Genomic DNA, 141,764 nt, shown 5'->3' with positions numbered 1-141,764 from the left:
CAGTCTAGGAACAATTTTTCCTATTTTCCCTTCTACCTGCTTAACTGCCTTGGTGACTAACATCCATTTTCCTATTTTTTTCACATAAACATAATTGATATATTTGTGTCATAATCAGAAGTAGGTGAAGTTAATTATTTAAATTATGAAGATTACGAAACAAATTTAAAATTAAACTAGGAATTTGATTACCATCACTATGGAACCTGTGTGTCTCAATGAGACTGTTATAATGGAGAAAGTTCGGGGATATGGTTTGGGTATCCATTTGAATAGTCCATAGACATTAAAGTTTGGTTTGTGTTCAGGTTTTTCTTAAGTTAGGTAAAAGATTTAAGAACAATTTGAGAATTATCATAAGATGTAAGGTAAAGCGGCATCTACAGAAACAATGGTGGAGAGAGAGAATATGTGACCTTGAATTTCAAGTTTCAACTTTTGATTTTATGTTATTTTAAAAAATTGATGACATGTTATTATTTAATTTGTTGTGCTTAATAGAAGGGTAAACTATGCATACACCTACATACTATTACCGGTAATATAAGAAGGAGCATGGGTGCACCTTAAAAAAAAAGGGTCCATATTAGGGGCTACCTCAATTAAGGGTATATATTAGAAAAAATATTGAAAAATATCTGTAGTAATTGGCGATAAAGATTACTACATTTAGGACAGTTTTTCTCCAAAAAGAACTTCTATTGAAGGACAAAAATAACATTATTTTGCAACAATGCCAAATCTAAGGCAATCTCTTGAAGTTGCTTTCAGAATCATGAATAAGAGAAATGCTTAAGACTTAGGGTGTGTTTGTTTCAAGTTATAATTGTTGATTCCTAGGAATAAAATGATAGAAATGTATATGCCTATGTTTGTTACAAGTTTACTAAAATTTATTCCTTGGTATAAAATGTTCCTGGGAATAGAAAAAATTTCCCAAGGAAAAGGGTGGGAATAAAGTTCCCATGGAGATGGGAATAAATTCATAAATAGTTTACCTATTATAATCCCTATTTTTATGGTTCCTAGGAATATTATAAAGTTAACCAAACATATTTTTCCTAAATTCCTTGGAATAAAATTCCCATCTTTATATTTCAAGGAATGTTATTCCTAGGAATAAATTTGGGAAACTTGAAACAAACACACCCTTACTTGTGTGACTTAGAGGTAATAATTTGTGTTATTACTTTTAATTTTATCAATTTTAATTACATTTTTCTTTTTATTTTAATTTTCAAAAAATAATTTTTTTAGAAGTCTACTAAATTTTTATATATATCAAGAATTACTTATACATGAATAAAAGGCAAACGGACAACAAGTTGTGCCGCTAGATCTTTTTGAATGGCAATCATCGTCAATGGCAGAGCCAAAAAATTTATGGAGCCCGGGCAAAAAATTAATCGTAAATTCACATGTGACATAATATATAAACAGTCATAAATCGAAATGTTTTTTTTTTCCTAAAAAAAATCAAAATAAAAGAGGTTTATCATTTTGTAAACAAAAGTGCAATTTAAAATAGGGTTATTAATTGAAATTGACCACGTAATATACATGAAGTCTGAAAATTGACCCTGTAATTAAATAACATGTATTCTGACCATGTAATTCGAGATTTTTATTATTTATAACCTGTAATATACGCGAAGTCCAAAAAAGCAACCGAGAGATTGAATTTTTTCATGATTTCCTAGAGGCGAGTTAAGAACGTTAAAATATGGCTTTAACAAAAAAAAAATATAAATTTTCGACAAACGACAATTTAATTATGAATTTTTAAAGTATCAAAAGCTCAAAAAACAAAACAACGGAAATCTAGATCTATAAATCGAATTTGGAGCTCATTATTTGCAGAGACATATATAAAAATACATAAAAAGGATCTGTAAAGTTTCATAGCATTTCGAAGTCGTTTAAATTTATTTTGATTTTTCAACTGAAACGTGCAAAATTGAAATTTTGTTCCGCGTAAGCGTATACTCACAAGTCAAATTTAGTTCCCTAATTTTGTAGGCATGACTAAAACATGATAAGAACCTTCACAGTTAAATTTTGTAATTTTTAAACGAGATACAAATTAATTATAAATTGTTTAAGAAATTCATAATTATGAGGGAATAAAAATTCATAATTAATTTATCTCTGGTCGAAGAAATTTAATTTTGTGTAAAGCCATATTTTAACGTGCTAAACATATATGAAAATAATAGTGAAAAAATTCAACATGTATGTCACATTTTTAGACTACACGTATATTATAGGGTGGTCAAAATTAAATAAGAAGAAATTCAAGTTACAATGCTAGAATGTATGTTTTGTACTTTATTGAGTCATTTTTCAAACATAAAGTATATTACAGAGTCAATTTGAACAATTAATCCGTTAAAATAAGAGAGATGAACCCGTCAATAGTGTGCTAAATAAAATTCCAAGACCTATTTGCGTGTGACAATTTTCAAATTGCCCAAATTTTTCTTTTTGTAAATGTGTTAATGGGCTTTTGGGTTGAGTTTAATGTGCAAAAATTATAGATCGAGCCCGGGCGACCGCCCAGGGTCGCCATACGGTAGAACCGCCCATGATCATCGTTAAACGTTCTTTCGATCAAACATCAATAAACCTAGGAGACATAACTTAGCTTATCAATCATCGTTAAATGTTCTTTCGATCAAACATCAAGCATCAGTTCATATTATTTAGACTAGTTACTTGGGCCACTAATATTCTCATTGACTTCATTTGTAGAATGGCCAAGGCATCGGTGCCATAGACATGAAGATAGAGCTGCAAGATCAAAAACAAGATGATTCGAATGGGGACAGACAACCCAATTACATTTATAAGGCCAACAACGATGCCAAACAACCCAATTACATCTACAAACCTAGCCATGAAGCCAAACAACCCAATTACATTTATAAAGCTATTGATGAAGTCAAGCAACCTAGTTACATTTATAAGGTCAACAACGAAGCCAAACAATCCAACTACATTTACAAAGCCAACAATGAAGTCAAACAACCCAATTACATTTATAAAGCCAACAATGAAGCCGAACAACCCAACTACATTTATAAAGCCAACAGTGAAGCCAAACAACCAACCTACATTTACAAAGCTAGCCATGAAGTCAAACAACCCAATTACATTTATAAAGCTAGTGATGACGTCAAACAACCAAATTATATTTATAAGGCTAGCGATGAAGTCAAACAACCCAATTACATTTATAAAGCTAGCGACGAATCCAAACAACCCAACTACATTTACAAAGCTAGCGACGAAGTCAAACAACCCAACTACATTTACAAAGTCAACCAGAAAGCCAAACAACCCAACTACAATTACAAAGCTAGCCATGAAGCCAAACAACCCAATTACATTTATAAAGCCAACAATGAAGCCAAACAACCCAACTACATTTACAAAGCTAGCGATGAAGTCAAACAACCCAATTACATTTATAAAGCCAATAAAGAAGCCAAACAACCCAACTACATTTACAAAGCCAACCATGAAGCCCAATTACATTTACAAAGCCAACCATGAAGCCAAACAACCCAATTACATTTACAAAGCTAACGATGAAGTCAAACAACCCAATTACATTTATAAAGCCAATAAAGAAGCCAAACAACCCAATTATATTTATAAGGCTAGCGGTGAAGCTATGCAACCAAATTACAATTACAAGGCTCCTACCCATGATCATATTGAAGCTTTTCGGATAGGATTTTTCAATTTGGATGATCTTCATGTTGGAAATGTAATGACCCTCCAATTTCCAATCCAAGAGATTTCTAATTTCCTTTCGAGAAAAGAGGCTGACTCAATTCCTCTCTCAATTTCACAACTCCCAAGTGTTCTCGAACTCCTTTCAATCCCCGAAGACTCTCCTCAAGCAAAATCAATGAGAGAAACACTTGAGCAATGTCAAGCAGAACCCGTCACAGGGGAGTCCAAGACCTGTGCCAACTCTATAGAGTCCATGCTTGAATTTGTTGACAAAATAATTGGTTCCGACTCCAAGCATAATGTTCTTACTACCACCCACCCCTCACCCTCGGCTATCCCTCTCCAAAAATACACCATTTTAAAAGTATCACGTGACATTAGTGTTCCCAAATGGGTATCTTGCCATCCCCTCCCATATCCATATGCCATTTACTATTGTCATTACATAGCTACAGGAACTAGGGTGTTCAAGGTCTCATTGGTTGGTGATGTGAATGGAGATAAAATAGAAGCTGTAGGAATGTGCCATTTGGATACATCTGATTGGAATCCAGATCATATAATATTCAGGACACTAAGGATCAAGCCAGGGAAGAATGTTCCGGTGTGTCACTTATTATCCATAAACCATCTTTTGTGGGTACCAGGTCAAACTTCAAAAGCTATTGTGTAAAGTGAGTTGATCAATCTAGATCAGTGTGTATAATAAAAGTCGATCAATCTTACCAATCTGCATTAGCTAGCAATAGCATCCATGTTGGTGAGTGATGACCAGTTTCCTATTTATGTGTCTTGTTACTTGTTTTATGTATAAATAAAGTAAATAACGTGTGTTTGTTGATGTTTGTGTGCATGGGAAAAGGTTGCGCAACATAGTTGAAACAGAGACTTGAACTTATATTTTTGAGAGTCGTAGACTTAGATTTGTTGCAACCTTTAATTAGTAATATTAACCAATGGAATATGCTGAATGTTGAGAATAAAATTTTATGATAAAATAACAAATGAGTTGCACGACATATATATGTGATGCTTAAAAAGTGATGAATTTAACGTTTTAAATGTTAAAATATTGTTGAACGCAATACAAACCTACTACGTTTGGTTTCCTCAACAAGTATCACACTTTTTTGTTTTTTAAGAAAGTAAATTAACCCACTAAAATTGACTCCGTAATAACACTTGTTGGCATTTACTTTGCTTCGAATTTCAAATATGACTTGAACTCTTGCACTTTTCTTAAATGTGATCCTTTGGGGAATGAATGCAATGACATTTCTCCATATATATCCTATAAACTGGCTTAAAATTCTGATTTAAATTTTACATATAACGCATTGTGATCCCACAAACGACCTCCACACACGAGGTTGAACCATCAACAAAATTATACGAACCATCAACTGTTTACAACTACCATCTACATGTATTTGTTTTTGGTGCACTGCTAGCACCATTTTTAGATATGTGTTAGAATTGTCAAATATTATAGTAGATCTTTTTAAAATTTCCAATGTTAAATTTCATATCATGAATCTTTTTAAATCGTGGATTTATTTTTGGAGAATTTTTAGAATCGTCAAATATTGTTTATATTTATTTGAATAATATTTGTCATAAAATGGTTTTATTTGAATACTAACGAAATTAAAAAAAAATGATTTATTAAAGAAGAAAATCTTGAGCACTTTTTTTGTTGATATTTAAGATTGGACAAGGGATTAAGTAAGAAAAATATATATTCATTCTATTTTAATTAATTGTTTACTACTTAATTTTTTGGGCACATAAAATTGACCATTTTATTATCACTCAACAAGAATTCCTTCTTACATAAAAGGAACTCAAACTTGAGTCCACTTTTCTCAACCAAACACTATTTTTTAAGCATCCAATAAGCATGTTAGATGTCAAATTGGAATATTGAGTCTTTGTATCAGGTAGGATGCTATTGGCAGGGGATGTTTAGTCTTTTCCTCTCATCTTTTATTTCACCAAGTTTTTCATCTCTAAAGAATATAGTAGATATAGGGCATGTTTGGTTATGCGGTGATAGGAATTAATTTTGGATGAACTAATTCCATAAAATTGATTATCTAAAAGTGAGTTGAAAGTAAAATGTTTTATATTTCGATACATTCACGTAAAAGTGAATTGAGCCATAAATTTATGTAAAAATCAATTCTGAAATCATAAGCTACAAATCTTAACTCCAAATAGAATCAATTATGGAGGCATAATCAATTTGACACCTTCAGAATCAATTCAGTCCCCTCTAGAAATGGAACCAAACACACATAACAACTTTTTATTTTAGTCCAGAATAAATAAAACGAGATATTTTCATCCTTCCAAAAAAATTTGTTTTGTTTTCTTGTCCCCGGTGGATATAATTTTAACACATTCTTGACATAATTTTAAACATAATATATAGACATAATTTTAAACATAGTATTTTAAACAATATATATAAACATAAACCGGTCATCAGGGACAAAAAACTAAAAAAATATATAATTAGGAGTATGAAAACATTCCGTTTTAGTTTTAAAGGATTAATTCAAAATTTGCTGCATTTTGGACAAAAATTTTATTTAAAGATCACTTCTCTTTTTATTGTACTGATCTATTCCTGTTTTCATAATATTCGAATGATAGCACCATCACTGGTCAATAGAGACATATTTTCATCTCCTTGCAGCCAGAGTATACAAATGCATGGATGATCCTAAATAGATTGGTCTATGATGACAAGGTGATAACTTATACAAAACACTACAACAAAAAGCAACATTTAGAAGAATTCATTTAATATAACATTGAGGCTTCTCATTGATAAATTCTTCAACTGTAACAGATTCTGTAATTTCAAGTTTATCCTGTTATTTATACATTTAATAATGTATGTATCAAACCTACATTACGCGAGTTGTAGTGCTTCTTCCCTTTTCAAATCAAACACCTTGATAAGAGCATCTTCAACGACCTGTGTGAAATTCAATGATGCAAAATAATTATTAAAAAAACTTACATTGGATATTATCAGCGAAAACTGAATGGAACACAAAGTATTTGAAATTTAAATGAACTATATGGGTTGCAAAAGCATATTTCATTACACAGGCATGTTAATTTACAAAAAACTAACAAGAGTGGAAGGCCAAAGGTTTTTATAGATTCACATGCAAGGCAAGAGAAAATACCTTGTCAGGTGTGGATGCACCAGATGTTACACCAATCCTTAATGGACCCTTTGGTAGAAAGTTTTCTTTCTCCACAAGCTCGCCATGCTGAAAGATGAAAAGATAAAACATTATTATTACTGGTGAAAAAGAACTATGTGTAACTGCATCTTATGTTTACTGTATCAGATCCTGGTCAATAAATCTCTTTTATCGATGCTTACATTCAACTTGTATGCTATTCTGTTTCCTGGGCCAATTCTTTGCTCGCTGTCAATCCAGTAAGAAGGAATTCCGCGTTCCTCAGCTATCTCTTGTAGATGTGATGTGTTGCTCGAGTTCCAGCCACCAACAACTAACATAAGATCCATATCTTTCTCCACCAGCTTGTAAATAGCATCTTGTCGCTCCTGAAAGGAAATTGAATTCAACTTTTTTTATTAGAATAATGGCATACAGAATGGCCATTGCGACAGAAAAACATATTATACATAATACTGCTAACTTAATAACTTATATTACAAGATCTGCAATCACATTTTATCTAATCCAAAATAAGCAATAACATCAAGGACTGGCGAAGTTAAAATACCTGAGTAGCATCACAAATTGTGTTGAAGCTTATGAAGTGCTCAGTAACGTTTTCCACGCCATATTTGCGCATCATAGTCCTCTCCACTAGTCTGCCTATAAAATGATCAACAAAATACATATCACAGTTAGTTATAATTTATAAATAGAGCACATGAGAATCTCTCTGCCCTTAACTCCACAGCAAAAAAATCTAACCAATCTCTTCAGTCTCTCCCTTGAGCATTGTTGTCTGATTTGCAATGCCAAGTTTTATCAGGTCACTGTCTGGATCAAAGCCCTTAGAAAGTGCAAATTTAAATTTCTGTACAAGAAAAATCAAATAATCACAACATTGAAGGGTTTTGAAAGCAAGATCAACTACACGACAGGACAAAAGTCGAACCTCGAAAAATGCCTCTCTAGTTGAACTGGATCCATTAAATTCACCACCAAGAATATAGTCGCAAACATATTCAGCCTGGATGAATTTGTCAATTATGCAAAAATTACAACAATATCTTCAAGTTAAGGCATTCAACGCACATAAAATTGACTACTATCAGCAACTAAGGACAAACCTCTGCCATATTTTTCACAATTATGTACTTCCCAGCAAAAGATGCAGTTGCTACGGTTTCCTCATGGGCATATTTACCATGAATTATCGAGGTATAGTCTCCTTTTTTGTGCTTTTCAACAACATTCCATACCTTCAAACAATTCATCAAAGAAATAATCTCAGTATTTGTTGGTGCATATTGATATATGAACTGAATAGATGCAAACAAGCAAATTTGAAAGACATTCTTACATATAGATACCTTTGAAACCCACGGGCAAGTTGTATCAACGATTTGAACATTTTTCTCACTCAAAGTCAACATCTCGTCAACTGCAGCTCCAAAAGCAGGCAATATGACTACATCACCCTTGTTGACAACCTCAAATTGTTTCTTCCCTTCTCCAATAGGAATATTCTGTACTTCCATATCCTCTAGCCGCTGCATCAATCATCAAGCACAACAATCAACACAATTAATCATGTAAAAAGACGGCATGTGGAAGAAAACAAGGCACTGACAGTGATCAAGTTCAAAATAACTGTTTGATACTACCTCTGTCCCTAAATATAAGACCTTCTTGAGAAAATTCTTTGTCCCTTTTTATAAGATCCCCTTTGAATTTTCCACTACATTAATTATTCCTATACCAATATACCCATATTTATTTTACGCCTTTTTCTACAATCAACAATAAATATGATGTTGAGAACATAAATTATCTCCCTCTCTTGATGGATAAACTTATAAAAACATTATTAATGACTAACAAAATAAAATTAATATTGCTATCAACTTTCTTAATTCCCATGATTTGACTAAGAGTCCTATATTTAGGGACGGAGTATAACTTAATAATTGAAAAATTCAGAGATCATTGAAGGCGAAAGGAAATGAATATACCTTATTAACAGTTGGGTTATGGATAATTTCATTGGTAATCCAAATTTTTTCATCAGGAAATTGTTTCCTGGCTTCATAAGCAATTTGAACAGCCCTCTCAACCCCCCAGCAAAATCCAAAGGATTCGGCTAGCATCACAGTGACATTACCCCATGTATACTCAAACCCATTTTCCTTCAAAGTCTTGATGACATCACCTGAAATTACAAAAATTGTACACACAAAATCATTATTCATTGCAAACACACACACACATAGTGAACTAAGGTCTTCTTTGGATAAACACCTCAATTAAGCTCGTATAGCATAAGTGTTTATTATCATATAAGTGCTTCGGCAGCATAGCATATCTAAAGAAGTTCAACACAAAGTTCAAGCTCAATTTCAATAAAATCAAATTAAACCATCTCTACAAATCAATTGAGCAACAAAAGCCATCAAATTTATCATCTTATGTACCAAACTCTATGAAGAACTTTCTCAAACATGACATTGACACGTTGACACAGATAATCATTTGACAAAATTGAATAATTAAATGTAATACATATAAAAATAAGCTAAACAAAGATTTTTCAGCTGAATTCCAATAAGTGAAATTGTTTTGACTTGAAAAGAAAAAACGTAACATACTTGTGTACTCGCGATTCATGAGTTTGAGGGTCTCTTCTTTATGACCAAAGCCTTTGCGGTTATAATTCTCACTTCTTGTGAGATTCTTACGGAAGAGTTTTGGGTCGAAATCGGCATCGGCGGAGCAACGGACGGAGAAGAGTTTGCGGCAGCGGAAAGTGGTCGGAGAAGGAACGTCGATGCGGGTGGCGGGGAGACGTAGGCAAAGATTCGAACAGAAAGCCATTGAAGATACTGTCAGGACAAAGACAAACGGGGGTTGTTCTGTTTTGATGATGATGTTATGTCCGCAAAATCTTGCTCTCTATTTATTCGTTGTCTTAGTTCGTTCAATAGAAATACTAATAGCTTTAATAATTGAATCATCATTTAATATGTAGTAACGGCTTTCTTCGTTCACATTATAAATAAGGTTTTTTTTAAATTATCTTTGAAAATTTATGGATAATTTATTTAAACCAATCAAAAAATTTCATGTGTACTCCATTAGAATAATAATATTTATTATTTTATTTTGCAAAAATTTAGCATGTATTTTATTATTTGCATATTCACCCATCTTAAATTAATGATTTTTTATAATTTAAACCATCACAATAATTAAATTTCTCCTCTAATCCAATCACTCTCCAAACCTCTTTTTTTATTAAATTTGGGTTCATTCCAAGCTGGGTTTATCAAACAGCAATCCAGAGAATTTAATGCCAAAGATCATGCATTCATTCCAATTTAGTTGAACGACTTGACAAAAATCATTAAAAATTAAAATTATCACTCGTGGAAATCGAACTTGAATGCACCCACTTATTTGAAATGTTTTCCCAAACCACTTGACCAATATATTTTTTATGAATTAAATTGGAATGCAAAAATATGTTCTTAGTGAGCAATTTTTTTTTTTTTTTTGCAGTGACTTATAACCTAGCTTTAGTAAAAATAATAATAATCATTTTATATGTGTATATTTATGAAATAGTAAATCTTTCTTAAAAAATAAAAATAAATTCATTCAATTGATTTTTTATATTGTAAATATCATTCTTTTATATAAATTCATACTTTTATATAGATTCGATGAACTACAACATTGTTTCATTTGTGATAAACCGAATTTTGACTTATTTTAGGTACTATCTTTCATTTGGATCAGATAAATTGTTTAAAGGTATTAATTTTTTTTTTTGCAGAGTCTTATAAGTTATAACCTAGCTTTAGTAAAAAAAAAATCATTTTATGTGTATATTTATGAAATAGTAAATCTTTCTTAAAAATAAAATATGAATCATTCATTTGATTTTTTATATTTTAAATATCTTTCTTTTATATAAATTCATACTTTTATATAGATTCGATGAACTACAACAATGTTTCATTTGTGATCAACCAAATTATGATTTATTTTAGATAACATTTTTCATTTGGATCAGATAAATTGTTTAAAGGTATTAATTTTTTTTGCAATGTCTTATAAGTTATAACTTAGCTTTAGTAAAAAAAAAAAAAAAAAAAAAAAAAAAAAAAAAAAAAGGCTTATTTAATTCTTTGGTTTTATTTTGGTCTCACAATTAATAAAACTCACGTGTTAGTCCTTCACTTTTCCCACAGTTTGCCAAATAAATTAACTTTAACCTCAAATATCTATGGTGAACCCACTGATCCACTATAGATCCTATTATTTTTTTAATATAAACCGTTTGATCTTTTTTAATAAAGAAGGATTGCTAGATCATGCATGTCCACTGTATCTTACTGTGAACCAACAACACCTAGCATTATATCTCATACTTCATCTTCTTCCTTCCCCTCATTCATCACCTTCATAAAAAAAATCCAGAAAAAATTCAGATAACCACCATCAAAACCTCTTTTTCAAAACCACCATCAACACCGTTGTTTATATATCCATCATTTCAATCCCTCTCTCTCTCAATCGAACCCACGCACCCCAAATCCGTATTCGAATTCGACAATAAAAAATTGAAGTTGGGATTGATTTTTTATTGAGAAGTCAAAAATGAAAGAGAAGGAGGAGAATGCAATGAAGATGATAGAAGGGGAAATGGTATCCGATGGAGAAGAGAGAGCATGAGAGGTAAGGAATAGTTTAGGAAAAAAGGGTTTAAGGGGAGAGAGTAGATCGGGATTGAGAGAGATAGATTGGGAAAAAAATCAATTTTTTTTAAGCTTTGTCATTGAGAATTATTGTGATTACATCTATGATTCTGGAATTCTTCTGCTTAACAGTCCTTCTTGGTTCAGCAAAAACGATGCAAATCTATAGGAAGATGAATTGGGTTAGAAATTGGAATAATAAGGAATGAATGAATATGAATCAGAAGAAGCAAAGAGATATTCTTGACGTGGGAGAAAAGATTAATGAGAATTAGAATCTTGTCCAAATATTATGTAACAACATAAGAATCTTAAAAAAATTCCTTTAAATTTATCTATTTATTTTTTAAAATGTTGGATCTTCTTGTTGTTGATTGATGATTATGGATTTTGTTTTAATGGTATAATTGGGATAATAAAAAAGTAAGTATTAAATATACTCATATAGTTTGTTACATTTTTTAAATGATAAAGGAAAAAAACCAGACATACATATCGTGTTTGTTACATTTGTTTTAATATTTAAATTTATTCTTATTTATTTGTTACATGTGTTGTTTGTATTAAAAGTTAAGGGTATTTTTGGAAAGAAAAATTCTGCCCAAAAGTGCTGAAAGAAATAGTTTTCTTTATATATAGTATAGATACTATATATAACTAGCGAAAAAATGGGCACGTGACATGTGTAAATTATGAACGATATTTTATATGAAATTTTGATTTTGATTAAAATTATAAAAGTATAAATTTATATAAAAGAATGATATTTAAAATATAAAAAATCAATTGAATGAATTCATTTTTTTTAAGAAATATTTACTATTTCATAAATATACACATATAAAATGATTTTTTTTTTACTAAAGCTAGGTTATAACTTATAAGACCTTGCAAAAAAAAAAATTATTACCTTTAAATAATTTATCTGATCCAAATGAAAGATAGTACCTAAAATAAATCATAATTCGGTTGATCACAAATGAAACATTGCTGTAGGTCGTCGAATTTATATAAAAGTATGAATTTATAAAAAAAAGAATGATATTTAAAATATAAAAAATCAATTGAATGAATTCATTTTTCTTAAGAAAAATTTACTACTTCATAATTATACACATATAAAATGATTTTTTTTTTTTTTTACTAAAGCTAGGTTATAAAGGCACTGCAAATAAAAATAAAATAATTTTCTCACTAATAACATAATTTTGAATTCCAAATTATTTCATAAAAAATGTATTGATCAAGTGGTTCCAGAGTACATTTTAAATAAGTGAGAGCACTCAGGTTCGATTCTCAGGTGGTGATAATTTTAATTTTTAATGATTTTTACCAAGCTGTTCAACTAAATTGGAACGAATGCATGATCTTTGGCATTAAATTCCCTGGATTGCGGTTACATAAAGATGAACCCAAATTTGATAAAATAAAAATAAAAATAAAAATAAATAAATAAAAAAGAGGTTTGGAGAGTTATTAGATTAGAGGTGAAATTTAATTATTGTGATGGTTTAAATTGTAAAAGTCATTAATTTAAGATGGGGTGAATATGCAAATAATAAAATACTTGCTAAATTTTTGCAAAATAAAATAATAAATGTTATTATTCTAATGGAGTACACATGGAAACTTTTGATTGGTTTGGGTAAATTGCCCATGAGTCTTCAAAGGCAACCTAGGTCTCACCTATAAATAAATAAAGTAACTTTTTAGGTTCATTTGAATATTGTATTTGGTTAATAATAGATTAAATACGATTCTTTTTTTTTTTTTTTTAAATATAGGTTGAATACATTGAATATTTAATAAACTTTATAAGTAATTTTTGTTTATAAATATGACTGAAAGAAGTACTTTAATTTGTTTGGATTTGTTTGGCAAGACACTTCATTGAACTTATAGTTTATGTTTTATTAGCTCGTAAGATTACGTGTTTACACCAAAAAAATGATAGAATGGTATTTTTTTAGACAAAAGAAAAAAATTATTAAATAAAAATAAAGAGATACAGAGACTCATAGACATTAGACATGACCCATGTACAATTCAAATAGGAATACAACGTGATAAATTAAAACTAAGTGGATCAGCCCTAATCGTTCCTAATAAACAAGCATTGATCACGAGCGCAGCCCAATAAACCTATGTACGGTACGGGTGCGAAATCAAGTTAAAAAAAAAAAAAGATCATCCACAAAGAACCATTAGGGTTCTAAATTGGCGAATGGATTTATCATCAATATAGAATCAAGATTCATGTACCAACAACTTCCTCAACAAAACAGTAAGTATAAAAGCTCTTTTGAGTATAACAGTACAAGAACAATCACAAGGACTGAGATCAATAAAATGTTGGTACTAAAGTAAAGGCAGTCTGACACCTTTAAACTTGCAGATTTCAACAAATTTGGAGCATCAGAGAACCAAAGAGATTAGAAACTCCAAAGACAGTTGATTTCACATTAAAAAAAAAAAAAACAGAATGATGATTTAATGCATAGTCATTATAGATGCATGAAAATTGCAAATAATCTTCAAACCTCTCTTAAGCAAATGATTTTAATTTTCAAATATGCTTTTTAATCAATTTAATCTATAAAATTACAAATAAAAGAGACATGTGAGTGTAATTGTAATTTTGACACATGATTATAATTAACAAACATCAACATGACACTTTACACAAAAAAAATTACACATCCATTAATTTAAACTCTCTGTAAAAGAATTATAGAGCATAATCTCCTCCAATCAAACTTTCTTCATACAGAGGGACCAAGAGTATTATATTGTCAAAGAGTCTCACATCGATTGAGAGATGACATTGTTAAATATTTATAAGTCAAGACAATCTTCACCTCGCAAGTTGAATTTATTGGGTTGTGTTAGACCTAATTATAATTTTAAGATGATATCAGAATCTCTTCCAAGATCTATTGGCCATCTATTATCAGGTTTCCACCATTGGGTCACCCACGGTTTATACCCACACATCAAACCCAATAGTGTTGGACATGAATGGTGTTAAAAAATTCCACGTCAGTTGAGAGATGACCTAATAAATGTTTGTAAGTAGGGTAATCATCACCTCACAAGTCGGTTTTGTGATGTTGTGGGGTCAACCATAATTTATAAGACATATTTTAACATTATTTCATTATATTTTTGGACATAATGTCTTTTTTGTTAGGAGTTTTTAAAGGAGATTTTTGGACAGTGTCAATATTAGTATTAGTTCGTAAAATATTTACTCAATTATTCGAGTGGTGATATTTAGTTACGCGCATGTGTAATTTTTTGGACACAACATAATTGCATTTTGTTGTGGTTTTCACCAAAAGTAAAAATATTCATAAATTTTGTGTTTTTCAAATTCACAATAAGAGTTTGTTATAACGAAGAAAATATGTACTATCCGTTTCAAAATACATGTTTAAGTCAACTTCACATATGTCAATGTACAATTTTGACCGTTAATATCTTTAATTATCTAAAGTAAAGGATTATAAAAATTTAATATTTTGAAGATATTTGTCGAGACAAATCAAACAACATCTTACATGCTAATATTTATATTTATACATTGGTTAAAAAGTAGGGTCAAAATAATTCAAGTGAATAGTGCACATTGCAAAAATTGGACATGTATTTTAAAACGGATGGAATGTTTTAATATAATTAAAATATAATGTGACACAAGTGGTAAATGCTTGAACCTTTTAACCATTTCTTCCTTTAATTAAGACTACAAACAATTTGGTTAATGTACAAGTGTAATTTGGTTAATACATGTCCGAGTATAGTGTTGTTTTAATTTTAAATGATACCGTATAATTTTACTTTGAAGAGTATATATATATATATATAGTCTTTGCTTTAAAATTTCTGATGTTGAATTTTCTAGAAGGGAGGCAAATATATGATAGTTCATGCCTTAGCTTTAATTGTTTTTCAACCATTTTTTGGTCAAATATTGAATCATTTTTTATTGATGGAATAAATTAACTAATTTCCTTCCTTCAAAAAAAATTAACTAATTTCCGGTAAGAGAGACTAAGACTATACAAATTAATCCTAAAAGATTTAAGGAGCTAACAAATTATTTTCATTTATAACCACTTTCTTTTTCCTGGTGTGCTACTGTGGAATTTTCATTTATAACCACATGTATGAGCCTAAAAATCAAATGTTAAACTTGTTTTTTGTGAAAAAACTTTTTATAATTTAAATTTTTTCAAAAAAATAATTCAAAAATATGTATTGACTTAACCTAATACACGTGGAAAAAATTGTAAGAAAAAATGAACTATTTTTTTTTTTTTTTTTATGGAGATGAAAATATAAATTTAAGCATGTAAGAGAGAAAGAACTTATTTAACTCCAATAAACATGCGAGGATGTCAAAGTGGAATATTGAGTAAGATGTTGTAGGAATGTTCACTCTTTCTTTCTGATCTTCTTTTTCCTTTCATTTATTTATTTAAATGTTTTTCTCGTTAGGCAAGGAGGTAAGAGAAAGAGTAATGAGAGGGGCATTGACAATTTTGACACTTAGTTGGATGGGGATGCTGCTAAGTTCATCCATTCACATTCACCATTGTGAGCCACATTGTTTTTGTTTTTACCCTTGTTGTGAGCCACATTGTTTTTGTTTTTTAGTGAACGTTGAAAATATGTTTTATAATGTCAATTTTTGGTTTGTTCAAAAAAAAATGTTTTATAATGTCAATCAAAATATACTATGCAGCATAGATTTTAGTCCTCACATTTTGCGTCTATTTGAAGAATAATCCATACATTTCATTAAATGTTTTTAAAATTTTCATATTTTATCTTCGTGTTATGAAAATTAGTGTCTGCTTTTAATTCTCTAACGAAATGCTGATGTGACAGTTAGTGGTCCAATTATTTTAGTATTAAATATGTTAAATAATAAAGTATGTAAGATCTGGGTTCAAACACCAACGACGAAAAAAAATATTATATTTTCTATTAGAATAATCTATTGTTCTTTCCCCTTTCATTGTTGTTGTACATAATTAGAAGACTAAAGCTAATTAGCTCATGACCTTTTAGTTTTCACCGGTTTCTTTTTACAATAAGTTATTGTTCCTTCACCTTTCATTAGCAAGAGTAAAGTGTGGTTGAAATATATGTAAAATTAATGAGAAATTAAGCTAGTTGGAAGTTACATATAATGGAAGTATAGGAGTTTATAGTTTTTACAAGGTAAAAAATGGAGAATTTTATAGAAAATGATATACAAGCAAAGATACCTTTGTAGAGATGACACATAAACAAGAATGAATATCTTCTAGTTCAACCGTTTTCTATCATTAAATTACATTTTTAGGAGTTGTATCGTTAAAGATCTAATGGATGATTAAATAAATTTGATATTTTATGAAGGTTTTGTAATTAAAAGTCATACTCCAATGAAAAATTTTCTATGCGATTAAAAGAGTTACTGCTATAATGAACGGAAATAAGAAGAGGTGCACACTATTAGGGTGTGTTTGTTTCTAAGTTTACCAAATTTATTCCTAGGAATAACATTCCTTGGAATATGTTTGATTAGAAAAAATATGTTTGATTAGCTTTATAATATTCCTAGGAACCATAAAAATAGGGATTATAATAGGTAAACTATTTATGAATTTATTCCCATCTTCATGGGAACTTTATTCCCACCCTTTTCCTTGGGAAATTTTTTCTATTCCCAGAAACATTTTATACCCGGGAATAAAATTTAGTAAACTTGTAACAAACATAGGCATACATTCCTATCATTTTATTCCCGGGAATCAAAAATTATAACTTGAAACAAACACACCCTTAATCCTAACTCAAGAATAACTCAAATTTATTTAAAAATAAATAAATTAGAGAAATGTTAATTTGTTTCCTAAGGGCACAATATAAGGACCTAAAAAAAAAAAAAAATGTTGCATTGAAAAATAAGTTTTCATACTACTCCATAGTAGGGCTCGGTTTAAGAGGTTTTTAGTATGTTGAATATTTGAAGTACCTCATTTTCTTACAATGGTTCCATAACTAACGGCAACCCAACATTTAATTGTCACTAACCATTTCATCTTCCATCATGTACATAGTAGTTCAATATTCCATTAACTTTGAAACCAAACATTCAGATTCCTTTTATTTTTATTTTTATTTTTTATTTTTTTATTTTCCACCGTCCACATTTTCTTTGTTCCATGTATGTATTTGGTCTTTACTAAGACTATATATTAATCACCATTGCCTCTTGTTCCTCACACAATCTTGTAATCCAAAAACACATACTAGAAAGAACCACCAAGTACCGATTACTTCATATCACCAACAATGGCATTTTCAAGCTATGCTTTGAGAAGTTCCGTCCCAACTACCCTTATGAAACCATCTGCTATTGCTACTCCAACAGCGTTTCATACACCCCCTCTTCCTATCAATGCTTTCTCACCCTTCGCTTCATCAATCCCATCTCTCACAAGAAACCTAAAGATCAACACTGCATTGCCACAGTCTTGCTTTTCTTCACTTCATAAGAAAGCTTTTACTTGCAAAAGCCAAGTTGATCAGAATTCTGACATTGGTAATAATCATGCCAGTTTTATTTTTGAAAACTTGGTATCCGACTCAATGACCTAATAATCATACCAGTTACATTTGTGTTTCCAATTTACTCATATTTTTTGGTAATTTTGTATTACTCTTATCTTGACATTTTTTGGTTTGATTTTACAGAAAAAGTTCAAGAATTAAATGTTTATGAGATCAATGAGAGAGATCGTGGCAGCCCTGCTTATTTGAGATTAGGGTTTAAAAGTGTCAATTCTCTTGGTGATTTAGTCCCATTCAGCAACAAAGTAAATTTCTTTCAGTTAATTATTCATTGCTTCCTCTAACAAATTTCTGTCAGTTAATTAAGTATGTAAAATGTGTTACTCACTTTATTGGATTATTATGCAGTTGTATACTGGTGACCTACAAAAACGCATTGGAATAACAGCTGGTATTTGCATATTGATTCAACACAAAGCAGAAAAGTATGGTGACAGATATGAAGCAATCTACAGTTTTCACGTTGGAGACTATGGTCAAATAGCTGTGCAAGGACCTTACCTAACCTATGAGGACACATATCTAACTGTGACTGGTGGTACTGGAATTTTTGAAGGTGTTACAGGCCAAGTGAAGCTCAATCAAATTGTTTTTCCATTTAAGATTTTCTACACATTTTATTTGAAGGGTATTAAGGATTTGCCACAAGAGCTTCTTGGTAAACCAGTTGAGCCTAACCCTAATGTTGAAGCTTCTCCTGCTGCTAAAGCTCTTGAGCCACATGCTACCATTGCTGGTTTTACTAACTAGTGAATTTGGTGTTTTTTTTGTTATAATATTTTTGGAACAAGGGTTGCGGTCAAAGTAACTCAAACCTATATGGGACTTTGAATTATGTTGATATGTACGTGGATTTTGATTCATGTATGTATCCCACTTTTAATGACTAATAACGAGCTTATTGTTAAATTTGATATAGTCGACCAAAATTTTACATTGATTTTCGTCTAGTTTAATTCTCTTATAAATCATGCAGATCATAACCATTTTATTTAGAACGGAGTGTTGCTCAAGCAAATTATAATTGGGTGAACAAGTATTGCCCATGTTTTTTTTTTTTTTAAAATAGCCAAAAAGATATATATAAATACAGCTAGACGCTTTAGCACAAGGAGTGTCAAAGGCCTGGACCAAAACAAAGTTCAACAATCCTGTACAAAGCCACCGAGGCACAAAACAACTAAAGGAAAAAGAAAAACAAGCTAGAACACGGAATTTAAGCAAGGTAAAGGCCTCCGCCGCCATGATTGGTAATCGAAATCAAAAATATCATATTTCGATTTCAACCACCAAAAAAACTGAAGCTTCACCCTTTCGCTTAGCGCCAACAAGTTATCCTCTTTCATTTGGAAAATTCTATCATTCCGAGCTTTCCAGATAGTCCAAACACCTGACAGCCATACAATATTCATGGACTCATTCGATTTCTTTGAAAAGCCCCGCAAACCACAGAACTGGTGCAAATGATTAAAAAAATAACCATGAAAAACTGTTGAGAAACCAAGCCATCCCGCAATAATCTACCACAAACCACTGAAAAAACCGCACTTATGAATAAGTGATCTATGTCCTCATTTGAATCGCAGTTTGCAACACAACCCATATTAATAAAACATGTCGTTGGAAAAGTTTATCTCTAGTAGGAATCCGGTTAAGAAATAGACGCCACGATAAAATCATCACTTTGAGAGGCACCGCTTTTAACCACACAAATTTGTTATTATTATGTTGCTGTTGTCTTTCTGAATCCATCCCTGTTAACAAATAATATGCAAACTAACAGTGTAACAGTTAGACGCATGCAACGTCCAAATCCACTCATCAGCACGATCAACCTGAAAAGAGAACGAAGTTAGTTGAACCACGCATTCCCCCAACAACTCCTCCTCCCACGCAAATAACCTCCTATGCCACTTCCACGCCTCCCCGTTAACACCCCAACCTCTCGCAAACATAGAAGCCACTGTCTCTAATTTATTCTCCGCCAACTCATACAATCTCACAAAACTCCTACACAACGGTTTCCCCTCAAGCCAAGGGTCCACCTAAAATAAAGTAAACAACCCATCCCCCACCTGACGAGTGATATTATCAAGCAACCACATAAACAAATTTTGGCCCAACATAAACAAATAAATAGATAGAAAAGTGAGTTCAGCAGCGTATTGCAATTGCAAAAAAATTATTAGGTCAAAAAATGAAGAAGATGGAGGAAGGGTGGCGCTCTGTTGTGAATGTTCTCGTCAACAACATGTTTGTCAACTGCGTACTTTCTTTCATTTGGAGCAGATCAGCGTTACGAGACATTTTAATACACCGTTCGTAATGCTAAGAGAATATTCAAATACGACATTGATGAAGGTTTTTCCTTCTGTTTCCGTAGAACATCTTTTGCATGGCATTTTGTGAAACTTATAGGGGACATAGTTCCTGTCAGGTTTCATTGGGATATGATTCCTCCTGAAATATATCTTTCTTTTTTTGTTGAAATCGTCCCCATTTTCTGCTGGGATTTGATTTTTCTGCCTCCTAATGTTGCTGCTTCTTTCAGTGTAAATATTGGTCCTATTGTCATTTGCACTAGGGTTGCCAAAACATTTACTTTACTTGATCCATTTACCTTGACTCATTGTTTCTTGAAGGCTGATCAGTACTGGAATGCACCCTTCACGCCTTAATTCACTAGGCCTCAGTTAGTTGAATATATTGTTCTTGATATCCTCCTCCGGGACAACGAGGAGGAGGAGATGGGTGAGAATAAGGAGGAGGTGAAGAAGAAGCAAATTATTGATGATGAGAATGATGCTGATGTTGCCAAAAAATATCGTTTAGCTGATGATGTGGTTGCTCGTGTGAAAGATATTGGAAATAATGACACAACTTTTCAAATCAGGACTCATCTTGGTCGTATTCTAAAACCCGATGACCATGCTCTTGGTTATGACCTGTCTAGAGGAGGAGAAGGAGGAGCTAACACCAACACCAATAACAACCTTCATGCTGCCATTTTGATCACCAAGATTAGTTATGCCGAAGAGAATGGTAGAGTTGTTGCTGTTCAGGATAAGTGGGAATCTGATTATCAACTCTTCTTAAATTATCTACAGCAAGACCCTAAACTGATCTTCAACGTAAGAGCAGCCGAGATCAAACCAAAAGCTACACATATGTTGGGCCCTTCGTAGTCCCCCCTACCAGACCTTTTGTTCCATTGGAGGACTTGCTTGACGGATGATCTAGTTACTAGCTTAAACAAAAATCACTTTTGTTGATGTTTTGTTTGTTCCAATAATAACAACAACAATCAAGGAAGGTGCTTTACATTTATTAGGTTCTTTCTATTTCTATTTGCAATTTCTGTTTCATGTTTATGTTTATGTTTATTTCAATGACAATAATAAGTGCTTTTCAATTAGGTTGCTGCAGTTTGCAATTTCTGTTTGATACTTATGTTTATTCCGATTACAAGAACAAGTTACGTGTGTTGATCATGCTTCCCAAACCATGTCTGTCATTATATTCGGCATAAAAAATTCCTTTCACTATTTCACCTCACCCTACCATTTACTTTCCTGTCTTCCATGTGGTACACTAGAAATCTTACAGACACAGTTAAGCAGCTAATATACATTGGTTTGATCTTCTCTGCTATGTAAATATCTGTTTCATAAATCTTTAACAGTTGTTTGTAGTATCGTATTACCTTTTATATGGATTCATTCCTGTGCTGGATTGAAATATTTTGGGGATCTGTTATTATACAGTTATAAATAGTTTACTCTATGGTTGAGTTTTGATTAATCTATTACATACACTAAGAAGGAAAGCTAGCAAACCGTCTTTATTAGGAGATTTCCAACTGCATAAATAGTTTTTTTTTAAACAACTACATAAATAATTGAAAGTATAGTCTGGTTGCTTCTCAGATGCGTCCTTTCTTTCATTTGCTGAAGCATGGTGCTAACTGCTACTGTAGTGAGAATCAATCGTACGGATCAAGGTTTTGACTTCTTTTTCTGTAGATAAAGTCATGCTCAAAAGTAATTTGTGCATTTTATAAAGGAACAGTTCTTGGCTGCAACTCATGATACATTTGTCCATCAATTATGAGATTGCTGAATTTGCTGATTGCAATTATATGATATTTTGAGGTGTTCAGTTATATTATTATAGGCTACTGAAGTTGTTACACCATGAGCTTGTAAACCATTTTGTCTCAAAGCCCTTTGCAATCTCATCTTCAAGTATACTTAATCTTGTCTCAAAGTACATAAATAGGAGTTATGCTATATGGTACGAAACAATTTGTCGTGCATGCCACACGAATGCACACTTAACTTTACAAACTCTTTGTTTATGGACTTTGCCGTCATCTTTGACACCGCCATTGTCATGTTGCATCCCATTGCCATGGCTTATACAAAAATCATGAGAGAGATCAGAGCAATGAAGCACAAAACAGATGAGAGGTAGGTAGTGGCAAGGGAGCAGAGCACTGTAGCTTAAAAAGAAAAGAAGCAGGTAGATATCATCACAAAACAATCTAAATATTCATCATTTCACATTAAACCATATTGTTTCAAATGGACGAGGATTGTGCATTACGAGCAAAATAAAAATGGAGAAGGGGATGTGAAGATGAAAACACAGCATAAAAATGGAGAGAAACGTGTTTGATAAGGTCAACTAAGCATAAGAAATAGCATTCGCGTGATTAGCACGAAAATGTTATCCTGCTATTTAGCATTTTTCCATAAATAGTTACTGGAAACTTTAATTTGCCAACTTGGTAAGGCTAAGTTATCGGAAAAAACAGCATCCCTTCCTTTATATATGAATGCAGTCTTAGTTACCCATGCTAATCAAGGCTAACTTGTCTTATTCATTGATGACATCTGAAAATAAGTTTTGGTGATCAATTAAGTGAAGATAATCAGTTAGTTTTGAATTCTGGGTGTTTTAGTTTAATATGCATTGTGCATAGAAAGAAGCAATTGCTTATGGTACATGGTTTATAGGTTTTGATAGATTATTGACTTGACTGCATACACCATATATTTTTCAGCATGCTGCAACCTGATTTGTTTTAGAAGTCATTATTATTAAGATTTAAATATACTTTTGATCCCTTTTTAAAAAGTGAAATTTGGTCCTCCAATTTATCCTTTTTTAGGAATTTTGGTCCTCGTCTCATTTATGAATCACTTTTTTCTATGATGTGGCATATTGACAACACTTATTAGGCCACATTTGTAAATCACCGTTTCATGAATTCGAAATTGTTCAATCCTTAGATAGATGTTTGTACTGCAATTGTTTGGTTCTGCCTCTAATGTTAGGACTTATACATATGATGTATGGCTATATCTTTAGCAGTAGTACTAATAACTCCAATTACAATTGAAATTTGAAAATTAAAATTATACATATAGATGTTTATGACTTTTAAATAATAACAAACTATGTTCATCTTCTAGCAACAATATAACAAGTATAAAAAAAAAAATAACAAAAATTCAACACAAACAATATAGCATTATTAAGGGCAAATTAGTTTAAGGCCAAAAACAAATAAAAAAAATAACACGTGGCATCTTACTTAAGGTGCCACGTCAGCGTAGACCGAGTCAAAATTGGCCTTGGGGGCCAAAACCTCCACAAGTGCAAAACTTAGGGGGCGGTTTTATAGTTTTTTTTCTTAGGGGGCCAAAATCACAACTTTGGAAAAGTTAGGGGGTTAAAACTGCTATTAAGCCTGTTATAAATAATGACACAAGATTGACTAATTCATTGACGAATTGTTGCTGTATCCGATTATTCAGAAGATGAGAAATAGTAGAGAAAAATCAATGCCAATGAAACTCGGTAAATGGATCAAAGATGTCGAATAAGGGAATGAATAATTAATATTGTTCAAAATGGTGTCCTTGTTCTTCACACCAAATAGAAGTGCTTTTGACATTAAGGATCAATCTGAAGCCAAAATAGTAGGTACTTTTGAACTAGACCCAAGTACAAATTTTCACAGAAATCCATCATCGTGGTCCCAGTTACATTCATCAACAGATCCTCAACCAAAACTCAACTGTAAAAATCAAAATTGTAACCAGCCAAAAGTAGCCGGTAGTAACTCATCTAGGCCACTGACTTTTTTAATAATAAATCTAATGGTTAAACATGCTATAATTTGCTTACCATTGAATGGCTATTGTTCATTAAACTTCTGCAATAAGTTCAAACTTTCCTCCATTTCTCACATTTTTTGCTGTGATTAAACGTCATATGTATTGTGTATCCTATGCTTGCATCAGTGCATGGATTGTAACAACCTCAAAGCCAACTCTTCTTGATCTTCCGTTTGTTTCCTTGAAGCTTCTTTTCTTTCACCCTCATCATTGTCACTATCAAAGTATATTTTACTCTTTTTATGACGTCTATTTACCGTTTTGTCTCCTGACCCAGAGGTGTTATCTTGGTTGTCCTCTTCTTCCTCATTACCAGCCTTCCATTTCATTTTCTGCTTAAATTTTTTATCCCTAAGTCGCTGACGCTCTACAAGTTTGTCTTCCTTGTCTGCCTTCTTCAAATCCTCTCGCATCCTTTTATAGTATTCAGCTTTTTGTTCTGCGTGAAGATGAGATGCTAAGATGCCAAAATAAACGATACATTGCATGCTTAATCAATGATCACGTATAAACAAATACAGAGTCACAAAATATTGTTAACAGATCGGGTTTGGCCACGATTCGGTTCTTGAAGACTTGAACTCAACAATGATCACATGCAATGTATAGCCAAATACGAAAGGGATCAGGGATACAATGTACTAGTAAATACGAAAGGGATCTGGGATACAATGTAATAGTAAATACGAAAGGGGTCAGGGATATCATACTACTGTATATAGGCATTATATTATATCTTGGACTCTATTAGGAACTAATGGCTGTCTAACTGTACTATTATACAAAGGCAAATGTCCTTATTCTTCACTTGTGCATTTAAGTTAAAGTTTTAAAGCAATTTTTATCATTTAAATAAAATTATAATAAAAATAAGGAAAGAAATGAAGCTAAGATGTGCTAGTTTACCATATAACTGAATCCTTGTCAAATCTGGCCTTCCGAATGAAACACCATAACATTTAACATTTAAGTGGCATATTGAAGTTCTGAATAAGCTTGAAAAAGAAAAACAATTGGAAAGGAAGAAAATTTGGCATTCACGTGCATCGAAATTATAGACAATGCAATCAATAGCTTCACACATAAACAGACAAAGATTACAATTTATAAAATGGTTTTTACTATTCAAGATCTGGCTTCAGTTGCACATACCTGGATCAATCAATGTTCCATTGCCACTTTGTGGGTCAGCAATCCTGGCTAGTGGAGGAAGTGTGTTGCCTTCATCGTCGAATACAACCCGACTCCCCAGTGGTCTATGCATGTTAATCTTGAGCTTTTTTTTCTTTAATAAACGAGTTGCTGGCCTGCACATGAAAAACCTAAATCAGTAAAAAAATAAAGTAGAAACACAATGCTCCACACCAAATGATTTCCAACAAGAAATATCATAAATCCTACTTCATAAATAGTTCTGATTTAGAATTTTTCACAAGTCATCATAAGATTTTATAAAGAATCTCTACTTGTGTCAGCAATGTGAAACCGCAGGACTTGTCTGCCCCATTTGAAAATTATTATAAAATACCAAAGCAAGAGTTCAGAAAAGTTGAGTAAACTTCCTTCACTACACTACTGAACACACATAAAAAGCGACGTACATTAACTCTCCAATTTCAGCTGACTTCCCATCGCCTTCATTTGAGGTATCAGCCACATGAAGAAGATCGTTTTCAATTTCCTCATCTTTGAAAACAACTGTGTCTATCTTTTCTCTTGAACCTTCCAAGACATTTTCCTTTTTTGGAACCTCAGGTTCAACTAAAATTGATTTTGTTGCCACAGCTTTAGATTTAATTTTCTGTTTTAGAAAACGGATTTTGGGGGTCATTGGCAGACCTAATGATGCTGAATACTCATCAATAGGAAGTTTCAAAACGTCAAAGATTTCTTTATCTTTTTGGAGGTGGATGGATCTCAAGTATGTGACAAATGCCCTTTGGGCCTGCTGCTGAAGTTCTGGGTACTTGACCAGTAAAGATGCAAGCAAACTGGACACCGGTTGCAGCAGTTCTTTCCTTGGCTGAATAATCAATAAATAAGGCACAGTAAGCAAAGCAAATATGTCAGAAAACATGAGACAGACAGACACCAAGTCATATGATAAAATGACATCCTTAAATCTGACAACTCAATGTTCAAATGCATTTGCAGAGCAAATTTACCTTCGGAGGATAATGAACTGGAACCTTTCCTGCTTCTAACTTTTCAAGCATCTTAGTTTCTGAAGGCAATAGATATAAAACTGACTTTCCAAGAGATTTATAGCGAGCAGTACGACCAACTCGATGTATGTAAGATGCTACATTCTCGGGACAATCTACCTACATAAATGTAAGAGAAACGTTGGATTCTAACCATAATAACACACTGTCACATTCCAATACCCCCACCTCAAATCCTTAAGACTTTCACCAAGACAAGAAACAGAAGCAAAAGACTCACCTGAACAACCCAGTCGACTGCCCTATTAAAATCAAGGCCTCTTGCAGCCACATCAGTTGCGAAGAGAATTGAGCACTTCTCACAGAACTCGGAATATATTGCCATTCTTTTTTCCTGTTTCATCCTCCCATGAAGGCACTTCAACGGTATGCCAGGGTGAAGTTTCTTAAATGCCTCAAACACAAATTTTACCTATTAAGCAGGGATGTGAATGTTTAATGTTATGGAAGATAGTTGAACTCTAAAGTGGAAATTAGCACCAAAAACACACGGTGAACACGAAACCTTTTCAGATGGAAATAATTTCTCACTGTTTACATGTAAGAATAATCAACAATTCGTCCTGCAAATCCTTTAAAAGCCTTCCAATTACAATAACCACAATCAGCATGGCTAAAAAGCCAGAACTGAAGTTCCGCAAATGCAGACTAAGGGCCTCTGATTGATTGTGTTCTTAATTTTTCGTTTTGGCAAACTGTTTTATAAAATAATTTGAACTATTTTCAAGAACATGTGATTCCAATCAAGTAAAAAAAAATCTCCTTGATAAAGGACAGAGAAGTGGAGTTACCTGTTTACAGCTTGATAGAAAGACAAGTGTTTTTGACTTTAGATGTGTCTTTATGAAATTCCATAGCATATCTAACTTTTGATCCAGGGGAACGATCATCACCTTTTGCTTCAAAAGAGTAGGAGTTGCAGTCACAGACTCTTCGTGCACACTTATATACTCGGGGTCCTTCAAACTTAGTCTTGCAAGATCTTGAACCGACTTTGTTTGAGTTGCCGAGAAAAGCATGGTTTGTCTACGCTTTGGTAATTGTGAGATGATTGCATTTAGTTCCTTCTTGAATCCACTATCAAGAATACGGTCAGCCTCATCTAGTACCAAAACCTATAACCAAAAAGTCCACTCAATCCTCAGTTATTTTGCCAAAAGATAAATATATGTGATCAAGTTCATCTAACAAAACAAGAACCTACTTACTTTGGAAGATAAAATTAGAGCCATTTTCAATAAACTTCTTAACAAACACCCGTTGAAAAAAAAAAAATTAAAAGAATATATCTACGAGTTTTTTTATGTAGTTAGATATATCTAGAGTTTTTTAAACCAGTAGTTTCTTGTGTAAGATGAAATTAAGTTGAATCTCTCTACTTTAACTTTTCCATAAATTCCTTAAGATTATAAGGACTTTCCTTTTAAAGGAAGGACCATAAACTTGTTTTATTTGAGAATCTCCTATAACTCTAAATAGGTTAAAAGCTAACCCAACTGGGCCATGAATAGCAAGGTTACAAAAGAGCTCAACCGCATGTAAACTGAAACAATATTAACAAAGTGTGCCATGAATAGCAAGGTTACAAAGGAGCTCAACCACATACAAATCTAGCCACATCTATACTATGCATCAACCACAATTACTAAATCAAATAGTAAGCTGCTGGAAAAAAAGAAAGAAAAAAAAAAAACAAAACAAAATTTGACGATTATTAAGGCCGGTAAAAGTTTGTGTTAGCATGTGTTTGGAACCACGTCAAGTGGCCAAAAAACGAACGTTTTTCCTGAAGCTACAAAACTTAGCTTCACAAATTTCATGGTGAATGCTTCTTGGGCCACGAGAAATGGCTGTGCAACGTGTATCCAAACACATACTTAAAAGAAATTTGTAAGCCAGGTTTGAGAAAATGAATTAATTGTTATTCTCATTTCATCCATTTCCAAATAGTAAACAAAGATTATTTGCACCTGCATCTTTGAACAATCAAAATTGGGAGTTTCATCCATGTGTTGTAGAAGGCGACCGGGTGTGCAGATCAATACATTTAGCTTGTTGACACATTCTTTCTCTGTGGCAACACCCTGACGACCACCAATGAGGAGGCCAGCACTAAAACCATGGATACACCCAATAGCCTTCAACACGGCAAAAATCTGACCAGCTAATTCCCATGTAGGTGATATGATTATGCTCCCAACCCCATCTTCCGGTCCCCATCTCTTTCTATACAATTTCTCCAACACCTGTCATTCACATAAAAAAAAAAAAAAAACAAATGAATCATCGTTTTGATCTCAAACTTGCAAGAGTTGGACGATTAAAATTTGAGAAAAACATTAATTCATATAGATTACGATCTACTAATTGTTTTTATATAATTTTAAGGACTATGTATTGGAGAGTGATACTTAGTTACTGTTTGGATAAACAACTCATTTGCAGATTATAGCACAAGCACTTATCATGATAAGCATGTGATTATATATAAGCTTACATAAGCTATTTTTACAGCAAAAGATAAAATAAAGTTAAATTGATTTTGTATTTGCTATAAGCTGTTTTGGAGAACTTATAAAAATAAGCTGAAAAAAGCTTATGAAAAATGGCATAAGCTGTTTTCATAAGCTCTCCCAAACAGTCTCACAAAATTTATGTCATTGGATAAGCTCAAATAAGTCAACCAAAACAGGCCCCTAGAACTAAATTGATTGTTTAGGCTTTAATTATTATAACTTACGAAATGACAACTAAATCCCTAAAAAAATGAACACTTTCAATCAATTCAGAGACTAAATTAATCAACATACACAGATTCTATTAGCAAAATACTAAATTCGTGAGTAACTACAAGCACCAAAATCATTCAAATTAGTCTATAGGGGGCTTTTTGGATTGGCTTATCTACTAACATAAGTTTTGTGAGACTTATTGGGAGAACTTATGAAACAGCTTATGGCATTTTTCATAAGCTTATTTTCGTAAATCCCTAAAAAAGAACACTTTAAATCAATTAAGTGACTAAATTAATCAACCTATACAATTTCTAGCAGCAAAATATCAATTAAATTAGTGATTAACAAATAATCAAAGTACAAATATCAAACTTTGACCAAAATCATTCAAATTTCAAAATCAAATAACTAAAACCCTAAGCCCCTAACCCAAATACACTAATCAAAACAACACTCACAGGAATAATGAAAGCAAGTGTTTTTCCAGAACCAGTTTTGGCGGCACCAAGAACATCACGACCACAAAGCGCATGGGGAAGAGAAGCTCGTTGAATGTCAGTCATGGAAACGAATTTCGAACGTAATTCGTCTTGGGTTTTCTTCGATATCAATGCCTTTTTGATATTCTTCGATATCGGTAACTGTTCAAACCGGGCCACGCCGGCGTAGCGAGAGAACGTGCCGTCGGCGAGGCGGCCGACGGGGGAGTTGTTGGGGAGAGGTGGAAGAGACATTGGGTTTGAACCGGATTCTGGTTTTTGAGATTGAATCCATGAATTCAAGAGGTTGATTTCGTCTAGTTCTTCTGAGAAGCGTTGTTTCTTACGAAACTCCTTTGATTTGGGTTTTCTCATTGCTTGAGAGAGAGAGAGAGAGAGAGAGTAGTGAAGAAGGATCTGAAGGTAGAAGATGAACACAACGGCGTCGTTTAGGTTTAGTTTGCGGCAGTGTTTGTTATCACAGAGTACAAAGGAAGAAGAGAAGCATGCTATCAATACAGATAACTTGCAGCTCAAACAACCATAGTTTAAGTTTTAATAAGCTAGTTGCTGGCATATGTTTAGTTACTATGCTCCCTCCTTTTTGTATATATATGCATTGTAACCTCTATTTTCATTAATGAGAATTATCATTCTATTTTCCTAATATTTGTTATGATGGGCTGATGGCAAAGGGTGGGTATGGTACTGTATATTTCTCGAAAAAATTTACTATATCAATATCTGGGTGGTGGGTAGGTGTAGGTTTCTAATTTACTCCTTAATATTTTTAGGTGGTTGTAAATTAACAACCACACACAAACACACATAATGATAGATAGATATAGATGGTTGTATCAATAGTCTTATCAATGTTATTTTTCTTTTTTGACAAGTTATGTTTTACTGATGCTATTTTTCTTTTTTATTATTCTCTATGTTTCATAATAATTGAGCCATTTGCAAAAAAAATATTGTTTAAAAAAATTGACCCATTTCACTTTCGAATACAATATTAATTACTACTTTTTTTCAATTGTAACTCTAATTACAAAAAAAAAAATTACTATTTTCACCATTTCCAATTCAATATATTCAACTTTATATTTATAACAAAGAAGAATGCACTAATACTTAACAAAAACACTCAAAACCATTTTACTTCCTCTTTCACTTATACACTTTTTCTTAATATGTGTGAAATGAGGAAAATGCTCAGTTATTATGGGACGGAGGAAGTAGATATGTTGAGTTGACTCATGAAACAAATTAGTTCAACAAATAAATAATCAAATAGAGTTTCGAACTCTTTTTGAGTTTTGATTCATCCGATATAAGATTAATCTTTGCTTCAAACTATGTTAAAATCTAAGGTTTTTCACATATCTTTAAAAGATATGTGAAAAATACCAGCAATTTTAATCTGATATCCAAAAAGTTTAGTATTAGATTAGTTAGCTAATTATAAGGACATCGACACACAAGAAGAAACCAACTTAAGCTTTCATGTGAGTTGGTTCTAATTTTATAGCTCCCACATATAAGTTGAGAAGTTGAAAGAAATTTAAACATTTCTTTGTGACATTTTTTTAAATAAATGATGACAGAAAAATACAGTAGAGTACTCAAAATGAATAGAGTCAATATAGCTAAAGAACAATGCGGAAGATAAATGGAATTTTTTATAGCATCAATGATCTTGATTTATACAGTTTGTATCATGTTGTTGATCCATAGATCTTAAACCAGTCTCATAGAACCTAGCTCATATTGTCATGTCATGATCATTCAGCCATTCTCATACTGTCAACATATCTATGTAAATTGAAAAGAAAAAAGTGTACCCTTTTGAAATTAATCTGTGTTGAAGGATCCAATTGTTATTGTTTTTTTGGTGAAAATCCCTAATTAATCCTGCATCTATTTTTATTTCTGTGTATATTTTCTATTTTTTTTTGTTACTTTGCAGTTTGAGGTGGAGAGGAGTGCAGACACAAGGGTTGAAATTTGTTGTGCACGGAAGCCAGGGTTGTTGATATCCACAGTAAACACATTGGAAGCATCATTAGGCCTTGAGATTCAACAATATGTTATTAGCTGTTTCAATGATTTCACAATGCAGGCTTCTTGCTCAGAGGTACATTAGTTACTACTCCCTTGGTTACATTTTAATTGTCGCATTTGTAGTAAAAATGTGTTTTCATTTCTTTGCCATTTTTAAAGTTCAATGTGTATGTAAATAACTTTTATTTGACGGTTAAAAAGGAGCCGAGAGAGTAATATTAATTTTTTTGGATACTTAATTTTATTGCTGATTTTTAATTCATCATATGCCTAATGCTATATATAGTCTTTCTTAGTTAGGTAATCAATTGTATTTAGACAACATATAGTCTTCTTCCACTTTTATTTGTTTCTTTCTCATCTATTTTGCCATAGAAGAAACTAGAATAGATGGGTCTTCATGTTCTCTTATTCATACTTTTTCTCTTGAGATTTATCTACATTGAAATTGTTCACATTGACGATTGCAACATATTCATGAATTGCTACTGTGAAAATAAGTCAATTTTAATTTTTAAGCATTTTATTTGTGTCTGTGTATGTGACCAACTATAGTTGTAAAATTATCTCTTGGTTTTCTTTTTTGGTGTCTATTATTTTTCAATTTTAATACAGGTTTTAAATTTTTTCGGTAAATTAATATTTTTGAGATCCCGTTGCTTTCAGCTGAATATGCATTTGAGGTCATTTCATGTTCTGAATTATATTTTTCTGTGAAGAGTAATTAACTTTGAGCATATTATATAATTGAAATTGGAAGGATTATGTCCATAAGATATCAGCTCATTGTTAAGAGTACGACCTTGTGGCAGAGTTCAAATTCTCTTGGAGACGGTTGTAAAATGATCAGTGTCATCTTAATTAATTATAATTTTAAATCGGACGAATTACCTGTTTGATGTCGAAGTGTGTCTTCGTTTATTGTTTGTAGATTTTGCTTTAACGGTCCCTTCTGAGTTGGAATCGGTTTTGAGGTTGAAGACTGTTAACTACTTTGTTACAAGGAGGCCATGGCTTGGTATGTACAACGCTGCTAGCTACCATGGTTATTTACTATTGTGTTGTATTTTTTGCTCAGTCAGATTCACTTATAGTTTTTATGTGTTTTGGTTAAAGATCTTTATGGGGTTAATGTGAGACCTGTTGCGCCATTTGGTAGTGCAAGTAGAAAGCCTCATGTTGATTCTTCTCTTTTACACCGTTGCTTACCAGATGAGCTGCTCTTTGAGGTATTGTATTTCACATGATGTATGTAACTACACTATTTGGTCATGACTTTTTGATATGGTGTGAGACCAGTTACAATGTGTGGGAGTAGTTGGTTTGTTTGCGTTTGTATGCTCATACTTCAGATCAGATAACTCATGTACGATATTTGGCGTGGGTCTGTTTGGTCATTTTATGTAACAACGTTAGAAGACATTAACAAAGCTCTTCGTACACTTGAAACTTAAAAGAAGGCATCATTTTTACAATATTAAATTAAAAAATCATCTATGTCTCTCACTTGCACAACTTATTGATGGTATTTGGTGCATTATCGTTGATTCTAACGGCTTTGAGAACAGAAACTGTTCTTAAAATAAGAATCAGAAAGGTTTATGGTTAAAAAATCATTATCAAATACAAGAGCAATGTCTCAGAGAGAAATTTATTGAATACATTTTGCAGGTATTTGCTCGAATGACTCCATATGATATGGGAAAAGCCTCTTGTGTGAGTTGAAAATGGCGGTATACAATTCGTAACCCTGTACTTTGGCGCAATGCATGCTTGAAGGGTTGGCAGGTAATGTCATTGGAGGTTTTGAATATGGATCTTCTACTGCTTATAAGTCTAATTTCTGACTACGGAGCCTTCTTATGAAGCTCTCTGAAGCGGTTGAAAACTATAAGATACTTCAATCAAAATACGACGGCTCATGGCGGAAAATGTGGCTCTTACGGCCAAGGTTGCGATTTGATGGTAAGCACAACTATCTCTTATTGCATAGCCTTATTTCCTGATCTTCATATTGATTGATTAGTGACCTGTGATGGTTAAGTTTTTTTATCGCCATGGTTTTTTTTTTTTTTTGCATACTAATTTCCCTAGATTGTGTGATTATGAAAGGTTAAACTTGAAATGAGAATGGGCAAGGTCCTGATACATTGATTTGCTTCAATCCTTCTGTCGATCTTAAGGACATGATGATATCTATTGCCTATTGGTATGTAATAAATATTTCACATTAATTTGCAGTCTGTTCAAGGGAACATAAATATTTCCTCTTACTAATTTATCATTCTAGGAAGTAATTGAGGTATATAATAAATATTAGAATAATAGGACTCTCATAATATTAGGACATAGGAATTTTGTTAGATTAGTAGTCTTATTTTCTAAAAATTATCCAAGACTGAAGCTCAAAAGAGTTAGAATGGGATAGGCACAGGTACAGGCACATGCACAAGTAATAATCCCTCAGATAAGTTTTTTACTCATAAGTGGAAATGGAAATTGTATATTCTTTTTCAGTTAGCAGGCCCAGTTATGCCTAATAGGAAAACATGACTGACAAAGTGCACAATGTTCTCCAACTTTCTTAGCTATATATTCTACTTATAGAACTCTATTTCAACTTGAACTATAATCACAATTGCATCATGGTCATTTAGCACACTCCTAAAAGTTTCAAATTATCATAACTTACCGATTTAGTTATTCAATATTTAGTTGGTTACTAAAGCATGTTAGTTTTTTTTTTTTTTCTAGCACTTCCCCAATATGATCTCGATCAATGTCATTCCCGACACACAAGAGAGCATTACATTGCAGGATTGGAATACCGCCAAAAAATATGACTGCAAACTTATCACTTTAAATAGGGGTCCGAATGAAAAATATTTAGAGGAAGATTGGAACAAATTTCTGAAGGATAGTAAATTGCGTCAAGGGGATAGTTTGGTCTTTGATCTTGAGGATCCTCCTAACTCACTATTTGTTGAGATTGTTCGCCAGAAAGGTCGTCATTAGACTTGCAAGCATATCATATAAGGTTCCTCTTCATGTGTTTTATTTTGTTGTAAATACCTGTTATGCCTCAGACAATGGCATTGTGTTTTGAGTTTTTCTCCCATGATACTCCTAATTCCTATGTTCCTATAAGTTGTGTGCTTTAATATTGTTCCTATGATCTGCATTACTTGGATCTTAAGACATTGTGTGATGTGTTATCTAAATCAATTACATTTGTTTCTTATATCTGAGCGACTCCATACAAAATTTAATATCGTTTCATGATAAGAACCTCAAAAATATTGTGTTAAGACAATATTTGTAGACCGTAGAATAAATTAACGAATTTCAAATTCCGGCCTTCAGAAGAATAGCTCAATAATTCAATAATCATTAATCTTTCAATATATTTTCCTTTTTTATATACCATAATTTTTTTTCAAATCATAATATTTTCCTTTGGAACAATTTTTTTACCACATACCTTATTCAACCCGTGCGAAGTACGGATTTGTAACTAGTTTACTAATAACAATCAATCATGAGGTATGAGGTTTGATGTAAATGGTTACTGTTGCATAAAAAAAATGAATTTGTGGTACCCAAATATTATTTTTTATATGACCAATTTTAGTTAAATTTTACTTATTTTTCGACCAAATTCATACTATTAGTTAAAATGTTTTTTCGGTCACATTCTAGGTGTGAAAAGAATGAAAAAAAAAAAAAAAATCCGATGAATTTTATACAAGTCTTTAATATTTATAAACCAACATTTGTTGAACACCCTTGAATGCTGACCAATCTTATATAACCCACAAATGTTGAGGACTGATCACTGGTGCAGTGTGATGTGGGGCAGGGTCATGATATGATATCCACACATAGCAAAGGATTGCACCACTGCCAATGAGAGAAGATTCTAATGGATAATATAATAACATAACAACAACATAAATTTAACATAGTATGATCAAAACTATTCAACACTTCATATATACTTTCCCACCAAAGAGTTCATACTTCCATACCAATGGAGGCTTTCTCAGTCACCTCAACTACCATTCCCTCCTCTCTAACACGTAGAGAGGCTGCAGCAGTTAAACCTTCTGGCCATGTCAACCTTTCCAAATACTCACATTTCATCAACTATCCTTTCACCACAACACCTTGCAAGAACAGAATCCGTAGCAATATCATAAGGGCTCAAGTTTCAGGTGATAAACCATGTTTCTTTTCAAACCATTTTCTTCTTATTTTAGTGTGTGTGAATGTTAAACATGTATGTATCTTCATTCAAGGTTCAACAAAATCTAGTACTGCTGAGGGGATTCCTGAGAAAAAAGATTCCAAGGATGATAATTTAGTATTTGTTGCTGGTGCTACTGGAAAAGTTGGTTCAAGAACAGTCAGGTACATTTCTTACTCCACACTACTCAACTCCACCTTTTGAGATTGTAACTTTTTTTGTTGCAAAATGCTGAATAGTGTTAGTTTCATACAGGGAGCTTATAAAGCTTGGTTTTAAAGTCAGAGCTGGCGTAAGGAGTGCGCAGAGAGCTGGTTCATTGGTTCAGGTAATAGAAAGGTTACACTCTTTGGTGGTGATTTAACTAATGGCATATTTGGATTCACTTATTTGAGTTTATCTACTAGCATTAGCACTTGTGAGACTGTTTAGGAGAGCTTATAGAAATAGCTTATGACATGTCCATACATAAACTGTTTTCAGCTTATTTTCCTAAGCTCACCGGGATGAACTAACAGCCAGCATAAGCTCAGGGTAGCTTATCAAAACATCTTATAGCTTATATGAAATTTTTTTGGCCTTATTGTATTTGTTATAGAAATAGCTTATACGTAATCACTTACTATATGATAAGCGTGTATGCTATAAACGATTGATTAAGTTGTTTGTCTAAACAAGGCCTAAGTGACATGACTAATAGTTATGATTAGCTTCTTAAAATGGATAATTGGATATGCATTAAAGATATGAGTATTCTATGTGCAGAGTGTTAAACAATTGAAGCTTGATGGTACAAGTGGAGGGAGTGAAGGTAAGCCAAGAAAGTTTTTCTCATTGACAAAAATGCTGCTGTGTTGGATAACAGAATGTTTTTGGTTTTTAGCCCAGCTGTAGAGAAGCTTGAAATTGTGGAATGTGATTTGGAGAAGCCAGAACAGATTAAATCAGCATTAGGGAATGCATCAACTGTAATATGCACCATTGGTGCCAGTGAGAAGGAAATTTTCGACATTACCGGACCTTATCGAATAGATTACATGGCCACCAAAAACCTAGTTGATGCCGGTAACAAGAGCTTTTATTATGTTTCTGTTTCAATGCTATTTGTTTTAGGCTTAAATGTTGAAAACAAATGTTTTTGTTTATTGTGTCATGATGCAGCATCTGTTGCCAAAGTAAATCACTTCATATTGGTTACTTCACTGGGAACAAACAAATTTGGTTTTCCTGCAGCTATTCTCAAGTGAGTATGAAATTAAGCTTACTCATCATGTTCGCATCTTAAAGTAGTTCAACTGATTTCTTAGTTCTATTTTTGTAGTTTATTTTGGGGAGTCTTGTGTTGGAAAAGGAAGGCAGAAGAAGCATTGCTAGCAAGTGGACTTCCATACACAGTAAGTCATTGTGATACTAATTACGCCAAAGCGCAGCACGGGGTCCTAATTATCTTATTATTATGTTATTGTTATGACACTCTTTTCAGATAGTGAGACCTGGAGGCATGGAGAGGCCTACTGATGCTTACAAGGAAACTCATAATGTAACCCTATCAACTGAAGATACTTTATTTGGTGGTCAAGTGTCAAACCTTCAGGTACTTATCATTTAAATCGTTTTTGTGTATGTAACTATCGATTTAAGATATATAGATATATGGAAGTTGATAAATCTCTCAATTCAGGTTGCTGAACTCATGGCAGCCATGGCTAAGAATCCCGAACTTTCATATTGTAAAATAGTGGAGGTCATTGCCGAGACAACTGCGCCATTGACACCTGCGGAAAAACTTCTTGCGAAGATACCTTCTCAACGCCCTTACATTCCTTCACCTAAGGTAAGTACTTCCATATATAATACATTTTGTGATCTGTATATTTTGAACTTAATGAAAATTTTGTTAAGTTTAGTCTTGAGAAAGAAGGATTGTTGATCTTACAATTCAACTCCTCCTGCCTAGTAGTTCAACATTCCTGTTAATTGATCTACGGTTTTCTTTAGAAGGTACAGGAACCAGATACTGCAGCTGTTAGTAGTCCAGCTCCCTCAGCTAATGTCACGGAAGCAGTACCTAGCATTGCCCCTCAGAAAGAAACAGAACAACCAGAACCAGTGGCAGAAGTACCTAGCATCACTCCTCAGAAAGAAACAGAACAACCGAAACTAGTGGCAAAACAGCCGCTTTCTCCTTATACTGCGTAAGCCAGCTTGCTAATATTTGTTGACAGTAAATTTTTATGTGGACTACGGAGGCCAAATAACTAATTTGGTATATAAATTTTCAGTTATGAGGATTTAAAACCACCGTCATCCCCTTCCCCAGTTAAGCCTAGTGACAAGAAGCAGATAAATATCAGTGATGCAGTGCCAACACCTAGTTCTTCAGATGCTCCAAGTAGCATTCCAGAAATAAATGTCATTTCTCAGACAACAACTTCCTCAAAAGGGAAGGAGTCTCTTTCTCCTTTTGCAGCGTAAGCCGCTTTCTAATTTTGTGGTGATATCATATGTTAGTACACATTATCTATCATCTAATTTCCTATCTAAACCTCTTTAATTTGGCAGCTATGAGGATTTAAAACCTGCAGATACCTTGTTATGAACTACTTTAGCACTTTTATCCATGGTATCCTAAATTTGTGGTTTGTTTTCCTTGTGTATTTTATATACCTGCAGATATCCCGATTTAAAGCCTCCTAGTTCACCATCTCCTAATGCACCAACTACATCAATATCCACATCTTCTGTGGGTGAGGTGGCCAAGATTGAGGAAGAATCAAGTAATGGCCCAGCTCAACTTTCAGTGGAAGATACCCCAAAGGATGATGGACAGAATCTCCATGAGCCAAAGTCAAGACCACTTTCACCTTATGCAATGTAAGTTGATTTCAACTTGCTTTCTTTTTCTTAGTTCTTCTCCAAATTCTCTCCATTCCTTATTATAGAACAAAGAGAGGGGATGGTGAGATAGCTGTTCAGGGCACATTGGCTTATTATAACTGTGACTTTGATTTTTGGTTGAATTCAAGTGAATGAATAAGTCTTGCAGTAATTGATGAATGTACTAGGTTAGGACTATATAAGTGAGAAGATGATTAGGCCAAATGCATCAAGGATTCATGGTTTTGAATCAATATGTAGTGCGAAAGTCACTATTGTTCCTCGAAATTGTAAGCACCAGTAGAAATAGTCCTTGATTTTTGCAAATTTGGAAATACATCCCAGAAATTGTAAAATGTTTGCCAAAATACTCTCACTGTAAACTTTTAGCGGTAGGGACTATGACATGACATTTTAACTGAATATGTGGCTCTTCCATGTTGATCCTACATCAAGTCGCCACACCAGAGACTAATTTGCCTATGAAATTTAGGTCTTCAGAGACCTTCACAATTGCAATTATTGAAAAATTTGTCCTTGAGATGACCTAAATTTCATAGGCAAATTAGTTCCTAGTGAGCTGGCCTTGATGTGCAATCAGATTGCAGTGTGATAACTTCAGTTAACGCGTCACATTATAGCCTCTTAAGAAAGAAGATTACTAAGGGACTATTTTGAACAACATTTTACAATTTCATGGATGTATTTATCAATTTGCAAAAATGAGGGAGTATTTTGATCAAATCATACAATTTTGAGGACAGCTTTTTCGATTTACTCAGTTTCTAACTTATGATATGTAAGATCAAATTTCAACTCTTGTTATTAACAACTTTAGCACTTCTATTTGTGGTATCAAAACTGTGGTTTGTTTTTCTTTTGTATAGGTATCCTGATTTAAAGCCTCCTAGTTCACCATCTCCTAATGCACCAAATACATCTTCTGTGGGTTTGGTGCCCAATATTGATGCAGTATCCACATCTTCTGTGGGTGAGGTGCCCAATATTGATGCAGTATCCACTTCTTCTGTGGGTGAGGTGCCCAATATTGATGCAGTATCAAGCAATGGACCAGCCCAACTCTCCGTGGAAGATACACCAAAGGAGGATGGACAGGATCTCCATGAACCAAAGTCAAGACCACTTTCACCTTATGCAATGTAAGTTGATTCCAACTTGCCATCAATATTTGTTATTTATTCTCCAAAGATTCTTCATTCGTTATTATAGAAGAGAGAAAGAGAGGAGCCTGAATTCCCCAAGATCAAGGAATCCTCCAGTCATGCAGTCACTGCATTGGAAGCCGTTTTGGTTGAAATCGGATGGTCCAGATTGACATTATGATCTTATGAAAATGAACTTTTCAGGTATGAGGACTTGAAGCCTCCTGCATCACCATCACCTTCCTTCAGACAATCCTAGGAACTGCCTCCTGCCTATGGAATCAGATAAGGTTAGAGATGCAAATCATTACATATGTAAAGTGTACTCTTGATTATGTACACTACATACCCTGGACTCATAATTGTGATATATTTTTCTGGAGCAAATAGGATTATTGTATTGAAGAGGATTCTCACTAAAATATGAAGATGGAAGCAACTATGTGAATGGAAATTTTCAGCCATGCCATTTATTTCTTGATGACTTTTTGAGGAAAGTCACTCAACGAGCACTGTTGTTTTTTTTATATATACAATTTACTTTTCCTATGTTGCAATTTAAATAAGGAAAAGGTATTACTTTTCATAATCAGTTTTTCCATTTATGTTATAGTACTTTCATTTTCATGTTGCCCATTCTTTAAGTATGAGAAAATATATAAACATTTTGAGTAAGCTCAATACAATTAAGCCACCTATTTTGAAGAGTCCATGGGACTAATGAACTATTACTAAAAGCAGAGATAACAAGACTTACTAACTACTAATGAACTATTCCAACTCAAGATTTCTCGAACCTTTTTTTGAAAGCAATTTCAACTAGCATAGCTCTTATAAGTTCAGCATGAAAAGCATTCCAAATACCAAGATTTTCCACACAATACTCAAAAGTAGTTGCACTACTATCTCGAAAAATACCACCACAAATGGAAAGACTGTGACGGCCTCCAACAGTACGATCAATAGTATAGCAAAGAGGAGGATGCCACATAACTTCCTCAATCAAAGGATAATGTGTATGATGACTATGAACCAAGTAAAGATTTTATCAAGCATAATTCTCGACAACAAAAGACTTCGAATGGAGGAATACATTTATTCCTGTGTGTGTGACTCCATCTCTAAGAATATACTGATCTTATTAACTGGTTGGATAATGATTAAGCAGAGAAAGAGGAATTGAATTGATCAACAATCGCTAACAAATCAATTTTTCACTTTGGATTGAAGGGAACACGGGTGAGGTTTAGTATGGGAAAGGATAGTTATTTCTCATGATGGGAAAGTTAAAGCATGGCAATTGATATAATACTTTTTAATTTGGGTGACTCAGATGTGTGACCTGTTAACTTTTTGATGGGTTATATAAAACAAAAACTGTGACCCCACCTCGTAATTAAATAACCATTTATCTTTTGTTTCTAGTAGTGGGCTTTTGCAATTATTTTTGGGCATGCACGCTATGAGATCCAACTGGGTGTAGCTGGCTGAAACTGCTTCTTCTTCACCCATATAACATAAAATGCGTCGTTTTGACCCGCAATTTGGCCGGACTTGATCTCACGATTTAGCCAATGAAACGCAACAAAATTACACAATTTTGATTGTGAGACTAATTCAGCATGAAAACCATTGATAATTTTCAATTAATCTTCGGTCAAAAACACATCAATTATGGCAGAAAAGAATTAAGCTTATATTTAACTATATCATTGAAATAAGCATAAGTTAATACAATAGGAAGAAGAATATTGTAAGTCGTATGATAGGATGTGCAGAGGAGGTGGGAGAAGATGAACATATGGAAGATGAACATCCATTTCTTTCATTTGAATGTGAAGAGCAACGAATTATCGAACAAACCTTTAGCTACATAAATTCACTTTTAACGCTAAACTACTTTTCGGTCCTTAGTAGTATTTCTATTTTTTTTCTTCTCTCGAAATGCTGGTGAATTCTTGGAAGCGGTGGTTAAAATTCAGAATGTGTTTCTATGAGAGATCAAAAGGAGAAGAAGATTACTTGGTTAAATGATTTTGAGATGCGTAAATCAAATTCAAAACGTAGATGTGAGTTAGGAGGTTTTGGAGTGAGAGTTCATGGGAAGGAGGTTCTTTGTCCGAAAATATGTTCAACTAGATAAATTAATTCAAATGTGGACGAACATCCATTTTCCAAAAGTGGCTTTTGCGCTATTATGACTAAATGGGGAGGTGCAATAGTAAGGTTAAACAACATTAAAAAATAAACTGAGTACTTTTTTTTTTTTTTTTTTGGTTCTGCCGGTTAAAACCTACAACTGTCCTGGGGAAAGGGACTTTTTCATGGTGGGAAAGAACTCCTCTTTCCCAGGTTAAACGGCACCGAGAACACTTGATACTATCAACTATGCCAACCAAGCTAGTGTTAGACTTTCAAAACCACACATCTGACCAAAAGTTAATTTTTTCATGGTGCCAATTTACAAATGTGCATTATCCATGATAAGAAGGATGAATTGTTTGATACCTGAACAAACAGAATGGTTAAAACTAACTCATATGTTAAAATTGTAGTATAAATGATAATATGATCATACATTTGCAAGATAGAACTAAATATAGTCACTTCTATGTGAATAAACTAGTGTAACTTCCCGTGCTTTCATTTTATTTAAAAAAAATTAACGAGGTTTACACATAATTAGGTTTTCATATATTATTTGATTTTTTTAGTTTAATTTCATTTCAAAATTTTGACATTATGCGGTACTCTATCCTCATATTTAAAATTGAAAAAAAAAATCATCGTTTATTACAGAAAAAAAAAAAAAGTTAAATTTTAAAAGGATATAACTATTTTTGTGAGAGTCGCCGCCTTCCTTCTCCTCCACCCTCCTTCTTTGCTCATCCTATCAAATTCAAACCTTCCCTTCACAATGTAACCTCACGCATCAAGGAGGTTGTGGTGTGATTCTTTGACCACCTCCTAGAACCCCTTTTTTAGGATCGGTTCCATCAAACCAGTCAGCACCTGCTATGGATTGTTACTCTCAAATCTAGTTTATATACAGTGATAGTCTAATGCGGTTGTCTCATGTTTTGCGGATCATTTTTTCTTCTTTGTTTATTGAAACCGCCGTAAATCTCCTCTGTTTTGCGGTGGTTGGGTTAGCGAGCACTATGGTTGTGTTTCAACGATGGTGGTTGGGTTTTTCGCCGCCATTGTCATCGGGTTTTGTGTTATCCTACAAATCGTGGTTGAATTTTCCCTTCACGGTCTGATTATGATTATGAGCTCGACATTGCTTTGAAGTTGCGTTTTTTCATATATGGTCTCACCGAAAATGGGGGCGTTGTCGTCTTTGTCAATAGTGATCTGTATGGCTAGAAATGGCCTTTGAAGCTGGTTGTTGTCATGTTAGATGCAGTGGGTTGGTGGCGTGTGGATTTGTTTTCGTGTTGGCGATCAGTTCCTTACCGGCTTGAAAATCGGGATTCGAGACTCGTCAGTTCACACAACACATTTCTTTTACACATTGGTTTTATGCCCGTAATGCGGGTTCGCTGGATTGTGCAACATGATGTGTGAGTCTGGTTATGAATTCGAATTTGTTTATTTACCCATTGGATTGTCATGTATTGTATTATCATATGGCTGGTTAGCTTTTTGGTTTAAATGGGTTACTATGTCCCCCAGTCTTCTTTCTTACAAACAAAAATATTTTAATATAATTAGGGTGTCGCAGATCTATCTGCATGCCATTTGCTTAAAAGAAATATTTTTATGAGTCATAAAATAGTGGGCAAAAGTAAAACTATACTTCAAATATAAAAACACTATAAATAATTAATATATTCTTAAAAATATATCTACTTAATAAGAGTTCAAATTAACTTTGGTTTCTCAGTCATTCAATATATTAAACAGGTATGATTACCTCCATTTTAATCTACCAGTATGAATAAAATTATTACTTTTTTATTTAATCACAATACTCTCGGATTTCAATTATAAAAAATATCTAACTTCAAAATTTCACTTATATGCAATTAGTTTTCTTGATTTGATAAAAAAAATATACAAGATTATGAAAAGTACCATATATTAGAACGTGTTTCATGAGAATAAAAAAATATTAAAATGAAACTTACATGAATTAAAATGCATATTAGGACAAATAACATTAAATAGAGTCAAAGTAGGTTATATTTGTTTTAATTTAAGATAAAAAATTATTTATTTTTTATATTTAAGATTGGAGAGAGTATTTTTCTCGGAAGCAAATTATCTCCGGTGAGAAAAAATTGGCAGAAAATAACTTTCTTTAATCTCCTCCCATCATTTTTTTAATTAGTGATCATGAGTTACAAATTAAAACACTCTAACCTAATTTTGTTATACTTTATTGTAATTTTGATTTCGAATTTATTGTTCCCCTTTTTCCAAACAAACACTTCCTCATTCTTAAAGTTCCTAACCGAATCCCACAAACTAAAACCTTCACCAAACGTGGGTTAGAAAAAAAGTATGAGATCTATGTCAACCCACTCAAGTACATGCAAGTTCTTCAACTCATTAATGGTGATCCTAAGAGTAAGGTTAAAAAAAACTCTTCTAGTATGTTAATGCTAGATCAGGAAACTAAAAATAAAGGTAAAATACAAAGGTCATAGATATTGATAAACTTTGATTCCATTTGTTGCACATGTGTTGTTGCTATATGTTCATCATGACCCTGCTCTAGAAATGTGTTAGGATCATGGAAGAGTGTTATTTGAGCTAATATTTCATTTTGTGTCACTTTACATGCTAAATTGTGATCTATGAGATAACAAAGATTAAAACACTATACTTTAAACAAAAAATACAAAAAAAAAAAAGAAAAAAGTACCTTTCGATCTATTAGAACCAACTCCATGGAAAATGATAGTTTTTTATTTTTGTAGTCTTGAACAAACCAAGCACGAACAACCCTCACAACCAATGTCCATGATTGTTTTCTTGACGAAACATCAGAGATGAAGTCGTGTTTCGTAAACCTTTTTCTTTGCAATAAAAAGTTACAGAAATAACTTAGAATATAGATATCAAAGAACCAGAGAACAGAAAAAGAAAAAGAAAACTATATTTTGTGATTGTTGTGTACTTATACCCAAAAGTGCTTCTATTTATATAGAAAATAGTACTATAACGATTAATATATATATATATATATATATATATATATATATATATATTAATTGTTAATTTGACCGTTTTAAAATTAATATTATCAACTTCTTTAATATTATAAAATGTACATTAAATGATTAGATTATATTTCATGTAACCTACAAAAAATTAACTTCATAAGATTTGAAATTTAATAATATCTTATTAATATTAAGTAATATAATTTTGTAACGAATAAAAATGAATTATATAACCTTATAAACTAATTACTACAATTAAATTTTTTAATTAGTAGGTTCATGTCATAGTGTAACAGACCAAAATTTAAAATATAATTTATTCAAATTATTTATTATAATTTTGTAACCTATCAAATTTTTAATGTACCGTATAAATGTTAATCGAATACTAATTATATTAATAATTATTTGATTGTAACGTACAAATTTTTAATGTAACATATAAATTTTAATCGAAACAATAGTTATATTAATAATTATTTGATTGTAACCAACTATGCATTTTATGTACAATTTAATGTTAAATAAAAAACAGTTTTTAATAATAATTATAATTATTAAGCTTGTATTAACAATTAGGAGAAATTTTTGGAACAAATGTCAAGTAGGATTAGGATGATGTGGACATCTTTAGAGGAGAGGATTTTGGAATAAACTATTTCTAAAAACTCTAAATTGTTAGTATAAAGATGTTGATTCAGTTGGTGGTAAAGAGTTAATTCATATTCGGCAAAGATGTAGGCAGGGCCGGCCCTGGGGAGGTGCAAACAGCTCTACAGAGCTGGGCCTCCCCAATTTTGGGGCCCAAAATATTTTTTTTTTTAATATATAACGCATTGAAATTTTAATATATAGGCATAGCATAGAATTTTTACAAACTAAATGTTGTGGCCTAGCGGTTAACTGTGGTAGTGTAGTGCTTTTTGTCTGCGGTTCAACTCCCATATATGGCAAATGTCATTTTTTTTAATTGTATTATTCTTTTATCTCTTTTGGGCATAATTTTAATGGATTTGAGGTCTATATTTCATCAATACTTTCTCTTCTCCTTCCAATTCAATTCACTTCTTTTGCAAAGCTGTAACAACAAACATTATAATTATTCTAAAAATAAAGAAAACATTATGTTCTTTTTTTCTTTTAAAAAAATTGTATATTTTAGGGGCCTATTAATAATAAGAGAGCCAGGCCTCCAATTTCACAGGGACGGCCCTGGATGTAGGTTCATCTCTCCTACTATCGACATGAAGATCTTGATGGTGAGTCCTATAACCCAACTCGATAATTCAACTTTTATTGGCGGGAGTACAACTGATTTTATGATTTGATGACAAAAATACTAATAATATTATTTTTAATTATCATAAAATAAAATAAAATAAAATAACATGGATTTAAGGAGTGGGTGAAGCTGAGTTAGCACTTTGCCAACTCCTCTGCATTATCACCGCTTTGCCCGGCGGCGCTAAGGATCGAAGTCAACAATGGACGAAACACACCCGACGACAACGGCAACGGTAGAACCCTCCTCTGCATCGGCGTACCTTAATCCTTCCTACTGGTAACTATTCACTAATCACTAGTCATCAGTATTAATTTTCCAGAATTTAATTTGATGCTTCATATGTATCAGGGATGAGAGGTTTTCGAAGGAGGAGAAATATGAATGGTTCAAAGAATATTCTCATTTTCGTCACATCATTCAACCCCATCTCACACCCAATTCCTCTGTCCTCGAGCTTGGATGTGGAAACTCACAAATGTGTGATGGCTTGTATAACGATGGCACAACCAACATAACTTGCATTGACCTTTCTCATGTTGCTGTTCACAACATGCAAAATCGTTTACTTTCTCAAGGATTCAAAGGTTATCTTGCCTTCGACTCCTATGTAACTTATAACTTATAAGCTAGCTGATTAAGTTTGTAAAATTAATGGTTGAACTAGCTTATAGATATGAAATGACATAAAAAATATATGTTTGATTAATATTTAGTTTTTTTTTTTTTTTTTCAATTACGACAACAGAGCTAAACTTGAGAGAAAAAAATGATAAGGTATAAGCTGCTTATCAAAAAACACGATAAGCTAATAAAAACAAGCTATAAGCTCGTGTGAAAATGACAGTTACAAAATGTTTTTTAGTCATATGAGCTTATAAGTTATACAGTATAAGCTAGCTTATTATGCTTGCCAAGCAGACTGCAAGATAACTTATGAAAACAACTTATAGCTTACACGAAAACAATTTAACTTTATTTTATCTTTTGCTATAGAAAGAGCTAATACATAAGTGTTTGCGCTGTAAGCTGCAAATAAGTTGTTTATCCAAACAAATCCTCAATCCCTAACAAACCGACTTGTAGAGTAAGGGATGCTTCCCACTTATAATATTATTTTCATGCTTTCTAGTAATAATAGAAAGAAGATTCTTATTAATGAAAAATAAAGATGTCATCTAATTTGCAGGGTTGGAAAAGTGTATATTTAATTGTTTCTGGAACCTTACTTGGTGTAATTTGGTCTTTTGGTAGATATGAGTTATTGATTTGGTTTGTGTATGGTTTAAACATTGACTGTGAAATATGAATATCAACTTTCTCGTGATCTGATTCTGTTTTGCTCATTGGTTGTGTGTGTTTTAATTTTTTTTGTGTTTGCATTTCTGTGATTAGACATAAAAGTGATGCAAGCGGATATGCTAGAGCTACCTTTTGACGATGAGTGTTTTGATTTGGTTATCGAGAAAGGAACTATGGTAAATTAGGCAATTTTCCTTTGACCTTTAATGTAATTTTGGCTTGACAATCTAAACTAACAATTATGGTCCCTACAGTTCGTAAGCTTGAGAGTTTTGTTAACCATGAATATGTTAACTTTGATTTTGAAGGATGTATTGTTCGTGGATAGTGGTGACCCATGGAATCCAAAGCCGGAAACTATGTCCAAGGTCATGTCCACATTGAAAGGTGTTCATAGGGTTTTGAAACCAGATGGCATATTTATCTCAATAACTTTTGGCCAGGTTTGAAGAATGAACTGTTAGATTTGTGTCTTTTATTGGGCCCTGCTGTGATTCTAATGTGCTTAAAATTCATGCCAGCCACATTTCAGACGCCCTATATTTAATGCACCGGATTTCAGCTGGTCTGTTGAGTGGACAACTTTTGGTGAAACTTTTCACTATTTTGTGTATGTTCTAAAGAAGGTTAGTCATCCATATAGCCTTACTTTTTTTTCTTTCTTTCTATGATGATTAAAACAATTGTCTGTTTTTTTGCTATATTAAGGTGCTGCTACAAAAGACTTTAACGTATGTGTTCTACTTCTACCAAAATCCCCTGATATCACATTATAAACTTGGTTCTCAGATAAATAATATCACCAGTTAATACTTCAATGACCGATTTGATGTCAATTTAAGAACTAATTTGTTGGCAAAATGTCTCATTGAAGGACTGATTTGATGTCGTGCTTGTGAATATCTTTCAAAAAGTTACTGGATTTATATAAATAGAGGAATATAACCAATGTAGTCTCATATATAAATTTGAAAGTTGAAAATAGGCAAATGCTCTACTATTAAAAAGTATACATTTTTGTCATCAAAATGGGAATATCATATGAGATCTAATCTTTGCAATGATATAGAAAAACGAACTTCATGTTTCTCATGATAATTGGATAGATTTCATTTGGAAAGGTGCCAGTGCAGTATTTTTTTTTCTTCCTTTTCTACCTTCTGGCTCTTTTTGGAGCTTGCTACACATGGAAGGGGGATTCATTCAATCTTGGCTCTCCCTGCCTTTGATGGAGAGTTGCTTTATCACCTGAGTTATTGCTCAAGTTGTTTAATTCTAGTTTTTGTTAGGGAAGGATTATGCACGAGGTTGATAAGGATTGTGATTCATATGCATGTGGTTTTACTGTTTTGCATCTCTGTTAAGTTTTAACTATGATAGATGAACATTTTTCAGGGACAGAGGTCATCGCATGAAGATATACCACCTGTTAAGAGGATTGAAGTGCCGCATTTTAATCTGTTCCATGAGGAGTTAGAAAGTGAAGATTTTGCTTTTCGAATCAATGTTGATGAGTTGAACTCTTAGACAGTATGTATGAAATTTTGTTACTAATTTTAAATACTTTACTTTGCTACAATTTGACCCATTTACTCTGAAGGAGGTATGCTATTGTCTTAATTGTTAATTTTAGGTATACTGATGTAGCAAAGTAGCAATTCTAGTTCTAGTTTGTTGAAAACTAAGTGAAAATATGTTCAAATTGCTATATGGAAAAGTTTTATTATGTTTGGTATCACGCTGAATGTCCCACCCAACGAGTCTAACTCAAAGCAGCAAAATTTAGCTTCGTAAAAGTCATATTGACAACACATCGGGATGCGAGAGCTCATTGGCCAATCCGTGTCATCGGTCTGAGGTCATCGTTCTCCATTTGCATGGATGTTTGAAAGAAGACTTGGAGCCACGAGGTGTTATTCCCTCACTTTTTAAAGTTAATTCCTTAAATATATCTACAAATATTTGTCATGATTTTATTGTATCAATATTTAAAAAAGTTTTACATTGCCCATATATAAAAATTAATCTCTTCTTTATTATATTTGGCCATTTACTTTAAAACCATCATTGAGAGATTTGGATTCCATCCTTTGTTAGTATTAAAAAAACTAATCCCAAAAAAATAGTAGAAGTATTATTATTATATTATTGTTTTTGGTGTTTAGTAGAAGTATTATTATGGGACAATATCAACTTATTAAGATATTTTTGTATATTTATAGATTTTAAATTCTTCACTATCATGTGGTGTTAAGAAATCACAAACATGTAATGCAACCATTGATTTAGAATTCATTGCATGATCCGTACATAGGAAAAAATGTAGGTCAAATGATGTTACCTCTTTAAATAGATCTCAACAATGTAGCCCAGAGAATAAAAAGGATCTCACCAGAAATACCTTACTTTAACAAAAAGAGAACACAAACATGTTGAATTTAACTATAAAGATATGCCATGTTGTTTCTAAGAGGAAAAAAGGAATCAATTCCACAATTCTTCATGTATTTTGAAACATATGTCTATTCTATTCATAACTGCCTCCGCAAGTTGTCATTTGTCACTACATCAAAAAATTACTTTTGTTTTGATAACATGTCATGTAATTTTAATTTTTTCCTACTATGAAACTCATGTCTTTTGGTTTTGGTAGTAAAAAGTCGTGTATTCTTAAATTCATTAAACAATCTAGCAACACATTGTTACATACATGGGTAAAAATAGTTTTCTTATATTTTTTTTATGGTGAAGTAGTTTAGTGGATAGTCTCACACACTAAAAATATGAAGAAGTGGAAAATTTGAGGTTTAAACCTCTGCATACCAATATTCATAGAGTTACCAGCTAAACTACATTTTTTATATTAAAATTAAGTACAAATTAAACTAAAATATTTTAAAATATTCTATAAAAAACTCAAAAATAAAATCTTATTTTTTTTCTTAAAAACTTTAAGCCTATAAGAATTTAACAAAACTTTCTAAAAAAATCCCAATCATCTCATCCTTTTAGGAAGAAAAATAGAATTTGATCTACGGTGATTAGAAGAACGGTGTTCGACGAGCTTGAGTTAGAAGTTCAAATGGTGGGGTACTTTCAAAAGATATTATGACACTCAAGTTAGTATAAGAGCCAAATAAAAGAGTTTTAAGGTGAATGAATTGTACCTCGGAGGACATTAAAAGTCATCTTTTATAAGTGAGGAACCTGAGATACTCAAAGTAAATGTTGAAGAACCCTTAGATCGACAAGTATAGATGGTGGAGTTTGTAACCATCAAACATTGTGCTTTGAATATATGCGATGAGGCGTTACAAATCGAGGGAATACGAGGATTTGCTCGGTGTAATAATAAGGTCTAAGTATATTTTATGCCTTGCATCTATTGACTTGTGAAGCAGACTAAAGCATCGTTTGACCTGATTTTTTTTAGGGTTTAAAAGCTACTTTACAACAAAGTTAAAATTAAGGGTTTTGAGAAAGAAGTAAAATTTGTCTGGTTACTTTATTATTTTTAGTTTTACATTTATTTTTAAGTTAAAAGTTGTTTAGCAAAATATTGTACAAAACTTTGAATCTAATAGTTGGTTTTTTCATTTCCCCCGTATCAAATTTGGTTATAAGAATACTATATTTTTCATGTCATTCAAAAAGATAAGAATTTATATTACATGATATTATATTTGTTACATTGTTGGTGTCATTGAAAAAGATAGGTATAGTTTTATTTTAATAAGAAAAAAAAAAAAGTTTAGTTTGTTACAATATGTCTTGTCAAAAAGATATGTATAGTTTATTACTAACAAGTAGTTCTAAAGTAGCATTCAACAACTTTTAACCAAAGCTTATTCAATTCAATTTTATGCACTCTTAAAAAAGTACATTTTTTAGTAAGTATTTAATTGATATTGTGTTTGATCTACATTCTTCTAAAAAATGTAGAGAAGTTGAAAAAAAAAAGTCGGGTCAAATGTACCTAAGAATGATTGATAGACCAAAATGGGAGTTTGGGTTAGAAGTTTAGGTGGACTACGATAACCTTTTAAGCATTATGGAACAAAAACCTTTCCACTTCTCTTATCATTATCATTTTTTATAGATAGAATTAATCTTAAATAATCATAGAAATTAACACACAAATGGAACGAGGTTCGAATCCAGCATCCAGCTTAACAAATAATGTAAGAAAAATAATACCCTAAATCAAAGAAGACAATTATTTATCATAAAAATATACCCTAAAGAAGACAATTATTTATCATATTTTTAAAGGATTAATCATTATAATATATTATTTTGTGAATTAATTGTTTTGATTACTTAGTGATAATATTTTTGATATATAAATATTATTGTTATTATTGTGTTAAGCATAAGAAAGAAAGCAAAGCAAAAGGGAGAGAGTATGTGTTGTGTTGTGTGTGTGTGGTAAGGTAATAACCTTCCCTTCACTTTTCTCGTCGGAATTTTCGTTCTTTCCTTTTACCGATCACACCCCCTCGATCCAATCCAAATAATTAATATAAACCCTAACCCACCTTCTTCTTCTCAATTCACTATTCAATTCGATGGACGACGATTACGCTTCCACCGATGAAGATTATCAATACTCCGATCAAGACGTCGAAGAAGAAGATTCCGTCGGTGAATTCTACGAAAACGCCGACGATTCTATTCAGTTGCCCTCTTCTATTGCTCCCGCTGCTCAGGTTTGTTACTTTAACCTTTCCATTTTCATTCAAACCTTTTTTTTTTTTGTCGATGATTTATTTACATGTGATTTTATGTTTTTGTGACTATTATTTTTTTTTAATGTTATCGTTGTTGTTTGTGATTTTTTTTTTTTGTATTTATTGATGTTATGTTAATGATGAAGTGTGTTATATTAAGAGAGAAAGAGGGTTGATGAAAAGTTTGGAGCTTTGGAATTGATTCGGTTAATTTTTTTGTTGAATTTCTGGATTGTTTTGTATCATCGTTTTTTGGTGAAAATCGGTCAATTTAATCCCTAAACTATATGAGAATCTGTCAATTTAGCCCCAAGTATATGAAATTGACGGGGCTTCATGTTATATTTACTTAGTTTAGAGTCTAAATTGAAGTGACAGTGATGGTTTAGAGACTAAATTGATGGTTTATTCTAGCTGAATTTATTCAAGGAATTTGAGATTTAAATGTTTATTTTTTATTACAATTGAGAATCTCCTATTTTAGTGATTGTAACTTCTTTTGTGTTTATATATAATCTATGGTTATATGTTTTATTGGTGTATATGATAGAGTAGTACGACGTTGTTTGATCCATGTAGACGATCCTCACTTAGTGGGAAAAGGATCGTTTGTTGTTGTTATTGTATGGTTTTATTGAAGGAATTTGAAATTGAAATGTTTCTGTTTTATTACAATTGAGAAGCTCCTAATACTGTGGTTGTAACTTTTGTGTTTTATAACCTATGGTGATCCAGCTTCTAATGGTTAATATTATATTTATTACTTTTTTATGTGAAGTTGAATTGATTGTGTCCTTTCTCTGCACTGACTGTTTTCTGCTGAACTGTTTTGACACTTGCAGGTGATTACGAAGGAATCACTGATAGTTGCACAGAAGGAGGACTTGCGCAGAGTGATGGACATGCTTTCTGTAAGACAAGAACATGCACGCATAATGCTTATTTATCATCGTTGGGATGTGGAAAAATTGTTTGAAGTTTATGTAGAAAAAGGGAAGGCATTTATGTTTGCTCAGGCTGGTGTTAGTGTTGATGAATATCATGACTCTGGCTCGCTGGATAGTGCTATTGTTATGTGTGAAATCTGCATGGACGACATTCCCAGTGATGAAGCAACAAGAATGGACTGTGGTCACTGCTTTTGCAATACATGTTAGTGTTTGTTTTTTTATTCTGTCACTCCTGCCTTTGTTTTATTTTTCTTCAAAATTTCATCGGTAAAAATTACAATTGAATTCTTAATGTTACCCGCTAACATGACAATACGCCATCTTGTGAGAGAGGAAACCACAAAATCAATGGACCGTACATAAATAGTGGTGGGTCTTGCTATAGCTGTGTGTGTCTTACTCTATTGTAACATAATGTCATCTTAGTAGTTAACATAAGAAGATTCATATAACTTATCAAGGTTTTCAAGCGTTAGCCGGATGGCATGGCTTATTTATTTATTTTTTTGATTGGTAATGATCTGCCTTTTTTTACATCCACATGACTGGAAAAAATTACATTAACTTTGGCCGTCTATTTTTACAGGTTGGACACAGCATTTCTTTGTCAAGGTAAACGAGGGTCAAAGTAAACGCATCAGATGCATGGCTCACAAATGCAATTCGATTTGTGATGAAGCTGTTGTAAGAACTTTACTTGGTAGAAAGCACCCTGATATGGCAGAAAAGTATGCACGCTTTCTTCTTGAATCCTACATCGAAGACAATAACAAAGTTAAATGGTGTCCGAGCACGCCACATTGTGGGAATGCAATTCGTGTTGGGGGTGATGATGACTTGTGTGAGGTAGAATGTTCATGTGGTGAACAATTTTGTTTTAAATGCTTGTCAGAAGCACACTCCCCCTGTTCGTGTTTGATGTGGGAGCTCTGGGAAAAGAAGTGTCGAGATGAATCAGAAACTGTTAATTGGATAACTGTTCATACAAAATCCTGTCCAAAGTGCCACAAACCGGTGGAGAAAAATGGTGGTTGTAATTTGGTTAGCTGTATTTGCGGCCAAGCATTTTGGTGAGTATTCCTTCTTGCATTATATATTCTCATCCAACTTGTTCCCGGTCATTACACTTTTCCATGTAATAATTTATGTTTTACTTGGTCATATATATTAATTTAATTTTATGGCGTAATTTGATCCATGTTGCCGTAAAGGCTTGGTTGTTGTTGTTGTTATTATTGTTGTTGTTGTTGTTGTTGTTTTATGTATCATAATATGGATCAGGTGCTGTCTGCAACTGTTAAAGCTAACACGAACTTGTGTTTCCAGTAATAATTTTTCCCATTTTCTTTACAGTTGGTTGTGTGGTGGAGCTACTGGCCGTGATCATACTTGGTCAAGTATAGCTGGTCACAGCTGTGGTCGCTACAAAGAACAAGAGAAATCAGCTGAGCGGGCAAAGAGGGATCTCTATAGGTACATGCATTATCATAACCGGTATAAAGCTCACACAGATTCCTTTAAGCTTGAAAGTAAACTGAAAGATATCATACAAGGGAAGATTTCTATTACGGAAGAAAAACATTCTGGACGAAAAAAAACTGAACTCAATGATTATAGCTGGGTAAATAATGGACTCTTGAGACTTTTCAGATCTAGACGCGTCCTTTCATATTCATATGCGTTTGCATTTTATATGTTTGGAGACGAGCTTTTTAAAGAACAAATGTCAGAAGCTGAAAGGGAAATGAAACAGAACTTATTTGAGGATCAACAGCAGCAGTTAGAGGCAAATGTTGAAAAACTTTCTAAGATTTTGGAGGAGCCTTTCGACACCTTTAAATATGCTAAGCTTATGGAGATAAGGATGCAGATAATAACTCTGTCTGCACTCATTGATGATCTTTGTAAAAAAATGTAAGTGTTGTGCTTTAAATGAGGTTTTAGTACGTATCTGACATTTGAGATTGATGATTGTGAATTTTTATATTGAATGCAGGTATGAGTGCATCGACAATGATTTATTAGATTCTATTAATCTCGGTAGTGTCCACAGTATAGCACCATATAAATCAAAGGGCATAGAGAAGGCTTCAGAGCTTCCGGTTTGTTGGAGCAATAAAGCTGACAATACGGGTAAATGTCTATTGTTGGATTTGGTTTGAATATTGAGCTGAATCGCAACTCCCTTTGCTTCTCTCTTTATGCTGAAATTTTGAGTGTACTAAGCATTCTTCTGACCTGTTATCAGTAACTAATTTGTTTATATGGTATTAACTGTAGTACATCGGTAGTCATTGCTATGTCTCAACACATATACTTTGTGGTCATGTTGGAGTCTCGATATATAGACTAAGATAACTCTGTTAACATATGAAACACTCTCCTTGATTAATATTCCATTACTTGTATTGTTGCATCAATGTGCATATATGTGGGAGATCATAGTTATTTGGGGATCGGTTAGTTTTGGTTATTAACCTTTGATTTCACCGTGATTTTAATAAAACCATTGTTAATTGGGAAGGATCTAATTTTCATGATCGAGTTGTGTATGGATATGAATGAATATATTGCATTGTGGTGCTTATTGAAACTCATTATTTGCTTTATTTGTTGTTATTGTTTTAAGTTAAACTTTTTTCTTCAAAATAGTTGTTGTAACATGAAAAAGTGGTGCCAAATTAATTTATATCTTGAGCTTTCTTATCGTGTTATCATGTCATGAATGTTCTTATATATGTTTTCTTCAGTTTGACTTTGTGGATGCTCAGAAATGTTACTGAGTGAAAAGGATTCTTGTATATATGCTGCAAGCGTAGGTGTAACAGCAGAGCTTAATCAGTCAGAAGAGAGTGGATGTTCTTCTCGTAAGCGTGCCAGAAAAGAAGGTGGCTTTTTTGATCTAAACTTGCCAGCTGAAGTTGTAGACAGAAATTGACTTTGAAGGAGACTTTATATACATCATATAGGCGTACAGGTCTAACATAAATTGCTTTGCTGCTTTTGATGGGATGAATCAACCATTTTGGATTTCACATTCATGCAGTTTACCTGTCTCCCCGAGATATGTTTCCAAAGGACTTCCGTGTTCCTCCTTTTTGCTTGTACATAGCCTTGGGGCATTTATTTACACCAGTAGATTATACAAATGTCTACTGGGGTATCTAGAGGACAATTTTTAGGATAAGTTTTTATTTCTATCTTACTATGGAGTTCAAGTGAAGGTAACTTCGCCAATTTTTCTCTTTTTTGGTAACTTTGACATAATAATTTTCCTTTTTTTTTTTTTTTTGGACTCAATGATATTTCTTTTCTAAACAAATAGCAGTAATCTATATAATATTATATACACAATGACTCGGAGACATAGGTTATCCAAATGGAGGAAAACTTATTGTGATTTTTACGAAATTTCAGAAGACGAATCGGTTTCAGAATACAGCAAATTAACTATAGCATATTTTAGAATGATGAATATGTAACCAGATGATAGCACATCTCACATATGGTGTCATTATAAAGTGGACTATTAATATTCTTTTTAGGATAGTAAGACTATTAGCTTTTATCACAGGGAAAAATATTGAGATAACGTTGTACCATCTTATCCCAGATCGGATTGTAGATTGAGTGCAATTTTCTGGGGTTAGTTGAAGGCAAAACAAGTACACTGGAAAACAGATTGCTAAAGTAACCTGAGTGAGTTCCAATTTTTCATTTAGCAGGACCAAATTGAAACTTCATTTGGCTTCTGCTGTCCTAGTAAGTTGTATGCCGGCGTGTCACAGACAGAATTTTTGTTTGTCCATGTTTTGTTTAGTGTCTATTCCAACTGTCCTTACTTAAATCTCAGGTTTTGCAACTAGATATTTTAAGGTCATTCTTGCCATGTGAAAGGATGTCCATGTGGTTTTCTGAATATTAGAAGGGCAACAGCGATTGTTTTTACTAGACACACGATTTAAAAGAATATTTAAACACACAGATTGTACCAATGGAGCAGTGTAATCAATAATGTTCTGAAGTCCTTTCATATTTGGAATGTTTTGCATTCGTTCCAAGTTTTGCCAATTAAGTTGCGCTTATAATTCCTCTAAAAAATGGTGATTTACATCCAGAAAATCCAACGTTGGACATAAGACATCTTTATAAGGTTTTGTTTAGGAGTTAGAAGGGAAAGGAATTGATGACTTTGAAGGGAATGGAAGAAATGGGATAATAAGAATCTTTCACTTTTTCTCGGAGTATTTTTTAAGAGAGTAGGCTAATTTTTTGTAGAAACAATTTTTGGTGAAACCTGAGTTCATTTTTCATTTTTAACAGACTAAATTAAAAAAAATTAATTTAATATTTTACAAAAATTTAAACAACACACAACAACAACCTCATGTCTGTGGAAATATAAAACAAAATACCTATCTAACTGATATATAAAGCAAATTTTTTATTTTTATTTTGAAGTGAAAATGAAAAGAGTAACAAGAATATATATATTTTTTTTTAACAAGTCAAAGTGGAATTTTATAAATACAAACAATGCAGTCACGAAAGCACAAGTTGTATAAAGCACACGAACACAACATTAGCCAATTCCAAACAAACAAAAGGGTTTGACCACCACTGATGCGTGCCAAAAACAAAGGTAGTTTTTTTAGCTTTCAACCAACCTAAAGACAACATCTTAACCTTGTCTAATAAACTTGGTGAATGGAGTAGACAACGAGTTAGCTTTGTATTAACAAAGAATTTTACTGAATGCAAACATGTTTTTGTTGTTTTCTTTTTATAAATTTCTTCATCCAAAGATAATCTTATTCAAGACGTGTGGACATTAAATATATATACTCTTTCAACCAAAATTCAAATTTTGATTTGCCCTATAGTTAAAGTCTAGGCCCTTCAATCAAACTCAACTACCTTTGATGTTGCAAACATATTTTAAAGTGGGCGATAATATTTTGGAAATTAAACTTCAAAGCTACTCCCTCCGGTCCTTATTATAAGAAAGAATTAATTTTTTTGGTTCATTGTATAAGTGATGTATCTAGTCTATATTTACAATAAAATACATTAATTATTCTATGAATCTAAAAAATCTATTTTTTTTTTATAATAAGGACCGGAGTATTTTTTTATCTTGTTGGAGCAATTGCCCCATCCTCTAAGACATACATCCGCCACATATTGTCCTAACAAGTTAATATTTCTGCATCATCACCAATGTGTATTAATTATAAGGTCTTCATTATGATAAACAATTTTGGCATGACTTTTCATCTTGCAGCAACATTTAGGTTTCCAATTTCTGTTACAGGTTTCCATGCCTTTTGTCTCTCTCAATCTCACACACTAGGGCAGGAAAACACTCTCAGTCGTAGCCAATCTCAATGAAAAGATTCTGTTTTTCTTGTTGAAAGAAACTTCGGTTACTTTCTGACAATCTTATATAAAATGTTACCAACTCCAATATCAATATGCATGCATTGGTTACATATACTATGAAAGGTGCAATAAATTGTTCATGATACACTCTTTAAAAAAATATTATCTCTATAAGATTCTTCTAAAAAATGTCCTTATTAATCTCTGTGCATGTTCCAATTACAAGGTGCTTAATTATTTTCTGCTACAATTTTTTATTTTATTTTATCTAGTTCTATTTGACCTTCTAATAATTTTTAAATGCTAAGAAGATATCTATGCCCTAATCTCTCCTAAAACCAATAATATTAGCTATATTTGCACTAATTTTGAGGTTTTGAAATTAGTAGAATTTTTGTTGGGTTTGGATTATAAAATGAAACAGTTTTCCTAAGCTTTGGTAGAGTTCTGTGTACAAATACTATATTTATATTAAAGCCACAAGTATGTCTGTCAGTTTGCTTTGAAAAATTGATAGTAATTAATGTTTTGGTCCATGAGAGAGGTTAATTTCTAGTTAATTAGTATAGTAATTTTTGTGTTGATCAGTGTCAGTCTCAAAGGGGGAAATTTGAAGCATTTTTTATGGTTTCTAATTATTAGAAGCCCAACGTTACAAAATACTATAATATAATTGCATTGGTTCAGGTTCTCCAGGTTGAACCATGGTACAAGTCAAACAGGAAATTATCAAAATTGAAATGTACTCCCATATTAACACTTGGAAAGTTGCAACTTGCAAGAGCCACAATTGGTTCTATATATCCCTTTACAAATTTGTATGACATTTTTTCAAGCCCAACATCTTGTTTTTCCTTCATTTATTTATGGTCAAGGGGTGAAGTGTTAATTCATGTTTGATTATATGAAATAGAAAAGTTATATTAAAAGATTAAAATTAATTTTGACATGTTTGAGTATTCTCAAGCTGAATTCTCTTGCCTTCTAAATAAAAGTTTGGATTTTAGCCGTCTAACATTATATACGAACATAACTTTGTAACTTTTATGAGGAGAAAGAAATTGTTATCAATAGGGATCAAGTCATGAACCTCCTTCTTAAACTTCTTCAACGTCCCATACATTTGTATTTGTTTTTGCATAGAATATCTATTTCCTACGTTAAGCATTGAATTTCACGTCTCAATTAAGAGGAGTCGTGAAAAGGATAGACTCACAATCTTGATCAAATTCTTTTTCAAATCATGCCGCAGCTGCGCAAGCTCTTCCCACGTGTCATAAATGACCTACGAATAGGAAGAATCATAGAATAAAATGAGAATTTGACATATGTTAAAACATGAAGCTATATAGACAAAATTAAGTCATTTAAAATCAATTTTCACACCTATGTAGAACCATATACTGAAGAGTAAATTTGCCTATGCAAAATGTGTACATATAGTATTAATTAGGCCGACATGCAAATATGTACCTGTTTTTGTAACTACATAGAGACATCATTTTTATTTTAAGGAACATAGAGACATTATTTAATGCTCTTCCCTACGTGTATACTGTATACCACCCTATCAAATAAAAAAGGCATGGTACTTTTTCCCAACCAAAGTCATTGACAATGCATATGTTGGTTGTATCCAAATTTCCCTATGAAATGAAATTAAAAATAAAAAGACATCCCACCTAAACCAGTCAATTCATATCAAAACATATTCTGCTTCTTCCTTTGAAGATAAACTTTCAGCCCTTTTGAGGCTCTCTTTTCTTTATAAGTGCGTCTACCCTTTTTATTCCAATTGACTCTCACTGTATTTTCTTCTTCAAATCTTCCTGGATATGTCGTTAGCATTATCAAGTGGAGGGGTCATAATGCTTTAATTAGGGTACTATATAATATACGCAATGCAAGTTAGTAGTTGGGTTGATGAACTAAAGGACATAGACGAAGATCTAATCGTGGTGTTTTAAGGTTCAAACCCTAGTTAGAAATCAACCTAACTTACTAATTTATACTAATAAACTCTAATCACTTTTATACTCTAACCCTAGTTATTTTATATTTTTTTACCTCGATCTTTACATTTTTTATGTCCACACTCATTGATGTATCATATTGATTTTTGTGTGCCTAAATAACACACATGTAACTATTATGCGGGGAACGGATTGTCTCATGTGGGATTTATCTCCAGTTTTCTCCTGTGACATCTAAACCGTTCATTTAGTTAAATGATAGATCAATGGATAGGAATTAAAACACATGAACGCTTTGCCTTTCTCCCTGTTTTGTTTTACTGTTCGTCTTGGCTATGTCCAGTTTTCTCCTTTTTTTTCCTCACAAACCCACCTCAACCTACTTGTTGAAAAGACCCATCATCGGAAATTGCAACTCCATAATTCTGATCTCCTTCTCCAGTTCGTTTTGTTCTCTACAGTTTGCTTCCCTTTTCTTTTAAAAGTGACTGATTAATTAATTTCTTGTTGATTCTGACTTTATCAATTTAATTTCAGATTTATTTACCTGGGTTGGAATTGTACCAAATTGTTCCACCTTCTTCTCCTACGGAATAACCGACTCGTCGGAGCGATTCCATTTACGGTGCAAAAATTGATTTGGAAGGGGGGTTCTGATTGGTTCATCATCGTTTTGATGGGATAAATTTCTGGCTGGATTTGGAAACTAATTAAAACTACTGCAACTTATTTGTCTGAAAAAAAGCTCATGCAACTTAAAATAATTCTATCACCTAATGTCAAACTATGACAAGTTAATTATACATAAGCAAATTTAAAGAGTTGTTAACTGTTAGTTTGAGGTTGCTCTTCTAACCATGGACAATGGACAGACGACTCAATATTCATCCTATAAATGAAATGATGTCAACCACGGTGCAGGAGACAATGTAATGACGACAAGAAAAATAGAGCACAATAACAATCGACATAGCACAACTTGAATACTGGTGTGGAGACAACGACAACGGTGACGGGGATGGCAATCAAGAAGCATGGCAGTGGTAATAAATGGACTACGGCGACGACGTCGTCAACCAAAGAGCACACAACGGCACCAACAATAGTAGCACGTGACGATGTCAATAGATAGTACACGATGACGACGTCAATCAAGATGATGTTCAACACGTATTCACTGGATCTGTGTTGTTATGGAAGAAGATGAAGTTGTTTCTATTATTTCTACAGAAGCCAGAACGTGAAAAGGGAGAAAAATGAAAATGACACATTGAAATGAATGAAAGGCTGAGATTAGTTAAGGTGTCATTAAAAGGAATGGACGGTTAAGATTATTTCACAGGAGAAAATTTCCACTGGAGTGGATCTCTCCCCTATTATGCATATCTCTTTGACTGTTGTTTATACATTATAGTAATATTCTTTACACGACATGTGACTGACTAGACTAAATACCATGATTGGTGAAAGTTGAAACATGAGCTTTTTGAAGTGAAACAGTTAAGAGTGGGTGATAAAGCTAGTAACAAACGGTTTCACCTTCTATTCTAATTCAACAAATATATGTAATGACATGATGCTAGATAGTCTAATTTAGTAGGTAAATTTGTTTACCTTGTTGGACTTCTTCTAGACCTTTTTACTGACTGAAATAAAAGATAAAATTGTTTGTTTTGTATAAATTTTTATATTTTTGATGGATTTTGTATAACTATTGAGAGGCATGGAAAGAAATTCAAGTGCACGAGTGGATGAGTGTATGCATTATTAAGGTCCATTCTCCAATAAACTGCTAATCACCACTCTGTATTTTTGTCACTTTGTTCCATACTAAAAGGTGAATGTTTCAACTTTTTTGAAAATTTGTTACAAAAAGAGAAAATAAAATAAAATAAAAAATCAAGCTGGTTTTGCTTCTTTTAATGCAGCGTAAAAAATAAGCCCACCCACATAAAGACTTTAAAGTTTGGTGTGACTTTAAACATGCATGTTATGTATTTTTCATCATTGTTGATTGCATGATCTACCATTAGATATATCTCAGTCAGTCTTCATCTTTTTTTGTCATATCCTTCTTCTTCTCTCAACTTATTATAAGCACCAATGGATAATTAAGAGTATTTTTTTGTAAAATTAATTAATTAATTTGCAAGTACTTTCGGTTCGAAGCTATTTTACACATATACATCACATTATTAATATTTCAGTAACTATCTATGCGGTATTATAGTGAGGTTTAATTATCTAAATGTGTAAAAAAGTTTTACATTTGTTAATGCATATAAATTAATCTAAAAAAATCAATGTATTTAGTAAATTGAAAATGAGTTTATATTTTGAGATTATTGAAAATGATCTCTATTCTTGAATACGCTTCAAAGTTTAACTTTAAAGAACTCCCAACATCTCATAATAATTGTCATTTTTTTGTATTTTTTCTATCTCAAAATAATTGTCATTCTAAAATATCAAATGCATATTTATTAATTGTTTCCCACTAATAATACTGTTATTTATTAAATTTCGATATATTTGACTACCCAACTAACAAGATATATTTTTTTTTTTGTAAAATGTTACTAATTTTAAAATTGAAATCAACACAATTAATCATTTTCTAAAAAATCATACATAACCCAAATGTAACAATTAATCTGAGACAGAGGGAGTGGTTGTAAAATTAGTTATTTTTTATTAGAATCAAGATTGGGTGACTAGTACTCTCTTTGTATCATTATAAGTGTCTCAATTGAATTGTGCGTAATTCTTAAGAAAATAATTAATTAGTTGTGTTGATATCAATAATAAAATGAGTTTTTTTATCCACTTGGGTTAGTTTGATGGTATTGACTTGAGATCTGAGAGTGTGCTCCTCCTCAAAGTCTTATGTTCGATTCTTCTCAGTGTTAATTTGGATGAGCTAATTTAGATTCTTTAAAAAAAAATGAGTTTCATATATGAAAATAATAGTAGTTAGTGGAATATTCTCTTTGGCCGTAAAGTACTCATTTGACAAAAAGATAATTGTCCATAAATATAAGCTCATTTCTAAATTACAAGATATATTTAATTTTTTTTATTAAAAAAAAAAACTTTAATTAATACCACCAAGTGTTTTAGAATATGATAAGTCAAAAATACATATTCAAGGGGTGTATTTTAGGTACTAACAACTTTTCTCAATAAAATTTAAAAATTGTAATGTGTGCTTATATTAAGAGACCAAGAAAGTAGTCAAGTATATGTTGATATACAATAAATAAGAATATATTATTTGAAAAAAGTACTTATGTTTCATTAATAATATAAAAAGATAAATAATAGTATGTAATAAGTAATAAATCTTACAAATGAGACACATTCTACAAAAGCTATGACATGATTATTCTTATGTTAATGAAATGCAAAAAGCATAACTTTATCAAAGGCCTAAAAAGGGGTGGGTTAGTTTTATGTGACTAGTCAAAGCAAAAAAAGTCACACTAATTTCCTAGATTGTCAACAGCAGTACAACACAAATATACTTTCATGTAGCCATCTTTTTCTTGTTACCATTATGGTTGAAAATAACATTTACTGACGCATATAAAAAAAGGTGACAATATGTTACTGAGGTTGAAGTTGATATAACTGAATTTTCATTTGATATTTCCAACCACATAACTTTACTCACCTTTCTTTGTGAGAAGTCTCATTCCATCAGAGAGGAGATTCTCCTGTTTGTAAACACAGATTTCTGAAAAATTAATGAATTTTGGATGTATCTTCTATGTTAATTTTGTCACCATTAAACAAACTTGTCAATATCTGGTCTCTTTTGGTTGTCAGCATTTAATGTAGTTTTTGGTGTATTCATGGACATTATTTTGAGCAAATTCTGACTTTACATGCATGAAATAATGTGCACCAATCTCGTTTCAAGCAATGCAAGTTAGGTGCAAGTTAATCATGGACCAAACATGTTCAGTTTCAAGTCACAAGCGATCCAACAGGTTTTTATTTGACAGAACATAATTTGTATACTGTAATTGAACATGCTGTTTTTCCTTTTATAGTATATTTGTATGATTTTCATTTCACCAACTTGTGTTCTTTCTAAACCAAATAATAGTTCTTTAAGATATGCATTATTTGGCAGTGATCCAATGAAATGGAGAATAATGAAAGATGAATTTGTGAACAACAGTGAAGCTTCTTATCAGCCTAAAGTGGTATTGCACTCTCTATTTCTCAGACTGCTTTTCCCTTCTTGCTGCATATTTCTGAGCACTATATGTTGAACATTTTTCTCTTCTCAGAATGGTTTTCAGCTCATAGAAAGACTAACTCTTGGTATTTTTTTTCTTCTTTTTGTTTCATAAAAAGGAACTTGGGAATCTAAAGGAAAATATTGAATCCAAGAAGAGGCAGTACCACAACATGGATCTTCAAAGTTCTTTGACTCAAGAGGTTTGATTTATTGTCTGATTATTTAGCTATTTGTAAACTTATGACAACAAATTCTAGTAGATTTATCCCTGTTATGCATGACTTAGATAATTTTTGAATCAAAGAATGTAGTATTCGTTTTACACTTTTACTTATGGACAAAACTTTTGTTGATTTTCTTAGATGCTTTTTATGCTGTTCTTCACTTACAATATTCATAACTATCCTGCTTTCCTCGGATTCATAATTTTTTTAAAGTTTGTTATAACCACAAAAAAAATGTATTTCTTTGTTCCAAAATAATTGATCTTTTTCCAACAAAAATTTGTCTCACCTTTTAGATTTTCAACAAAACATTAGTTACTTTTTTTTCTTCAATTGTACCATCTAATTAATATTGTTTTCATCACTCTCAATTTAGCATCTTCTACTTTACATTTATAAACTAATCAATACATCAATACATAATCCTGGTGAATTTAACTCTGTTGGTATGGATATTGCATAATATATGCAGTGTCCGGAGTTCGAATCTAGACACCTCACTTATTCAATTTAAAAAGGTGAATTTCTAGTCAATAGACTATTTGACAAAAAAAAAAATACATCAATACATGTTAAAGATACTTTAATAAAATTATTCAAAAAAAATAATTGAATTGAAAGTTAAGTGTGTTGCTTTGGAATTTATTCGTTCGATCTTCATCATGTTCATCATCATCTTCTTCTTGTTCGTGTCATTGCACCGATTCCCCAACAAAAGTTCTAACAGTAACTTGTGGTGTGATATGATCTTGAACTTTCACCTCTAAACTAGTAACGCTTCGCCTTTTCCTAAAATTACATTTCATATGTTATGTCTTGCTTCTGCTTAGGCGGAAGTCGTACGTTTATAAGACTTGTCTTCAAGTCTCCAACCTCCCATGTAATTCCTCCCTCGACTCTCCAAGTAGAACTATATCATCTTGAAGTAGGAATATGGCTCGCTGGGGCTATACTCTCCTAACATTTACATGGAACTACAATTTTTCTCTGTTTTTTAAAGTTTATCGAGTCTAATTAAGACTTATATTTTATTTCACAAAAACTTATAATCTGATTTTTCTTGTTACCATGATGGTTGTAAATAACATTTACTGACATATATTTCTTGTTACAGCGTGTTATTGAGTTTGAAGTTGCTATAACTAAGTTCTCATTTGATACTCCCCCAACAACCAAACTTTACTCACCTTTCTGTGTGAGAAGTCTCATTCCATCGGAGAGGAGATTCTCCTGTCTGTTTGTAAAGATGGATTGCTTGAAATTTAATCCATTTTGGATGTATCTTACATGTTAAATTTGTCACTGTTAAACAAACTTGTCAATATCTGGTCCTTTTTGGCTGTCACCATTTAATGTAGTTTTTGGTGTATTCATGAACATTATTATTATTTTAAGAAAATCTTGACATTACATGCATGAAATAATGTGTTACGAATCTGGTTAGCAATGCAACTCAATCATGGACCAAACATGTTCAGTTTCCCCCCCAACAGGTTTTTGTTGACAGAACAGAATTTATATACTATAATTGAACATTATGTCTTTCCTTTTCTAGTATATTTTTGTCTGATTTTTATTTCTCCAAATTTATGTCATTATAATTTATAATATAGAGAATCTTCATTTCACATGAACCCTAACAACACATTAACAGTTAGTAGTTTCTCACATATAATCAGTACTTTGGAAATCGACAGTTTTATAAAACGAAGGTTCTGTTATTATACTATTTTCATCTAGGTTTAATCAATCTGTTGGTCCCTGTACTATTTAGGAATTTTTAAATAGGTCGCTAAACTAAAAAAAAGTGTGCAATCAGATCACCTAGTTATGTTACATATCAGCCTAAAGCGGTATTGCATCGCTATCTCTCTCGGACTGCTTTTTCCTTCTTGGTGCATATTTCTGAGCACTACATAGGAACATTTTTCTTTCATTAATTTTCTTCGATTTTTGTCTCTTCTCATAAAAGAATGACTTTCAGCTCAGAAGTGAATATTTGTGTGTCTGTTATGATAAATACTACACAGAAGTCTAACTCTTGGCATTTTTTTTCATAAAAAGGAACTGGGGAATCTAAAGCAAAGCATTGAATCCAAGAAGAAGCAAAACAACAACATGGATCTTCAAAGCTCTTTGACTCAAGAGGTACACAGTATGATTGATTGTCTTATTATTTAGCTATTTGTAAACTTATAACTACAAATTCAAGTAGGTTTGTCCTAGATAGTCTAGAATCAAAGAATGCAGTACTCATTTTACATGTTTACTTATGGACAAAATTCAAGTAAATTTCCTTAGATATTTGATTTGCTGTTCTTTCCTTAATATGTTCGTAACTGTCACGATTTCCTCAAACCCATAATTTTCTCTACATTTTAGGCTGCAAAGGAACTGATAAAGGAAATTGGAATATTAGAACTAGAAGTCGTGTATTTGGAACAATATCTGCTCTCTTTATATCGAAAAAGATTTAACGAACACATTTCTTCACTATCAACCAAGGAAAGAAGATTGGAATCAGCTTCATACATTAACAAGAGTACTTCTGCATTAAGTGGCAATGATTCTATCCCTGACATTCACAAAGGAGCTTCTGTAGTACCTCCCAGTGGTGCTTTATCTGACAAAGAAGTTTCAGTTCCATGCTCAAGCGAAATCATTTCAACAAGTGATCAAGGTGGTTTACAACTCAAGGAATGCAATAACCAGTTAGAACCAGAATCTGTTTTAGACTCTAGCATTCATCGGTGTTACTCCGCACTATCTCAACAAACAGCTTGCTCAATTGAAGCTTCTTCTGAGAACATTAAGACCAAAGCTGCAGACTCTTACCATTCTCTACCATTATTTATGCTAGAGGTAAGTACAAAAACAAGAGAACTTGTTACGTTTTTATGTTTCATTTACAGACCTCTAATATCTAGCTTTCGAATTATATATCACCAGCAAACTCAGTGTGCTAAATCCCACTCAACTAGCCTAGCAGAACAATTTGGGAATAGCTACACTGATAATGATGTAGAGACACCAAATTGGCTTTGTGAGGAGATGATCAAGTGCATATCAGCAATATATTGTGAACTTACAGAGTCGCCTTTTCTCTGTCGTAAAAATGCTTTGTCACCCGGTTATGAGGTACCTTCAAAGAACCAGGGTAGTAAGTGGGGATCACAATGGAAGAAGAATTCAATATTCAATTTAAACTCCAGTAACCATTTCCATGTCAAAGGGTCAAAAAAATTAAGCGGACCTTATTGTTCAATGATAAGAATTCAGAAATTGTGCACAGATAAAGAGAAATTAAAAGAAATTGAGTACATGCTGCGCAGATTTAGGTGATCCTTTGTATATTGCTTAATCTTTTATACCATGTGGTTTAATTCAAATTCAAAAGAGATGGAACAACTTCATATCTTATAGTTTTGCAGGTCACTTGTTTCTCGGCTGGAAGAAATTAATCCTCGAAATATGAAACACGAAGAAAAGCTAGCCTTTTGGATTAATGTGCACAACACTTTAGTAATGCATGTAAATTTTCTAAATTTCTATCCTGGTTTTTTTCTCATGTAAGTTATTTCTCAAAATCTAGAAAATATTCCTATAATCTCTGTTGTCTGTCCTCCACAGGCCTTGTTAGTTTACGGAATTTCACCGAACAATGTCAAAAGAATGTCTTCAGTACTTAAAGTAAGTTAGTCGTCATTCATAAAATTCAAAACAGTTGATAAGAATGAATTTTTGCTAAAACAAGCTAGTGGATATTTCAGGCTGCATATGACATTGGGGGTCATAATGTAAGTGTAGAAATGATACAGAACTTCATTCTAGGATGCAGTTTGCCTCGTCCAGGACAAGTAAATATGAATTCCAGAAACTTTCACACATAGTGTACATTTCATTCTGTATAGAAAAAATAGAGTTTAGCTAATATCAAATCCTATTGCTCTTACACCTTTCCTCTTCTCGCAGTGGCTGCGGCTGTGGTTTCCTTCAAAGACAAAACCAAAGATCAGAGATGTAAGAAATGGATATGCTATACGTCATCTAGAACCTTTATTACTATTTGCTCTTAGCACAGGAAGCCATTCTGATCCTGCGGTATACTTCTGGTCCTTCTGTTATTATTTACGAATTTGTCTATGTAGAAGGACATGTACAAACTTTCATTTTGTTGTTTCCAAATACCAAATTAAAATAACAAAAAATCACTTTCAAATATTTAGATACCAAGTTAAAATATTGTCTGAATATAACGAATTAAAGAAAATAAACTTTTCAATTAATTCTGGCATACAAAGTTACATCTTTCTTAGTTTGAGGTTGTATTGAATATAATTTCATGCTAGATGTATATCTACACAGCCCCCTTCCCTAAAGAAATAATTTTAGTTTGGCAGCTTTCACTGAATCTCAGTTACGCTTGGTTGTAACTATTGCAGGTACGTTTGTACACACCCAAGAGAGTCTTAGAGGAGCTACAATCTGCGAAAGAAGAATACATTCAGTCCAACATCGCAATAACCAAGGAACATAAAATAATTCTACCAAAGATAGTTGATTCCTTTGCAAAAAGTTCAGGTCTAGGAGCATCTGATTTAGCGGAGATGGTTATGCCTCATATACATGAGTCTCAAAGGAAAAGCGTCCATGAGTTTCAATCAAAGACAAACTGGAAAGGAATTGAATTAACCCCTCATGACTTCACTTTCCATTACCTGCTTTCAAAGGAATTAGCTTGGTAATTTTATGCCTCGGTACGATACATGAATTTGTGTACATGGAGGGCATAATTGTCGGTCTATCCATATCTATACTAGAATTATATTTGATAGTAAGCACTGGTGTACTATGCAAGAAGAAAATGTGTCTGGCTCAAAGCATAACCGGTAAATAATAATTGTCTGCCAATGGCAACACTTCAGGTGAGGGAAGGGAGCAGAGAGTGATGTTACAACAGATAGCAAAGCAACAATCTGGAAGTTTTGGGAGCCTCCAGGACTTCATTATTGTTACTGAATTTTGGAAGCTTGAGTTTAAGTATTTTACTATTGCTAGATTGTTTTTCACTTTATGGATGTATATTTTTACCTCAACATCTTGCTTTGGCCAATCGATCAATCCTAAATACTGTTTTACTGTGTGTCTGCTCAGTGGAAATGCAATGAAACGCATTCTTGTGTCTTTTTTGTCATACATCATGAGAACGTCAATATGGGAGAATCATGAAGAGTACAAAAAGAAACAGCTACTCCTAAAATTTCTCAAACTTTTCTTGCTCTTACAAATTTTAGCAATCTAGTTAAAACCATGTTTTTTGATTTATTTTGATACGGAATCAGTACATTTCCATCTAGATTAAAATAAAGAAGCAGATATAAAGTACTAAATTATTAATTAATGACAAATGTAACAAGAAAATGTATCATAAATATCTCCAGAAACATGTATTTTTTTCACAAATCACAAGTCCTTCAGAAACATGTATAGATGAAGAATTCATGGCTTGACATTGTGGGTGGTATCTGAAACGCTATACCTGCAGAACATCTTACAAGCAACAGAAGGCCAGAAGAATAGCACAGCAGCAGCAACAAAATGGTAAAATCAACCAACAACAAGAATCAAGGAGCTGTCTTTTTCCTGGATCCTCAATGTGCTTGTAAACATACCCACCAATAAGAATTCAGGGTGTTGTGAATTCGGACAAAATCACACCAATGAATAACAAAGATGTGTGGAGCAAAGGAAGTGGTAATCAATAGATAAAGTGTCTCCAAGCAACAACAACAAAAACAGACCTAAATCTAAGTGTAGAGCAACACCACAAGCATAATCAAAGCAATAAAGATAAGCAATGAAAGAAAGGAATAAACACACCAAGATTGTTGACTCAGTTCGGTCCAATATGACCTAATATGGGGAAGAGAGCGGCCCTCCAATCCACTATGATGAAAGTGTTACAAGAAATTAGCTTATAAGCTTACACAAGAACAAGACCTAATTCCTACCCATTTTGTGTCACCCACACTCTCAATGAATCCTAAGAGAAAAACACAAAAGGAAGTTTTTTGATCCTTCCAATGGTGAAATCTCACTACTCAAGGTGTTTACAATGTTTCCCAACCCAAGAGATCCTCACTACAAAGACACTCAACCCTAAAGTTACCTTCTTTGTAATCCAAGTTTCTCTCTCTAAAAGCTCTCCTTCAAAATCTGCAAAGAAACACTTATATAGAAGTCTTCAACTGTCAAAATCGTGTCACGTTTGTCCAAATCGTGACACGATTGATGCGTACGACCCAAGGTACGACCAACCTTATCCTGAAAACATGCCCAGCAAGTTGAAAATCGTGTCACGTTTTTCCCAAAATCGTGACACGATTGAGCACCCTGAAAAGCCATGCTCACTGCCTGGAAATCGTGACACGTTGATGAAATCGTGTCACGATTTCTCTGTTCTCCCAAAACACAGGGCATACTTCTATGTTGCAACTTGCATGCTCAAAATCACTCACAGCAGCACCAACTTGCTTAAAGGTGGATACACCAAAACTTTCATAAGTTCATAATTATTGAGCGTTGGTCCTTCTCCATGTTCCATATGTCACCAAATATGAAATATTGTCGATCATATAGGCTGGAGAACACCTTTTCTGACTTGAATCAGTGCCTTCACAGAACTTATAATCTAACGACCCTTCACTTCTAAAGGAATAAGACAATTTTTCCAAATGTGTCTCCGTAAAAGTTTGCATGGCTCCTGATAGTCAAATTATAGCTCATCTTGTCAGCTTACTGTTCTATGTTTCTGTTTACAACATTTGCAACTATATAGGTAATAGAAGACAACAATACTGCACAATAACATGCATGTTTAATTATTCATTCATACAATACAAGTAGCTAATTACACAAAGATGCGATGGGTCATGAACTGGATATCTATGAGTAAAGGCTATAATGCTATATGTATAATAAAGAAGACATGGCAGCTACCTGGCAGTTTATCGTGATTGCTTCAGTGTCTACCTTTAGGTTGGTTTAAAGATGTAAGAGTCTCCACTTCTCAAAACTTTCTTAGCTCCTTTCCCTTTGTTAGTTCATGAAGCAGTAAAGCCATCCAATCACTTTCATAGTAGTACTAGGACCCCGATGGACAACATATTTAATATTCAATTCTTCTCTACAATGGTATCCATAACCATAAGCATGCTGCATTGAATGGTGATCTTATGATTCCCGCAAGGGAGAATAATTTATTTTAAAATGTGTCGTATTGACTAGTTGAGTATCAAAATACGTCTACAAGAAAATCACCCCAAAATTTCATGAAGTTGCTTCACTTCTTTCCAATTCAAGCATAACAAAGTTGAATATATTGCATCTGCTTTTGCATGAGATGTATCACCAGAAGTAAATGCATGAATACCATTTTCCACATATATCCAACTGCAACCAGTAAGCTTTTTAGCCTCCTTCACTCTCATTTTCTTCCTTATTCTTCCCATCTCATTCCAATTTCCCTCAGAAGCATAAACATTGGCCAATTGCACACACCGAGACCCAGTATCAGCCCCAATTTTTAGTAGTTCCTCTTCTGCTTTGTTGACAAGTGATGTATTGTTGTTTATCTGACAAGCATTAAGAAATGCTCCCCAAATTGTAGCATCTATCTGAATGGGAATCTTCCTCATAAATTCTAATGCCTTTTCTAGTTGATTAGCCCTTCCATACATATCAACCATACATGCATAGTGGTTTATCTCAGGCAATACACTGTAATCTTCCATAGAAATGAAAAAAATTTCTCCTTGTTCTACTAGTCCACGGTGCCGACAAGCAGATAGAAGTGCTACAAAAGTGACTGCATCTGGCTTGACATTTTTCTTCAACATGTCGTGAAAAAGCTGAATAGCTTTATTTTCAAAACCATGATGAGCATAACCAGCTATCATGACATTATATAAGATCACATCTCTATCCCTATCAGTCATTAGTTGGAAGCTTTTCTCGGCATACATAATATTACCACATTTTGAGTACATATCAACCATAGCACTCAACAATTTTTTATCCATCTTAAGTCTCATTCTCAAGATGTAAGTATGAATCTGCTTTCCCAAACTAAGGGTGGCTTGTGTCGCGCAAGCACCAAGCACCCTGATGATGATCATTGCATCAGGAATTAGCTCTTCTCTAGTTACAAACTTTCTGAAAAGTTTGAAGACTTCTTCACACTGTTGCGATTTGGCATATCCAGAACATAGAGCTGTCCAGACAACAGAGTTTCTTTCCAATAGAGAATCAAAAAGCCTTTGGGCTTTCATCATCTCGCCTTGAGATGAATAGCCTACAATCAATGAGGAAACTGCAAATTGGCTTTTAATCCCAATTCCTGCATACACCAACTCCGCATACCGAATATTCCCACATTTACAGTATAAGTCTACGATGCCGCTGCTAATGAATTGATTTGAATTGTAATCATTTTTCAACACCCACGCATGGACACACTTGCCAAGTTTCAAATGTTTTAGGCCAGAGCAAACACTTAAAACACTTGCTAAAGTATGTTCATCAAACCTAACACCTCTTTCAGTCATCTTAACAAACAAGGCAAGTGCTTTATCCATATAACCATTCTGGGCATATCCTGCAATCAACGTATTCCAAGACACAGTATCATTCAATTCATGATTTTTCCAAAACACATTCAAAGCCATGTCCATCTCTCCTTCCCTACAACAGGCAGCAACCATCGCATTCTTCGAAACCAAGTCTACCACCCCATCAAAACCACTAACCACACTGCACGCATCACGAAACAAACCACATTTAGAGTACATATTAATCAAAGAACTCGATGCAAACTTGCTTAAATCACTCGCAGTTTTCACCATATACGAATGCATCTGCTTCCCATAACACACTAGACGTAACTTAGCACTAAAGTTAACCATCGTCGTGAGACTGAACTCATCAATCCCAATCATATCACGTGCAGATTGCATTTTATCAAACAAATCAACCGCCTCAGTCTCATACCCGTCCGCACCAACATAAGCCGACAACATGGAATTATAAGAAACCAAATCTCTATCAACGGCAGAGTCAAAAACCGCTCGTGCTTGTGTCAAGTTTTGTGCTTTTATGTAAGCCATAATAAGGGCATTCCAAGAGTATGCATTTGGGTGGGGAATTTCATCGAACAGTTTGTGGGCATCTTTTAAAAGACCATGTTTGGAATAAAGGTGAATGAGTTGATTACAAGTGAAAATACTTGATGTGAAACCAGATTTTATTGCTTGAACATGGTCACGGTATACAACTAAATCTCTCACTATTATAGACCTCATTGATATTGCAATCTATGGCAATGGCTATTGCTTAAGATTAAAAACACCAATTGTAAATAAGAATTTAATTGGCCATAACGGTTACCCTAGAAAGTCTATAAAATGGCAAGTATATGTGCTCTCGATTCCAATCATATAAGCGTTTTAAGATTTGATTATGTGTAAAATTTTATTATAATAATAAGAGTTTTTCTATTTACATCCCATCTGGTTACACCCAAATTTTCTTAAATTTTTTTTATAATACTAAAATTGCCCTTTTATATAAATTTTCTTAAAACTCTAATTTACCCTCTTTCACCCCACAAAGCGATCGATCAAACAATTTGATGTTCAATATCAGTCTCCATGAAAATTAAAGAGTGAATCAAAATATTTTTCATCCATACTCAATTGGATATAAGTAAGTGAATTTCTTCTTCTATTTGCTAGTTTCAATTTTTTTCCTTCAACTGCAATGATGCACTGTACGATTACGGTTTTAATTTACATTGGCAAGGTTAACTTAAATTCAGTTTAAGTAGGTTCATGTAAATTCAGTTTAAGTAGGTTCATGTAAAAGTTTACATGAACCTACTTAAACTGAGTTTACATGAACCTACTTAAACTGAGTTTACATGAACCTACTTAAACTGAGTTTACATGAACCTACTTAAATTGAGTTAACATGAACCTACTTAAACTGATTTTACAAAATCGCAGAACTGTGAATCGCAGAACAAGGAAAACACAAAATCAGAACTGAGAACCCATAACAAGAAAAACACAATCGATTGAAGAACAACACTTGCTAACCTGATTTGCTTCGAATTTTCTTTGAAATCATGAATGGACGTGAAAAAGTATGGTTTTGAAAATCTTCGCAGAACACAATCGATCGATTGGAGAATTATGGTTTTGGAAGAAGGGTTTTGGGGTGTAACCAAAAAAGAAGGAATAGGCTTTTTGAAAATCAAATTTTATGAAAAGGTAATCTTGTCATTTTGGGGTGCAACCATGATTATTAGGGTGCAAGTAGAAAAACTCTAATAATAATTATAATAAGTTTATAAAAAAATATGTCATTTAAGTTTAAGAAAATATGTGTAACCTAATCTTATTTCATCAAACTCAATTAAAAAGTGTTTAGGTAAGACATTTTTGAAAATAATTGCAACAAAATGGTTGTATTGAAAATAATTGCAGCTCTGAAAAGTTACTTTCATTGTGTACGAGGTCATCAAATCTTATCTATTGTTCTTAAAACTAGTTTTTTTCTTTTTTATTTTCATCAAACTTTTAAAACTAGTATTTCTCTGTTATTTTTTTTAAGGAAAACTGGTATTTCTCTTAAAACTAGTTATTATCCGGTGTTCTCAAATCTTTTTTAGAAAAATTATAATTAAAAGTTGCAATTATCTCTAAAACGTCTACGTAAACACTTTCTAGTGTATTACTGGATCCTAATTTGAAATAAAACTGATCGATTACTTGATTTATAATATGTAAAATTGCGTTTGAATTCAAAATCAATAAGTAGAGAATGTGCGTAAATAATCATGTTTGATGTCATAAACATTTTTGGATCTACCACCTCAATGTTAAATGGTCCATAAACGCTTTTAAAGAAGTTGGCTGGAAAAAATGGATAACAGTACTGTAAATACTTTATGACTTAAAAGACCAATTTGTAACAACAACAAAAATTAAATGAGTTATTTATAACAAAATAAAACTTAAATGACTAACTTGTTATAAATATCTAATTCAAAGGACCACAAAAGATATTTGACAAAAAAATATTACTACCTCTGTCTTTATCTAACGAAGTGATTGGACTTAAGTGTTTATTGAACTTCATCAAATGACGAATTGTTCGTAAAAATCCGAGTTCAATTACTACATTAAACGATTATTGGTCAGACTATATCAACCTCGCGAACAAACACCGAATTACTCGGGTTCATTCCCCTAAAAATCAGAGGGTTAATAAAAAAAAAAGAAATACAAGAATTAAGAAACGTGTTTTTTTTTTATTAAATTTGTCTACAATGTACGTACATTCTCTTTCCAAATTTGTCAACAATTTACATCCTTTATCCAAATCAATGTTTTTTTTTTGTTTAAATGTCTTGTGTGAGTAGGTTTGCGTAATAGATTTGAAGAAAAATGATAATTTGGTGAAAACGATATTGATAGTGAAAATGCTAGGGTTTAGTAATGTTTTTAAAATTGTTGGAAATAGTATTCTATGGGTTGTTAGTAGTGTTGAAAAATCATCAAAAGAAAATTTTCATACAAGCATGAGCACCTACTAAAGATGCAAAAAAGAAAACTGCAAACACTCTAATACAATTTTCTCACGGTCAAAATTGCAAACTCTCTCAATTACGATTGCATTATTTTATGAGAGATGATTGCAACTCTTAATTATACTCCCTCCGTTTCAAAATATAAGCAAATTTTACTTTTTAGGTTCATTCAATTAATGATGTATGTGGTCTATATTATGAACCACATACATCATTGATTAAATGAATCTAAAAAGTAAAATTTGCTTATATTTTGAGACAGAGGGAGTATTTTTTGTATGGACAAATTAAAAACTCTATCATGACACACAACTATCTAAGCTTTCATTACAACCAAGAGACGCGGTAAAGAAAGCTTAAATTAACTCTATATTTATATTAACTGCTAATCTCAATTTTCTTCCCATTGCTCGATGTGGTATTAGATGGATACAAATTTTGCACATCATATCCTCTCTTCATCCAAAGTTTCACATTTCTCCACTTTATTGCCAGTTACATTTTCAAAGAGTAAAAAAAAAAACATTTTCATGATTAACCATATTCGCAAAATAAATACTCTTTAACTTTTTTGTCTTCTCTTTAGGCTTCGCAAATCTTCAATGAATTTCGGACTTGTGCATTGTTATAAGAAGAAGTTCATCCTTCAATCAAATAAATCAGCATCAGTTCCAAAGCGTCTATAACACTAGCCAAAAAAAAGAAACACAAATTAGATGATAAATAACCTCCCTAATTCCAAAATATGTTTAGCCCAACTTTTATGTTTAATGTAAAGAAAAACTAATAATAAATTGGGCCAAACATATATCTTTCATCAATTGAGACACTTATGCTTTAATCACTCTATAAATGATTAATTTAATTAATATATAAATATTTACTCATATTCATTAAGAGTAAATAGTCATTTTCCCCCTAAATCTCTAATGAATAGCCACAAATATTATTATTTAATGTATTGAAATTTTAAAATAGTCTTTGATTGTGCACTATGATAATTAAAATAGTTTTTGACGTTAAAATACTTACTTAATATTATTATATTGACTCCTCAATACTCCTTCCGGTTCTATTTATAAAAAAAAAAAATTGGGTCTACAAAAGTCGATGTATTTGGTTAAAAATTCAGTCCAAATACATTAACTTTTGTTGACTCAACTTTCTCTCATAAATAGGACCTGAGGGAGTATATGTGTTTCTTATTATATCACTATTATACAAATTTACTTATTATCATTTCAATCATTATAAAAATAGTTTAATGTCAGCATTAAGAACTACTAGACCATTGATCCGTGCTGACGCACGGGTCATATCGATAGTAATAATGGACAAAGAAATATGAAATAATATAAGAATGCAATGACATAGTTCATAGTTCATTTTATAGTGACACTCTAACTTATCCCAACTTGTGATTAAGAAGTCCCAAAGTAATAACTATGTTGAGAAATTTAAGAGTATGAACATCATCCGCTTGAGAAATTCGGGAAGTATGAACCTCATCCACGTTTTATAATTTTATATAATATTTTAATATTACTTTACGTTAGTATGATTTGAATTAAAAAACCTTTAAAAAAAATAAAAAAGTCCTTAATTTGCAAGATAGCTTGAAACATTAGAATAAAATTAAAATAGATTTTTGACCCGTCGCACGGGTTTATTAGAACACAAAAGAACTTAATAGAGATGCATTGTTAATATTAAAATCATCCTAATATGTTTTTCAAAACATCTACAAACAAAAAAAGAATGATATTTTTATATGATTACCATTTCTAGAAAAAACAAATTTCTGAAATTGAAATACTATATGATACGTTCACTCATTCAAACTTATATTCAAAAATAATGTGAAAGCTAAAAGTGTATAATTAAAATATAAAAAAAAAAAACATATACTTTCTACATAAGCCTTTACAATGCATAATCTGAAACAACTTTAAAATACACAACTTCATATTGTTTTTAATAAAAAATAGGTTTATTTTGTTTTTCATAAAAAATAGGGGATGATTTTCTTTTGTTTTTAATAAAAAGTAGGAGCGAAAATAGGATTGGATTGAATTTAGGAGTGTGATGTGTTAGTTTTTGATTTCAGAAGCATTTGAAAATAATATTTTGATTAAATTAAATAAGGATAATTTCAGGTTAACTATAAGGAATAAAAATTAAATAAGGTTAATATAGTAAAATTAAGCAGAAAAATTAAGGTAAATTTAGAGCAAAATATTGTTTACGGGTTAACGTATAAGAGATTTTATCGCATTATACGTAAAAAAAAATGAAAAAAACTATTTGTCCTATTAGTTAAATGGTAAAATGTTCTTAACTAAATATCCAAATGAAAAGGACGATACGATACTGAAATACTGTATATCGTACACAGATTCTGGGTCTGGGTGGGGGAGAAGAAAAATGAGTGGAGGACGAAATCGGAATTTAAAAAAAATTGGAAATGATATTTAGTTCCAATGAGTCCATGTTATTTGCATTGTCTTGTACTTGGAAAGTGACGAAAACAAAGACTCATTCAGCACTAGAGTCAAAAAAAACAATGGAAGAAGAAGGAATAGGGTTAGTGTTAGCGAGAGCCACAGAACTTAGGTTGAAGATCAACAACTGCATCCAAAAACCAACTTCTTCTCCTAATGGTCTCCTCGAAGACGATGAAGACGAGGATGCTACTGATAGGCTTCTTAACATTTGCGATGCACTCGAAGCTTTGGAGACTCAGCTTTCTTCTCTGCAGGTAGGTACCCTCCCAAAATCTGATTAACTGGGTTTTAATTCTTTTTGTTAGATATAGATTTGACCCATTATCATGAGGCTGGATTTAATTGTTGCATTTGCAACTGAAATATGAAACCTTACCCCTTTATATGAAACACTTGACAAACATAGACACGGACACGGACACCAGACACACTCATGTCATTGAATGTATCTACATGTGTCAGGGTCATATAAGTAGTGTTATATGAGTGTCAGACACGACACACCTTCAACCTAAACCTAAATTGTTGGTGCTATATATTGTTTTGTAGCTAGTTTTTGGATGGCTAAATCGCATGTTTTGTCTTGTACATTTATTTTAGGTTTCAAGTTGGTTCGTTACGTTACTGACATTACAATAAGTAAGTTAGTCATTTTAGTCAAATTTCAGTTTAAAACGTCCATGTGACTAATTGAGACGCACACACGGATGTATTAGATAGAATTAACTCAAAATTTGACGGAAATGACAGACTTATGCTACATCAGTAACATAAAGGACCAACCTGAAACTTTTTAAATGTAGGGGACCAATTTGAAAGCTAAAATAAATGCAAGAGACCAAACATGGAATTTAGCCTTTATCAATCAATATACCTTCACTTCACAGTTTACTTGATATATGTTATTGAATATTTTTCTAACTCTAATGCTAGCAGCTCCACAATTTGAAATGAAACTTAGCTTCCAGTAACTAGTTTATCAATCGATGTACCTTCAGTGTTTGCCACTACACGGATATGATTTTCCATCTCTGCTATCACTACATGGTGGTTAAAATCCTGATTTTATCCTAAAACCCTATGATTTTGCGATTATACTTGCCCTCGGCGATTATGAGTATACACAAAATCTTATTTTGGTTGAATCCTGTATAATCCATTTTTCTTTGAAATGATTCTACGATTATGGTCGTGGTGGTGCAACTACAAAAGGAAATTTTAGTTGTTGTTTTGTTTGAGACTTGTGAGTTTGATTTAACGTTTTAATTACATTAGTATTTTAAGTGTTATGCTGTTGATATGTGAGTGTTAGTGTGTTAATTACATCAGTATTCTAAGTTCTGTCTTTTTTTTTTTTTAAAACTCGGTATCCGGTCCAAGAACCGACTAATCCGAGGGGACCAATCCCATTGCCCACTTGCGAGGGTCCCGTTTTAAAGCCAGAGCAAGCTCTGTATGGACTTAGCCCACCGAAATTGGCACCAGAGGGAATCGAACCTGAGACCTTTGGAGGAGCAAACTCCAAGATCCCAAGCCAACCACTAGGCCAACCCCAAATGGGTTCTAAGTTTTTTGTCTTACCTATGCTCTTTTATATGCATGTATATGCATATATTTGAGTTTTATGAATTTGTTTAATCCTACGATTAATGTAACAATTCTGCAGTTTACGATTTTACTCACCCTTACCAATTAAACGTAAAATCGCGATTTTGACTACCTTGCTTGTAAGATGCTTTGTGATCTTTTCTTTTTTGGTAATCTCATCTAAGACGCGTCAAACACTAAATGTGGCTATGTCTCCCAGCTGGATTTGAACATTGGTTCGCCACATGGGAGTCTAGCCCTTCTGCTACACCCGTCCCAATCTGTCAGTTGCTTTGTGAATTTTTCAATTTCTTTTAAGATGGTTTTTATAATCACAGTACATGATGTTGTTGTTTGGTTTATGTTGTCGGCTTCACCTAATGAGAAAAAGATTTTATTGTTGTTGCTATGGGAAAATATTCAAAACGTGACCGGGATTACGTTTTTGGAATCCTAATTATTGTGTGTGATTTACAGGTTCTGCAACAACAGCAGCGGTACGAAAGAGAAATTGCCTTGGCTGAGATTGAAAACAGTCGCAAAGTGTTAATTAACAAGCTCAAGGAGTATAAAGGAAAAGATTTGGAAGTGATACATGAAGCTTCCACTTTTGCCAGTGAAACTGTGGAGCCAAACAATGATCTACTACTTCCTCCTTATCCAACCCGCCCTCCCTATTCCATGTCTCTTGACAAGCAATATCTGTCACAGATCCCTTCTGTCAATAAGTCCGGTCGCAATGGATTAATCACACTTGATAACGTAATCGATGCTAAAAAGAATCCAAATGAAAAAGAGCAAAATTATGTTGAAGATGGGGCTAAAAATTCAAGAAAAGGTTTACGATTTTTTATAACTTCTGCAGCAAAAGCAGTGGTCACAGTTATTGGTGTGGTATCAATATTGAGTATGTCAGGATTTGGTCCTAATTTGCTGAAGACTCGTTGGAATGTACAACGCAGGCATCACAGACTAGAAAATGAGAATGGGAGATCTACCAGTGAAAATAAGGGTGATGGACAGTGTCCACCTGGTAGAGTTTTGGTGCTGGAAAATGGGGAGGCTCGATGTCTTGTGAAAGAGAGAGTTGAAATTCCATTTTCAGCTGTTGCTGCAACACCTGATATAAACTATGGATGTGGTTAAGAACTATATCATTTCACTCCTTTGCCCTTTATTTTATGTTTTAAATTTTGTTGATATGTTATTAAAAAAAACTATATCGGTGGTTGATTTTATTGCAGCAGCTGAGTGATTGGCATGATTAATGGTCGATATTTAGGTAAGTGATGTAGCTGATAGTTTATTTTTGAAATATGGGAGAAAATTTCATTTGAGATTCGCTTGAATGCATGCATTGCTTAGTAGTCAAGAGCAACGTTGTCAAAATCAAATGTCTTACGTTCATACGAGTAAGCAAATATGTGACCTTCTCTGTTGTCTATGACTTCCCTCTCTGAGAATGGACCTACCTCTTTGCACATTGTTTCTCATGATTGTAACTGCACGCAATTCAGGTCCCTAAAAGACTACCTATCATTCAGTTAGTTTACATATTTGAGAGAAAGCAAAAATGAGAAGAGAAAATTTGAGTGAAGATAAGTTTTTAAAAATTTTACTTTTTTCTACGTGAAGAAATCAATGTTAAAGTATGATACCATTATTCTATTCTTTCTCTTCAATCCAATTGTGTAATGTAACCTACTGATTATTAGTATTACACCAAGTAATTTAATTTATCGTTATATTTATATATTGTGAATATTAAAAGTAGTTTTTTAGAAAGAAAACAAATTAATTGTTTTTCTTAAAAAAAAAAAAAAAAAAACTTTTTCTTGGAAAAATCATAGCCTGACAAATTTCCAATTAAATAATTCGTCCGGATTGACACGAAAGGGCAAACATCATCTTAAATTTCAAACAATGAATCTCACTATAAAAACCGTAACAAAGCAAACTACAACATCAACTATTTCATCATCCTTTGCCACTACCACCACAATTTAATAAATAAATATTATACTCTCTTATAACACATAACATGGAAGAGAACAAGAAAACTGTGGATGGAAGTGTTGATTTCACAGAAGAGCAAGAAGCTCTAGTGGTAAAGTCATGGAACGCAATGAAGAATAATTCTTGTGACCTGAGTCTCAAGTTTTTCACGAAGTAAGACATTTCATTTCCTTAATTAATTAAATTTATCAACTCTTCTGTTAATTATATTAATTAATTTTCAGCTGGTAAGTTAACTAGACATGTTTTTGACCAATTGAGTAGTATAGTATCACTCGTGATTTATTTAATTCTGACTTGTTAGAATACTGGAGATTGCTCCACCAGCTAAGCAAATGTTTTCATTCTTAAAAGATTCAAATGTTCCTTTGGAGCAAAATCCTAAGCTTAAGCCTCATGCTATGTCTGTTTTTCTCATGGTAAGCATAACAATATTTAACATCATCTAATTAGTGTAATTGAGGTTTAGACAATGATCTTGTTGTGACTTATATTAGAAATTAAAATAAGTTTCCAGTTACTAGTATATTTTCAATAAACTACAGTATCAATTTATTGTGCTTTGGTTATTGTATAGACATGTGAATCAGCAGTTCAGCTGCGTAAGGCTGGTAAAGTCAGAGTGAGAGAATCAAATTTGAAGAAGTTAGGTGCCACTCATTTCAAAACTGGTGTGCAAGATGAACATTTTGAGGTAAATAACATGCAACCTTTCAATATTACTTACTAGTATGATTTGATTAAAAAAAGAGTAGTAATGTCCTTTTGTAGAAGACTAATGTAATGTATGATTTAATTTTTGTTAAGGTAACAAAACAAGCTCTTTTGGAGACAATAGAAGAAGCAATACCTGAAATGTGGTCTCTAGCTATGAAAAATGCATGGGCAGAAGCTCATGATCAGCTTGCCAATGCCATCAAAGTTGAAATGAAAGAAGCTCATGATCAGATGGACAATGCCAATTTGATAAGTAATTTTAAATTTTAAATATAATTGAATGTTCTAATTAATTCATTTGCCACATAACTTGGACTGTTAGTAGGGTAGCATGCTCTGCAATGGTTCGCAACTTAATTGATAAGGGAGAGTGTGTGTGGGGAGTAACAACATACCAATAATTCATCTAAAAATAAAATTTAAGGCATTAAGAATATAAGTCCATCTCTGGTGTATCCAACTTTTATTATAGTCGATGTTAGACTAACCACTCACACTTGACCTCAATAGTCTCTCTCTCAATTGTATTCTCTCGTATCCTATACTTGCATTGCTGTTAAAAACAACGGAACACACCTCTTGACTATAATGTCAAGAAAACTTACAAAGATTGAATAGAGCAGGATCTACTCCCGCTCTTTACCAAGTTGAATCAAAGCTCTGATATCATTTATTGAAGAGTTCATAGAAGCGTCAGGAGCAACAACAAACCAATGATTCATAACCACCAAAAGATTATACACCACATCTCTAACCAAAACCATAAGATATCATTTATATAGATTAGGAGCAATTCTTGTGTGGTCACAATACTTTGGACACACGATTTTGACACTTAAACAAATGAAAAAAGTAGAAAGAAAAAAGAGTTAAATAATGTATGTTTTTCAAATAATTTAATAATATGTATTTTTAAGCATGTGTGACCAAATCTTGTGCCCAAAATATTTTATCTATTCAAGTATTTTCCCATAGATCACATCTCTTCTATCAACTATTTAACTCATTCATTGTCATAGTCAATTCAGAACTAATTAATCACACTTAGAACCAAAATATATGGTAGTGTATGTAAAAGTCTCTAACCTGCAAAAACTTAAAAAGAAAAACTATTTAAAAAACATATGAAGAAATATAATACTCCTAATTTGTTGGAAAAAGCACAAGCTGACAAACTGCAAAATAACTCCCCATTGGCATGAAGGGCCAACTCCATCTTTAATCAATGAATGAATCTCATTATATACCATGAAAACTGTACCATAGCACAAGCTACAAAATCAACAATATTATTCTTAATCAGCAGTTAACATGGAAGAGAACACAGGCAGTTGTTTCACTGAGGAACAAGAAGCTCTAGTGGTGAAGTCATGGAATGCAATCAAGTACAACTCTGGAGATCTGAGTCTCAAGTTTTTCAAGAAGTAAGTCATTAATTTCATTTATTATTAACTTTTTCAACTCTTGGTTTGTTTTATGATGAAAAAAAAAATTCATTTAGGCTTGTAATATATACACTATTATTTAACTCAACATTATTTTTGAATTGATTATGACATGTTAGAATCCTTGAGATTGCTCCACCAGCTAAGCAATTGTTCTCATTCTTAAAAGATTCAAATGTTCCATTGGAGCACAATCCTAAGCTCAAGCCTCATGCCATGTCTGTCTTTCTTATGGTAAGCTTACTTAACAGTTATTATCCATTAATTTATTAATTAGTGCCACTAATGAGGCTTTGAGCTAGCTGCGTCTCTTCTATTGCATCAATTTAATTTGCTTAATTTTGTTATTTTATAGACATGTGAATCAGCAGTTCAACTACGTAAGGCTGGTAAAGTCACTGTTAGAGAATCAAACTTGAAAAAGTTAGGTGCCACTCATTTCAAAACTGGTGTAAAAGATGAGCATTTTGAGGTAATACTAACATACTACTAGTCTTTTGTACTATATGGTTGACACAATGTTACGCGAGCCGTGCATCAGTGCGAATGTACTAGTCTTTTACTAGTATTGACGAGGAAAAAAACAATGTGTATATTTGAATTATGACGGTGACATCATGATTTTGTCAAACTCAATGAAAACCCTACTAGAAGATCAATTAATAATGTAAACTAATTAGTTTTCATTGTTTTGTTATGGAAGGTAACAAAGCAAGCCCTTTTGGAGACAATAAAAGAAGCATTACCTGAAATGTGGTCACCAGCTATGGAAAATGCATGGGGAGAAGCCCATGATCAACTGGCCAATGCCATCAAAGCTGAAATGAAAAAAACTGATCATGATCATCAGACCAATGTTGAAGACAAATCCAAACCCTCCTCTTAAGTAGACTATGTTTCTATCTAATTATTTCCTTTCCTCTCAACTTCAATAAGTTTGTTTGGGTCTGTGTTTTCTTTTGTATCAATGAAATATGATTTATATATGTTACTATTGGGGTTTGCTAAGTTTTAAAGGTGATTGCTTGAAATTGAATTGCAGGTAGATGTGATTCTAGCATAAGTCTTCCTAGATGATTGAATAATGTAAAATTCAAACAATTGTAGTATTTATTTATATTTATTCTTTTATTTTATTATAGGCATGTGAAAAAAAGTTTGGTTAACAAATGCAGAGAATCCGTAATCGTATCAATGAGATTAGGATAATATTTCGTGCACTAATTAATGAAGCATATTAAAAGAGATTAGGATAGCCTATGTTTTTTTTATGCACATGCTCTAATGGTCAATTTCAATAGTTGGCAAAGAATAACCCACTTGAACCTCTTACTCTGTCAATGAAATTTATAGAACATAAAATTTGTAATCTACTTATCTGAAGATTTTAATTTCATACCAACGGTACGGTGTGTATAATAATTAAATTCTTTATCTTCTATTGGAAATAAGAAACTGTGTTTTGCCCCTAAAAAAAATAAAAAAATAAAAAACTTTGTTTTGCTCTAAACACACGTATTGTTATGAAACATGACATCCATAAATAAAGTCAAGAGAAAGTTAAAAAACTCGTGTATTGATAGAAAGATAACCTTCTAATGAGGTGATTACATGTGTATATCTTCCACACTTATCATCATATTATTTATTTAAACAACAAAACATAAAGCACTAGCAATAAATGAATCAATTATAATACCACTCTTCAATAAAAAATACAAATTATACTACTAGTCAAAATAATTTGGTCATGGCTTACGCATAGTGGTAAACTAGTTGGAAGAAAAAGTTCAACCTTTGCTTACGTGATTAGCAGAAACCTTTATTTTATTTTATTTTGGTTAAATGGTAGAAACCATTTTGTGTTCACCACGTATAGCACCTAGTTTTTAGGCCCCCGGTATAGTACTTTACTATTAGCAAAAACATACATGTCAACATGGCTGCCAAATTATGGAATGAATGAAAGTATGAATGACTCCCCATTGGTATGAAGGGTCAATTTCATCTTCAATTAATCTCACTATAAAACCTTTATCCTACAAAATTGTAAACATCATCAACCATTTTCTCACTCCCATCACAATAATCCACAAATCACATACCTTAATTAGCACGTAACCCTTACCCTTCAGAATATGGGCACTTTGGATACAAAAGGTTTCACTGAAGAACAAGAAGCTCTTGTGGTGAAGTCATGGAATGCAATGAAGAAGAATTCTGCTGAGTTAGGACTAAAGCTTTTCTTGAAGTAAGTGTAGCTAGGTTTTTCTTCAACATTTTTAACTCAAGAGGTTTTATTTCATTCTTTTTTATTTGAATAATTGAACTAAATATACTTTCAATATTGTAGAATATTTGAGATTGCTCCATCAGCTCAAAAACTGTTCTCATTCTTGAAAGATTCAAAAGTTCCTTTGGAGAAAAACACCAAGCTCAAGCCACATGCCATGTCTGTCTTTCTCATGGTAAGTTACTAGAAACTTAGCAAAGGAAATTTAGTAAAAGAAAACATGAAATCCGTCTCTAATTATATAACTATATTTTGAACTGAATACATTAGAGACGGATTTCATTTTTATTGGTCACTAAATTTTTTTAGTGTCATTTCGCATCCGTTACCATTCAAGCTTTGACTTTGTCAATTGTCACCATTCACCATTTAAATATATAAGAAAAAACCAGCTAATTATTTTGTTATTGTAGACATGTGAATCAGCAGTTCAATTGCGAAAATCCGGTAAAGTTACGGTCAGAGAATCAAGCTTGAAAAAATTAGGTGCTAACCATTTTAAATATGGTGTAGTAGACGAGCATTTTGAGGTACGTAAATTTTCAGTTAGTATATTTTTGTTTTACTACTGTCAATGTATTATTTAGTCTTGTTATATCAAATTTACATTGAAATTTGACATAAGGTTTGGTAGGACATAGATTCATGTTAATATTTTGAATTTGTAAAGGTGACAAAGTTTGCACTTTTGGAGACCATAAAAGAAGCAGTACCTGAAATGTGGTCACCGGCTATGAAGAATGCATGGGGAGAAGCTTATGATCAGTTGGTCAATGCAATCAAATCTGAAATGAAACCTTCCTCTTAAACTCTCTTTGAGTTTATATAGTTCCTTTCTTCCCGAATTGAATAAGATTGATATAGAAAGAAAGCCATTCAGAGTTTATATAGTTATTAAATAAATATTAGTTTTTTGGTCTGTAATTTTCTTGTCTGAATATAATATACTTTATGTTATTAATTGAGTTTGCTAGGTTAAGTGTTTGTATTTTACTTACAATTCAGCAATTGGATTTGATCGTGTGACTATATAGCAGTTGTATTATTATTTTTATTTTTTTCATTTGAGGGAATAAAGCTTTTATTTTTATTTTTTATATTTTTTATATTAATGTCCAATTATAAACATTCTCCATTAAATAAAATGTCCAATTTCAATGGGCCTAGTCCACAATGAAAATTGCTCTTCTCCCTTTAGTTTTTGCTCATTCCCTTAATTTAAAGTGAGTTAACTCACACTCAACATTTTTCAGCTTGAGTTCACGTTGGCAGTTTTAAGATTGGTTCAATAACTTTTTAAGCCGTTTCAACCAATTTTAAAAGTAGTCCACAATGAAAATGGCTCTTCTCTCACGCTCATCATTTTTCAGTTTGAGTTAACTCATGCTGACACTTTTAAGATTGATTCAATCGCTTTTTAAGCCGGTTCAACCGATCTTAAAAGTGCCACTCACGCTGAATTAAGGGATTTAATAATTTTAAAAGGGAGAAGAACAATTTTTATCGAGAATAGCTATTTGAGCTAAAGTTGCCCAACATACTCAAATTCTCAACCATGCAAGGGTAAGAAGCTAGGTATTACGGTTCAGATTCAAAAGTTGACAAGAAGTTTCTTAATGCTTTGGTTGGGAGTTTGGAGTGGAGGGGAATGAAAGTTTTGGATGGTGAAAAATACGAGAAATTTTTTAGAAATCTTTCATATTTTTGAAAGAGTAATTTTTTAGAGAAGAATAAATTAATGTTTATGATTAATATTTTTAATTTAAAGAATATTAACATAAATTAAATTTGAAAAATTCTTATAAATCCTCAAAACTCTCAAAAATCCTCCTCCAATACACTTTTTGAGTTTCCCCAAATGAGAAGAGTTTTGTATTATGATGAAAAATTAACCCCAAAACCCTCACCTCCAATTTTCCTTTACTTCTTCCATTGCTCATTCATTTTATCCAAAGTCCAACACTCACTTTTTCTCCAAACTCGCAAACAAATCTTAATAGTACCGGGAATTCAAATACAAATACAAACGGAAAATGTCATCTACCAATTTATTGATGAAATTACTATTATGAATCTTGGGATCAAAGAGTTGAATATGAACTTCATAGGAGAGGTAAGCTTGATAGGTAGAAACAAAGGAATAATCCTTATGTTTCATATTGAAAGATTGAATAAAAAGATAATGAAATTTTGGTCTAACTAACTTCCTTACCTTCTAACCAACTTTTCTAAACTAATTAGGTTTTTCTATCACGTGCAAATTTGTAGATGTTAAAAAGTTTAAAGTAGTAACTTTGTCTTAGAACTTTTGTGCATTTTATATTAAATATATAAGCTTTTTAACAAATGGTTGTTGTTTTTCAATAAAAAGTTACTACTTTTAGTTGCTTTAACATGTATTATATTGTACATGTTAGACAAACTCATCTAATTAACCAACTTTTTCAATCACTCTAACTAAGTATACTATAATAATTACCAGAAAGGAAAAGGCAGTACAAAACTAAAGGGCTGAAAAGCTCAAGGACGAGAAGGGATTGACACTTATCAAACATTCCACATCAATCATTGCTAATGTCAGTGTTTCACAAATCGAGTATTAATTTGTAAACTCGTCCGAATTTATACTTTTACGTGGCAAAAACATGTTAACTTGTAAATTCGGTTTATGGTGAAATCAGAAAGTTTGAAGAGATTGACCGAGTTAACATATGTTAAACTTGGTAAATAGTTTGCGAGTTTACCTTTAAAAAAAAACACTTTTATTTATTTTTTTTGGCCCATTTTATTTCAATATTCAATTATTTTTTTCAAGTCCAAGGTGCTGAAACACAGCCTTTACGGTTAACATAACACGTTGTCTGGCTTCTTATGAAAGTTTGAAACGTTCTTTTCGTCTTTGAGTTCTGAAACGACTAATTGGGAACAAAACATGTATTTAGTTCTAATATTGAAGACCCTATGTCATATGGGAATTTGGAGAAGTTGGAGATGAAGACATCGATGATAATGATGTTATGGAACTTTAAAAACATTGATCTTTTGAAGAAATTAACTAGTTTATTTTTTGGATAGCTTTATTAACAACTTTAGAAAAATTTGCTTTTTTGCAAGATAATTTTGTATTTTGGTGCTAAGTTGAACTTAACTCTTTATTATGGTGGTTATGTATACTTTATCTTTATAATTAAGTGATATTATGCACTATTAGCAATATTATTTTGGCTTACATAAGTCATTTATATAATAGTTTTATATAATTTTAATTTTAGGTAAACTTGCATGAATTTGTGATTCGAGTTTACATAGATAAAACGGATTAAGATAAACTCTCGAGATATTTATATCGTAATTTAGAGTGTATTGTGTTGGGAGTAGTTCTTTCTCTCATGCTCCATCTTGTTACCTCATTGTAAGGACTATGTGCCAAGTGTCCTTGATTTCATTCCACCTCATTGAATTTGGTTGCAAGTGGAATTTTCTTAAAAGTCATAAAAAATTATGGTCTCCCATTTTGTATGACTTTTTATGTCTTAATCAATAAAAAGCTCAAAAATTAAATATGAAACTTCTTCTGTCCTTAATTATAAGGATTCTTTGAAAAAAAGTTTTGTTCATAAATATAAACTCTTATATAAATTATTAAATGTATTTTTTTTTTAAACATACGTTAACTAAATATCATTGACTTATCTTGAAATATGAAAAATCAAATTTAATACACATACAAAAATAAATGACAATTTAGTAGTAATATTTACACGTAAAATGGATGATAATCAAATATTCCACATCAATAATTGCATTTATTAAGCTTGATTTTGATCATACTACTTGTGTAGTACTTTGTGTACAGTGTACTCCAAGTAGGAATCTAGTCGTTGATGTCAACTTTTGACTAATGTGAATATCCAAGAGAAACGTTTGAAAGAATAGGGTATGTTTGGAAATTTCTAATTTCTGAAACAGAAGATGGTTTCAACATTGAGTTTGGATCATTTACAAGAGCTGTGTTAGCCTTGATGGCTAGAGAGCACAGATCTTGTAGAGAAAGTGACACGTTTGATTTGGAGAGTGGGAGAAGGAAATATATATGATCCAATTGAAGCTCTTGATTTGGAAGCACAGGATGAAATGGTGAGCCAACATACATGGATTCTGAAGAACAAATGAAATGGTTTGGGTTTTGAGACAAGACATGCCATGCTTTTATTGGCTCTTTAAATTGTTGTAACTTTCCATTTGAGAGAACTATGTTCACAAAAGTGGATTTGTTTTCTCCACCTTTGCTTGCATATAGATTTGATGCACAACTACCCATGTGTTAATGTTTTTTGTGGGATTATTATGGAAGAAAGGAAACATTATTTATAGGCAAATATAAAGTCAATTAAAGAGACATTATTGGTCAGTGTTTGTTTTTTAGTAAACAATATGCATGCAAAACACTTAGAGATGATTCTAGGAGTTTGATGTTGACTATTGCACATTCTACGTTCCTTCCATTTCAGGCATATGTTTCTTTGCAACAAATTACGGCCGTTATTGACTTTCTAAAACATCATGTAAGACGTAAGTGGAAATGGGAATATAGAGGGTCCTATTTGAGTTACTTTATTCTTAGATTATAGTATTAGGTTTTATTTTTTGTTTTTAAAAACAACGATTATTTATTCAAAAGTTTTACTATATTTAATTGTAAATGTATATGTTATAATATAAAATTTCTATTGTATACTTTCTAACATGTACAAATTTATACATTATAGAAAAACCTTAAAAAAAGTCTATTTCATATTAGAAATAAAAATTTTAGATCCGTCAAATCCGTTTACTTATGCAAATAAGAATAATTTATTTTTTATATCTATTCTTATCATATTGTATTTTTTTAGTTTGAAACATTCTCATATATTTTAGGGAAAACATTTTCATTAATTTTTTACTTTATTCAAAAGACATTCTCATGGCATCCATTATTAAAAATGGGAAGTGAGAAAAGAAGGTTGTTATAATTTTTTATATATATTATTTTTGTCCACTAAGAAGAGAGAAAAGAAGGTTGTCATAAAAGTTGTTTAAAAATGGTTGTACAAATATTTAGGGTATATAACACATATTATTAGTGTCCTTTCAAGTAGGTAGTCTCATAAAATAAATTACAATTATGGTTTGTAATTACAGCTAATATGATATAAAAGGCCGAATAAACATTTGATATATTGGGACACGAGTTTTTCTACACTTAAAGTGTGTTACTTTATCGTTTTTTTAAACCTTAAGATTTTGATGCCAAAGTTTTAGGACTTCTGGATGTTTAACTCATTGCTACTCCCGAGACTCCTAACAAGTCATATCATAACTTTGGTTCTATTTGGTCGGGGAGCATAATTGAGATCCTAGAACGGAACGTGGATCAAGTGTAGTTATGTGGGTGACTCACATTTGAGAGGAACATTTTTAGAATTCAAATGTTAGTGCTTAGTGGTTATTCTCACATCGATTAGAAATGAAGGACATGTTTGATATCTAAGATAAGTAATCCATATTTTCAATGCCTTAATGTTTCAGGAGAAGATATGATGTTAATGTCACACTTAAATCCAACAATTAGTTAAACAAGTAGTTAAATAATTATATGTAGAGATCGGGGTTCAAACCACAGACTCTCCACTTCTTCACATTAAAATATGTGAACTCCAATCACTAGATTACTTAAAAAAATAACTCTAACCTAAAGACTAATCATTTAAAATACACATGTTAATATGAATCTGACCTCTCCTAATAAGGGATAATATATCACAATTATCCTCTTTACTCGGAGTATTTTATGATACTATAATCTCAAATCATGTGGAGAGAGATTTGATGATGAGTGTGAGAAAATATATGTTATAAAAGATGTATTATTTTAATAGATCTTAGTTACTTCGATAAATTAGTAGTTTTCATAATACTCCACTAACGAGATATCTCAATTTACAATAAACATAAAAGAATGTTTACCTTCAAAGAAATTATTTGAACTAGACCATTGACCCGTGCTAACGCACGTGTCATTTAAAAAAATTAATACTCACTGAAAAAATAAGACACTGTAGTTCGCTTGAATGAAAAAATTGTCGTGAATCAAAGCAAAATGTCAATTACCATAGACTTTGTTATTGTTCCATAATTCTAGTACGTAGTTCCTATTACTTTAACATAACATATAATTTTAAAAGGGAAACTGAAGTTCGTTGACATGCAAATAGTTTCAATAAGTAAGAAAATGAATAGTACACAAAAAAGTCCTACACATTACGGAAAACTTTTCTGTAGACCACACTTGCAACATCGGTATCATCGCCGTCGTCGTCATTAATCAATATCTTTAAACCACCCCTCGAAGTAACCCGTGATATTGCGATGTACAACTGTCCATGTGAAAAATAACAAAGATGAATCCAAAACGACATCTAAAAATTTCAATAAACAGATAGCTACATCAGTTGACTCAATCATGCTTTCAATTGTCATTCGGTTAGTGTTGAGCAAGTCATCTGATAAAGACGCGGAGCTGTTCGTTGAAATTTGGCTGACACTTCGGGTGAACTGTATTGATGCATTTTTCATTCTAATAAAAGGGCACCAATGTTAATAGAAGAGTGGTGAGACCTCCAGACAACTTAATTACGACCAAAAAAACTTGCCTTTATTCTAAAGCATATAAAAATGTAAATGGTTACTGTGTCATGTACGCAGCGACATCAGGAAAATCGCCATTAAGTATCAGCTTAGTCCCATTAAAGGCATTAGCAACTCCCATAGCACCTAATTTTTTAAAAATCAATTGCAAGTGAACATAATTTCACATTTCATTGTTGATATCAGCAGAAAGCACAAACTTAAAACACGACATACCTAAATACATGCGTGTCTTGCAAAACTGCAATATCAATATAGTAGGTGTGTCGTTGTCATGGTTGCCATAAAAGGTCACAATTTTGTCTGCATGTTCACCCCAAAGAGAGCAATGCAAGCGGTTGTTTCTGTAATAAAATATTACCAAAATATCAATTCAGGAACATAAGGTATATTAAAATTATATTACAACCAGGTACAAAGAAAGAGACAAATCTTACTCAAGATCTTCTAAAGTGAGATCAATAACCCTGTTTTTCCTTCCGTCCTTTTCAGTTTCCCTTATATCACCTCTTTCAATTACATGACCAATAACATCTGAAATTACGTATATGTTATACCCTGTTTTTGGACCTAAAAATACTGGGCCCAATTTCATTTCAAACTTTGTCAATTATCAAATTTCAACTGCACAGTTCAATTTGTCTCTGCCTCGCAGTATTTTCAATCACAATTTTACCTATGTTTTTTTGCATAAAACCTTTTAAAATGTCTTTACTTGTCTTGTAAGTCATTCAAAAGTGTCTCTGAATCATTACATTGCTTTTTCTACAGTTTATTTCAAAATTTGCAAAAAGTCATACAGAAGGGTATTTTGGTCATTTCCTGCAGTGGGACCCATTTTCATCCTTGTGACTGTCTCTGAGTCTTTTCAAATTCATTTTTTTACTTTCCATCAGTAAACCTTGCTAATTTCGTTTCGAACTTGCATCTGAGTCAGTGTCGAGTCAATTTGGCTCTGTTTAGGTCATTTTTAGCCCTAGGGGCATTTTGGTCATTTCACATGAAATTTTGGCATGGGGAGGTTACTTTGAAGTACCTCATTTAGGCCATTGGTTCGTTTTAGTCCGTTTTGTCAATTTTATTTTTTGTTTCACTTTACGTTTTGTCAGATTGCCAATTTTATTCCAATTTTATTTTATTTTACATTTTGGTCCCCAAGAGGTCCAAAATTGCGTGTCAGTCCAGAATTTTCTTTTTTTTATTTTTACATTTCAGTCCTTTTTGTCAATTGCAGTTTAGTCCCTTAATTTTTCAATTTTGCAGAAAAGGCCCAATATCAAATTTGCGTTTTTTAGTCAGGATCCAGGTGTCACATTTTCATTGGCCAAACAGTACACTTGTCAGCTATAAAAGCAACACAGTGGCATTGATTTTCAGACGTTTTTCCATTCATCAAGTGCCAACTCATAAACACAGAGTCACACTCTCTCTCTTGGCAGTTACAAATCAAACAGAAAAAAGCTTGAAGCCTTCATCAATGGCGCAAAGAAAACCACTTCCAGAAGGCAAAATCCAGAAAAGCTGAACTAGTTTTGTTACTGCAATTCTCAGTGATTCAATTGAATCATCATCACTGAATTGCAGACTCTGCAATTCGAAGCACGAGCTCTTCACCTACGGCGAAAAGCTACGAGTGCTGATCACAGAGATTTGAAGGAAGAAGAAGGAAAGAAGTTAGGGTTTACACCGAAGAAGATGAAGATTCAAGGTTAGCAAGAACCACACTGATTTATTTTCAGTCTCCAGAAACGAAATCAGATCAAAACGGAAGAAAGATTTGAAGATTTTCTGAAGAAATCAACAATCTCCATACGAACTCAGGTAAACACGTGAATCTTCATCTTTCTCATCATCAAAGCCAGTAACAAACTCAGAGAAGATGTAGATCTGTGAAGTTGAAAACATTTAAGCAAAAAACCTAAAAGATTTTCAAAAACCGTAACACCAAAAGCACAGATCTACATCATCCAGACCGTTAATCTCTTCATCTTTTCGTAAAAAGGACCATCAGTACGTGAATCAACAGAATCTCAAAAAAGATTCAAAGAATTTCATCAAAAAGAGCAAACCCTAATTTTACGAAAAAACGTAAGTGAGAAGACCAGACTCACGTTGATTCACGTAGTGTTTGTAAAAGCCAAGGCCAGAATCGTAATCGCAATGAAAAGACGAAGAGAATGATGTGATTTTCATCAAATTCTGGGTGGAAAGCTCGCCGGAACCCTAGGGAGCTCACCGGAGAAGATGAAGGTTCCGGCGAGCCTACGGTGGCTCCAGCCAGACCTTCATCTCTCACGGCGGCTCAACCCAGAATCCGGTGAACTCTGGTTAGAGAGAAGGCAGAGCATTTTGTAGTTTAGAGAGAGAAGGAAATGAGAGAAATGAACTGGACCGGTGTCCATGTCGTTATATAGACGCGTGAACCGGTCCGGTTTATTTCGTTTTCATTTTGAACCGTAGGATCTAGGGTTTCTTTTGTTGAATGGCTGTGATGCATTGTTGCTGTATGCTTGATTTACGTTACCCTGCGCTACGCGTTTTGAACCGTTAGATCTGGATCTGGATCAATCCAACGCCTCTGAGGCCTTTGGATGATCCAGGTCCAGTCTGTTTTGGGTTTTGGGTTTGGGCTTAGTTTTCTTTCACGTTTTTTGCTTTTTTTTTGCTGCTTGCACCATACTTGCCTGCTGTTTGCACCCGTCGCACATGCTAATTTTTACCAATAAATTCCAAGGAAATTACCATGTCACTTTACTATTTTTCTTGATAATTTTCAGTGGTATTTTACTTGGAAAAGTTGGTAAAATTTTGGTGTTGTTTTGTCAAGGGTTTTTACTATTTTAAGTCACTTTTCTCGCATTTTTACCCGTTACTTCGTGTGTATAATGTTCGTATTCGTCATGTTTGATTTGCATACTATTTCATATGAATTTTGCTACTGATTGCTATGCATATGTCACTGTTTTGGCGTGTTGGGTTTTATTCTTGCATCATACGCATTATTCCTCACACATTTCCGGCTTATTTTCATCGTCACTCTACCGTCTTATGCCATACTTTCTTCCATCACTTTATGCCATATTCTTCTTTTACCATTTTCTACTAACATTTCCTTTCATGTTGATCACTTCATAGCACTTCATTATCTTCACTATTGTCTTCTTTAGTTTAGTTTTCTCTTTTACAAATTGTAATTCATTTGGTGATGTAATATTTTACCATTGGTTTGTAGCTTGGCAAAGGGGCCATAGAATGTATTTAGGCAATGTTGTAATATGGACTATGGACACTATGGCGCACCGACACGCACACACTCACCTTAGATGTATGCATAGGATTGTATGGTTAGATAAGCGCTTAGGTTTTAAACACTTAGAGAAAATCCATCTTTTTCCAAAAAAAACAATTGAACTTCACTTCAAAATTTTCATAATAAATATGAAGTCAACACTTCATTTTTTTTTTTTCTTTCTTTTTTCTTAAGAAAAATTCAATTCATCTTAACCATTTAGACTTTCTTTCTAATCACTAATCAAACCTCACTTTTTTTTGCTAAATCTAACGCTCATGAAGCCTCCCAATCTCCTTCTTCAAAACTTTTTTTCAAAACTTAAAATCAAACAATTAAAATAAAAAACAAGTTTTTTTAGCAAGAACTACGAACGGTTTTGATCCCTTAAAAGGGTACGTAGGCAATGAGTCAAAACTCATCCAAGCCGAAATGAAATCAAATTCTACTCACCCCCATTCTTAACTAAATAAACCTCCCATTTTCAAAAGTAAGTAAAAATAAGCGTAGAAATCAACTTAGGAAAACGGCTCCTATAGAGGACTATAGTTACTCCGGGTGCCTAACACCTTCCCGTAGCGAAAACGACCCCCGAACTTAGAATCTAAGGGTTTTTCTCAATTTTGCCCTTCCCAAGAAAAAAATAGAGAATATCAACGGTCAAAAGGTTCAAGTCCAATTAATGGCTTGGCACCCAAAAACCATGATAACAGAAATGGCGACTTCACTGGGGATTTCTTTTTAGCGGGTCGCGCCTAGTTTTCCTTAGTTTATATTTACGCTTTGTTTTATTGCTTACATATGTGAATACTTGTTTATTTTCATCTGACGTGTGGGGTGAGAATATCAAAAGTCCTATACCCGGGCTGAGTGAACTTATGTTTAGGTAGAGATATAATCGACAATTCGATCCGGGGGTTGCCTCGTGTATTGGATTATGCGATCAATCTCACATAGCTGAGGCATTTTGAAGGTGATATTGTCGGCGTGTGTTGTCATGCTTAGGCACTTCACTTTCAATTGTTCGACGAAGCTATGAACCGTAGTTACCAAACCCATCCTAGCCTTTTTAGGATGTAGTGCGGTGGCTAAATTGAGTGTTGTCTCAAACTTTAGTCGTCACGCGATACTACACTCAAACTAGACCTTCTCACAAATAATCATGGAACGGGTGTCGTCCTGTACTACCATGATATATGTGAGAGAGGTTGCAGTTTGGGAACTTGATTAGAACCTTGGTTACTATTATCCTAAGCCTTAGTTTACCGGGCACCGTGTCCGCCCTTGGCTCCTCGACTTTAATCTCAACCCTCCATGTTTTCTCTGTAATTAAAAACACAATCATGCATACATGCATTCATGCATAAACATTTTTCATGCATTCATCGAAGGGCTTAAACAAATGGAAATTTTTGTAAATAATTACAGGTATGAAGAAGACTAAGTGCTACAAGTTCAAGGAAGTGGATTTGGTTAGTTTGAGAGAGTTGGCACTCAAGGTCAAGAGTCAAACAGGGTTCCGACTCCGGTATGGGGGATTGCTTACCTTGCTCCGAACCGATGTGGAAGAGAAACTAGTGCACACTCTAGTGCAATTTTATGATCCGAACTTCCGTTGCTTCACTTTCCCGGACTTCCAGTTGGTTCTTACTCTCGAGGCTTACTCCAATCTAGTGGGTTTGCCTATAGCCGAGAAGACACCTTTCACCGGTCCCGGGACTTCTCTTACTCCTCTGGTTATTGCTAAGGATCTCTACCTCAAGACTTCCGACGTCTCCAACCATCTTATTACTAAGTCTCACATCCGGGGGTTCACTTCAAAGTATCTTCTTGATCAGGCTAATCTCAGTACTACTCGTCAGGATACACTCGAGGCTATTCTTGCTTTGCTTATCTACGGGCTCATTCTCTTCCCGAACCTCGACAACTTCGTGGAGATGAATGCTATCGAGATCTTTCATTCCAAGAACCCGGTTCCTACTTTGCTAGCGGATACTTACCACGCCATCCATGACAGGACTCTCAAGGGCCGTGGGTATATTCTTTGCTGCATATCTCTCTTGTATAGGTGGTTTATTTCGCACCTTCCGAGTTCCTTCCACGACAACTCGGAAAACTGGTCCTACTCGCAGCGGATTATGGCCCTCACTCCTAATGAGGTCGTCTGGCTCACTCCTGCCGCTCAGGTGAAGGAAATCATTATGGGTTGTGGAGACTTTCTCAATGTACCTCTTCTTGGTACTCGTGGAGGAATTAATTACAACCCCGAGCTTGCTATGAGACAGTTTGGTTTCCCTATGAAGTCGAAGCCCATCAATCTTGCTACATCTCCAGGGTTCTTCTTCTACACGAATGCTCCTACCGGACAAAGGAAAGCTTTCGTGGATGCTTGGTCCAAGGTTCGAAGGAAAAGTGTAAGGCATCTAGGTGTGAGATCCGGTATTGCTCATGAGGCCTATACTCAGTGGGTGATAGATCGAGCTGAGGAGATTGGTATGCCTTATCCAGCTATGAGATACGTGTCTTCGTCTACTCCATCTATGCCTCTACCTCTACTTCCCGCGACTCAGGATATGTATCAGGAGCATCTAGCTATGGAGAGTCGTGAGAAGCAAGTGTGGAAAGCTCGGTACAATCAAGCTGAGAACCTAATCATGACTTTGGATGGTAGAGATGAGCAGAAGACTCATGAGAATCTAATGTTGAAGAAAGAGCTAGCTAAGGCCCGGAAGGAATTGGAAGAGAAAGACGAGCTGCTTATGAGGGACTCCAAGAGAGCTCGAGGACGACGAGATTTCTTTGATAGATACTGTGATTCAGATTCCGAGTCCGATGATCTTCCGACTACTTCCTATGCTTGAGGGCTTCATCTGTTTATCTTGTTGAAATTTCAAAGTCTTTTTGAAAATGCTATGTAGTTTTGATTATTTGCAAGATTTCTAATTTGTTTAAAAATCCTTCGATAAAAAAATAAGTCTTTCGCATTTGCATTTGCATATCATGCATCATATGCATCATGCATTGGTCACAAAGGCTTCCAAGTGCTCACTATCTCCTGGTTCCTCTGCCGCAGTGTGAAAAGTGGCTCGTGCTCAGAGAGTTTACGAACCTGACAAAATCGATCGAACCCGAGAATACAGAAGAAGGAAAAAGGCTATGGAAGAAGAGAACACGCAGCTCCGTACCGAGTTAACTTCTCTGAGGGAAGAATTGGCTAAGGTCAATGACACCATGACTGCTCTGCTAGCCGCCCAGGAACAATCATCCACCGGTTCACCAACAACGACAGCAGCAACAAGCTAGACCTACCTTTCCTCTGATACCAATGCTATATGCTGAGTTGCTCCCGACTCTACTTCTCAGAGGGCACTGCGCAATCAGACAGGGGAAGCCTCCACCTGATCCGTTACCTCCCAGGTTCCGGTCCGACCTCAAATGTGATTTCCATCAAGGTGCTCTGGGTCATGATGTCGAAGGATGCTATGCTTTGAAACACATTGTGAAGAAGCTCATTAACCAAGGAAAGTTGACTTTTGAGAACAACGTCTCTCATGTCCTCGACAACCCTCTTCCAAATCACGCTGCTGTGAACATGATTGAGGTATATGAGGAAGCTCCCGGACTTGACATCCATAATGTTGCAACTCCTCTGGTGCCACTACACATCGAGTTATGCCAAGCCTCTCTGTTTGACCATGATCATGCCAGTTGCCCAGAATGCTTCCATAATCCTTGGGGTTGCTACGTTGTTCAGAATGACATCCAGAAACTGATGAACGACAATTATCTGACTGTCAATGACATCCAAGAAGGACAAGCTGCTGGCTGGGGCAAGTTAATACAACTCCTTGAGAATAAGCATAAAGAGGGTCTCGGATATTCCCCAACTTCAGGAGTCTCCACATGAATCTTCTACAGTGCTGAGTTTATCAATGCAATTACTGAAGAGGCGACTGGATGTAGTCCTAGGCCTATGTTTGTTATACCAGGAGGCATTGCGAGAAATTGTGATGCCATCAACATTCATTCAATCATGCATGTTTCCGAATAATGTGTCTTGTTGCTTAAGTGTTTTGTTTTTCAAAATAACCATCCTCTCGCTCTGCCCGAAGCGAAAGTGATATTTCTGGAAGGGCGTGTTTGTTTCGGCATCGCCGTTATTAACAAAAATCGTCGTTTCTTTCACGACTTTTATTTTTTAGTGATTTTTTTTTTTTTTTTTCTTTTTTTTCTTGGAAATAATGGTAATACCAGAAAAAACCAAAACATCTTTATTTTTCTTATCAATTTCAAAGAACTGCATAAAAGAAAAAAAAAAACCATTTTCTAAAATCATTCAACCATTCTATGCAGTTTGAACCATAATAAACCCGTTGAACACAGTAATCCTACGGTTCCTCCAAATTTTGAATTCCCTGTGTATAAAGCCGAAGATGAAGAGGATGATGATATACCATATGAGATCACTCGACTGCTTGAGAAAGAACCAGCCTGTTGTATGGAATGATGAATGCCAAGAAGCTTTTGACAGCATCAAGAAATATCTGCTAGAACCACCTATCCTTGTCCCACCCGTGGAAGGAAGGCCTTTGATTATGTATTTGGCAGTGTTTGATGAATCCATGGGATGTGTACTTGGTCAACAAGATGAAGCTGGAAAGAAAGAGCATGCTATCTACTATTTAAGCAAGAAGTTCACCGATTGTGAAACTCGGTATACAATGCTTGAAAAGACTTGTTGTGCTCTAGCTTGGGCTGCCAAACGCCTGCGTCATTATTTGGTGAATCATACGACTTGGCTGATATCCAGAATGGATCCGATAAAGTATATCTTTGAGAAAGCGGCCGTTACTGGGAAGATTGCACGCTGGCAGATGTTGTTGTCTGAATATGATATTGTGTTCAAAACTCAAAAGGCAATCAAAGGTAGCATTCTCGCCGATCATCTTGCTTACCAACCTCTTGATGATTACCAACCAATTGAATTCGATTTCCCTGATGAAGAGATCATGTATTTGAAATCCAAAGACTGCGACGAACCGTTGATTAATGAAGGTCCAGATCCCAATAGCAAGTGGGGTTTAGTCTTTGATGGTGCTGTCAATGCTTATGGTAAAGGAATTGGGGCAGTCATTGTATCCCCGCAAGGGCATCACATTCCTTTTACCGCCAGAATTTTGTTCGAATGTACCAACAACATGGCTGAGTATGAAGCATGTATCTTCGGGATCGAGGAAGCAATTGACATGAGAATCAAACACCTCGACATCTATGGAGATTCTGCGCTCGTCATCAATCAGATAAAGGGTGAATGGGAGACCCACCATGCTAAGTTGATTCCTTATCGTGATTATGCGAGACGTCTTCTGACATATTTTACAAAGGTTGAGCTGCACCATATTCCTCGTGATGAGAACCAAATGGCTGATGCTCTTGCTACTCTATCCTCCATGTTTCGAGTAAACCATTGGAATGATGTGCCAATAATTAAAGTGCAACGCCTTGAAAGACCTTCGCATGTGTTTGCTATTGGGGATGTGATCGATCAGGCTGGTGAAAATGTGGTTGACTATAGACCCTGGTACTATGACATCAAGCAGTTCTTGCTGAGCCGTGAGTATCCGCCAGGTGCTTCCAAACAAGACAAGAAGACCTTGAGAAGATTGGCCAGTAGATTTCTGTTAGATGGAGATATTCTGTACAAGAGGAACTATGACATGGTATTGTTAAGGTGTGTTGATGAACATGAAGCAGAGCAGTTAATGCATGATGTACATGACGGTACCTTCGGGACCCATGCTACAGGGCATACTATGTCAAGAAAGTTGCTACGGGCAGGTTACTACTGGATGACTATGGAGCATGATTGCTACCAGTACGCCAGAAAATGTCACAAATGTCAAATCTATGCTGATAAGATTCATGTGCCTCCGCACGCTCTCAATGTTATGTCATCTCCATGGCCGTTCTCAATGTGGGGCATCGACATGATTGGAAGAATTGAACCGAAAGCTTCAAATGGCCATCGTTTCATCTTAGTGGCAATTGACTACTTTACCAAATGGGTTGAAGCAGCATCTTATACCAATGTGACCAAGCAAGTGGTAGCTAAGTTCATCAAGAACAACATCATCTGTCGATATGGTGTTCCCAGCAAGATTATTACCGACAATGGTACCAATCTGAACAACAATGTGGTGCAAGCTCTTTGTGAAGAATTCAAAATTGAGCATCATAACTCTTCTCCTTATAGACCTCAGATGAATGGTGCAGTTGAGGCCGCCAACAAGAATATCAAGAGAATTGTCCAGAAGATGGTAACCACTTACAAGGACTGGCATGAGATGTTACCCTATGCTCTGCATGGCTACCGCACTACCGTGCGCAGTTCAACAGGGGCAACCCCTTTCTCTCTTGTATATGGTATGGAAGCAGTTCTTCCTTTGGAAGTGGAGATCCCATCTCTCCGTGTGATCATGGAAGCAAAGTTATCTGAGGCTGAATGGTGCCAAAGCCGGTATGATCAGTTGAATTTGATTGAGGAAAAACGTATGGATGCCATGGCTCGTGGACAGTCATATCAAGCAAGAATGAAGACTGCTTTTGACAAGAAAGTCCATCCTCGAGAATTCAAGGTAGGGGAACTTGTTTTGAAAAGGAGGATAAGCCAGCAACCCGACCCAAGGGGCAAGTGGACGCCTAACTATGAAGGTCCTTATGTTGTCAAGAAGGCCTTCTCCGGTGGTGCTTTAATCCTTACACACATGGATGGTGTAGAAATACTTTGCCTAAAAATATGAAAAGAACAGCGTGGTAGGTCGAAAACCCGAAAGGGCGGCCTAGGCAAAAATGCGCTTCCCGGTGGATCGAAAACCCGAAAGGGCGGTCCAGGCAAAAATAAGGGACAAAAAATATATATGAAAAGCTCGCTGAGATTGTACACAACTCAGGCAAGAATGAGCGTCTCGATGAGCCGAAAACCCGGAAGGGCGGTTCATGCAAAAATGAGATTGAAACAAAAGGCAAGTAACTATATCTAGTCAACCACCGTCTCCCTTGGAGCATCTGCAGCTGTTAATGCCTATCTTCATCTAAAGCTCCTACGCTTGCGAATTCAAAGTTTCCAGGAAATGTAATGATTGCTGTGTTCAATGTACCACCAACCAATAAAATTACCATTTTCCAAGCTTTGTGAATCCGTGGAGTCATGCCTTTGGCTGACCACCACTCTTATACATCAATTTGAGCCTTTGCTTTTGTTTGAAAACTCTATTTTTTTTTTCTTCTACTTTCAAAGCTATATACAAAACATTTTCTTTCTATTTTGATAATGACAATGCTTGAAACAAACATTTTGAAAATTGAAAACTTTTTGTCTATTTTGAAAAGCAAACCTGAGCAACAGGGTACATTCAAATGAAACATGCATGAGTGAGAGTATGTTGATGTCTATTTCAATATGTGTTACAAGCAGGTTCTCCTCCAGGATAGCCTGTGGTCAATGGCAAGAATGAAAAAACAGAATGAAAATGCATGAAAATGAAAAGGCTCGCTAAGTTGAAAACCCGGAAGGGCGGCTTAGGCAAGAATGAGCACCCCGCTGGATTGAAAACCCGAAAGGGCAGTTCAGGCAAAAATGGGGCATTGAAAAGAATTTATTTCCCCGGTGGATCGAAAACCTGAAAGGGCGATCCAGGCAAAAATGGGATGCAAAAAATGAATGAATGAAATTGAGAATATAACATGCAAAAAGCATTGACCACAGATGCAATGTCTACAACATACCCAGCACTGAAATGCCCAGCACAACGGCGTTTTCCCCAGTGGAGCCTCTCAAGATTCTATCTCCAGCAAGTTGCATATCTACCTGCCCTCAGCTATGGTTCCGACACGTCTCCCAACGACGTCATCTCCAAAGAGGATTTCCAAGAATGTGTAATGTAGCACGAGCCACTACGTGCCCAATACTCTAATGTCTTGTCTTCCCCGTAAAGTCGTGCCTACAAACTGCCAACAGTCATGCATTACAAGCATTCATACATGCATAATCATGCATATTGCGTACCCATGCATTTAATGAAACTGTTATATCATCCATGCATATCGCATTTCCAATGTCAACATCAGTCTCAATTTCTACCTTTCAAATCAAATCGACGTCAAGTCAATCTCAATCTATATTTCGCCAACAAACCAATCCCCAGTGAATATGTTTCTGTTCGGTCAAGTGGCTAGTTCAAGTCCAAGAATAGCTTGTACCTATCAAATTGCTTATGTTATCGGTCGAGTGCCCAGCTCAATCCAAGAGCAGCTCGTACCTGTCAGTATGTTTCCGTTTGGTCAAGTGGCTAGCTCAATCCAAGAGCAGCTTGTACCTGTCTATCTCTTTCTGTCCGGTGGAGTAACCAGTTCGCATCCAAGAACAAGCTCGCACCTGTCTATTTGCCTTGCTTTCAGTCGAGTAACCAGTTCGAATCTGTAAGAACAACTCGTACCTGCCAATTTTACATGTTTTCAGTCGAGTCACCAGTTCGAATCCGTAAGAACAACTCGTACTCGCCAATTTTCTTTTTTCCCAGTCGGGTCACCAGTTCGAATCCATAAGAACAACTCGCACTTTCCAATATCCCCAAGTGAGTTACCAGTTCGAATCCATAAGAACAACTCATGTTTGTCCAGTAACCTCTATTCCCTGTGAAGTGACCAGTTCGAATCCATAAGAACAACTCGCAGTTGTCTGTTTGTTTCATCCCCGGTCAAGTGGCTAGTTCGAATCCAAGAACAGCTTGTACCTGTCCAACTTGTTTCTAGTTTCCCGTTACTCTGCTATTCACTATCTTTGTCAATGTCTACCAATCCCGCAATGGATACGACATATTTTGTTAATTCCAATCCCCGTGAGGTCTTGCATTCATAATCCAAATGATGCATGGCATGCATATTATTTGAATATGGGTAGGCGTATTTTTACGTCCAAACACAGTGCAAATGCTAATATTTAAGTATCTTCGTCCTGTCAAGCCAAAGACTCCGTCTCTTGACTCTCCAGACAAAGAAACTTAAATAGGGGCAGCTGTTATACCCTGTTTTTGGACCTAAAAATACTGGGCCCAATTTCATTTCAAACTTTGTCAATTATCAAATTTCAACTGCACAGTTCAATTTGTCTCTGCCTCGCAGTATTTTCAATCACAATTTTACCTATGTTTTTTTGCATAAAACCTTTTAAAATGTCTTTACTTGTCTTGTAAGTCATTCAAAAGTGTCTCTGAATCATTACATTGCTTTTTCTACAGTTTATTTCAAAATTTGCAAAAAGTCATACAGAAGGGTATTTTGGTCATTTCCTGCAGTGGGACCCATTTTCATCCTTGTGACTGTCTCTGAGTCTTTTCAAATTCATTTTTTTACTTTCCATCAGTAAACCTTGCTAATTTCGTTTCGAACTTGCATCTGAGTCAGTGTCGAGTCAATTTGGCTCTGTTTAGGTCATTTTTAGCCCTAGGGGCATTTTGGTCATTTCACATGAAATTTTGGCATGGGGAGGTTACTTTGAAGTACCTCATTTAGGCCATTGGTTCGTTTTAGTCCGTTTTGTCAATTTTATTTTTTGTTTCACTTTACGTTTTGTCAGATTGCCAATTTTATTCCAATTTTATTTTATTTTACATTTTGGTCCCCAAGAGGTCCAAAATTGCGTGTCAGTCCAGAATTTTCTTTTTTTTATTTTTACATTTCAGTCCTTTTTGTCAATTGCAGTTTAGTCCCTTAATTTTTCAATTTTGCAGAAAAGGCCCAATATCAAATTTGCGTTTTTTAGTCAGGATCCAGGTGTCACATTTTCATTGGCCAAACAGTACACTTGTCAGCTATAAAAGCAACACAGTGGCATTGATTTTCAGACGTTTTTCCATTCATCAAGTGCCAACTCATAAACACAGAGTCACACTCTCTCTCTTGGCAGTTACAAATCAAACAGAAAAAAGCTTGAAGCCTTCATCAATGGCGCAAAGAAAACCACTTCCAGAAGGCAAAATCCAGAAAAGCTGAACTAGTTTTGTTACTGCAATTCTCAGTGATTCAATTGAATCATCATCACTGAATTGCAGACTCTGCAATTCGAAGCACGAGCTCTTCACCTACGGCGAAAAGCTACGAGTGCTGATCACAGAGATTTGAAGGAAGAAGAAGGAAAGAAGTTAGGGTTTACACCGAAGAAGATGAAGATTCAAGGTTAGCAAGAACCACACTGATTTATTTTCAGTCTCCAGAAACGAAATCAGATCAAAACGGAAGAAAGATTTGAAGATTTTCTGAAGAAATCAACAATCTCCATACGAACTCAGGTAAACACGTGAATCTTCATCTTTCTCATCATCAAAGCCAGTAACAAACTCAGAGAAGATGTAGATCTGTGAAGTTGAAAACATTTAAGCAAAAAACCTAAAAGATTTTCAAAAACCGTAACACCAAAAGCACAGATCTACATCATCCAGACCGTTAATCTCTTCATCTTTTCGTAAAAAGGACCATCAGTACGTGAATCAACAGAATCTCAAAAAAGATTCAAAGAATTTCATCAAAAAGAGCAAACCCTAATTTTACGAAAAAACGTAAGTGAGAAGACCAGACTCACGTTGATTCACGTAGTGTTTGTAAAAGCCAAGGCCAGAATCGTAATCGCAATGAAAAGACGAAGAGAATGATGTGATTTTCATCAAATTCTGGGTGGAAAGCTCGCCGGAACCCTAGGGAGCTCACCGGAGAAGATGAAGGTTCCGGCGAGCCTACGGTGGCTCCAGCCAGACCTTCATCTCTCACGGCGGCTCAACCCAGAATCCGGTGAACTCTGGTTAGAGAGAAGGCAGAGCATTTTGTAGTTTAGAGAGAGAAGGAAATGAGAGAAATGAACTGGACCGGTGTCCATGTCGTTATATAGACGCGTGAACCGGTCCGGTTTATTTCGTTTTCATTTTGAACCGTAGGATCTAGGGTTTCTTTTGTTGAATGGCTGTGATGCATTGTTGCTGTATGCTTGATTTACGTTACCCTGCGCTACGCGTTTTGAACCGTTAGATCTGGATCTGGATCAATCCAACGCCTCTGAGGCCTTTGGATGATCCAGGTCCAGTCTGTTTTGGGTTTTGGGTTTGGGCTTAGTTTTCTTTCACGTTTTTTGCTTTTTTTTTGCTGCTTGCACCATACTTGCCTGCTGTTTGCACCCGTCGCACATGCTAATTTTTACCAATAAATTCCAAGGAAATTACCATGTCACTTTACTATTTTTCTTGATAATTTTCAGTGGTATTTTACTTGGAAAAGTTGGTAAAATTTTGGTGTTGTTTTGTCAAGGGTTTTTACTATTTTAAGTCACTTTTCTCGCATTTTTACCCGTTACTTCGTGTGTATAATGTTCGTATTCGTCATGTTTGATTTGCATACTATTTCATATGAATTTTGCTACTGATTGCTATGCATATGTCACTGTTTTGGCGTGTTGGGTTTTATTCTTGCATCATACGCATTATTCCTCACACATTTCCGGCTTATTTTCATCGTCACTCTACCGTCTTATGCCATACTTTCTTCCATCACTTTATGCCATATTCTTCTTTTACCATTTTCTACTAACATTTCCTTTCATGTTGATCACTTCATAGCACTTCATTATCTTCACTATTGTCTTCTTTAGTTTAGTTTTCTCTTTTACAAATTGTAATTCATTTGGTGATGTAATATTTTACCATTGGTTTGTAGCTTGGCAAAGGGGCCATAGAATGTATTTAGGCAATGTTGTAATATGGACTATGGACACTATGGCGCACCGACACGCACACACTCACCTTAGATGTATGCATAGGATTGTATGGTTAGATAAGCGCTTAGGTTTTAAACACTTAGAGAAAATCCATCTTTTTCCAAAAAAAACAATTGAACTTCACTTCAAAATTTTCATAATAAATATGAAGTCAACACTTCATTTTTTTTTTTTCTTTCTTTTTTCTTAAGAAAAATTCAATTCATCTTAACCATTTAGACTTTCTTTCTAATCACTAATCAAACCTCACTTTTTTTTGCTAAATCTAACGCTCATGAAGCCTCCCAATCTCCTTCTTCAAAACTTTTTTTCAAAACTTAAAATCAAACAATTAAAATAAAAAACAAGTTTTTTTAGCAAGAACTACGAACGGTTTTGATCCCTTAAAAGGGTACGTAGGCAATGAGTCAAAACTCATCCAAGCCGAAATGAAATCAAATTCTACTCACCCCCATTCTTAACTAAATAAACCTCCCATTTTCAAAAGTAAGTAAAAATAAGCGTAGAAATCAACTTAGGAAAACGGCTCCTATAGAGGACTATAGTTACTCCGGGTGCCTAACACCTTCCCGTAGCGAAAACGACCCCCGAACTTAGAATCTAAGGGTTTTTCTCAATTTTGCCCTTCCCAAGAAAAAAATAGAGAATATCAACGGTCAAAAGGTTCAAGTCCAATTAATGGCTTGGCACCCAAAAACCATGATAACAGTATACAAAAGCAAAAACAAATGTATGAAATTGCTAAACGAATGCTTATAGGTAGAAATAATGTACAACACACATTCAGAATTGAAGTCTTACCCGTAGATACTTCCTCGACAGTTGAAGAGAGAATTTCATTGAATGGCTTGAACTCAAAAACGTTCATAGGGATAGCAGGCGAGTGTACTTTGGTAAAAGTTGAATTGTGCATCATACTAAGCTTATGTTTGTGTGAAGTTACCTTATAAGGACTTTCATTAAAACCTACCATTGCATTTTCAAGCTGATATGTACCCCCTTCTTGAACCATGGACCTGAACTTTGCCACCAAATCTTTTCTAGATGTGGCGTGAATACGTCCACCCTATTGACGACAACAACAACATTAAACAGCTGGTTAAATTACATAACTAAAAAACAACAATGACATTAGTTTAATTTTAAAGCTAAGAGTGCAAACATGCAGAAATCTTTTCATCGACCACTAACATGTTCATGAAAATGATGCTAGTGGGGACCTTCTTCTCTCGAATCAACCAAATGTGAGCAACTCGCACACACATCTTGAAATTCTTTCTTCATCCAAAAACAGCTGAGATTGGAGTGTATTTGGCAGACATCATTGGCTTGTTTTTTCCTTTCCAAGAAAGAGGATGCTTATTTAGATTGAGATGGTTTGGCTAATAGGTTATGATATATTTATAGGAAAAGGTGGAATACGTGTGAGTAGGATATGTCGGTTGAGCAATAAAGAGTATTAGTTATCTAGATAAGCACAAAATAGTGGAACAAAATTAGGAAGTGGCCAACATTTTAGGATAAAGATTAATATGAATAAAATGAAATTAATATTGTTGATGGGGCACTTTGTTTTACTTAAGAATTGGCATTTTTTGTGACTTAAGAATTACCATAGTTGATTCGCCAAAACATATTTTAGAGATGTGGATGAAATGTGTAGTAGTTACTTGAATGAGAGGAATTAGGATTTTTAGTTTGTTTCCACCCAAAACATATTTTAGAGATGTGGATGAAATCCCCTACTTATTTGAATGAGAGAAATAAGGATTTTAGTTTGTTTCCACCAAAAAGTTACTTTAGAGATGTGGATGAAATCTCTTAGTTACTTGAATGAGAAGAATTATAATTTTTAGTTTGTTTCCACCGAAAACATATTTTAGAGATATGGATGAAATCTCCTACTTATTTGAATGAGATAAATAAGAATTTTAGTTTGTTTCCACCAAAAAGTTAGATCAGAGATGTGGATGAAATCTCTTAGTTACTTGAATGAGAGAAATTAGGATTAGGATTTAAGTTTGTTTCCACCCAAAACATATTTTAGAGATGTGGATGAAATCTTTAGTAGTTACTTGAATGAGAGGAATTAGGATTTTTAGTTTGTTTCCACCCAAAACATATTTTAGAGATGTGGATGAAATCTTTAGTAGTTACTTGAATGAGAGGAATTATGATTTTTAGTTTGTTTCCACCCAAAACATATTTTAAAGATGTGGATGAAATCCCCTAATTAATTGAATGAGAGAAATAAGAATTTTAGTTTGTTTCCACCAAAAACTTAGTTTAGAGATGTGGATGAAATCTCTTAGTTACATGAATGACAGAAATTAGGATTAGGATTTTAGTTTGTTTCCACCCAAAACATATTTTAGAGATGTGGATGAAATCTTTAGTAGTTATTTGAATGAGTGGAATTAGGATTTTTAGTTTGTTTCCACCCAAAATATATTTTAGAGATGTGGATGAAATCCCCTAATTATTTGAATTATAGAAATAAGGATTTTAGTTTCTTTCCACCAAAAAGTTAGTTTAGAGATGTGGATGAAATCTCTTAGTTACTTGATTGAGAGAAATTAGGATTAGGATTTTAGTTTGTTTCCACCCAAAACATATTTTAGAGATTAGGATTAGTAATTGTTAGTAATAATGTTAAGAGGAGACGTTACACAACTATGCTACTAAATTGATTCTAGTAATTGTTACTAATAATGTTACTAAAAGTCATGTTACTAAAATGCTTCGGTAACACAGCCATGCTACTAAATTGATTCAGCAACACAAAAACAAACACAAATATATAAATTCGAAAGCAAAGCAAGCAAGGCTGAATTATTTATGAAATTCAAGGGACATTTGCCAAATTCAAAGACAAAAAAAATAGATGCTTCCAAAACTCTAAGAAACTAAAACTTAAAATTCAAATTGGAAAGGTCTTGCACAATTTATCTAAACATGGGCTAATTGTAAATAACATCAAGGTAGATGGTATCATGTGACCCAACCATCGGAGCACCCCCTCTGATCTTCACACCTTGTTGGACTTAGGATCTGTCAATATTGCATAGCGCCCAATTTGATCTTCGAAATCACCGCCAAACATGTTAAGCAAGCATACTGCACCCTAAAAAAATAACAAACAAAAACATCACAAACATTGATAAAAATAGAATGCAAATAATTAAGAATAGGTATATTTCACAAAAAACACATACAACATCAATGTCATATTCAACGATATATGATCTGTATTTCAGTCTGAGCTTGTTGATTGCTTTGTCAAGATCGGAAAAAGGGTTTTTCACCAACGGACCTACAAAAGATTGAAAGGGATTGAAAGAATGATTTATACTTTAAAACAGCGAGGAATAAGAGCAAAAATCTATATATTTAGTTTAAACCAGAGTGGAATGAAGATATGGTTACCAGTGAGGCAGTGGTATGACAGCAAAGTCTGAATGTTTTTGGAAGCCATGTTGAAAAGAGATTTCGGTTTAGGAGAAAGGATTAAAATATATTGGTTAGGGTTTGGAGGAGGGGAATTAGGAAATATGGTTTAGGAGGAGTGAAGTTAGATGGTTAAGGTTTGGAGGAGGAGAATTAGGAAATATGGTTAGGTTTTAAAGGAGGGAAAAGTTGCTAAAATATTAGGGTTAAAATATTAGGTTAAAATTAGGGCAACAAAGCTTTGTTTAGGAATAAGAAGATAAATATATGGCACCTATAATTTCTCACTATCTCTACATTTTTTTTTAAAGAATCTCTACATTTTTTATTATTGAACCACTAATTCTTCATTTTATCTATTTTTTGTCGGTGTTTAGAGGAGCATATACAAGTCAAAATATAAAGAATTTTACACACAAAGATAAGGTTATTTAATAGTATTGTACTTACATGTAACTAATATTAATTCATATAAGTACATAAGCATGAATTCAAACCTAAAACTGTTTGTCCAATTAGTTAAACTTAATTTCATTAAAGATTGTCTTCTCGCTGCTCTCAAACTTCACATAGGTTTATGGGCTGACACGGATTAGTAATGCAAAATTTTCTTTGTTTAATATTTATACTTTCACTATACATAGATGGCAGAGTGAGACCTAACCATTGAGAAGAATGCTATAATTTCACGAAAATGCTTTTTGTTATGAACAGAACAGTGTTAGAACATAACAAAATATGGCAAAATTGAAGTGGTGGAGTGGTTTGGCGGTGCATATGGATCCATTTCCAGGAATTTTCTCAGCTCCTGCCTCTTTTGTTTTCACATGCTGCGGCGTCTTATGTTAAATTTTCCTGTCCACATTTGTATGCTTTCATAAAGTGTATACACTTTTTCCATATTGGAACATGATCAATTCAATTTCTTAGTTGCAAGTTTCTGGTTTTTTGCTTTAAAAACATTAAATTTGAAAACAAAATATAATTTGAAACATGATCGATTCAATTTCTTAGTTGCAAGTTTTTGGTATTTTGTTTTAAACATTAAATTTGAAAACAAGATTTGTTTAGAAAAATATAGTTTAATTGATTTTTTACTTAATTTGATTTTTTTTTTTTATGTAGATCTTAAAATCATATAAAAAGATTTTATAATTTATGTTTGTTTAAACGTCAACATGTAGTCACCGGTGGTCGTCGGCCACTACTATGACCATCTTTGACTTCATTTTCAACCATAACATGTTACAACTCCGACCATAACCAACCATATCATTCTGAACCGTCAACCATCTTCAATCTCCAATTTGACTGCCATTGACTACCATTATAACCATCAGTACTCCAACCATTGTCAACCACTACTCCAAACACCACATTTACCACGAGTAGCACTTGAGTGACATTGACCCTATCACAATGATTGTGTTTCTCTCTCTTTCACAATCATTGTGACATTGTGATTGACCAATGTCATCAATGTCACCCAAGTGTTATCCCCTTTACCACAATTGGTCACCCCTCCTCTCCATTCGATCATCAATCCAACCACCATCAATTTTGGAAAATTTATAACTCAACGGAACCTAATTTTGTTTTTTGAAAATTTTTAAAACTCGAAACTGGCTTTAATATTTGAAAAATTCAAAATATAAAACAGAAAGTCACTCCAAGGAGTTCCTTAAAAAATATTTGAAATATATTCTTCCAATCTCATTTCCTCTCATGTTCTTATTTATCCTTAATTCATTTATACGGACTTGCATATCATGTGAGATGATTCATTTTCAAAAACCTTATGTACAATTAGGATAAAGTATTGTTATCACATCACAAAAGAACTTTTAAATAGTTTTCAATGCACATTAAATTGTTTAGACTTAATATACAGGTGTCTGTTTCTCGAAAAACCACTTGGTTGAAATATCATCTTTGATCTAGTTGTCTTCGGTTCGAAACTTGGCATGAGGAAGACTTAATATACAAGTACCCTTTAAGTTGGTTAAAAGTCATCTTAAAAGGTTTTTTTTTAAGAGGTTGGGTAGATCAATTGGTTTGAACTTATAAGAGTTAAAAAGTTGGAGGTTCAAGATCAAGTCCTAGCAAGAAAAAAAAAAACCTAACACATTTTCTTAATTACACACCATTACCTCACTTGATTTCCGTCAAATAACAAATTTAATTGGCTGAGACCTTTTCTTGATCAATTCTTGATAAAATGTCTCTAGATATATAAATAACAACGGTCTAACAATTAACCTACTAACATTTGCCATTAAAAAAATAATCTTAAAAGAATTTTTAAAATGGAGTTAGGATCCTCTTCTTTTTAAAAAAAAAAAAAATGGAAAGTTCCATTACCGTAAATTTGTATGTATAAATGGTTATACAACAATCATTTTAATGAGTAAAGATCCTCTCCATTTCTCAAAAGACGCTTTGAGATGCCTTCGAAATCATGTTTCGTAAAAACTGTTAGAAAAACATTTCAACTATTTTAGATTTTAATTTGTAAACAACTAGTTTAAAAATAACAAATCCATTTTATTATAAGTAGATATCATAAATATAATTCCATGGGCTACCTTAGTCGGTAAAGATCAAGGAAGAAAGATGACAGGATTCCCCGCAGTTGCAGTTCCTACATTTAGTTTAAATGTGAGTAGGAGAGAAAAAATGTAACCTTTGAGGTTGATGAGGGTAATGAGCGACTTCTGATTATTTTCAGGCGAACCGAATTCGCATCAAAATGAGGGATCATTCCATAAGATCTTATGCATGGTATGCACAGAATTATATTCTAATGATCAAGGCATGATCCATTCTTTTAGGTCATATATATATAGGTTCAGATTCCATTGTTTTTGGAATGATATTTGACATTGTCCGTCAGTTTACACGGTTTTATACGGTCATCCAGACCAAACATAGCTTCAGTTCCAGTCTCCTTTTTATTACCTTGGCTATACACACCTTATTTTTTAATGAGTACTATGAATTAACATTGCTATTTACTGAAAAAACACAGTTAATTAACAAGAACACAACAAAGGTAAAGTTTCCATTCCCTACATTAATATGTCAAGGAGACACATCATCTTGTGGTACTAAACAAAACATAAGGGTTCTATAACACGCTAAAACAAAAAGACAAGACAAAAGATAGATTCTGTTAAGTTACATGTTGTTCAAGCTCGAGACTTTTTCACCTTATTCCCTTTACTCCCTCTACTACTGTTATGTGTAGCATGCAATGTATTCTGTAAACCACTTCCTTTACCATGTTCCATATATAAATTGAGCCAATTCTCCACCAACATTTCCCTATAACACAAGCAACATGCAAATTGTAACTCGACCTATAACTCCAGCTACGTCCTTTTCTTCCACAACGGTGACATGGTGAACTCACTTTTCTATAAAGGTAAAGTTTCATTTCCCCGACGTTCGCGCAACATGGGTGGAGGTCAAATCCACATGATTTGCAGTGGTATACAAACCCGTTCACGTCGCAGTAACGCGGCGTGTTTCCTGGTGGGTTTGGAAGGTGCATTTTGTGTAGAACGCATGGAAGAGTGTGGTAGAAGGTATTGTGCAGTGTGTGTGAAGGTCATTGTCACAAATGCTGCATTTGTAACGTGAACCTATGCCTACTTCGTTGCAACCGTCGCATTTGAATGGAAATTCGTTGTGTTCGAATCTTAGTTTGTGTTTTGGGTGGCTGAAATGTGATATCTCGTTGTATTTCATTGTTCTGTTTCTTCTCTATTTGTTTAATTTGTTTGTGTTGCGTTGACATGTTAAATGGGAAGTGTTGTTGTGTATTTATAAATGGAAGGAATCTAATTTGGATTTTTGTTTTTCTACACGTTTTACTTTAGAGTTAAATTTGGTATTATAACTTGACTTATGTTTGAAGACATTGAAAAAGAATTATGCCTCGTGAGTAGGTGGTAGTAGTGATAGTTATAAATAATAAGTTCATGAGAATTCCCATGTCAACAGAAGGTAAAGAGCAAGACACAAGGAAATATTGGACCATGCCCTACAAAAGAATATGAACATTTTACTTATATACAAATTATGTTGACTGCTATAACTTTTCTACAAGTTTTCAACTTGTAAATGAAATAGAAAATTGGTATGTGATTAGAATCTCATCTCATTGTTTTAGCCCTTAAATCAATTTTATTGAGTATGATGTCTGACATTTATCTAGATTGGTGATTAGGTTGTTTGAATGTCAGTTTGTTTTGCTTTGTGTAATTATTGGGATTCATATGATTGTTTGTAACTAATTTTGGCTTGATAGCTAATGTTGTCATGTTTTGTTTGATTTAAAAATATAAAAAAAAGGTTGTATACACATGTATATTATAGATAAAAAAAAAGAGTGATGCTATATAGTACGGATCTCTCGCCTACGAAAATTTACGAATGCTACTTCCCATGCGTATTAGGTTTGACTCCAGGAAAAGAAACGGGAGATTTCATATTAAATAATAAATAAAAAAATATTAAACCGACTCTTCCCTTAAAAAAATAATATTAAACCGACTCTGTTCTTTTACATACTAAGTCATAAAAAGGAAAAAAAACAATCAAATGATGTGTTTCTTTTCTCGTCATTGTTTCTGTTTGGAACTCTAGATGTCATTCATACACAAAAGTGGTGATTTATTAGGGGTAGCATTCCAAAACTGCATAAAACTTCTGAGCTTGTTTGATATGATTTCACCTAACTTTATCATCTAATGGGGTCATTTTATACATGGTAATGAAATGAGATAAGAATCAATAGATGTTAATTAATCATAAAATCAAAAGGAATTTGTGATGAGAATTATTAGGGCCAACATTAATTTGTAATGCAAGAGAGATGGATTTACTTTTCTATATATGCAGTTTGAGAAGTTTGAGAACATACTTAGTAATATAATATGTGGGACACTGCTCTAATTTTATTGAAATTAATCATCCGTGAAATTTCGTGAAAACATTACCCCGTACCTTTTAGCATTTTCCTAAAAAAAAAGGATCAACATAATTGGGTTGGAAATACTGGACAACATTTTTAATTAAAACCTAAAAAGCAATTTCTATGGTACATTCGATAAAATTGAGTGTACCGGTACACCCATATGTTAAATGAATAGTTTAATAAGTTATTTTTTTAGAAAAAATATATTTTCTAAAGGTTACAATTATAATAATTATATTTTATTTCTCAAAAGTGTCAGCAAATCAAAATTCAAATTTTTTTAATTTCTAATACCCATAATAGTGAATATTGATTATTTTTTTAGATAAAATGTTAAAAAATTAGTATGATTCTTATAAATGATGAAATGACGTTTTTTCTTATAAAATAATATTTTCTAAAATATAAAAGTTGATAAATATCTCTTTATTACATAAAAATGATCGATAACTTATTAATTTATGAAATAGGTGTACTGATACACTTTAATTTAAGGGTGTACCATAGAAACTACCAACATAAAATAGACTTGGTAGCAGTTTTAACCTTAACATGCTTGCACATACATTGTATATAAAATTTTACAAAACAGAATATTAGTACGCACTTAACAAACTTATAAAAATCTATGACAAACTTAAAAAATCCATGACTACTTATCCATCCAATTATGGTTGTTGAGGAGGGTCGTACTTCACTTCTTTCAGGAACCAATCCACTTCCAAGTCAAGACGACAATTAATGCAAGTGTCGAATTCGTAGTCCTCATCTGAATTCGCCCACCAAAGACCTTTCTTTAGTTGTTGTTCTTTGCATGCTTCAAATTGATCAACACATACCTTTGAGTATACCAAATTATTTGGCCACGATCTTCTTAGTACTCAGTATCCATCAGAATTAATAGCCTCACGAATCATATGTCTGCATTTGTAGAGTTTCTTTTGAAACCACAACTCAGTTAATGATGTTCTTCCCTTGCCATGATTCTCAACATTACCAGAAAAGATGTTTAGTATCGCTAGCGTATACTTTGCTCCATCGTGACCTTGTTGTAAGGCCATTTCTAGAAAATTTCTAGTAGAATCATAGTTTGAAATTTGATAGCAAATATCTAGGATACCCATTCTAAAGCAATACTCTGGATTTCTACTAGATTCTAACAATTGGTAAAGAGAATCCCTATTTCCATCGACTTTGTACATGTTTCTGGTTAGTGATGTATCCAATGCACAACAATGTGCAACTTCTGCATTCAGACAATGCTTCTTCAAAACTTTGCATGTTTTGCTCAAATTGAGAAGATCTTTCAGTGAAGATGTAGCAACCAACGTAATTATAAAGATTAAAACATCGTCAGAGAGTTCTGGAAGCATATTGTTTTGGTGGTTTATTTCACCTACAAAATATATTTGAGTGAAGTTTGCTTCTGCAGGGTTATCTTTTTTATGTGTGAAAGTTGTTATATGATGGATACATTTTATAGTTTTATAAGTCAGAGAATTAACGACTTGATTGTTGATTATCAATCAATACGTTTGGTATGAAAAATTGTGTCAGTTGATATTGAACCGAAAAGATGCCACTTTTTGGAGATCTGTAACCATGCCTTTATTTGAAATTAATTTGTACCCTCATGAGAAGGTGTAATTGTTTCTGTTAAAAAATAATTTAATGTGAACCTATGCCTACTTCCTTGCAACCGTTGAAATGAATTGAAGTATTTGACAATATTGAAATGTCTAAATTATGTGGTACATACAGATAAATTCGATATTTGATTTGATGAGAATGTTTTCAAACGTCGCAAAGAATAAAAAAAAACTCTGAAAGATACATAGAGAATCACATGCACTTAACGTCCCTATATGATTAAAGTCTTGTAAGTTGAAACAGAGAAAAAAAAAGGGAATAAATTCCATCCAATTCAAAATTAGTAGTTCTGTATTTGTATCTTCTAATCTTTAAGTCCATTTGGTTCTAGAAATAAACCCTACCTTGATTTAAGGTCTTTATACATTTGTATATTCACCAACAAAGAATATGCCAATGACTCATGATGAAGTCAGAAGAATTGATTCTTCAATTTTGGATAGATATTAGATACTATACTCTATAATATTTATAGTACATGACAAGTTGGACCTTTTGAGGTCATTGGATTTTTCTTGCAAAGTAATTACCCTCACACAAATTCATATGAAGGTATCAAACGTGGCTGCAAGGTGTGATAGATGTTTCACAGTGGCTGAAATAATTGATTGTGAAGAACCTATACTACACCTTTTTCTCAATTATACGACTTAAAAGAATAAATGTAATAAGAAGATTTAAGCACTCAATTGAACAATAATGACGACAAATTACTTTTATCCTCTTTCTCTATTGTTTAGACCAGTTTTCGTTTAGTTTCTTTTAATTTAACACTAAAACAGGCATTAGGAATCTTCCATCAAAAGTCTTAAGTCATTTGTTTTGGAGTGTTGATGTTTTTACATTCATTGTTTCCTAAAAACACGTGAAAATGACCTAAAATTTAGCGGTAATTAACTATGTCGGTTTTCTAGTTATAAACCAGCGGTAGTTAACTACATGTTTTTGATCATTTCCATGTGTTTCTAGAAAACAATGGATGTGAGAAAAACAATTCTCTTTCTTTTGTTACTTTAAAATTTTCTGCATTTAATTTTACTCGCAAGACATGATTAAAGTGAAAGTTTTGTATATCTTTTTTTTTTTATGAAGTATACTAATTTCTGATTTGTATAGTACTTGTTCATGAAAAGAAAAATTGGTGTTAGCCTTCGGTTTTCAAGGAAAAAAAGTCATGCTAATTCGAAGTTTGTCTAGGAGGTAAGTAAAGTACGATCAAGATTAGAATCATTCAAAAAAAATTAAATCTCTAACGAAATGTACATAAGTTTTGCCAAAGTCTCGGAGGTAAGTAAAGTTCTATGTTAAAGTTTGTTATAAAAAAAAAAGTATATTTCGAGTTATAAACCGGATGGAAAACATCTAAAGAAATGCACATAAGTTTTGTCAATAAATTCAATCTCTTTTTTTTTTTTTATAATTATCAAATTAAATATTTTTAGCAATAAACTCACTTGCGTTTATCTAATTGTGTTAGTTTGAAACTTTTGAGCATGTGCATTTTAAGGTCCCATGTTTGATTCCCTTCAATATCAATTTAAATGGATTAATTAATTCATGATTCGGTTCCTTTCAATGTTAATTTAAATGGATTAATTTATAGTTTGATTTCCTTCAATGACAATTTAAATGGATTACTTACTCAATTTCAATTTAAATGGATTAATTTATGGCTCAATTGCCTTCAATGTCAATTTAAATGGATTAAACATATATAACTTTGATCTTCGATGAGGTCTCGCGCCTTAACAAGGAGAATATATTATTAAAAAAAGGTTAAATATGTTTTTAGTCTCTATAAATATGTCAAATTTTTGTTTGAATCTCTTTAAAAAATTTCTTCACTTTTGGTCTCTCCTTTAAAGTGAACTCCTATATAGAATTCATATTTTTGAATAAAAATTTGCAATAAATTTATAATATTATAAGAATTTCTCCCAAAAAAATTAGAATTTTTTACCAAAACATGAATTAAATGTGAATTTTCAAATTTTTTACGGTTAAAAATTCATATTTAATTTTTGTCTACATATTTCTACATTATTCAAAAAAAAAACTAAAATTTACTTAAAAATAAGGACCAAAAGTGGTGATTGAAAATTTTATATGGACTAAAAGTTGAAGCAAAATTTTAGAGGAACTAAAACGAAAAGTTGGTATAATTATAGGGACCAAAAACATATTTAACCCTGAAAAAAATCCATTCAACAATAGAAAAAAGGGTTAAATATATTTTTGGTCCCTGTAAATATATCAGTTTTTTGTTTTAATCCCTTCAAAATTTTCCATCGACTTTTAGTCCCTATAAAATTTTCAATCACTACTTTTTTTACATGAAATTATGAAGAAATGTATAGAATATTGTAAAAATCTCCAAAAAAAAATTTAAAATTAGAATTTTTTTAACGAAGCAAAATTTAATATGAATTTTTAACCTTCAAAAATATAAAATTCATATTTAATTCATGTTTTGTTAAAAAAATTCTTTTCTGCAAAATTTTATTCAAAAATATGAATTCTATATATGAGTTTACTTGAAAGGAGAGACCAAAAGTGAAGATAAAAAAAAATTTGGGACTAAAAATTGAAGAAATTTTTTAGAAGGAATAAAATGAAAAGTTGACATATTTATAGATATAAAAAAGATATTTAACTCAAGAAAAAATATATCATATTATTAAAAAAAATTAGGGGATATTATTATATATAGTAGATGGTCGCTTTAGTCCTTAACTCAGTATTTCGTTGTCATAAAGGTCCCTCATTCAAGATTAAATACAAAGTAGCCTATGAATGTGCACTTCCGCTATCACTTTAGTCTCTGACGTTAATAACTTCTGTTAACTGATGATGTGACGTGCATGAGGTGTCACATGGACTAAAGTGAAAGTATAAAATAGTCATTTGGTCTTTGAACTGAAAATCAATATCTTCCCAAGTTGAATCTTAAATCCCTAAATCTCGAATTTAATCCTCAAATCCTTAAATCCCTAAATCTCATCAAATTCCCTCTTTTTTCAAAATCAATTTCCTTTTTTCTTTTGTAATTGATAATCAGTGGAGATTTGTCATAAGAAAGGAACATAGTAAACTCCAAATATTTTGTGCTACCAATCAAAGGAGCTTAGTTTATATGGTGTGGACTATTATAATTAGGGAAATGTTAAATAATGTGATTTTAATAGTATGTCTCATGTCAAATGTGATTTTAGTAAAAAAAATATATGTATGTTCTTAACTCTTAAACAATTGAGTATTCCTCCAAACTTTGGTTTAACTAAACATGATCAAAATAGCTTCAACTAAATTTTACTTTGTACTAAAACACATTTATCAAACATGCATGTAGAAACATATTAATCAGTTTCACTACACTTACATTATAAAATGAGGGAAATATTATACTTTTTGGAATTAAGGAGTAAAATGTGATGATTTTTTATAAACATTAGAATTTAATACAATCCAAATAACTAACTACACAAAAAGAATTGATTTTGAAAAAAGAGAAAATTAGATGAGATTTAGGGGCTTGAGGATTAAATTTGGGATTTAAGGATTTTAGATTTAATTTTGAGATATTGATTTTCAATTTAGGGACCAAAATAATTATTTTATACATATGTCACCTTATCGGTTAACAAAAGTATTTAAAATGATAACGAAAATGCTTACTTTGTATTGCAGAGTCATGACGACCAAAGTAAATTAACTCCTTTTATGATTTCAGTTGAGACTCAAACAAAAACGCTCACTGATTGGAACCATCACTCTCGTCGCTCTGTGAAATGTGAATCGCAACCAAATCTTCCTTGCGCAACCGATTCGAACCCTCATTTTGGATATTGAATCCACCACTGGCATTCTTCATGTTCATCACTCTCATCTTACTACAAGTACCAAAATCCCCCGCTCTTCTTCCTTAAACCCTGATTGAATCTTGTCTTTTTCATTTTCACCTTTCGTACAATTACATTTATTCTCTTAGTTAGTTATTGAAGATAATTAATTTCATTCAAGTTCAGTGTATTTCGTTGCATTTGATTCAGTAGTATATTGTGACTTTGTTGATCCACTTACGGTCTATGAAAGTTTAAAAGAATGAATTAATTAAATGTAATCACTTGTGTCCGTATCTAACACCGGACACACCTTCCATCACAAGTGCCGGTGTTACAGAGGTTGTAGCTATTTTTGGAGTGTTTTCTCATTATTCAAACATTGGGATTTAGATAAATAAAAATTATACACTGGAATTTACTATAATGCCCTTAACTAATATGAATATTACCAATTCAATTTCATTTCCTCTTCCCCTTTCTCTTTCATCTGATGCGCGTTCCTCTTTTTTCTTCTCCCAGCCAAAGCAAAACCACCGAACAACATCCACCACCACACCACTGCTGGCGAGCCGCGACCACTCTTCTCCTTCTCCATCCATCACCGCCGCACCCCCCTCAATCTTCTGTATTGATTCTTTAGTTTAGAGAGCTATCTCCATCCATCTCTCTCCACAAACCCTAATTGTTGTAACTTGTAAGGTAGTGTGAAATTGAATGTAATTTCCTTCAATTCTGATTCTGATTTGATGATTACATGTTCTTTAGTAATGTGAAATTGAATTTTTTTAGTTTTCGATTGCTACTGATTACTACAGAACTCTGAATGTTTTACTACAGAACTCTGAATGTTCTGCTTATTATTATGGTTTAGAACATGAACTCTGATTGCTACTGAACTGTTACTTGTGTTTAAATAATTGTATTGAGTGTGAGAGACGAATTCCAATTCAAAGCCTCGGTTTTAAATAATTGTCTTAAACAATAGTAGAATATGAAAGCCTGATAACTAGTCAAATTGTTTTAGAGTTACTATATGTAATTAAGAAAAGTTAACTTACTTCCTTTGCCAATTTTAATCATGTATGGCAACGACTTTGAGAGGAGGACGTAATCAATAATCCTAAATAGTAGAGGTGGAAAAGATGGAAAATGTAAGCTTATTTGATTCAAAAAAATGTAAGCATATCTTCAACTTCTAGCATGCCTAGATGAGCTAATCTTCCTCTATTTTTGATAGTGTTTGGTTTTTCTGTATATGACTAGCATGTTCTAGCAACTTGTCATGAAAAGTAGCAACATTCATGGCATTTTCCATCAGAAAGATCTATCAAACCTGGCTCAACTTTTGTATTCAGCTATCATTGTCTTCTGTTTATGAAAATCAAGTGAAATTGGTTCATTTTGAAATCATTTATGTTATTTCAATGAAATTGAAACCGGCTATTGTTATGAAATTTGAATGTTATTAGAATTGATGTAACATTGAAACCATGTATTGTTAGTTGATTTTGAAACTGTTTCAACAGGAAAAGTTAAGATGAAAAGTCGGGATGCGTAAAGCATCACTTTGAATATGATGATCGGTTTTTAGTATTATTTTGTTGAAAATTTTTATGAACGACACCGAAATGGGTCGTATTGTATATTATGTGATTTATATATTTTAGTTTATTTTTAAAGCTGCCACCCCAAAATTTTAGGTCTGGCTCCGCTACTGAGTGTAGGTGCACTTTATTTCAGTCTTGAGTAGTAAGATCAGGGGAGTGTCTTCTTATATCAATTAATTATGTAGGTACTCGTAAACTACTGAGCTTATCGTTCCAATAAACTTTTTAAGTTAATACTTCATAGTTGATAGTTTATGTTGGTTTGTTTGTTTATCTTCTATATCCAGAGTACCGATTCATGTCTTAGTTATTTACGACTCTGCCATTCGATTCATGCCACTAGCTCTAGCTTCTTTCAATCATGGATGATTGCATTGTCAATTAAAATTTCATAGTTATGAAACATATACTGATGTTGATGCATTTTTGTCATGCATGTGTTTGCTTTATGTCTAATGAATTGGGAAGAACTTTTTTTCTTCTAACTTTTGAATCACTATGGTATACTATTCTGTCAATATCCTTTTTCAAAGACTTTGTGAGAACTTAGAACCCTGCATTCCCTTTCTTTGAAATGTAAAGTATAGTATGTAGTTTATGTCTGGCCACATTTAGAGTTCCATTTCTGTTTGTTCAACATTTTGTGGATTCAATGTTATATGCATGTGGATTAAGTATGTTTTTGTTGTGTTTATAAGGTTACTTTGATTTGATTATGTGAAATTGTCACAATTCATGTTATGCTACCCAAGGTTTTTAAAATAGGATGATGCGGCGATGATTGTGGTCATGTAAGGATTTTTATGTTTATGAGGCAACATTACGGCTTAAATTGTGGCCACATCAGCCGTATTAGACTTCAGTTTTCCTTAACTTATCAAGGAATGTTGCTGCTACCTCTTTCATTTAAATTTGTCTTGGATTTGATGAACTGTTTTGTTGCGATCATTTTTGTGATTAAGGTTCAGAGTGATATGTGCTATTGTGATCAAATTTTTGTGTATTCATTTAAGTGAGTATTTTTGTGCTTTTTAGGAGAGAAATCAGTAAAGGAAGAAGCACCAGAGACCTTGAAAGCTATGCGGTCTGCTTCAATAGAGACTGCTAAGGGTCCACCATCACCCATTCAAGCCACTCAGAATTAAGGATAATGGTATATGGATGTGGATGTAACTGGGGAATGGATATTTAAAATCCAAACTCACTGCATCAAATCAAGTTACATTTTGAAATTTTGAAATAGATTGGTTATATGGACAATCCAACCTTGAGCAACCCTAATTAAGACTTTGTCCAACTTTATTCCCACAAAAATACAAAATTCTCAATTCATTCATAAACAAAATAACCGCACTTCAATTACCCAAATGACAATTCAAGTTCAAGTAGCCAAACTCCTACACCAACCTCTAAAACCAAATCCAAAAAAAATTCATGTAACCCTCTTCTTCTCCACTTCTTCATCTGAACAAGAAACTCTCATAACCACCGCTGTCTCCATCCTCACAAACCACCGTTCGAAATCCCGTTGGAACACACTCCACACCCTCTACCCAAACACCCTCCCCTCCACCGATTTCTCCCAAATTACACTCCACCTCAAAAACAAACCCCACCTCGCTCTTCACTTCTATCAATGGACACAATCCAAATCCCTCTGTCACCACAACCTCTCCTCTTACTCCACCATCATCCACATCCTCGCACGTGCCCGTCTCCACTCACACGCTTACAACACCATCAAAACCGCCCTTATCAATGACGATTCATCTTCCACGCCTTTGAAGTTATTCGAGATTCTTGTTAATTCTTATCGTGATTGTGGGTCTGCTCCGTTTGTGTTTGATTTATTGATCGAAGTGTGTTTGGAGTCTAGAAAAATTGAATCTTCAATTGAGATTAGTAGAATGTTGTTATCTCGTGGGATTAGTCCTAAAGTTGCTACATTGAATAATTTGATTTCTAGGGTTTGTAGAAAATTTGGGGTGGATGTTGGGTTTGAGATTTATCGTGAGTTTTTTCGGTTGGATAAGGAAAAAGATGAAATTTCGAAAAGGGGTTATGGGTTTAGAGGTTTTAGAGTTGTTAAACCTAATGTACATAGTTTTAATACATTAATGTTATGTTGTTATCAAAGTGGCTTGGTTGAGAAAGTTGAGGAAATTTGGAATGAAATGAGTGAAATGGGTTGTGATCCTAATGCTTACAGTTATAGTTTACTGATTGCTGCGTTTTGTGATGGAGGGAGAATGGAAGATTGTGAGAAGATGTGGGAAGAAATGAGGAAGAAAGAAATTGAGGCTGATGTGGTTAGTTATAATACTATAATTGGTGGGTTTTGTAAGATTGGTGATGTTGGAAGAGCTGAAGAGTTTTATAGAGAAATGGGATTGGTTGGTATTGATGCAACTGTTTCAACTTATGAGCATCTTGTTAAGGGGTATTGTGGTATTGAGGATGTTGAATCAGCTGTTCTTGTTTACAAGGATATGCTTAGGAAGGATTTCAGACCTGATGCGTCGACGCTTGATATGGTGGTTAGGTTACTTTGTAATAAGGGTAGGGTTGAGGAAGCTATGAAGTTTTTGAGGAGTGGAGTTGGTAAGTTTGATTTGGTTCCAAAGGAGAAGAGCTATGAGGCCTTGATTAAGGGGTTTTGTTTTGAGGGGAGGATGGATGAGGCATTGAAGCTTCAGGCAGAGATGATAGGAAAAGGGTTTCAATTGAATTCGGAAATATATGAAGTTTTTATTGATGGGTATGTTAGACAAGGGAGTGAGGAAATGGCAGAAGCTTTGAGGAAAGAAATGCTGCAAACTCAGATGCATAGCTAATACAATGATGATTTCTTTTTGCCATCTTATGGTGAAAATAATTGATATTACTGAAAATTCTGAAAACTATATACATCTGTTTTTTTCCTCGGACTCCATTCAGAATAGCAGATTGAACATGAGTCTGGTATGCTTTTTATCATACTCTGTTCTTGGTGTACTTGATGCAGTTAATTGCTTGTGCTATATAACATTGCTGAAAATGTGGTTTAAGTTGTTATCACTGCAACTATCTCATGCTGGCAGCAGACTGAGTTCCATGAATTTTTATGCAGAGTTCTGGTTGAATTATTATTGGACCTGTTGAGATTGTTTGCAACTATCTCATGGAGAATTTAAAAGATGAGGAATAGGAAGTTGTGGTAAGGTGTGTAAGAAACTACAGACCAGATTGTACAGTGTGCGAGAACCAGTATATGCAGTCTTGGCTGTATGTAAATTCTGTGCAGACAACTAATGTGGTAGCACCAGAGCAGGTTCAGCAGCAAACTTCTGCTGCTGTCATGGTTCCTTGGGAACCTCCAAGTTAAGGCTATGTCAAATGCAACATGGATGCGGCACTATTTAAGGAATATAACTGTGTAGGGGCTGGTTTCCGCGTCTAAGATGAGACTATGCAGGCACATTTGTAGTGACACAATCAGACTGTTGTGAAGCGGACTTTGTCAGATCCAAAGAAATCAACCACCACATCTCAGCTGTAACTTCTTCTTCCGAGATCGAGGTGGCGGCTGATTTATCTTCATCCAAGGCTGCTGCTGTGTTTCAGCTCAGTTCTGCTGATTCTCATTCTCATCATCATCTGGTTAAGTGTCCCACCTCTACTAATGTTGCGGCTAAGCGCCTGTGAAGCGTCCAAAATTTGGAATTATCAAACTTCGTCTGGGGAACAAGAAGATTAAGAAAAAGAAGACTTGAGTTAAACCTAGTTTAATTTATTACCATATATTGTACTAATTATTAGTATCTAGTACATTTTAGTTTAGGAACTAGTAGTTGCTGCTACTTTTTCAACAATTTTTTTTTGGTTACTACTTTTTCAACAATTATTATTATTGTTGTTGTTGTTATCTTAGTTTATCTTTTAATTTTTATTGCCATCTTATCTCTTGTAAGGTGAAAGAGCATCTCTCCAGCCATAGTCTTTTATTGTTTGTTCCTATGATTGAGAAAACAAACGCTGTTTGGTGTGAATCTAATCCATTAAGCATATTCTTGATATTAATACATGCAAGTTTTTTGTTTGACCCAGGCATAGACTTAAGGCATTCACATACATGCTTCAAACATAAATCACACCGTGTCTGAGCATAATTCCACAAAATTGTAAGCCATGACATAGAATTAAGCTTCATTTACAATCATCAGATTTAATATTACTGTCATTAATGTAACTATGTTTTGTGCAGCACCTTTGGTATATCTTATGCTACTGATCAGCTTTAAGCCACAAAACTGTAAGGCATTGGAGCATTCCTGGAATATTTTATGCTACTGATGTAGCTGCTTTCCATTTAAAGGTACGCACTATGAATTTGCTGAAATTTATTATCTTACGTTTGTGTTTCTTTGTTTTAATTATCACATAGTTAAATGTTGAAATTTTGCTTTGGTTTTAGTTCAGATTGGGATAAATTAGTTTCGAAAGGTAATTTTGGTTTCAACTCAGACTGGTTTATGATATTAGTTCTCGTGTTCTAATTATCTTTGTCTGTGTATTTGTGTTTTGATTATGCAAAATATCATAGTATAGTATGCAGTATTACATATACTACATTAAGTGACCGAGTCTAGGATAAGGCAAATGTTTGTGTGTGTATGCAACTAAATGGGGATTAATTTGATCATACTACTTATTTGCTTTGAAGATTATTTTGATATAATTTGGTAAAACATTGTGCTTTGCAACAAATTTGCTAATATGGATTAGCTATACTTTTGCATACTGCATTGTTGTAGTTGTACTCTGAGTTTCAGTATGTTCGTGTTTTAGCATTTGGTTCTATACTTATGCAATTCAGAATGTATTTTCACTGTGTTGTGGGCAGCACTTTGTATTACTTATGTTGTAGATAGTTCTGACTTCTGACAGATAAGTTTGCATTTTGAAGCATGTGATCAGTTTGTGCTTATTTCTCTTTGGATTTCTAGCAAACTTTTCATCTTTTGCCTTTGTGGTTGTGTTTCTCAATTCGTGTGTTTTGGCCAAAAATCTCTTAAATATAGCAATAGAGGTAGTACCATTTATACCCTATTTATTATGTAAAAAAACCACATTTAATTTATATTCCTTACATTACATTGTTATGGAGACACATCATCATCATCACCATCATCATCATGTGGTACTAAACAAAACTAACATACACGTCACAACAAAAGACAAAAGATAGATTCTGTTATATTCCATGATATTCAAGCCCTAGACATGAGTGCCCCAACAACACCAGCAATGAGAGTCGTAGGATCACCCAAAACCGCTGAAATCACAATCTGCACCGCAAATCCAGCAATCTCACAACACTTTTTCACCTTCTTTCCTTTACTTCCTCTACTTCCTCTGCAATTATGTGCAGCGTACAATGTATTCTGTAAACTAGGAATAGTGGCCTCAAGTTTCCTGCTACTTCCTTTACCATGTCCCATATATAAGTTGTACCAATTTTCCACCAGCATTTCCCTCACACAGGCCACATGCAAATTGTAACTCTTACAGTTCGATCTATAACTCCAGCTACGTCCTTTTCTTCCGCAACGGTGACATGGTGAACTCACTTTCCTGTGAAGGTAAAGTTTCATTTCCCCATCGTTAAGAACCATCGGCAGCTTCGCGCAACATGGGTGGAGGTCGAACCCACAGGATTTGCAGTGGTAAACAAACCCGTTCACGTCCTTTTCGCATGCGTTGCAATAACGCAGCGTGTTTCCTGGTGGAATTTGCATGAACTGAAAGGTGCATTTTGTGTAAAATGGATGGAAGAGTGTGGTGGAAGGTATTGCGCAGTGTGTGTGAAGGTCGTAGTCGCAGATGCTGCATTTGTAACGTGAACCTATGCCTATTTCTTTGCAGCCGTCGCATTTGAATGGAAATTCGTTGTGCTCGAATCTTAGTTTGTGTTTTGGGTGGCTGAAATGGGATATCTCACTGTATTTCATTGTTCTGTTTCTTCTCTTTTTGTTTGTGTGATATTGCATATGTAATGGTAACTGTTGTTATGTATTTATAATTGGAAGGGGCATGATTTGGACTTGTGCTGGTTTGAGGGTAATTAGGTAATTTGAAAGTGTAGAAAGTTGTATTATGAGGAAGTTTTGTTTTTGTCTTGGCTTGTTGAGTACGACTCATGTTTGTTTAAGTGTAGCCTAGCTTGTGGAGCCAAAAGTGCAACCAATATCGCTTAAGGGTAAAATAGTAAGAGATCAACCATTATCAGCGTAGACTAGTTTTATACGACAATATGATGAATTTTTGTTAGATTAGGTTATAATACTATTTTACATCATTTGTGTATTTCCATTAAATTCAAATTGTAAACTGAATCGTAGTATTTAAACAAGGTGAGACTTGAGTTACTTTTAGAAAATTATGGTTGAGTTACCTGCAACCAATTAAAATCAATCATGTGTACTCCACTAACTATATCAAACATAGGATTCTAAAAAAAGTCAATGAAGTGCACATGTTTGATTTTAATCGATTGTTGAGTAACTTATCCACAAATTTTTAACGACAACTTAAAATTTACCTTGAAACAAACTTTGCATTATAGAATTCTAATTCATTGCATAATGGCTTATGGTTGAAGAGATTGGAAAGGAATTATGCCTCATGAGGAGGGGTGGTGGTGATGGTTGTAAATCATAAGTTCATGAGAATCCCCACGTCAAGAGAAGGTAAAGAGCAAGACACAAGGAATATTGGACCATACACCTCAAGAGAATATGAACTTCCTTTTACGTGTGTCCCAACATGTTGACCGCTACAACTTTTGTATGATTTTTCATTTTGTACCTGAAATGGAGAATTGGTTTATGCATGTCATTTGGAATAAGCAATTGAAGTGTATAAATGAGTATGTAAATGGAATTAATTAATTAATTTGGACACTTGACTTGAGTATATATAAGAGAATATTGTTAGAACTTCTTGAAGAAATCAATGAACATGAATTTCAAGATAATACTGCAATTTTAGGTATTTGATTGACGAATAGCATCTACCAAGTTGACATGCATTTGAAGTATTTGGCAATATTTTGATGTTTGAATAATGTGGTACAGATAAATTCGGTATTTTATTTGAAAAGATGTTTTCAATACGCAAAGAATAATTGGATATACATGTTTAATTACATTCGTTAAGTTTAAAACTAAGGAAGGTAAATAATCACATGCATTCATCCTCCTTAAAGTCTTTTAAGTTTTGAAACAGACACAATTCAGGGGGATGAATTCCATTTCATAATTAGTAGTTTGAGAATTATTGGTTAACTATTTGTTGGAGACCGTATTTATCTAGACAAAATTAATAAATGTTTTTTATTTTGTTTTTGACCGACCAACACATACTCATATAAATGCACACAACTCGAGATTTCATATGAAATATCCTCACACTCAAACCACTAGGTTGTAATAATAGAGACAAATTAATTCAAAATTTAAAATTCATCTTAGGATAATTAAATAAAAAAATGACTTGACATTGAATGATGGGATGTTGAGTACCATATCCAACATAACTCTAGAATGTCAAAGGGGTTATCTTAACTCCCTGAGTTTGGTCTAGTGGTAAAATAAAAAACGTTCTTAAATTTGAGTGGTTTGAGTTCTACTAATGTCTTTGGAGGAAGATAATTGTAAATATATCTATAGATATTTTATGAGTTAATGTTCTTCCTAAACTGAAACATCATCCTCTCACTCTAAATTTATGTAACCAAAATTATATATTCGCATTATAGTATTTTTAATGTACTACTTCATCCCCAAATAGAGCCTTATTGACTAAATAACAAAAATTATGAATGTCTTAGTAGTGTTAAATTTATTGACAATTAATGGTAGCTTCTAATCTTGAAGTCCATTTGATTCTTTGAAGAAATTCTACCTCGATTTAAGGTCCAATTCATTTGTATCTTCACCAGCAATGACAATGACCCATGATGAAGTTTGAAGAACTGATTCTTCATTTTTGGATAGATATTAGATACTATACTCTTAAATATTTATAGTAGTACATGACAAGTTGGTCCTTTTGAGGTCATCACATTTTTCTTAGCAAAGCATTTACCATCACAAATTCATGAAGGTATCAAATGTGGTGAAATAATTGATTGTGGAGAATCTATGCTAATATACCTTTTTTTAATTAGATAACTTGAAGAACAAATGTCAGAAGATTTAACCAACCAGTTGAACAATTATAAATATAAATTACTTTTTATCCTTTTTTTTTTTTTTTTCTTCTTATAATTTGACCAATTTTCGCTTTGTTTCTTTTAGTTATAAACTAAACCAGACATTAGGAATCTTCCATCAACGTTCCAGGTTATTTGTTTGGTTACTTTGATGCTTTCTGCATTCAATTCTTCTGCTTCAGCAATTTTACTTGCATGACATAATTAAAGTTTAAAGTTTAATGTTATCTTTATCTTTTCTGGTTCTTGTATTATTATTTTTTTGTTGATAAACTACTATGTTGATTTCTGTGTTGTATAGTACTACTTGTCAAGGATGAATTTTCTTTCCGTCGCTAAGCCTTTCAAAACTAACCATATATCTTTGACATGCCTTATTTATTCGAGTAAACCCCTGCTTTATTACTTAATGATCACTTTCTTAGCTATTAAAGTATATGAAAACAACAGGTAGTTTTTAAATTATATGAAATTCATCTTGTTAGTCTCCAAAAATATAGGAAAATTTGTGTCATTTGTTCCTTGTATTTTAGTTGTATTGATTAATGGAATCAATCTTCATATATTTTGGAGTCTGAAGGTGGCAATAGGTAAACATATAAGACCCTTAAAAGAGATATTGACATCACATCTTTATCCAAAATCTTAAGGCAATATGAATATATGAGTCATCTCTCTTGTATATTCAACATTACTCTATTTTTAGTCAAAGTAAAATTTAACGGTCACACTTGAATTATAGCAATCTCCCCCTTCAAGTATGAGTCATCCACATCACTACTCGAATCAACACGAGGAACCCACTCCCCCCACCAAGCTGAATTATGGCTTTGATACCGCTCGTTGTGCAATTTGGGGAGCATAAGGAGCAATGGGCTAAAAATTCAAGATCTTAAGAGACTTTAACATCGATGTGATATTAAGATATTAGATATATGAGTCATTTGTCTTCTAGATCAACATTTCCTCAACTCCTAATCGACGTGATATTTATTCACTCAAACTTGAATTCCAACCATATATTTCAATCAACAGAAGAAAAAAGAAAAGAAATAAATACTGTTAAATTAAATATTTAGAAAGTAGAAACAACCCTCCCCCTATAAGCGGTCACCTTAATTTGCTTGAAACATTATTTATAAAAAAAATAAAAAATAAAATAAAAAAGTTTAAACAATAAATTAATTCATATGAACTAACTGTCCAAATACTTTTAGACATGTTTCCAATCATATATCTCAATATTTTATCATTTTATTATATTAATTTTTAAAATAACTCTACAATTATCTATGTAGTGAACCGTTTAATTTCTAAAATAACTTTTACGTAGATATTGCATATCAATTTCTATTATAACTTTTACGTAGATATTGCATAACTTTTAAAATAGATATTGCATAACATTTAAGCTACTTTTCAGCATACCGAAAAAGAAATACAAAAAACCAAGGTGTAAAGAGTAAAACAATTGTGTATACTCAAAGTTATATGTTACATGTGTATGTGATCTTGACATCACATTTCAATCCATAACCTTAAAGAAAATAAGAATATGAGCCACTTCTTAAATTTTCTTTGTTTAGTTCATTCATAGTTAATGTGAGATTAATCATTAACATTTGTATTTTAACGATCTCTTCCACAATTAAGAGTCTTTCATATCACTATACTTGATCTACTTCGCACTCCACCAATTCGAATCAAACTTTTTTAGCACTTGTTCGAGTTTGGGAGAACACCGAGAGTAACAATGGACTAATAATAATTAGGACTCCTAAGAGGTCTCTAGGTGATCTTGATTATTAGCTTATTATTGGTCTTGGTGCTCCTCAGGCTCCTTAACAAATGGTATCAGGGCCCTGATTCGTCTTAGTAGAGGAGCTGGAGTGGATCCTGGTATATTTGGATCTTGCATCGAAAAAAAATTCAGAAAATGCAGTCAAAAACACCTGAAGATTGCTATTCTTGTCTCCACCGCTGCACCATTTTCTAGTTGCAACTCTGAACATCGATTATTCATAGCACCAACGAGTTATCGGTTCTATTTGAGAGGCAGACTAATAATGTTGAGTTAAGATCCTCTTCATTTTTCATATAAATGAAGAATTTTTTAGAGTAATGGGATTGGTTGATATTGATGCATCTGTTTCAACTTTTGAGCATCTTGTTAAAGTGTATTGGGGATGTTGATTCGGCTGTTCTTGTTTATAGGGATACGTGTAGGAAGGATTTTAGGCCTGATGCGTTGACGCTTGATATGAATTTATAAATCTGTTTTTATCCCCAGACTCTATTTAGAATAATATATTGAACATGAGTCCGGTAGACTTTTATCATATTCTGGTTGAATTATCATTGGACTAGCTGAGATTGTTTGCAACTATCACATGGAGCATTTGGAAGATGAGGAATAGGAAGTTGTGCAAGAAACTGCAGAATTGAGCGTACAGCTAGCGAGAGCCATTATGCAGTCTTGGCTGCAAGTAAATTCTGTGCAGACAACTAATGTGGTAGCACCAGAGCAGGTTCAGCAGTAAACTGCTGCTAATGCCATGGTTCTGTCGGAACCTCCAAGAAATGCCTATGCCAAATGCAACACGAATACTGCACTATTTAAGGAATATAACTGTGTAGGGGTTGGTTTCTGCATCTGAGATGAGACTATGCAGGCGCATTTGTAGTGGCACAATTGGACTGGTATCAAGCAGAAATGTCATCCTTGAAGCCGAGTCTTAGGGATTGCTAACAAGCTTGCATTGCCTGAGAACTCTCTTGGTTTTCAATATGTAATCTTCGAGTTGGACTAAAAGCAGGTGGTCCAAGATATCCACAAAGATAGATTTAACTGTCAAGAATATGGCTGCCTCATTGAAAAGTGCAGAGGTTTCCTTCAATCGTTCAACAACTATAGAGTAGTTTTCTCTTGGCGATCAACTAAGGGTAGTGTTCATACTTCATAGTCTAGCTAGAGCATCTATCTTTTACACTCCTGACAGTACTTTTACGAGTATTTCAAATTGTATTCACTATTATTATGAATGAAATGCCCTAGCTTGTTTGAGTAAAACAAAAAAAGTTGACATCACGGCACTATTGAGTACACACTACAAAAGTACACAGTATAACATTGAATTTTCTCTATACTTAAAACTATCCACAAATACATACTGTGAGCTTTTGTAATTATACAAAACTAACAAACTATGAATTTCGCATGCCAAAATTAGAAAAAATATTACAAAATGTACAATGGTCCGATCTAATATTTTTACAGGAGAATTAAATGAGAATCACAAAGAAGGTAGCAGGTAAAGGTTAAAAAGAGATGATGCCAAGGACAGAAACCATGACACAAAAGCCATAACTGCAGATATCCTGTACCTGCAGCAAAGCTTTATAGGGCAAAAAGATCCTTGAGAATTTAGCAGGAGATCTACAACACTAGCTGTTGAGGCAGCTGCTGCTAGTGTCAGGGTTGATAATACCTGTAGCAAATAAACTAGAGTTATCAACCTATTGGCTGCTAGTTTCTTATCCAAATGCATGTATGGACTGACGTCGAGTTCAAAGTGCCACTGTAACTTCATCATATTAATCGTCAATTCAAACATGTACTAAGTTAGCTTATAAATCAGAAAGAAAAGTACTACATACCCAATCTCCAACAACAATAATCAACAATATTCCTGGTTGACGAATGGGACATTTGACTAGTACTGAGTATCCATCTACCAATGCTAATGTGAAACTCCAAGGTATAACCAAACCCATGATTGTCACCAAATAGCTAGCACATGAATAATGAACACACACAATTAGCTACATAATTATAGAAATTCGACGAATTTACTAATGTGATTGATCTCAATCTGCTCATGCCTCCTTTCCTTTTATGTTATGAATTTACTACCTATGAAACATGGATACTAGACACACGTTGTCGACATGGGTAATAATTTGAGAAAATGATATAGTTAAATGTAAATACTATATGTTAGTGGCGTGTTAGAAACCAAACACAATTTCAGTCTGAGTTATATGTGCTACATAAATTAAGATTATCATCATAACAAAGAGAATAGCAAAAAGATAAAAGGTACCAGAAAGCTGTGTAGCTATAGAATTCAACTCCCAAAGACATAAAGAGAAGGGAAGCAGATGAAAACAAAGTCTGGCCTAATCTGAGAATGAAGCTGGCACTTGTGCCCACAGAGCCAGGTATTTCATTCATGTAACTTATTCTATAAGGTTCTGAACTATATAACTTAACCATACAAGCTTATTTCTTTCAGCTGAAGCTTCTTTTGGTAACACAAAAACATGACCTATAATATTTAATAACATCTCACAATCACAACACCTATGATTCAAACAGAATTTCCTTAACATAGGTTGATCTTTATCACCTCTCTTCCAAAAAGAAGCTTCATGGATGAAAAATTCTTGCAAATTTTTTGTTAGGTAGAAACTTGGAATTATGATAATGGGAATGACACATAGGTTACTTTTTGTATCGGTGGCATGTCCTTAGCGCCGCTAAATATAAGAGAGTTCCTAACTTTTTGCAATGTTTTAGGTGCATATACTAGAAAGAGTTTTAAATATTTTGATATTTTTTTTGGAAAAATTAGTTATGTTTTAAAGTGTGATCAAAAGATGCTTACTTTGCTAGATTTGATCCTATGTATTGTTTTTATTTCCTTATTATTATATTTTTTTTATGTGGTTTTGAATGGTCGTTGCTCTTGTTATAGGGACAAGACAACGTAAGCATATGTCCAAAATGAATTCAAACCATTGCTTTAATAAGGAACTTAGATTCTACATTTGTCACAACATTATTTGACCCAATTTTCTTTGGGGAAATGATTTGGTCCTACGAAGCAAGTGGATGTTGTAGTGGAGAAACAAGATTGGTGGTGACAGAATTTTTTTAAGTACCCAGCTTAATTGAGGATGTAAACATCTAGATACATTTATATGCAAAGGTGTTATAAGATATGTAAGGTGTGGTGTATTACCAATTCTAGTATGACACTGGACTTTTCTATTTGGGCCCTATACCACGTGAGCTCTAGGTTGTATAAAGTGAAATTCTTTCTCCTACCCCCCACACACATGCGCGCGCACGCACCAAAAACCTCTCTCGCACCCTGTGTTTTTCCAAAAAATGCCTCTCGATTTTCGGATTTTAGAATCCGTCAAGGGAAAAAATTAGCCACGGTATCTGTTTTTTCAGAATCTTTACACATTTGAAATCTGGAATCCGAACACCCCTCTTGATATTGTCTTTGTTTAAAAAAATTATGATCATATGGTCAAGATGGGGAGCAAAAAGGGAGTGTTGGTCCTTATTTTGTAAATTTTTGTATCAGCTCTTATATTATAGCCAATCAAAGAGATTTCTGACTCATTGAGAATTTACAACAGAATTTACAGATAACCTACCAAGTATGGAATTTTGGACTCAAACCCAAGTTGTAATCCGTATGAGAGGAAAGTCTTACCATGTGTGCCAACCACAGTTGGCCAACAACTTCCATTTCTTATAAATGTTGTATAATGAACAAAAGAAATTTTCAGCAATAATATTCTGGACCATATGAGTGTTTACTTACATATATGAATTGAGAATATTACAATGCTAGTATATTCTAATCTTGCTTATGCAGATTATGAAGGATATACAAAGATGCAGATGATAAGAAAATACAAACTGAATAACTTAGTAAATCCAATCCTGTGGCAATTACAACCAATTTGCTCCTCTCAAACATTTTTACAAGAAGAATCATTACAATAACATGCCCTACTTTTGTTTTCAGTTCATCAAGTGAGCTGATTTTCATCCACTTAGGCCTCTCCTGAAAAGGCGGCAATATAGACATATGTTCGTTAAGATAATTGAACAGTTGGATTGTTAAAACTAAATATCTATAAATAGTTAGATAAATAAAATCAACATCGTGATGGCACGGTCATGGTTATGATTACCTTCAAAGCGAACATTCCAAAGAGAGAGGATCCTTTAAGGGCACGGTCGACAGCAGGTTGCACATCATGAGGTGTGTTGCTGATGAACAATCCATATAAGCCCATGCCAAAAATCAACATAACAGTACCAGCAAGATAAACATCTGCAGCAGAAAGATTCATACATTTTATTGAATTCAAGAAAGACTAAATGGAAGCAGTAAACTATTATCAGAAAATGGGACAAAAATTTAAGCATTATACTCCCTCCATCTCATGATTTGGAAGGACTGCAAGTTACTAAATTTTCGGCCATTTCAAGAAACTCTTTAATATTTTTTTGTTCCTAGTGGTCAGATTATGTATGAAAAATGATAAATTTACCAATTGCTTCAACTAGAAGCAGAACCATCTTTCCAGTGTGAACTCCTTTGACACAACTTGTCCAATAGACTTTGTATGCTTCAACAATATAAACACAGCCCTAAAATGATCAAGAATATATATCCAGTCAAATATATGAAGGCTTGTTCATGACATGAATAAGTTTATTAATATGACAATAGCTATATTGTTTCACTACTACTTACCAGAAAACCCCCTAAAGAAAAAGTATAATCGTCATTAAGTTATAAGTTGTTTTTATAAGCTATCATGGATATCTAACCTATGAACATAAGTTGAAAATAGCTTATGGACGTGTCATAACCTGTTTCCATAACCTCTTTAAAGCAATCTAACAAATTCTTATGCCCGTAGATAATAATCTGACCAAAACAAGCCCTTAATCTATCCTATGGACACAAAAAAAAAAAAAAAAATTATAGCACATTGCTTCTCATTTACTAAAGGTGTTGAGAAACTATACATTTAGAAAGCAGAGGAGTGAGCCAGCCAAGGAACCTCCAACAGCAAGGAGTGCCAAGAAACGAAAGTCAAAAATTACCTGATCATACAACCAAAAATCTTACAATTAGAAAAGGAATGTATACCTTTTGTTTTGATAAGCTAATGTTAGTAGTTAGTTTGTTACAGGGAGATAATTTGTTAGCGAGCAGAGATCAAACACAAACTTTCATTTTTAATACTCCTTCAACGTCCCAACCCAAAAGCGTAACATTAGTATGTCAATTTGTAGTCAATGTGACCACATCGTTCACGATACCTTTTGAAGAGATCTATCCACGATATTTGTACACCATTTATTTCTAAACATCAATTCAACACTTTATTTGCTCTATATCTCTCTTTTCCTTTCACATCATCAATTTATCAAATTTATCATATTACTCTCGTACTCTTCTCTCCTAAGATGTATATACACCTCAATTAAACATTTTTCAAATTAAATAAAGAATGCAAGTTTTTAAAGCAGTAAAGTTCACCGTGAATAATATAAAGTTAACATTAACTTACATGCAAGTATAAATATTTGTTTTAAATATCTTTTTCCTTTGTGCAAATACACTAGTCTTTTCCTTTAGTCCCTGCAAAAAGTTTCTTTTGGTTTTAGTCCCTAAGACATTGGAATGTTTACTATTGGTCCTCATTGTTATAAATTAGTCCCTATAATATGTAGAGCATATGAATACAGTCCATGATATTACGAATAATTTCAAGACTAAGGAATATTAATGGAACTACCCCTAAAAAAAATACTAATGGAACTAGATAAAAATAACAAGAGTTTGAATTTTGTTTAAACAATCTTTTGTCAGATTTTACTTAACTCTCGACCATATTTCAAATTACTAATGTCATTTTACTATGAGAATCGTAGAGTTAAGATAAAAACAAATAAAATAAAATAAAAATAAGGATCAAATAAATTTTCGTGACATATTTAAGTCAATATATTAATATCATATCATTGTACAAATTAACAATAACAAATAAAATAACCAAAATACCCTTTCAATGGAAGACTCGGTATTTTGAACCATCCTAACAAGTGGGTTGCCGTTAGTGTTGTTGAATGCATAGTTAAAGGCAGGTTCGGTTGGCCTAGATGGCACACTTTGTGGTGGTGATGGTGCTTTTGAATCAGATGAAGAAGAGCTTAATGAAGCTTTTGTAAAAGAAACTCGATGGGGAAGATGTGATGAACGGTTGATGTGAAGAGAATAAGGTGTAGAGGGAGTGATGAAAGTGTGACAAGAGAGAGCCATTGAAGGTGTGTTACTAAGCTTTTTTTTTATTTATACACAATCAAATCATAGCAATATGGTAAGTATCTAATATGATAATATCCACACAAATGTGGCTAATGGGGACAAATCATTTTTGTGTCGTGGGGTGGCGGCATTAAAATATCTATGTTATTTATTTGCTTTTGGTTTCTTAGATGTTTTTATTTTTCAAACATGTGCAAAATACATGACTTTTTCTACATATTCGATGTATCTTTGAATTCATTTTCTATTTTCT

At 33.2% G+C, this 141,764-nt stretch overlaps 16 protein-coding genes, 1 long non-coding RNA gene and 2 pseudogenes across 29 annotated transcripts; 11 read left to right on the top strand and 8 right to left on the bottom strand.

Moving 5' to 3' along the window:
- Positions 1-2,905: 2,905 nt before the first annotated feature.
- Positions 2,906-4,582, top strand: LOC25492712 (BURP domain-containing protein 9). The gene has a single exon (XM_013600912.3). The coding sequence runs from the start codon at positions 2,936-2,938 to the stop codon at positions 4,412-4,414; it is 1,479 nt and encodes a 492-aa protein (XP_013456366.3). The 5' UTR covers positions 2,906-2,935; the 3' UTR covers positions 4,415-4,582.
- Positions 4,583-6,550: 1,968 nt separating this feature from the next.
- On the bottom strand, positions 6,551-9,931 carry LOC25492711 (4-hydroxy-3-methylbut-2-enyl diphosphate reductase, chloroplastic). The gene is made up of 10 exons (XM_013600911.3): positions 9,593-9,931; positions 8,960-9,156; positions 8,318-8,497; positions 8,075-8,206; positions 7,900-7,974; positions 7,713-7,818; positions 7,516-7,610; positions 7,148-7,333; positions 6,945-7,031; positions 6,551-6,727 (listed from the first exon to the last, which is right to left on the bottom strand). The coding sequence occupies exons 1-10, from the start codon at positions 9,816-9,818 to the stop codon at positions 6,662-6,664; spliced, it is 1,350 nt and encodes a 449-aa protein (XP_013456365.1). The 5' UTR covers positions 9,819-9,931; the 3' UTR covers positions 6,551-6,661.
- Positions 9,932-17,907: 7,976 nt separating this feature from the next.
- LOC25492710 (allene oxide cyclase, chloroplastic) lies at positions 17,908-19,245 on the top strand. The gene is made up of 3 exons (XM_013600910.3): positions 17,908-18,302; positions 18,455-18,576; positions 18,680-19,245. Exons 1-3 carry the CDS (start codon positions 18,053-18,055, stop codon positions 19,079-19,081), a joined length of 774 nt encoding a protein of 257 aa, XP_013456364.1. The 5' UTR covers positions 17,908-18,052; the 3' UTR covers positions 19,082-19,245.
- A 1,292-nt stretch (positions 19,246-20,537) lies between these two features.
- On the top strand, positions 20,538-21,656 carry LOC25492709 (60S ribosomal export protein NMD3-like; annotated as a pseudogene).
- A 2,558-nt stretch (positions 21,657-24,214) lies between these two features.
- Positions 24,215-30,581, bottom strand: LOC25492708 (DEAD-box ATP-dependent RNA helicase 32). Its single transcript, XM_013600907.3, has 8 exons — positions 29,935-30,581; positions 28,712-28,987; positions 27,533-27,856; positions 26,962-27,153; positions 26,682-26,840; positions 26,118-26,539; positions 25,669-25,823; positions 24,215-24,955 (listed from the first exon to the last, which is right to left on the bottom strand). The coding sequence occupies exons 1-8, from the start codon at positions 30,328-30,330 to the stop codon at positions 24,639-24,641; spliced, it is 2,241 nt and encodes a 746-aa protein (XP_013456361.2). The 5' UTR covers positions 30,331-30,581; the 3' UTR covers positions 24,215-24,638.
- A 1,492-nt stretch (positions 30,582-32,073) lies between these two features.
- On the top strand, positions 32,074-35,265 carry LOC25492707 (uncharacterized). 2 transcript variants are annotated; one of them, XR_005645996.1, is made up of 6 exons: positions 32,074-32,092; positions 32,951-33,037; positions 33,136-33,248; positions 33,691-33,807; positions 33,888-33,984; positions 34,774-35,265. It is a non-coding gene; the product is annotated as an uncharacterized lncRNA (long non-coding RNA). The 2 variants fall into 2 exon arrangements; XR_003011707.2 differs by lacking the exon at positions 32,074-32,092 and having other exon boundaries at positions 32,111-33,037.
- A 665-nt stretch (positions 35,266-35,930) lies between these two features.
- LOC25492706 (protein TIC 62, chloroplastic) lies at positions 35,931-40,936 on the top strand. Of its 3 annotated transcripts, none has more exons than XM_024781552.2 (15): positions 35,931-36,233; positions 36,318-36,429; positions 36,521-36,593; positions 37,031-37,076; positions 37,154-37,330; positions 37,427-37,508; positions 37,587-37,659; positions 37,749-37,859; positions 37,947-38,099; positions 38,267-38,460; positions 38,548-38,736; positions 38,939-39,139; positions 40,030-40,302; positions 40,510-40,595; positions 40,696-40,936. In XM_024781552.2, the coding sequence occupies exons 1-14, from the start codon at positions 36,050-36,052 to the stop codon at positions 40,562-40,564; spliced, it is 1,923 nt and encodes a 640-aa protein (XP_024637320.1). In that variant the 5' UTR covers positions 35,931-36,049; the 3' UTR covers positions 40,565-40,595; positions 40,696-40,936. The 3 variants fall into 3 exon arrangements, with proteins under 3 accessions (XP_024637320.1, XP_039689661.1, XP_013456359.1); XM_013600905.3 differs by having other exon boundaries at positions 35,933-36,233; positions 38,264-38,460; XM_039833727.1 differs by lacking the exon at positions 40,030-40,302 and having other exon boundaries at positions 38,264-38,460.
- Positions 40,937-46,877: 5,941 nt separating this feature from the next.
- On the top strand, positions 46,878-49,801 carry LOC25492704 (EEF1A lysine methyltransferase 4). Its single transcript, XM_013600903.3, has 6 exons — positions 46,878-47,040; positions 47,113-47,348; positions 48,157-48,239; positions 48,372-48,506; positions 48,585-48,689; positions 49,459-49,801. The coding sequence occupies exons 1-6, from the start codon at positions 46,964-46,966 to the stop codon at positions 49,588-49,590; spliced, it is 768 nt and encodes a 255-aa protein (XP_013456357.1). The 5' UTR covers positions 46,878-46,963; the 3' UTR covers positions 49,591-49,801.
- Positions 49,802-52,431: 2,630 nt separating this feature from the next.
- On the top strand, positions 52,432-57,061 carry LOC25492703 (probable E3 ubiquitin-protein ligase ARI1). Of its 2 annotated transcripts, none has more exons than XM_024782157.2 (6): positions 52,432-52,772; positions 53,636-53,945; positions 54,330-54,813; positions 55,097-55,657; positions 55,740-55,876; positions 56,494-57,043. In XM_024782157.2, exons 1-6 carry the CDS (start codon positions 52,632-52,634, stop codon positions 56,496-56,498), a joined length of 1,638 nt encoding a protein of 545 aa, XP_024637925.1. In that variant the 5' UTR covers positions 52,432-52,631; the 3' UTR covers positions 56,499-57,043. The 2 variants fall into 2 exon arrangements, with proteins under 2 accessions (XP_024637925.1, XP_013456356.1); XM_013600902.3 differs by having other exon boundaries at positions 52,433-52,772; positions 56,563-57,061.
- Positions 57,062-64,711: 7,650 nt separating this feature from the next.
- Positions 64,712-70,767, top strand: LOC25492701 (uncharacterized). 3 transcript variants are annotated; one of them, XM_024781084.2, is made up of 11 exons: positions 64,712-65,090; positions 65,237-65,309; positions 65,464-65,547; positions 67,636-67,719; positions 67,954-68,433; positions 68,521-68,909; positions 69,003-69,102; positions 69,202-69,261; positions 69,342-69,428; positions 69,544-69,672; positions 70,014-70,767. In XM_024781084.2, exons 1-11 carry the CDS (start codon positions 65,023-65,025, stop codon positions 70,314-70,316), a joined length of 1,857 nt encoding a protein of 618 aa, XP_024636852.1. In that variant the 5' UTR covers positions 64,712-65,022; the 3' UTR covers positions 70,317-70,767. The 3 variants fall into 3 exon arrangements, with proteins under 3 accessions (XP_024636852.1, XP_024636853.1, XP_039689904.1); XM_024781085.2 differs by lacking the exons at positions 64,712-65,090; positions 65,237-65,309; positions 65,464-65,547 and adding an exon at positions 66,249-66,451; XM_039833970.1 differs by lacking the exons at positions 64,712-65,090; positions 65,237-65,309; positions 65,464-65,547 and adding an exon at positions 66,584-67,064.
- A 697-nt stretch (positions 70,768-71,464) lies between these two features.
- LOC25492700 (putative pentatricopeptide repeat-containing protein At3g18840) lies at positions 71,465-75,087 on the bottom strand. Its single transcript, XM_013600898.3, has 2 exons — positions 72,571-75,087; positions 71,465-72,334 (listed from the first exon to the last, which is right to left on the bottom strand). The coding sequence occupies exon 1, from the start codon at positions 74,928-74,930 to the stop codon at positions 72,888-72,890; it is 2,043 nt and encodes a 680-aa protein (XP_013456352.1). The 5' UTR covers positions 74,931-75,087; the 3' UTR covers positions 71,465-72,334; positions 72,571-72,887.
- Positions 75,088-79,598: 4,511 nt separating this feature from the next.
- Positions 79,599-88,880, top strand: GLB1-1 (Anaerobic nitrite reductase Glb1-1). The gene is made up of 14 exons (XM_024780626.1): positions 79,599-79,979; positions 81,790-82,455; positions 83,553-83,555; positions 83,643-83,747; positions 83,906-84,022; positions 84,136-84,298; positions 85,352-85,469; positions 85,610-85,724; positions 85,846-85,962; positions 86,194-86,346; positions 87,605-87,741; positions 87,844-87,958; positions 88,197-88,313; positions 88,454-88,880. The coding sequence occupies exons 1-14, from the start codon at positions 79,686-79,688 to the stop codon at positions 88,589-88,591; spliced, it is 2,358 nt and encodes a 785-aa protein (XP_024636394.1). The 5' UTR covers positions 79,599-79,685; the 3' UTR covers positions 88,592-88,880.
- Positions 83,109-86,496, top strand: LOC25492697 (non-symbiotic hemoglobin 1). Of its 4 annotated transcripts, none has more exons than XM_013600894.3 (8): positions 83,109-83,481; positions 83,633-83,747; positions 83,906-84,022; positions 84,136-84,298; positions 85,373-85,469; positions 85,610-85,724; positions 85,846-85,962; positions 86,194-86,496. In XM_013600894.3, exons 1-8 carry the CDS (start codon positions 83,354-83,356, stop codon positions 86,374-86,376), a joined length of 1,035 nt encoding a protein of 344 aa, XP_013456348.1. In that variant the 5' UTR covers positions 83,109-83,353; the 3' UTR covers positions 86,377-86,496. The 4 variants fall into 4 exon arrangements, with proteins under 4 accessions (XP_013456348.1, XP_024637255.1, XP_013456345.1 ...); XM_024781487.2 differs by having other exon boundaries at positions 85,349-85,469; XM_013600891.3 differs by having other exon boundaries at positions 83,111-83,481; positions 85,352-85,469.
- A 2,676-nt stretch (positions 88,881-91,556) lies between the features above and the next one.
- Positions 91,557-92,140, bottom strand: LOC25492695 (uncharacterized). The gene has a single exon (XM_013600888.3). It carries the CDS (start codon positions 92,102-92,104, stop codon positions 91,682-91,684), a length of 423 nt encoding a protein of 140 aa, XP_013456342.1. The 5' UTR covers positions 92,105-92,140; the 3' UTR covers positions 91,557-91,681.
- A 24,075-nt stretch (positions 92,141-116,215) lies between these two features.
- On the bottom strand, positions 116,216-116,777 carry LOC25492694 (uncharacterized; annotated as a pseudogene).
- Positions 116,778-123,921: 7,144 nt separating this feature from the next.
- Positions 123,922-129,154, top strand: LOC25492693 (pentatricopeptide repeat-containing protein At2g15980). Of its 4 annotated transcripts, none has more exons than XR_005645818.1 (3): positions 123,922-124,199; positions 126,143-128,068; positions 128,217-129,154. XR_005645818.1 is itself a non-coding variant. In XM_039833373.1 (3 exons), the coding sequence occupies exon 3, from the start codon at positions 126,475-126,477 to the stop codon at positions 127,939-127,941; it is 1,467 nt and encodes a 488-aa protein (XP_039689307.1). In that variant the 5' UTR covers positions 123,922-124,199; positions 125,201-125,288; positions 126,143-126,474; the 3' UTR covers positions 127,942-129,154. The 4 variants fall into 4 exon arrangements, 3 of the variants coding, with proteins under 3 accessions (XP_039689307.1, XP_039689306.1, XP_039689305.1); XM_039833373.1 differs by adding an exon at positions 125,201-125,288 and having other exon boundaries at positions 126,143-129,154; XM_039833372.1 differs by adding an exon at positions 124,600-124,676 and having other exon boundaries at positions 126,143-129,154.
- Positions 129,155-130,277: 1,123 nt separating this feature from the next.
- Positions 130,278-131,119, bottom strand: LOC25492692 (uncharacterized). Its single transcript, XM_013600884.3, has one exon. The coding sequence runs from the start codon at positions 131,095-131,097 to the stop codon at positions 130,357-130,359; it is 741 nt and encodes a 246-aa protein (XP_013456338.3). The 5' UTR covers positions 131,098-131,119; the 3' UTR covers positions 130,278-130,356.
- A 5,343-nt stretch (positions 131,120-136,462) lies between these two features.
- Positions 136,463-138,003, bottom strand: LOC25492691 (CASP-like protein 5C1). Its single transcript, XM_013600883.3, has 3 exons — positions 137,465-138,003; positions 137,019-137,151; positions 136,463-136,849 (listed from the first exon to the last, which is right to left on the bottom strand). The coding sequence occupies exons 1-3, from the start codon at positions 137,635-137,637 to the stop codon at positions 136,655-136,657; spliced, it is 501 nt and encodes a 166-aa protein (XP_013456337.1). The 5' UTR covers positions 137,638-138,003; the 3' UTR covers positions 136,463-136,654.
- Positions 138,004-138,927: 924 nt separating this feature from the next.
- Positions 138,928-141,560, bottom strand: LOC25492690 (uncharacterized). The gene is made up of 5 exons (XM_013600882.3): positions 141,248-141,560; positions 140,206-140,283; positions 139,722-139,821; positions 139,359-139,501; positions 138,928-139,228 (listed from the first exon to the last, which is right to left on the bottom strand). The coding sequence occupies exons 1-5, from the start codon at positions 141,503-141,505 to the stop codon at positions 139,019-139,021; spliced, it is 789 nt and encodes a 262-aa protein (XP_013456336.1). The 5' UTR covers positions 141,506-141,560; the 3' UTR covers positions 138,928-139,018.
- Positions 141,561-141,764: the final 204 nt, after the last annotated feature.

The sequence above is a fragment of the Medicago truncatula genome, chromosome 4, assembly GCF_003473485.1.
Source record: "Medicago truncatula cultivar Jemalong A17 chromosome 4, MtrunA17r5.0-ANR, whole genome shotgun sequence".
In the NCBI taxonomy this organism is placed as follows: Eukaryota; Viridiplantae; Streptophyta; class Magnoliopsida; order Fabales; family Fabaceae; genus Medicago; species Medicago truncatula.
This window is presented reverse-complemented; position numbering and strand designations above follow the sequence as displayed.

Bases quoted from the DNA above. Each gene is read 5' to 3' on its own strand.
- LOC25492704 (XM_013600903.3), top strand. From the start codon at position 46,964: ATGGACGAAACACACCCGACGACAACGGCAACGGTAGAACCCTCCTCT. The intron at 47,349-48,156 runs GTTATCTTGCCT...TTCTGTGATTAG, and splicing joins ACTTTCTCAAGGATTCAAAG to ACATAAAAGTGATGCAAGCG. The intron at 48,690-49,458 runs GTTAGTCATCCA...AACATTTTTCAG, and splicing joins TTGTGTATGTTCTAAAGAAG to GGACAGAGGTCATCGCATGA.
- LOC25492700 (XM_013600898.3), bottom strand. From the start codon at position 74,930: ATGAGGTCTATAATAGTGAGAGATTTAGTTGTATACCGTGACCATGTT.
- LOC25492693 (XM_039833371.1), top strand. From the start codon at position 126,475: ATGACAATTCAAGTTCAAGTAGCCAAACTCCTACACCAACCTCTAAAA.
- LOC25492710 (XM_013600910.3), top strand. From the start codon at position 18,053: ATGGCATTTTCAAGCTATGCTTTGAGAAGTTCCGTCCCAACTACCCTT. The intron at 18,303-18,454 runs GTAATAATCATG...TTGATTTTACAG, and splicing joins TGATCAGAATTCTGACATTG to AAAAAGTTCAAGAATTAAAT. The intron at 18,577-18,679 runs GTAAATTTCTTT...ATTATTATGCAG, and splicing joins TAGTCCCATTCAGCAACAAA to TTGTATACTGGTGACCTACA.
- LOC25492695 (XM_013600888.3), bottom strand. From the start codon at position 92,104: ATGGGTAGTTGTGCATCAAATCTATATGCAAGCAAAGGTGGAGAAAAC.
- LOC25492711 (XM_013600911.3), bottom strand. From the start codon at position 9,818: ATGGCTTTCTGTTCGAATCTTTGCCTACGTCTCCCCGCCACCCGCATC. The intron at 7,032-7,147 runs GTAAGCATCGAT...TTCATCTTTCAG, and splicing joins GAATAGCATACAAGTTGAAT to CATGGCGAGCTTGTGGAGAA. The intron at 6,728-6,944 runs GTATTTTCTCTT...AATTTCACACAG, and splicing joins GTGCATCCACACCTGACAAG to GTCGTTGAAGATGCTCTTAT.
- LOC25492692 (XM_013600884.3), bottom strand. From the start codon at position 131,097: ATGAAATACAGTGAGATATCCCATTTCAGCCACCCAAAACACAAACTA.
- LOC25492697 (XM_024781487.2), top strand. From the start codon at position 83,354: ATGGAAGAGAACAAGAAAACTGTGGATGGAAGTGTTGATTTCACAGAA. The intron at 85,725-85,845 runs GTAAGCTTACTT...GTTATTTTATAG, and splicing joins CCATGTCTGTCTTTCTTATG to ACATGTGAATCAGCAGTTCA. The intron at 85,963-86,193 runs GTAATACTAACA...TTGTTATGGAAG, and splicing joins TAAAAGATGAGCATTTTGAG to GTAACAAAGCAAGCCCTTTT.
- LOC25492690 (XM_013600882.3), bottom strand. From the start codon at position 141,505: ATGGCTCTCTCTTGTCACACTTTCATCACTCCCTCTACACCTTATTCT. The intron at 139,822-140,205 runs GTATAGTTTCTC...TGATCATTTTAG, and splicing joins CACTCCTCTGCTTTCTAAAT to GGCTGTGTTTATATTGTTGA. The intron at 139,229-139,358 runs GTAATCATAACC...CCGCCTTTTCAG, and splicing joins TTGGAATGTTCGCTTTGAAG to GAGAGGCCTAAGTGGATGAA.
- LOC25492706 (XM_013600905.3), top strand. From the start codon at position 36,050: ATGGAGGCTTTCTCAGTCACCTCAACTACCATTCCCTCCTCTCTAACA. The intron at 36,430-36,520 runs GTACATTTCTTA...AGTTTCATACAG, and splicing joins GTTGGTTCAAGAACAGTCAG to GGAGCTTATAAAGCTTGGTT. The intron at 37,860-37,946 runs GTACTTATCATT...CTCTCAATTCAG, and splicing joins GTCAAGTGTCAAACCTTCAG to GTTGCTGAACTCATGGCAGC.
- LOC25492712 (XM_013600912.3), top strand. From the start codon at position 2,936: ATGAAGTCAAGCAACCTAGTTACATTTATAAGGTCAACAACGAAGCCA.
- LOC25492708 (XM_013600907.3), bottom strand. From the start codon at position 30,330: ATGAGAAAACCCAAATCAAAGGAGTTTCGTAAGAAACAACGCTTCTCA. The intron at 27,857-28,711 runs GTGCAAATAATC...TTTTGGTTATAG, and splicing joins TTGATTGTTCAAAGATGCAG to GTTTTGGTACTAGATGAGGC. The intron at 24,956-25,668 runs GTATGTGCAACT...ATCTTCACGCAG, and splicing joins TGGAACATTGATTGATCCAG to AACAAAAAGCTGAATACTAT.
- LOC25492691 (XM_013600883.3), bottom strand. From the start codon at position 137,637: ATGGTTAAGTTATATAGTTCAGAACCTTATAGAATAAGTTACATGAAT. The intron at 137,152-137,464 runs GTACCTTTTATC...TTCATGTGCTAG, and splicing joins TATAGCTACACAGCTTTCTG to CTATTTGGTGACAATCATGG. The intron at 136,850-137,018 runs GTATGTAGTACT...TATTTGCTACAG, and splicing joins TTATTGTTGTTGGAGATTGG to GTATTATCAACCCTGACACT.
- LOC25492701 (XM_024781084.2), top strand. From the start codon at position 65,023: ATGCAAGTTAGGTGCAAGTTAATCATGGACCAAACATGTTCAGTTTCA. The intron at 65,310-65,463 runs GTATTGCACTCT...TTTCATAAAAAG, and splicing joins CTTCTTATCAGCCTAAAGTG to GAACTTGGGAATCTAAAGGA. The intron at 65,548-67,635 runs GTTTGATTTATT...TTTCATAAAAAG, and splicing joins AAAGTTCTTTGACTCAAGAG to GAACTGGGGAATCTAAAGCA.
- LOC25492703 (XM_013600902.3), top strand. From the start codon at position 52,632: ATGGACGACGATTACGCTTCCACCGATGAAGATTATCAATACTCCGAT. The intron at 52,773-53,635 runs GTTTGTTACTTT...TGACACTTGCAG, and splicing joins CTATTGCTCCCGCTGCTCAG to GTGATTACGAAGGAATCACT. The intron at 53,946-54,329 runs GTTAGTGTTTGT...CTATTTTTACAG, and splicing joins TCACTGCTTTTGCAATACAT to GTTGGACACAGCATTTCTTT.
- GLB1-1 (XM_024780626.1), top strand. From the start codon at position 79,686: ATGATATTTAGTTCCAATGAGTCCATGTTATTTGCATTGTCTTGTACT. The intron at 86,347-87,604 runs GTTGAAGACAAA...TACCTTAATTAG, and splicing joins ATCATGATCATCAGACCAAT to CACGTAACCCTTACCCTTCA. The intron at 88,314-88,453 runs GTACGTAAATTT...GAATTTGTAAAG, and splicing joins TAGTAGACGAGCATTTTGAG to GTGACAAAGTTTGCACTTTT.